General features: G+C 42.3%; 2 protein-coding genes across 2 annotated transcripts; both read right to left on the reverse strand.

Annotated features, from left to right (window-relative positions):
* Window positions 1-53,710: 53,710 nt before the first annotated feature.
* Window positions 53,711-100,487, reverse strand: Wdr33 (WD repeat domain 33). Its single transcript, XM_068377424.1, has 3 exons — window positions 100,102-100,487; window positions 53,868-53,984; window positions 53,711-53,716 (listed from the first exon to the last, which is right to left on the reverse strand). The coding sequence occupies exons 1-3, from the start codon at window positions 100,462-100,464 to the stop codon at window positions 53,711-53,713; spliced, it is 486 nt and encodes a 161-aa protein (XP_068233525.1). The 5' UTR covers window positions 100,465-100,487.
* Window positions 78,528-99,856, reverse strand: LOC137643747 (uncharacterized). Its single transcript, XM_068376442.1, has 3 exons — window positions 99,844-99,856; window positions 94,190-94,761; window positions 78,528-79,120 (listed from the first exon to the last, which is right to left on the reverse strand). The coding sequence occupies exons 1-3, from the start codon at window positions 99,854-99,856 to the stop codon at window positions 78,545-78,547; spliced, it is 1,161 nt and encodes a 386-aa protein (XP_068232543.1). The 3' UTR covers window positions 78,528-78,544.
* Window positions 100,488-124,227: the final 23,740 nt, after the last annotated feature.

Genomic DNA, 124,227 nt, shown 5'->3' on the forward strand with positions numbered 1-124,227 from the left:
GATCCTTTGGCTCTTGAAAGCACGTGGGTTTTCCGAGTGGTTCACCAGCAGTGGCTTGACCTTACAGTCACCGCTGGCTTTGGCACACAAGGCCAGAGTTAACCGGTCCTTCATGGGTTTATGGCCCAGTAATCTCTTCTCCTCTGCCATGATGAAAGTCCTCCTGGCCATCTTCTTCCAAAAAAGGCGTTTCATTGCAGTTGAAGACTTGTTGGGGGATGTAGCCATGTTGGGCGATAACCGCTTTCGCTTCTTGCTTCCCATTCAAGTCATCATAGATTCTCCTGCCCTTCTCGCATATGATCGTCTCGGTCACGCTATCTCTTGCCAACTGTTTCTCCTTTATCCAAATCAAAAGAAGCCTCTCCATCACGGCGTGAATATCCTTAGCGTACGTAACGAAAATCGGAGATTGCAAGTTTCTTTCTATCGGTCATACCTAACCTATTCCTAGAGTAATTTTATAGTTTTTTTTTTTTATTTTGAAGAACATTCAATGAACTTTCTTATGACATGTGTGAAAATAAGGATAAAGCAATGTAAATAGTGGCTATCGTTAGGTGAAGTTAGGCGATGACGAAATATTTTATCTTTTATCGTATACATTACGATACAGCACAGAGAATTCTCATCAGAGAAACTTGAAAACCATACCATCTTATAGAAAATTTATTCAGCTTTAGAATGGTATATAATAGATTGTATTTAGAAGAAAGGAAACAGGAAATAAATAGTAAGATGTGCAAAAACTCTAAACCTAAATTTCTACAGCGCAAGTAACGAAATTTAGGTTTTCAGTTTTTGCAGGTTTACTATTTTTTTCATATTTCCTTTCTTCTAAATACAAACTATTATAAACCATTATAAAGCTGAATAAATTGTGTATAAGATAGTATAATTTTTAAGTTTCTGTGATGAGAATTCAATGTGCTGTATCGGAATGTATACGATAAAAGATAAAAAATTTCGTCATCGACTAACTTCACCTAACGATAGCCACTATTTACATTGCTTTATCCTTATTTTCACACATGTCATAAAAAAGTTCAATGAATGTTCTTCAAAATAAAAAAAAAAAAAACAATAAAATTACTCTAGGAGTAGGTTAGGTATGACCGATAAAGAAACTTTTGCAATCTCCGATTTTCGTTACTTGAGCTACGGAAATTTAGGTTTAAGAGTTTTTGCACGTCTACTATTTCTTTCATGTTTCTTTTCTTCTAACTACAAACTATTACATACCATTTTATAGCTGAATAAATTGTATATACGATGGTATGTTTTTTAGTTTCTGTGATGAGACCTCTCTTTGCTTTATCGGAATGTATACGAAAAAAGATAAAATATTTCGTCATCGTCTAACTTCACCTAATAATAGCTGCTACTTATATTTCTGTTTTCATACTTTTGATAACTATGTGAGAAACTTCAGTCATTTTCCATAAATCATATTTTCATAATAAAATAAATTTTTAACATACTTACCCGTTAGTTACATATATAGCTTACGCCCCTGACGTCACAGCAGAAATTTCAAAACTTGCGGCAATCGCCGATTGGGTAACCAGACGTACCACCAGTGCGCCCTCTACCCAGGTACCTGGAACCATTCCAGTCATGCCCCTGATCTTCCATACTCTTAGGTCTCTAGAGGGGAGGAGGGGGGGAATTAAATTATACAGTATATAACTACCGGGAAAGTATGTTCAAAAAATTATTTTATCATGAAAATATCATTTTTAAACATCTGACTTACCCGGTATATATATATATATAGCTGATTGACACCTTTGGTGGAGGGTCAGAGACAGCCAACATTGTTGGAATTTACTTAAGAGTTAATAAACATGCTTACGGGTTTGTACCTGATAAGGAAGCTGACTTCAATGAATTTCTGCCTCATTATGTCCGCTTTCCTTACGAGATCCAGCGATCCACCCAGGGGCCTGAAGACCTCTAGGAGCTGTCAAACTGGTGTAAATATCTCTAGGTGACAAGACCTCCTCCACTACCCTTGTTCCGGGCGCTCTCAAGGAACAAACTGACCACCTGACTAAAATCAATGATTGTGGAAGACTGTCGTCCAATCTCCACAAACAACCATAAAAATACAAAAGTTCCAAGAGAAGAAAAGGGTATTAGGTTACGGGGATGTAGTGGTAGCACTCGCTGCTACGAATAGTCCCAGAGTGTAGCAGTCCTCATAAAGAGTCTGGACACGTTTCAAATAATGTGAGGCAAACACAGATTTACTCCTCCAAAAGGTTGTGTCCATAATGCTTTGTAAATATCTATTCTGCTTGAAGGCTACAGAAGTTGCTACAGCTCTAACTTCATGTGTCTTGACTTTCAAAAGCTTGAGGTCTGCCTCACTACAGTGTGAATGAGCCTCTCTTATTAAAAGCTTGATGAAGAAGGATAGTGCATTCTTCGACATCTGTAACGAGGGCTTCTTGACCGGGCACCAAAGAGATTCTGACTTGCCTCATGACTCTTTCGTTCTTTCCAGGTAGAACTTCAGGGTTCTTACTGGGCACAGGACCTTCTCCAATTCCTCACCAACCACATCCGAAAGGTTCGGAATCTCAAAAGCCTTGGGCCAGGGTTGAGAAGGGCGTTTGTTTTTGGCAAAAAAGCCTAGCTGCAAGGAGCAGATAGCTTAGTTATCTCTAAAGCCTATGTTCTTACTAAAGGCATGAATCTAACTGACCCTTTTAGCTGTCGCCAGACTGACCAAAAATAGTGTCTTCTTAGTGAGGTCCTTAAACGAAGCTGAGTGCAAGGGCTCAAACCTGTCACTCATTAAGAACTTCAGGACTATATCCAGATTCCAAGCTGGTGATTCCTGGTGCCCTTCCCTAGATGTTTCAAAGGATTTGAGAAGATCCTGTAGGTCTTTATTATTTGACAGGTCCAAGTTCCTATGACTGAAGATGGCCGCTAACATGCTCCTGTATCCCTTGATGGTAGAAGATGAAAACCTACGTTTCCTTCTAAGGTATTACAGGAAGTCAGCAATACGAGTCATAGAGGTACTGGACGAGGAAACAGAGTTGACTCTGCACCATTCTCTAAAAACCTCCCACTTGGATTGGTAAACCTTGATGGTAGAAGTTCTCCTTGCTCTTGCAATAGCCCTAGCTGCCTCCTTCGAAAAACCTCTAGCTCTTGTGAGTTTTTCGATAGTCTGAAGGCAGTTAGATGTAGAGCTTGGAGGTTTTGACGGTACCTTTCCAAGTGGGGTTGTTTGAGTAGATCTACTCTTAATGGAAGGCTTCTCAGGGTGTCCACCATCCATTCTAGTACCTCTGTGAACCACTCTTGAGAGCCAAAAGGGGGCCACTATGGTCAATCTGGTTCCCTCGTGTGACACAAATTTTTGCATCACTTTGTGCAGAATCTTGAACGGAGGGAAGGCATACACGTCCAGGTGGGACCAGTCTAAAAGGAAAGCGTCTATGTGGACTGCTTCGAGATCTGGCACTGGGGAGCAGCATGTCTCTAACCTCTTCGTCTTCGAGGTTGCAAACTGGTCTAAACAAGGATGACCCCAAAACCGCCCCAGGTTCTTGCAGACCTCTTGATGAAGTGTCCATTATGTGGACACAACTTGACCTCTCCTGCTGAGACTGTCTGCCATCACGTTCTTTTCCCCCTGAATGAACCTTGTTACAAGGGTTACATTCTTCTCTTTTGCCCAGTAGAGAAGAACCCTCACAGTCTCGTAAAGGGACCTCGAGTGGGTTCCGCCTTGTTTGGCTATTTAGGCCAACGCTGTAGTGTTGTCGGCGTTGACCTGCACCACTCTGTTCAATACTGACCCTTCGAAGCGTTTGAGGGCCAACAGGACTGCTAACAGCTCCTTCTGGTTGATGTGGAGGCTCTCCTGGTCTTTTGTCCACAGACCCGAGATCTCCAACTTGCCCAGTGTTGCTCCCCACCCGGAGTCCGAGGCATCGGAACACAACACAAGGTCTGGGTTCCTCTGTTCCAGGGAGAGACCTTCTTGAAGTTTGCCCGGATCGTTCCACCACTGAAGGCAACATTTTACGGATTCCGTAATGGGGATGCATTTTGTCTCTAGATCCTTTTCCTTGTCCCAATGACGATTGAGGTGGAACTGAAGAGGGCGAAGATTCAACCTTCCCAGAGAGACAAACTGCTCCAACGAGGAGAGGGTTCCCAGCAGACTCATCTACTCTCTCACAGAACACTTCCGTTTCTTTAGAAAGGAATGAAGTTTCAATAGGGCTTGCTCCGTCCTTGAGGCTGACGTTAAAGCCCGAAAAACTTGACTCTGAATCTCCATTCCCAAATAAAGGATCTTTTAGGATGGTGTCTCTGTTTATGAGAAGACCCAGTTCTTCCGATAACCTCAACGTCGTTCTTCTGATAACCTCAACGTCATCTGTAGATCCTCCAGGCAGCGATTGTAGGAATGAGCTCTGAGTAGCCAGTCGTCCAGATACAGGGAGGCTCTCTGGAGGCTCTGATACCTCTTGAATGCAATATGCTTGCTACATTTAACATCAGCTTCGTAAATATTTGAGGGGCAGTGCTGAGGTCGAAACAGGAAAACTTCCTCCTTGTAAACGAACCTCAGGTAATGCTTGAAACTCGGATGAATGGGGATGTGGAAGTAAGCATCCTGGAGGTCTAAAGAGACCATCCAGTCATCCTTTCTTACTGCTGCTAGGACTGACTTCGATGTCTCCATGAAAAACTTTGTCTTCTGAACAAAGGTGTTGAGAGCACTTACGTCCAGGACTGGTCTCCATCCCCCCCCCCCCCCCCCCCCCGAGTTCTTGGGAACCAGGAATAAGCGGTTGTAGAAACCTGGTGACCGCAAATCTCGCACCCTCTCTATTGCCTCCTTCTCCAACAAGAGAGACATTTGAAGTTGCATAGCCTGCCTCTTTGACTCACTCTCTTTATCTGGCAGAGAGATCTATCGGAGCTACTACTAAAGGAGGTTTCCCTATGAAAGGCATTTTGTATCCCTCCTTCAGTAATTGTAGGAACCAAAGGTCTGCTCCTCTCTTCTCCCAAGCTCTCCAGAAGATGATTAGTCTGGCTCCTACTGCTGTCTGAAGGCGAATGCAGTCAGACTCTGCTTTGCCCTGGTCTGGATCCTCTTCTCCTTGCTCTCCTTCCCTCGGGTCTGGAACTACCCCTACTGAAAGTTTTCCCTCGAAAGGGCTGCGAAAACAGAGGGAATGGAGCTTCTTTCTTCGGCTTGCATTTAGTAAAGGAAGTAGGTAGAACCTTTCTTGCTGTCTTTGACACCAAATCCTGTGTGGCCTTTTGGGTTAAAGCGGAAGAAACCTCTCAGACCAACTCTTGAGGAAAAAGAGAGGAAGAAAGAGGTGCGTACAGCAATTCTGACTTCTGAATGGGTGTAACCCCAATGGACAGAAAAGAACACATTTGGGCTCTTTTCTTAAGAACCCCCACCGAGAAAAGGGCTGCCAACTCATTGGATCCGTCCCTTAAGGCTTTATCCATGCACGACAATGTGGATGAGACTATCAGTGTCCATATCCTTCAAGGCAGAAACCTTTTTCCCCAAGGCTCCCAGAGTCCAGTCAAGGAAATTGAATACCTCGAAAGCTCTGAAGACGCCTTTGAGAAGATGATCAAGTTCTGGCGTTGACCAGAGTATTTTGGTCCTTCTCATGGCCGTCCGACGAGGAGCGTCTACCATACTCGAAAAGTCTCCTTGGCCAGAGGCAGGAACTCTCAAGCCTAGAAATTCTCCCGTCTCATACCAAACACTAGATCTGGGGGCCAATCTAGCTGGGGGGGAAAAGAGAAAACCGTTTTTCCCTGGTCCTTCTTGGATTGCATCCAGTCTCCCATCATCCCCAAAGCTCTCTTTGATGATCGTGACAGTACCATCTTTGTAAACAGAAACTCCTTCGACGCCTTTCCTAGCGTAAATTCTGAAGGCGGTGAATGAGGAGCAGCAGGCACAAAATAATCTGGAAACTCTCAAGAGTTTCTTTAGGTTAACCGAAGGATGAAGGGTCTTAGGATCTTCTCCTTCTGAGACTTCCTCTAAAAAATCAGTAGGGGAAAGGTGATCGTCGATTCCTCCTCCGACAAGGCTCTAACCGAGGTAGAGACGTATTGTTTTCTAGGAGGTAACTCCTCAAGGTCCTGACTTCTGGCGTCAATGGGTCCAAGATCATTACACCTGGCATAACATTGTCCCAACACTTGACGCTCGGAACTAAGATGCTCGCGATCATTACGATCGGAACTAAGGCGTCCGCGATCACGACACTCGGCTCGACTGGCGTCATCACGACGTCTGAGGCTCTTACGCTCGGCGTCACGTCTAACTGCTTGACGTTCGGCGTCCCATCTAACTGCTTGACGCTCAGCGTCCGTCTAACTGCTTGACGCTCGGCGTCACGTCTGGCTGCTTGACGCTCGGCGTCAAGCGGATCAGTCTCTCGATGCTTAGCTGGAGGATCCTCATTACGCCGCTCAGCGTCGCGTCTAACTGCTTGACGCTCGGCGTAATGCGGACCAGTCTCTCGACGCTTAGTAAGAGGTACCTCATTACGCCACTCGGCGTCACGTTTAACTGCTTGACACTCGGCATCATGACTACCAGGCTCTCGACGCTTGGAAAGCTGCCCGTCGTCAAGGACCTCTCGACTTTTAGCCTTTTGACGCTTGGCGTCAAGGTGTGAAGCTTCCTGACACTCGGGGTCTTGGTGAGCCACTTACTTGTTGTCCACAGGCTGATAGACTTGCATGAGAGAAGAGTGTTTCTGCTGCATATCTTGCAGCAAACTAAAATTAGGGTCAACTTGTTGTGGCAAAACAGGAGTCGTTGCTTCTACCACAAGCTTGCTTTTTACGCCACTCAAGGAACGCGCAGAGCATCCAGAGGACGAAAATCAATCTGAAGGAGGAGGAGAAGCATGTACCGAGGTCATGCCAGTCTCAGAAAACTGTCCTGCAACCGGTTGGGGTGGACGCTTGACAGCTTCCGACATCCTTCTATCTCCTACTGACGAAACAGGGCGCTTGGCAGGAGAGCCTTCTTCGGAAGAAGGAAAACGCTCCGGACTGCTCCAATGACTGCAACCAGGAGCTTGAGGTGTCATGATATGACGCTGATCAACGAGTCAATCTTCCTCTTCAGAGGTCTGGATGCGTGACGCCATCCCCGTCTGGGCGCTGCGTCATCCGAAGATGATGAAAACACTTTCACCTCGACTTTCCCATGGCGAGGGCAAGCGTCCTGTGAAGCGTCAACAGGTACGCTCGAGGGGACGTCTGCTCGGGCGCTAACGCCTCTCGTTTCCTTTCGCCATTCGACATTCCTTTTCCCAGGGGTTGGGGAGCTTGGAAGAGGTCTATGGCTAGGAGAACAACAGGTCCGAGCAGACGCACCCTCCACTGCACTGATCAAATTCACTGCACTTTTAGCACTGACACTAGCACTTTTTAATTGTTTAACATCGGACATAAACTGGGTTCTGTCCTCTGTGAGCGATTCAACTCTCACGCCCAGGGCTTGAATGGCCACCATCGTGTCTTTTAGAGTTGGTTCATCAGTAGTAACAGTAGTGGGATCTGGAACTACCACTACAGGGGAAGGATTAGGTTCGTTGACACGGGAAGGGGAATAATCTCTAGAAGAACGAGATAAACTCTGTCTAATCCTATCTCTCTCAAGCTTACGAGTGTAGCAGTCAAATTCTAACCACTCACTCTCAGACAAAGTAACACATTCATCGCAACGATCAACCAACTCACAAACTTTACCCATACATTTTACACAAATGGAATGGGGATCAAAAGAGACTTTAGCAAACCAGGTCTTACAACCTTTCACACACCTTCTATAAGTTGAAAAAAGAGTCAGACATTTTGAATATTTTAAAGAGAGATCAAACGAGCAAGGGTCAAAATAACAAAATTCAATAGCGGTTCAAGAAAATCCAAAAGCAAATCCAAACGAGCGAAAGCCAAAACCTAATTGTACATCACCAAGATAACTGCAATTATACAGGTTACAGCAAATGAAAAATCCAACGATGTCGCCGGTACGGCGGCAGGGGAGATCTGAGGAATGACTGGAATGGTTCAAGGTACCTGGGTAGAGGGCGCACTGGTGGTACACCTGGCTACATAATCGGCGATTGCCGAGTTTTGAAATTTCTGCCGTGACGTCAGGGACGTAAGCTATACAGTATATATAACTACATACCTGGTAAGTCAGATGTTTAAAATAATGAGACCAACAAGACCTCTCTATGACGGAAATTGAAGCTGTTGGCGCGATCTGAAAAAAATATGTCGAAACGCCATTGAAAATGGAAAACTCCTGTGGGTAAAGGAATGGAAAGTTCCAAATACCGCAGAAGTAAAAGGGTTAACAGGTATATGTATTAATAGGTATATTGCATATGGAATTCTATCAGGTCAAGGGGCTGTATCATTACAAGTAGCAAGTGCAAAATCAAATTCCCTTTCAGTAAAAGGAGAATTGTATGATTTAAAATTTTCTTTTCTTCAATGCTCCTATACTGGTGACCATGAGCAGCCTCACACTTGCATGATACATTTGAGAAATGGTCAGCCAGACCATTAATAACCTCAGTTGCTCAAATCATATACTGTCCATTACCCTCAACACTGGTGGTGGGATTGTTGTAAATGTGCTTGCTATCTTTTTTACTTTCATCCATAAAGAAGATGGTGATGTTCTACTGTTAATGGAGTAAACAAAAGACCCCCAATACTGGCACCTAGCTTCTTTCAATGACTGATTGATTGATTTGAAGTTCTCTGGCATCCTGACATCAAAGGTCATTGATGCCAATATCATCTATTATAAATAAAGATTAAAAAAATATTCAATTAAAACCAGAGAAGTAAATATATTATAAAAGTTAAATAGCATTAACAAAAACTGCTTCTGATATAAATCTAAAAATCCCACTAGCATTGTAAGACACATCATGGCCGAGGATCTTGGCAAGGATGAACCTGCCATCTTCACCTCGAGCCTCAAACAGATATCTATTTCTTTCTGTGCTATAAGTGGGGCATTCAGTCAACAAATGCCTCACTGTCAGAGGTATTAAACAGTCTCCGCACAATGGTTGGTGTTGGCCAGCCAGCAGAAACTCACGTATCATCAAAGTGTGACCAATGCGGAGATGACAAAGAGTAGTCTCCCATTTTCGGGCCATCCCCTTATATCTCCAAGGGGATATAACAATCGTAATTTCTCTAATCTTATTTTCGGTTAAACTATCCCAATTCTGTTGCCAATTGTTAAAAATCAAATTCTTAATTGCTGGTAAAAAATCATAACAAAGAATGGAATACCTTCTTGGTAGCAACTCAGCTGCAGCACTCTTTGCCAGTGAATCTGCCTCTTCATTTCCAGATACACCTATGTGTGCCAAAACACAGCAAAATCGAACTGTTATACCTTTAAGGCTAATGATTAAAAGCCACTCTAAAACATTTTAAACAGTGGTTCTTAACCTGTGTTCGATCGAACCCCAGGGGTTCGGTGAGGCAGTCTCAGGGGTTCGGCGGAGGTAACACAATACAAATGATATGAGAGTGGCACTTGCCAAGGTTAAGCCTAGGATTTCTGAAATTGTCTCTGAAAGGCAACAGCAAAAGTTGCATTGATTTGCAATAAGTATTCATTATGTTTCTGTTTTTGTGTGAAGTTCATATTTTGTTGATATATTTAGGTGTAACTTTCTGTTTCTTTTCCTCTTTATTTCATTCACCTATATATATATATATATATATATATATATATATATATATATATATATATATATATATATATATATATATATCCAACTAAGAAGGGTTCGATGAGTATACATATGACAATTGCGGGGTTCAGTACCTCCAACAAGGTTAAGAACCACTGATTTAAAACTAAAGGGTTATCAGGATTAAAACCTTCTAAAACTTGAAGGACACTTCTTGAATCACTATAAATGGTAAAATTGCCCTCCTCTTTTAACGCTGTTTTCTCAATAGCGGATAGTATGCCATATAAATCAACAGTAAATATGGAGGATATTGGAAGAAGTGGACCTTTACAGTTATAAGAATTACTATATAATCCAAATCCAAGGCCAGCATCAGATTTGGAGCCATCAGTATTTATAAAAGTTTATTCATGTGTCAGACACATGCTTATTTTTGGATAAATTTCATATGCAGAAGGTTTATGTATGTTATTAATGCCTTTATTCATGAGTTTTATTAATTAATAAGAAATAGAGAGACAAATGCAGTTAGTAGTAATTGTAAAGATATAGAAAGAATTGTGGAGAGACATGAGAGTGAACGAGAAGTTAGGTAGGATGTTTTCAGTTAATTCCGCTGACTCCAGGGATCTTTCCCGTAAACAACTCCCCTACAACAGGATCCGTTCTTGAATGACTCACGGAACCTAGATGAGCGAGGCGTGGAAGCCGGCGAAAAGTCACTTGATTAAGGATAGCTTGATACGCCCAGGACGACGATATATAAGGAACTGTAAGAGGTGATCTCGCTCTCTTCCTAGTAAGTCCAACAAGGTTAAGAACCACTGATTTAAAACTAAAGGGTTATCAGGATTAAAACCTTCTAAAACTTGAAGGACACTTCTTGAATCACTATAAATGGTAAAATTGCCCTCCTCTTTTAACGCTGTTTTCTCAATAGCGGATAGTATGCCATATAAATCAACAGTAAATATGGAGGATATTGGAAGAAGTGGACCTTTACAGTTATAAGAATTACTATATAATCCAAATCCAAGGCCAGCATCAGATTTGGAGCCATCAGTATTTATAAAAGTTTATTCATGTGTCAGACACATGCTTATTTTTGGATAAATTTCATATGCAGAAGGTTTATGTATGTTATTAATGCCTTTATTCATGAGTTTTATTAATTAATAAGAAATAGAGAGACAAATGCAGTTAGTAGTAATTGTAAAGATATAGAAAGAATTGTGGAGAGACATGAGAGTGAACGAGAAGTTAGGTAGGATGTTTTCAGTTAATTCCACTGACTCCAGGGATCTTTCCCGTAAACAACTCCCCTACAACAGGATCCGTTCTTGAATGACTCACGGAACCTAGATGAGCGAGGCGTGGAAGCCGGCGAAAAGTCACTTGATTAAGGATAGCTTGATACGCCCAGGACGACGATATATAAGGAACTGTAAGAGGTGATCTCGCTCTCTTCCTAGTAAGTCCAACAAGGTTAAGAACCACTGATTTAAAACTAAAGGGTTATCAGGATTAAAACCTTCTAAAACTTGAAGGACACTTCTTGAATCACTATAAATGGTAAAATTGCCCTCCTCTTTTAATGCTGTTTTCTCAATAGCGGATAGTATGCCATATAAATCAACAGTAAATATGGAGGATATTGGAAGAAGTGGACCTTTACAGTTATAAGAATTACTATATAATCCAAATCCAAGGCCAGCATCAGATTTGGAGCCATCAGTATTTATAAAAGTTTATTCATGTGTCAGACACATGCTTATTTTTGGATAAATTTCATATGCAGAAGGTTTATGTATGTTATTAATGCCTTTATTCATGAGTTTTATTAATTAATAAGAAATAGAGAGACAAATGCAGTTAGTAGTAATTGTAAAGATATAGAAAGAATTGTGGAGAGACATGAGAGTGAACGAGAAGTTAGGTAGGATGTTTTCAGTTAATTCCACTGACTCCAGGGATCTTTCCCGTAAACAACTCCCCTACAACAGGATCCGTTCTTGAATGACTCACGGAACCTAGATGAGCGAGGCGTGGAAGCCGGCGAAAAGTCACTTGATTAAGGATAGCTTGATACGCCCAGGACGACGATATATAAGGAACTGTAAGAGGTGATCTCGCTCTCTTCCTAGTAAGTCCAACAAGGTTAAGAACCACTGATTTAAAACTAAAGGGTTATCAGGATTAAAACCTTCTAAAACTTGAAGGACACTTCTTGAATCACTATAAATGGTAAAATTGCCCTCCTCTTTTAACGCTGTTTTCTCAATAGCGGATAGTATGCCATATAAATCAACAGTAAATATGGAGGATATTGGAAGAAGTGGACCTTTACAGTTATAAGAATTACTATATAATCCAAATCCAAGGCCAGCATCAGATTTGGAGCCATCAGTATTTATAAAAGTTTATTCATGTGTCAGACACATGCTTATTTTTGGATAAATTTCATATGCAGAAGGTTTATGTATGTTATTAATGCCTTTATTCATGAGTTTTATTAATTAATAAGAAATAGAGAGACAAATGCAGTTAGTAGTAATTGTAAAGATATAGAAAGAATTGTGGAGAGACATGAGAGTGAACGAGAAGTTAGGTAGGATGTTTTCAGTTAATTCCGCTGACTCCAGGGATCTTTCCCGTAAACAACTCCCCTACAACAGGATCCGTTCTTGAATGACTCACGGAACCTAGATGAGCGAGGCGTGGAAGCCGGCGAAAAGTCACTTGATTAAGGATAGCTTGATACGCCCAGGACGACGATATATAAGGAACTGTAAGAGGTGATCTCGCTCTCTTCCTAGTAAGTCCAACAAGGTTAAGAACCACTGATTTAAAACTAAAGGGTTATCAGGATTAAAACCTTCTAAAACTTGAAGGACACTTCTTGAATCACTATAAATGGTAAAATTGCCCTCCTCTTTTAACGCTGTTTTCTCAATAGCGGATAGTATGCCATATAAATCAACAGTAAATATGGAGGATATTGGAAGAAGTGGACCTTTACAGTTATAAGAATTACTATATAATCCAAATCCAAGGCCAGCATCAGATTTGGAGCCATCAGTATTTATAAAAGTTTATTCATGTGTCAGACACATGCTTATTTTTGGATAAATTTCATATGCAGAAGGTTTATGTATGTTATTAATGCCTTTATTCATGAGTTTTATTAATTAATAAGAAATAGAGAGACAAATGCAGTTAGTAGTAATTGTAAAGATATAAAAAGAATTGTGGAGAGACATGAGAGTGAACGAGAAGTTAGGTAGGATGTTTTCAGTTAATTCCGCTGACTCCAGGGATCTTTCCCGTAAACAACTCCCCTACAACAGGATCCGTTCTTGAATGACTCACGGAACCTAGATGAGCGAGGCGTGGAAGCCGGCGAAAAGTCACTTGATTAAGGATAGCTTGATACGCCCAGGACGACGATATATAAGGAACTGTAAGAGGTGATCTCGCTCTCTTCCTAGTAAGTCCAACAAGGTTAAGAACCACTGATTTAAAACTAAAGGGTTATCAGGATTAAAACCTTCTAAAACTTGAAGGACACTTCTTGAATCACTATAAATGGTAAAATTGCCCTCCTCTTTTAACGCTGTTTTCTCAATAGCGGATAGTATGCCATATAAATCAACAGTAAATATGGAGGATATTGGAAGAAGTGGACCTTTACAGTTATAAGAATTACTATATAATCCAAATCCAAGGCCAGCATCAGATTTGGAGCCATCAGTATTTATAAAAGTTTATTCATGTGTCAGACACATGCTTATTTTTGGATAAATTTCATATGCAGAAGGTTTATGTATGTTATTAATGCCTTTATTCATGAGTTTTATTAATTAATAAGAAATAGAGAGACAAATGCAGTTAGTAGTAATTGTAAAGATATAGAAAGAATTGTGGAGAGACATGAGAGTGAACGAGAAGTTAGGTAGGATGTTTTCAGTTAATTCCGCTGACTCCAGGGATCTTTCCCGTAAACAACTCCCCCTACAACAGGATCCGTTCTTGAATGACTCACGGAACCTAGATGAGCGAGGCGTGGAAGCCGGCGAAAAGTCACTTGATTAAGGATAGCTTGATACGCCCAGGACGACGATATATAAGGAACTGTAAGAGGTGATCTCGCTCTCTTCCTAGTAAGTCGCTCTGTTTACCAGGTCTAGAGACCTACTTAACTTGCCGGGTCTCCTTGACGAACAACGAGTGGCGGCTGCCTATACAATAACTGAGGGACGGCGATTACTCAGAACCTTTTAGCAGCCGAGAAATGGAAGGGAAACTTTTACCCTAAAAACGAAGGACGACGAACAGAACTATTACACCCGCACCTGATTGACTGTGAGTGTGTTTGGCGAGACGTCCCAGAGCGACAGAGGCGTGACTTCCCAGAGTGACCGAGGCGTGACTAGAACTTCGCGCCAGCCTTCCCAACACCTGACGAAGGCATACTTCAGCGATGACAGTAGGACTACGATTGACGTATAGGCCTAACTAAACAAGGATTCATCCAACTCTTCAGCCAGTGTCAAGACTTCTGAATTCAACCCTACGTGATTATGTAAAAACCATTCTTTTTATGACTGCTTGTAAGTGACTGTTCAAACCCCTTTTTTATGTCTAGTAAAGAAAGAAACCAGCATTCGTATCCCTCACCCTCGTAACTTTCTTATGTTAACTCCTGAGAGAATCATTAAGAATAAACAAGAAAGTATTAAAATACACTTAAGAAATAGTAAGTAGAGGGTAAGGTACTATACAAATAATAAGATTTATTGCAAGAAAAACCAAGGAATCATGTTCCTCAAAATGTTCCATAAAAAGAGACCTAGCATCTAATTCAGTCATATTTTTTCAACACCAATAAAATATTTACAAAAAGATATCTTTAGTAATTTTCATCAAGGGGTTGACGATATCTTAAATGGAAGCACCCTACCTCTAATTATATCAAAACTTTTTAATAATTGTGTTACCCAAAAGCCATAAAGTTGAGGAGATTTTGGGTGGAACTCAAAGTATATTGAGTGCCTTACAAGGCTTGCAGTCTGTAAGGCTAAAGAGTTAGGGAGTCTTTGTAACCAAAACCAATACCAAATAATGGAAGACATTCGCCAATTGTCTACAGGTAACTCTCCGGCATCAACAAGGAGACTTGGGATAGGCGAGGTTCTAAACGCTCCATTGGTCAATCTAATACCACCATGATGTATTGAATGTTATATCATCAATCAGTTTGGGGTGGCTGAGGAGTATATTTCACACCTATACCTAATTTTGGAAAAAATTAAGGCCTAGTATAATTTTGAAATAGTTCTACGGTCTGCCCCCCATGATGTATGGGACAATACTTTTGAAAGATTCGGAGCCTCAAGACATTTAGCTTTTAACGCCTTCAAGTGTGGGACCCAGATCAACCTACAATCGAAAATCAATCCTAAAAATTTAGCTTCCCCTACACATGGGATCCGTTGTCCTTTCATGTATATATCTGGGTCTGGATGTACTAAGATACGACAGAAATGTACAATAGAAGTTTTGCTTGTTGAAAACTTAAACCCATTCATATTAGCCCACTGAATAACTTTATCAATGGCGAGTTATAGTTCTCTCAACCCACTCTACCCAGGGGGAACTCCTTCCTGACACTTTCTCTCTGATAGAGTTTCCCCCACTCTCACTTGAAAAACTCTATAAGAAAGAAATGACTGAATAAATAGTGGTAGCTCTCCTCTTAATCCAATTTCATGAATGGTTTTAAATATACCATATCTCCATGCAGTATCATATGCCTTTTCAAGGTCAAAAATGACTGTTACATGGTGCTGTTTGGAAGCAAAGGCTTCACAAATAGAGGACTCAAGTCGTATCAATACATCAGTTGTTGAGTGCATTTTCCTGAATCTACACTGAATAGGTGATAAAATGTCTTTCTTTTCAAGGTACCACATCAGTCTTTCATTGACCATCTTCTCCATGATCTTACATAAGCAAGATGTCCATGCAATAGGTCTACAGTATAGCTTGCTGCTAAAAACATATCCTTACAGTTTTAAAAAGGCTAAAATAATGGCTAGCTCCCAAACACTTGGATAACTATGATCATGCCATATTCTATTTATAATGATTAAAATAAATAACTTGGTATTAACAGGTACAAGTTTAATCATTACATATGGAATTCCCTCTGGTCCAAGGGCTGTATCGTTACACACAGCATGTGAAGAATCAAAATCTCTTTCAGTAAAAGAATTGTATGACTTCCTTTCTTCTTGTAAAATTTAAAACATTCTTTTCTTCAATGCTCCTATACTGGTGACCAGGAGTTGCTTCACACATGCATGATACATTGGAAAAATGATCAGCCAGGGCATTGCTAACTTCGGTTGCTTCAGTCATATACTGACCATTTACCTTCAACACTGGTGGTGGGTTTGGGGTGTATTTGTCTGCAATCTTTTTCACTTTAGTCCACACATATGATGTTGGTGTTCTACTATTAATGGAGGAAACAAATGACAACCAAGACTGGCGCCTAGCTTCTTTCATGGAACAAGGGAACTGTGCTCTACATTTCTTGTACATGACTATATTCTCCTCAGTACAGCGCCTGCGCAATCGAGTTAAAAGACTTTTTTGTGGCTATGTGCAGGGCAGTTAGTTCTGATGACGACCAGGAGACTGGTCGTCGTTTGAATATCCCTGTTGTCTTGGGAATGGAATAGACTCCTACTGTATGGAGAGTTCCATTAAGTAAGTCTATGGCATCATCAACACTTTCAAACTCTTCGGCATTTCCTTCAATTTCACTAAGCTCCCGAAATCTATCCCTGTCCGCCTTATCAAGATTCCATCAGGGCGATCTCTGTAAAGGTGGACCTTTGTTGGTGTTTTTAATAATTGGTGCATGATCACTAGTATGCCAATCATCTAATATGCTCCAATTAAAATCGAAAAGACAGTTTGAGCTTGCAACAGATAGGTCAATGCAGTACAAGGTACCAGTCTGTACATGAAAGTGTGTGGGCTCTCCTGTATTAAAGACTCCTAAATCTTCATTCTCCAAAATTGATGATATAATATTACCCCTACCGTTTGCCAAAACATCACCCCATAAATGATGTCTACTCTTAAGATCTCCTTGTAAGAGAAAAGGTTGTGGGAGTTGTTTAATCACCTCTACTAAATTATCATACAAGATGTCATTTGGAGGCAAGTAAAGAGAGCATATTGTGTATTTTCTTCCTATATCAATCTGTACAACCACTGCCTGCAGAGGGGTACAGATAGACAAAGATATTTGGGGAACATCTCGACGAACATATAAAAGACTTCCCCCCTGGCACCCTGCTCGTTGATCATATGGTGTCCTATGGCTAACATACTATCGAGGACAAGGAGTATTAGCATCGAGCTTGCGCTCCTGTAGACATACAATTATAGGGGAGTGCTCATGTAAGAGGAGCTTAAGTTCTTCATATTCTGCCCTTAAACCCTGGCAATTCCATTGCAGAATGGAGGAAAAAAATGGTTTATTTTTTTGGAAGACACCTTGGATGAGATCTTCCCACTGGCAATATTTGTTCTGACACTATTTCCCGGTGGTATCTCTAGAGAAGATCTTGATTGTTGAGGAGGATGGTGGACCTCAACTTGAATTTCTGATTTATTTAAGCTGTCTTCCAGTTGATCAAAAACATCAGCAGATAAGACATCATATTTATTTGAAGTCGTGGCTTTATAATGTTTCCTATGGTAGGAGGCGAGAGAGATGGAGGTCTCTCTTTTTTTATTAAAAGGTTGTGAGCTATCAGGTTTTTGCACCTTCCCCACAACAGATTCACCAGGTAAATTATTTTCAAGTGGAACCCCCATAAGATCAGGCAAGGACACGGCCTGACAGAGGTTTGTACTATTGTTTAGAATGGGAGTAGATGGCCTTTGAATATCTTTCAGATCTTTAAGTATCTGTTTTAATTTTTCTACAATTTCAGGATATAAATTTGTAATGGGACTTTCAACCTTCTTATGTTTCTTTATGTTGAAAGTGGGGATATAATTTTCGTCCATGTGCTTTGGCAAGTTTTTCTTCAGAGCCAAAGAAAAAGGTTGCCTTGGTCTATCTGATTTTCATGAGCTCTTTTACAAGCCTCTTTAAAAGTAACCCTTTCCATGGTCCTAATGACATGAATTTCTTTTTCAAAAATAAACTTAATGCAGCTTTTAGATGTAGCTGGGTGTGCTTCCCCACAATGTATGCAATTTGGATTTTCTATGCATGCTCCATGATAATGTTCTCCACAGTTGGCACAAACAGCTGGCTTATTATTTAGTTTTTCCTTGCATTTCTGGCTTGAATGGCCACAGATTTGGCAATGATAACATCACAATGGTGAAGGGATATATGGTTTCAACTTCAAAGATAGCCAACCAGCTTCAATAACATTTGGTAATCTGCATTGATCAATTGGTATAATCAAAGTAGCAAGACGAATACGTTGTTCTCCAACTCTCTTTCTCATTCTGACTACTTTTACTACTCCTTGACTTCTCAGTTCATCCTCAATTTCTTTATCCTCTATATCCAACAATTCTGGAGCATATATCACACCCCTAATCTGGTTGAAAGTGGGGGTGCGAAATGCATTTGACACTATGACCCTCCAATTTAAGATTTTAATTTTTCACCTTGTATTGGGGATAGTGTCTCTATCAAGAGACTTCCATTTCCCTGGGGAAGAATTTTTGGATGCTCTCCACATAGTAACTATTTTCCTATTAGCGTTAAAAACATTTACACGGTCATTTCTTCCATTTTCAAATTCCAAAATAAAAAAAAAATTCATAATTCACTATTCCATTGGGACCAGGTAATACTTCTACTTTTATATATCTTTCTGTACTGTCATCATTTCTCACTCACTCTCTCTTCTTCTCAAGTGTTTTCTTATCATTCTTTACATAACGTGAATAAGGTTCCTATGTTACAATATTAGAATCCTAGTTGGGGCTGTTTGTACCGAGGTCCATGTTTGTATTTTCCAGGTTGTCAACAGAGGGGTTGGTTTTTTTTTGGAAAAAGTAAGCCAGGTTATCCCCCTCTTATCGGAGGATGTCAGTCCTCCTATCCCATGTGGCCCAACACAAGAGGAGGCTTCAGCGGGGACCAGTCCTCTATTACAGAAGGGCTGCCTCTCTTTAGGTGGGCGTACACTGGTCAGTAGGGGTAGTTAGCCCCTCCCACCGGCGACTCCAATACGTGGCGTCACCCATTACCCGCAAATATGGGTGACTTACAACTGGATCACTGGAACTCGACTCTTAACAGACTTAGTCTGCACCCAATGGGGTCTGCCAGAGGGTGATGGTGTCTAAATTAGTACAGGTTGAGATGGAATGCTGTCTATCCCACACTGTGCCAAATCCAAAGCAGCAGCCAAAGTATAATCAAACAAGCCAAAGTCGTCAACAAGTTCAAGCCAAAAAGGAAGAGATGGGAGAAAAAAGAAATAACCAAAAGGAAAAGAGAAAGTACTGACTGATTTAGTAGGATCAACAATTGGGCACCGAAATCCAGTAGGAAAGCAGTTCCCACTGTTCATTAGAGCCCAGCTGCTAATCCCTAAGCCCCCATCCTTGTCAAGGCTTCAGCATCTGGGGATAACTTCTTTCATGGCACGACGGAACTATGCTCTACATTTCTTGTATAAAATCAAATTATCCTCGATACGGTGTTTGTGCAATCGAGTTAAAGACCTTCTTGTGGCTCTGTGTAGGGCAGTTAATTCTGAAGACCACCACGGGGGACTGGTCGTCGTTTGAATATCCCTGTTGTTTCGGGTAGTGAATTAACTCATGCTGTATGGAGGGTTCTATTCAGCAAGTCTATGGCATCATCATTATACTCAAAACTGTTCTGAATTCCCTTCAATTTCGCTTAGCTCATGAAATCTATCCCAATCTGTCTTGTCAAGATTCCATCGTGGCAATCTCTCTAAAGCTGGACCTTTGTTGTGTTTATAATGAGTGTTGCATGATCACTAGTATGCCAATCATCCAATGTCCTCCAATCAAAATCAAGAAGGCAATTAGAGATACCTGTCTGAACATGGAAGTGGGTGGGCTCTCCTGTATTTAGTAGTTGCAAATCTTCATTTTCCACAATTGATGATATAATGTTACCCCCTTGTTTGCTAAAACATCGCCCCATAAAGGATGTCTACTATCAAAATCCCCCAACAAGAGAAAAGGTTGAGGGAGTTGTTGAATCACCTCTACTAAATCATTATACGAAATTTTATCATTAGGAGGCAAATAAAGAGAGCAAATTGAGTATTTTCTCCATATATCAATTTGTACAACCACTGTCTGCAGAGGGGTACAAATAAGTAAAGACATTTGTGGAACATCTCGGCAAATGTATGCAAGACTTCCGCCATGGTTCCCTGTTTGTTGATCATATGGTGTCCTAAAGCTAACATACTCTCGAGGACATGGAGTATTAGCATCAAGCTTGCTCTCCAATAGACATACAACTATAGGGGAGTGCTCATGAATCAGGAGCTTAAGTTCTTCATATTTGGCTCTTAAACCCTGACAATTCCATTGCAAAATGGAGGAGAAAACTATGTACAATTTTCTGGAAGACACCTTGGATGAGGTCTTCCCATTGACAGTTTTTGATTAAACAATATTTTTTGTAGGCTTCTTTATTGTGGGTTTTGATAAGTTAGGTTTTACATTAGCCTTTTCAATGTTCTTTTTACCTAATTCTTTGGGGGAATGGTGGACGTCAACTTGAATTTTTGATTGATTAAAGAAGTTTTCTTGTTGATCTGAAATATTAACAGACAACACATCATATCTGAGGTAATAATTTTACTGATCTTAATGGATGGGGGTGACAGAGATGAAAGTCTTTCTCTTCTCCTATTACCAGGTGGTGATTTATCAGATTTTGGTGTTTTCCCCAATACAGGTGCACCTGATAACTTAGTTTTATGTGCAACCTCCATCAAATCAGGCAAAGATATAGCCTGAGAGAAGTTATCCTTTGTAATGGGGGACAAAGGTTTAATAGAGGTGAGCAAAGCCTTGGGGGGGGGGGGGGGAATTCTTGCCCTATCATAAAGAATTTTATCAGGCAATAGCAAATTTCTTTTTTGGGCAATACTGGCAATAATAGTTGGGTTGGATGTCTCCTGCCTCAATTTTTTCTCCTGATTTCAATACCTTTACATAACTTATTGATTTATTCAATAGTCTCTTGGCCTGCCCCACACTTATGTGTTTGATATTGGATTTATTGAGGGCAGCCTCATCTAACTTATATTGCTGGCAGCTCTTATCAGTAGATTTACGATTCAAATTACAGTTTAAACAATTGGCCTCTAGTGTACATTCTCCATGATAAACATTGGAGCAAGTAATACACATTTTTTTCATTCTTGCAAACTTTAGAAGGATACCCATATCTAAAACAATTAAAACATTGCAGTGGCTTCTGCTTAAAAGTTTGAACTTTAATCTGTTTATTTTCTATGTAAATGTGGAGATGCACATCAGCATCCTGGAAAGTCAGGAAAATCATTGATGTTCCAGGGACTTTATGTACTTTCCACATAGTGAAAGGACACATGGCCAGTATCTCCTCTTCTGTAAACTAACACAAGTGTCTATTGAAAACTACACTCCTTCCATAACAGAAGTTTGGATGGGGTTTCACATCCAACTTTGTCATCATTCTCTGTCTTTAAATTGCATAGCATAACAGATTGTGTTTCTGATGTGGCACTTATGAAGAAACTTCTTTCCAAAACGAGATATATCTCCTGGTGAAATGGTACCTACTTTCTTTTGAAGAAATCATAATTTCCTGTACTCCCTTCTGACTGAGAAATAGGCCACTTTGGTGGTTTTGGCTTTCTCTGGGAGAATACAACCACCTCTATACCTTTATCAATCCAATCTGCAGGTTTGCATATATCTAGATCCTTAGGTACCCCATCGCAAAGAGCACCCTTGTGCAAATTATTGATTTTAATATTCATATCATCACTGATTGAATTGAATGCTTCATGATTACCAAATGATAGCCACGAATCCCATTTGTCATTTACAAGCGTCATTCAAATTTCTTACATATGACCATAACATTGAAATGATTTATACAGCACATCATAATTAGTTTCTATGGGAATTTGAGCGACACGAAGGATTCGCAAATTATCTATGTCACCCAAATGACATTGTTTTTTAGCATCAGTAGCATAGTCCTTTAGAGTTTCCAATTCGTCAACGGAGGGGTTAGTTTTTAAAAATGAAGCAAGCTGGGTTATCCACCTCTTATTGGAGAATGTCTGTCCTCCTATCCCATGGCCCAACACGAGAAGAGGATTCAGCGGGGACCAGTCCTCTTTTAGAGAGGGGTGCCTCCCTTTAGATGGGCATACACTGGTCAGTGGGGGTAGTTAGCCCCTCCCACCGAAGACTAGTGCCCAGCGTCACCCATTACCGGCAAATATGAGCGACTTAAAATATATATATGAGAGAGAGAGAGAGAGAGAGAGAGAGAGAGAGAGAGAGAGAGAGAGAGAGAGAGAGAGAGAGAGAGAGATTACCTTATTGCCTTATTCTATGTTTGGGTTCCCCCAGGTCCCTCAGTGTGAGGCATCTCGTATGTCCACCAGAGAGTTGCTAATGCATCTTCCAGTCTTGGATGGTCTGGGATGCATCTTAGGTATTTATCGAGCTTATTCTTAAACACATCTACGCTCACTCCTGATATGTTTCTTAGATGAGCTGGCAGAGCATTATCGATGCTGGTGCGTAGTGGATTAATGTCCTGTGCGCCTTCCTTAGTTTTCCTGGTATAGTTTTTAGCACTATCAATCTACCTCGGCTTGTTCTTTCTGATAATTTTAGCTCCATGATGTTTTCAGTAATTCCTTCTAATTGCTTCCATGCTTGTATTATCATGTAGCGTTCTCTTCTCCTTTCTAGACTGTAGTTTTAAAAATTGCAGTCTTTCCCAGTAGTCAAGGCCCTTAACTTCTTCTATTCTAGCAGTATAGGACCTTTGTACACACTATATTTGTGCAATATCCTTTAGGTAATGTGGGTACCATATCACATTGCAGTACTCGAGTGTAATACGTACATAAGTTTTGTAAAGCATAATCATGTGTTCAGCTTTTCTTGTTTTAAAGTGTCTGAATAACATTCCCTTTTTTGCTTTACATTCAGCCAACAGTCTTGCTATTTGGTCGTTGCATAACATATTCCTATTTATCATTACACCAAGGTCTTTAATTGCTTCCTTGTTTGTGATTGTCTCATTATTAGGTCCCTTGTATGCACATACCATTCGTTCCGTTTTCATAATTCATTGATTCAAATTTATCGGAGTTAAATACCATCCTATTTATCTCCGCCCATTCATATATTTTGTCTAGATCTCTTTGTAGTGAGTTCCTATCTTCATCACAAGTAATTTCTCTACTTACTCTTGTGTCATCGGCAAAACTTCTCACTACAGAGTTTTTAGCATCACAGTCTATGTCTGAGACCATAATTACAAACAGCAGTGCAGCTAATACCGTACCCTGTGGCACGCCAGATATTACCTGTGCTTCCTCTGATTTCTCGTCATTTGCAACCACTATCTGTTTTTCGTTTTGCAGGAATTCTTTTGCCCATTTTCCTATCTTTCCCACAATATTATGCTTTCTCATTTTTTTCTCTAATATATTATGGTCTACCTTGTCAAAGGCTTTTGCAAAATCTAGATAGACCACATCTGTGTCTTTTTCATTTATCGTATTTTTGTATGTGTTTTCATAGTGTGCTATCAGTTGGTTTCGTTTACTTTTTCCAGGCACAAAACCGTGTTGACCTATATCAAACAAATTATTTTTAACCAAATGATTCATCATTTACTTTTTTATTACCCTCTCATACACTTTCATAATATGAGATGTTAGACTAACAGGTCTATAATTGTTTGCCTCTAGTCTTGATCCACTTGAAAAAAAAAATAGGGGTTATACATGCTAATTTGTGTTTAACATATATCTGGCTCATATCTACACTTTGTCTTAGCAGTATTGCAAGTGGCTTCACGATAGTGTGTGCAGTTTTTTTAACAAAATCGCTGGAACTCCATCTGGTCCGGACGCCTTTCCATTTTTAATTTCGCTTATAGCCTGCACAATATCTGCTTCATTAATATCTATATCCATTAGATATTCAATATTTTCTTCTCTCATTTCTGTTTCATTATTCTCATTCGCAATTCTTGGTGTGAATTCACTCATATTTTTCTGGTATGTTGCATATTTCCTTTTTTTTATTCGTTAACCGTCCTTCAATTCTTAGAGAGCCTATTTCTAATCTCCCTTTATTCATCTTTTTTGAATAGGAGTAAAGTCCTTTGGGATTTTTTTTTTATATTTTGAAGTGTCCTTTCTTCCAAGTCCCTTTTTTCATTTTCTTTCAATTTTTTGTTCTGCATTTTCTATCTTACTTTTTATTTCCATCATTTTCCATACATTTTTTTATTTTGCAAGATTTTTCTTCCACTTTCTAATTTTATGATTGATTGATTTAAAGTTTTCAGGCATCCTGACATCTAAGGTCATTGACGCCGATATCATTTAGTTTATATATATATGTATAAAAAATTAAAAAATATTCAATTAAAACCATAAAAGTTGAATGTCATTATAAAAGTTAGATAGTTTTCAAAACACCCACTTCTGAGATAAATCTAAAAATGCCACTTTCATAGTAGGACACATCATGCCCAAGAATCTTGGCAAGGATGAACCTGCCACCCTCACCTCGAACCTCAAACAAATATCTATTCAGCAGGTTATTATAATTGGGGCATTCGGTCAATAGATGCCTCACTGTTAGAGGTACCAAACAGTCGTCACAATACGGTTGGTGTTGGCCCTTCAGCAGAAACTCGTGTGTCAACTGAGTGTGACCAATACAGAGACGACAAAGAGAAGTCTCCTACTTTCGGGGCATCCTGTTAAACTCCAAAGAGTTATGACATTTGTTACTTCTCTCATTTTATTGCCATCTAGACTATCCCATTGCTGTTGCCACTTATTGCAAAGCAATTTCTTGATGTTGGGTAGATAATCATTACACGGAATGGGATACCTTCTTAGCAGCAACTCAGATGCAGCATTCTTTGCCAGTGAATCTGCCTTCTCATTCCCAGACACACTACATGTGCTGAAACCCAACAAAATCGAACCATTATACCTCTCCGTTCAATAATAAAGAGCCATTCTAAAATCTTTAAAACTAGAGGGTTAATAGAATTAAAAACTTCTAAAGCTTGAAGGACACTCCTTGCATCACTAAAAATTGTAAAATTACCCTCCTTCTCCAATGCTATTTTCTCAATAGCAGTTAATATGCCATACAGTTCGGAAGAAAATATTGAAGCTGTTAGAGGAAGTGCACCTCTATAATTAAAATCATTACTATGAACTCCAAATCCAACGCCAGCATCATATTTGGAGCCATCAGTATATATAAAAGTCGATCCTCTATGTTCTTCAACATGTTCCATAAAAAGAGACCTGGCTTCTAGGTCAGTCATATTCTTCTTAACTCTAATAAATTATTTACAAAAAATATCTCTGGGAATTTCCATGGAGGCGTTGATGATACCTTGAATGGAAGTACCTTACTTCTAATTATATCCAGACTGCTTACTAATCGTTTCACCCGAAAGCCATAAGGTTGAGGAGATTTTGGGTGCAACTCAAAGTATGATGCGTGTCTCACAAGGCTTGCAGTCTGAAAGGCTAAAGAATTAGGGAGTCTTTGCAATCTAAACCAATGCCGAACAATGGAAGACATTCGGTAAAGGTCTAGAGGTAACTCTCCAGCATCAATAAGGAGACTTGGGATAGGTGAGGTTCTAAACACTCCAGTGGACAGTCTTAATACCAGCATGATGTATTGAATCAAATATTTTTAACTGACTTGGGGTGGCTGAAGAGTATATTTCACATCCATAACTAATCTTGGAAAAAATCAAGGCCTTGTATAATTTTAAAATAGTATTGCGGTCTACCCCCATGATGTATGGGACAATACTTTTAAAATATTCAGGGCTTCAACACATTTAGCTTTTAACGCTTTTAGGCGAGAAACCCATGTCATTTAGCTTTTAACGCTTTTAGGCGAGAAACCCATGTAAGTCTACAATCAAATATCAAACCTAAAAATTTGGCTTCCGATACACATGGGATCCGTTGACCTTTAATGTACATATCCGGGTCTGGATGTGCTCCCCAGATACAACAAAAATGTACAATAGTATTTTTACTTGTCGAGAACTTAAATCCATTCACATCGGCCCACTGGATAATTTTGTCAATTGAGAGGTGTAGTTTTCTCTCTAACATTGCCATTCTGGCTCCAGCAAATGATATGGAGAGATCATCCACAAATAATGTTGAGAGAACATCCTGGGGAATGGCTGAGGATATCCCATTAATTGCTAGTGTAAAAAGGGTCACACTCAGCACACTACCCTGAGAAACTCCTCCTTCCTGGCACTTGCTCTCTGACAGTTTCCCCAACTCACTTGAAAAACTCTATGTGAAAGAAATGCCTGAATAAATAGTGGCAGCTCTCCTCTCAATCCCATTTCATGAATGGTTTTAAGTATACCATATCTCCATGAGGTATCATATGCCTTTTCAAGGTCAAAAAATACTGTAACATGGTGCTGTTTGGAAGCAAAGGCTTCACAAATAGAAGACTCAAGTCGTATCAACACATCAGTCGTTGAGTGTATTTTTCTGAATCCACATTGAATCGGTGTTAAAATACCTTTCTTTTCAAGGTACCACATCAGCCTTGCATTGACCATCTTCTCAATGATTTTACATAAACAAGATGTCAATGCAATAGGACGATAGTTTCCTGCTAAAAACTTAGTCTTTATTGGGTTTTAAAAAGGCTAAAATAATGGCTAGTTCCTAAACATTTGGGTAACTATGATTATGCCATAATCTATTAATAATGCTTAAAATAAATAGCTTTGTATTAAAATGTACATGTTTAATCATTGCATATGGAATTCCATCGGGTCCAGGGGCTGTATCATTGCAATGAGCAAGTGCGGAATCAAACTCTCTTTCAGTGAAAGGAGAATTATACGACTTTCCCTTCTTGTTGCAAAATTTAAAATTTTCTTTTCTTCAATGCTCCTATACTGGTGTCCAGGGGTTCCTTCACACTTGCCGGATACATTTGAAAAATGATTAGCCAGGGCATTGCTAACATCATTCGCTTCAGTTACATATTGACCATTCACCTTCAACACTGGTGGTGGGTTGGGGGTGAATTTGCCAGCTATCTTTTTTACTTTCCTCCACACAGAAGATTGTGGTGTTCTACTGTTAATGGAGGAAACAAAAGACATCCATGACTGGCGACTTGCTTCTTTCATGGCACGACGGAACTGTGCTCTACATTTCTTGTTCATAATTAAATTCTCATCAGTTCTGCGTCTACGCAATCGTGTTAGAGATCTTTTTGTGGCTCTGAAGACCACCATGGGACTGGTCGTCGTTTGAATAACCCTGTTGTTTTGGGAATTGAATTGACTCCTGCTGTATGGAGAGTTCCATTCAGTAAGTCCATGGCATCATCAATATTTTCAAACTGTTCTGCATTTCCTTCAATTCCACTTAGCTCACGAAAATTATCCCAGTCCACCTTGTCAAGATTTCATCGTGGCGATCTCTGTGAAGGTGGACCATTGTTGGTGTTTATAATGATTGGTGCATGATCACTAGTATGTCAATCATCTAATGTCCTCCAATCAAAATCAAGGAGGCAATTACAGCTTACGATTGATAGGTCAATACATGACAAGGTACCTGTCTGAACATGGAAGTGTGTGGGCTCTCCTGTATTAAGGAGTCCCACATCTTCATTTACCATAATTGATATGATATTTCCCCTCGTGTTTGCTAAAACATTACCCCACAAAGGATGTCTACCATTCAAATCTCCAAGTAAAAGAAAAGGTTGAGGGAGTTGTTGAATCACCTCCACTAAGTTAGCATACAAAATGTTATCATTTGGAGGCAGTAGAGAAAAAATTGTATATTTTCTCCCTATATCAATCTGTACAACAACTGCCTGCAGAGGTGTACGAATAGACAGAGAAACTTGGGGAAAATCTCGACAAATGTATATGAGACTTCCGCCATGGTTCCCCACTTGGTGATCATATGGTGTCCTATAACTAATATATTTGTGAGGACAAGGGGTATTATGATCAAGTTTGCTCTCCTGTAGACAAATAATTATGGGGGAATGCTCATGAATAAGGAGCTTAAGTTCTTCATATTTTGCCCTTAAACCCTGACAATTCCATTGCAAAATGGAGGAAAAAACTAAGGTTTATAATTTAGTAGACCCCTTGGATGGAGTCTTCCCATTAGCATTTTTTGATCTAACACTATTTCTAGGTGGTTTTATTAAAGAGGGTCTTGATAGATTGGGTTTGGCATTTATGATTTTCTTTTTGTCTTTTTGATCTGATTGTTGAGGAGGTTGGAGGACCTCCACTTGAATTTCCAATTTATTTAAATTGACTTCCAGTTGATCAGAAACATCAACAGACAAAGCATCATATTTATTTGACGTCGTAATTATGATATTTCTTATGGAAGGGGTCGATTGAGATGGAGGTCTCTCTCTTTTCCGATTAGTAGGTGGTGAGCTACCAGGTTTTTGCACCAATACAGGTGTACCTGGTAACTCGGTGTCAGGTGGCATCTCCATCAAATCAGGCAAGTACATGGCCTGAGAGAGGTTAGTACTATTGTTGGTAATGGGGGACGAAGGCTGTACAGAAGTGGGCAATGACCTATTTTTAATACACTGTGGCAGAACCTCAGAAGGCAATATGATTACCTTGTCCTGCAGTACTTTATTATCAGAAGTTGTATTTCTTTTCTTAGAATTACTAGCAGTGCTAGGTGGGTTTGAGGTCTCCTGTGGTAAATTTCCCTTTGATTTTAGGGCCTTTGCATAGCTGGTTAATTTATTCAACAGTCTTTTTGCATGTCCCACACTTATGTGTTCTAAACATAATTTGTTTAGGGCAGCTTCCTCCAACTTATTCAGTTCGCATCTCCTATCAGTTGATTTATGATTCAAATTGCAGTTTGAACACCTGGTCTTAAGTGTACATTCTCCATGACAGGTTTTGGAGCAAATACCACACATTTTTTCATTTTTGCAAACTTTGGATGGGTGTCCAAATTTAAAACAATTAAAGCATTGCAGGGGCTTTGTTTGAAAGGCCGAACTTTAATCCTTTCATTTTCAATAACAATATGGAAAGGTACATCAGCATCTTGGAAAGTAAGTATAATCATTAAAGTTCCAGGAACCTTATGCACTTTCCATACATTTAATGGACACATAGAAAGTACCTCCTACTCTGTAAATTCGTACAGGTCTTTATCAAAGACCACTCCCCTTCCATAACTAAAATTTAGATGAGGTTTCATTTCCAATGTAATTTCATCACTGCCTGTCTGTAAGTTAGATAGTATTGCAGACTGAGTAGAAGATTTGGCATGGATGAGATAACTATTCTTCCCAAAACGAGATATATCTCCAGGTGCAATGGTTCCTACTTTTTTCTGAATAAACTTACATATTTTAAAATAAATCCCTATTATCCCTTTAGGTTCAGCTACAAGCTACATTGGTGGTTTGGGTTTTCTCTGTGAAATCATGGGTAAATTTCTATCTTTTTCAAACCAATCAGCAGGTTTGTACACATCCAATTCCTTTGGGACCTTATCACAAAGAGCTCCCATGATGTTCAATTCTTTAATTTTGATACTACTATTACTTATGGTATTAAACGCTTCATCATGACTATCAAAAAATATCCAAGAGTCCCATTTTTCATCTCAGAGTCTCATCCTTGTTTCCTTTATCAATCCATAGCACTCAAATGCTCTATATATATCATCATAATTTGTCTCTAATGGAATTTGGGAAACATGAAGGAATCGTAGTTTTCCTGTGTTACCCAAATTGCTAGATTTTTTTAACATCAGTATAGTGGTCCTTTTTAGTTCGAAGATCGTCAACAGAATTTTCCTTAATTACAGTAGCAGAAGTCGTCAACAGTGCCGGGGAGGGGGGGGGGGGAGAGTCAGCAAATCCAGGGGATGGGGAGTCAGTATTTGAAGGGTCCATATTTAAGGGTGGGATTTTCATGTTTTTTGTTGTTGTTTTGTTGGTTTACCTGCTTGAGAATTTTAAGAAAGTATCATATGTTGGAAAGGAAATTTGTATTCTCCACTATCGGCACAATGAAAGTATACTTCCCAGATGGTCCACTCCATACCCTACCCGAAGGATAGCATCAAAACAGATATAGAGGCACAGGTGTAAGCTAAACCCGCCTGTTAGGACTGAGACCAAAGAAATATGGAATCATCCTCCCCATATCTGTAATGATGGGCTTCCGGCCAGAAGCCAAGAGTCCCACCTCAAGGATTGGATCCCCCTGGATTCCGATGACCCAACCCTTGAGAGTAGTTCTGCCAAAAAGGTCCAAACCATCTTTGGGATGGCTAAGATCATCCAATACTCTAATATATAGCTTTGAATGCGAATAACTCCCAACCGTGATCCCTTCTCCCATTCATCTAAGCAGGCAGTAATAACGAATGTGGAAATATCCACGCCATTTAAATAAAATAGAAAAAATATAGATAAATCAATAAATGAACAAATAAAATAAAATATATATATATATATATATATATATATATATATATATATATATATATATGCATACATCTACATATATATATAACTTAAGAAAAATAATAATCATAGAGATAGGACAGCAAGACGAAAGAAAGTTGATAAAATTGTGAGGAGGTCGAAGTAATATTGAGCAGAAGAAAAAGATGAGAGAGAGAAATTTAGATTCGAACTGGGGGAGCAATTTCCTCAAGTTCGAGAGCCCTCTTGCCCATCACCAAGATTCAGCACGGGAATGAAATGCCGTGCTGAAGCTCAATGACTTCATCAAGGCATTCTCTCATTAAAAGGGTCTAATTTTCTGAAATAAGATCCTTATGTCTCTTTGGGTGAATGTCTGATGTTTATTTTTTTTTCAGTACATATTTTACAACAATTTTCTCCAGTATTTTGTACAGTATATCCGTATTTACCTGTATAGTGTCACTTATGAATACATTTTTCCAATCTTTGTTCAATTCATTTATTTCTGACCATTTTATATTCTTACTATAAAAATTATATTTTCCATATCCTTCCCATCGTTTTGTGCCTTGTTTATCTCTGCGTTCACTTGCTTTGTGGTCTGAAATTCCCGTGTTATACACTACCATTTCTTTAACATAATTCACCTCGTTCACAAATACTAAATCTAGGACATTTTCCTTTCTTGTTGGAATGTGGTTTATTTGTTGCATATAATGTTCTAATAGCATATCTTGAAGCTTTTCAAGTTGCCTCTTATCTTCTGCGCTACAATTACTCTCTTTTTTATATGTATATATACAACCACTTTCTTCTATCCGTTCTTTCCAATCCACGAAAAAAGTTAAAATCTCCAGATAGGAGTATATTCCAGTCTTTATGGTTTCCACATCTATGATCTATTTTTTCTATTATTATGTCAAACTCCTTAGTATTTGGGGGTCTGTAAACTACAATATTCACTAGCTTTTCATATTCAAATTCTACCGCAATCAATTCACATTCTGTTGCTGTATTTTTCACAGACTTTTCCTTGATTTATGTCTCTTCCATATATTGAGGTTCCCCCTTGAATCCTATTTGTTCTGTCTGATCTATATGTTTGGAAACCCTTTATCTGGTCATCACTGCCAGTCTCATGGGAATACCATGTTTCACTTATATTTAATATATCTATTTTTTCAATTTGGGTTAGTTCTTCTAAGAACTCTATTTTCCTTTTAGAGTTACTCGTGACTAAACCCTGTGCATTCATCACTATGATTGTTTGTGTTTCATCCCCATTATCTAATATTGGTAATAATATGGATTCTCCCATGCTTCCTTCCTGTTCTGATATGATGTTCTTTTCTTCGTTTGCAGGAATTCTGCCATTAAAAAATCCAACTTTTCTATTATATTTGCTCTTTCGCCTTCATATTTATTTTTGTGTATACCTGCAATTATCCCCATATCTACACTAATCCCTGGCATTACAGATGCATTCTTTGTAGTTGGGCTCTAATTGTGCATATTTGGGTTGAAAGGCATCATATCTTGGGGCCTTTTGCACATAGCGCGGTACATACTCGGCTTGTTTTTTTTGTTTCATTTTTGCTTTCATTTTTCTTGTCTGTTTGCTTTTGAGTTTTCTAACTTTCATTCATGGTTGTAGGATGCATATTTCGACAATTTTTGTTGAATTTGCATCCTTTTCCTTCTTTTAGGTTTTTGCATATTTTTGGATGGAGATCTCTGCATTCGTCTCCATATCCGTCTAAATATGCACATTTACCATATATTTCATAATTATGGCATATCTTTGGATGCTTGTAGTAGCATCTTTCGCCAACTCTGCAATTCCCTCTTTTCAGTAAATTGCATACTATATCTTTCTTTTCTTTTTTATCTTTTTCTTGCTCTTCCCTAAAAGTATGTAGGTACGGGTAGAGTCACTTGGGTCTATTATTTGTTTCCATCTGATAATTTATTTCTTCCTAAGTATGTTGTTGAATGGCATCATATGTTGTATCAATGATTTCCTCTGCATCCTCACACATATCCTGTTCATTTTTCTCTTCTTTTTCTTTATCTTCAACTATTTGTAGATTCAGTCTCGACTTAATTATATTTTCTATCCAGACTAAGCATGTTGAGCAGAATACCTTTGTCTTTATTTTTTATTTTTTGTTGTACTTCAGCGCAAGTAGGGTGTGTTGGTAGAGGACATTTTTGCATTTCCTGACAGGTTGATGCGGATTAATAATGGAATACCACATCTTACATGTATTGCACCATTTTGGCAATCTTTTTTACCAATGCATCAATCAGCATATTCATCAGATTGGACTTCTTATTGTTATTTAATGGAATGTGCTAATTGATGTAAACTTTTTATAAGTCTCTTTATCACCTGGATCTTCTTTGGAATTTCTTATATTAATTTGATGATGTTTTCCGCAGACTTACTCCAGTTTGTTGGATCATTTTGTTTCAATATGTTTGAGAATATTTTTCCGTCACACTGGTTGGAGCTATTAGCGACCTCTGTTATCAAAAGGTCTAGTTCTTGTTGTGCCAACTCATGGAATTTACTCTTGCTGATTGCAGCAGTCACTTCATGCCTTCCCTGTGTTATAGAGCGCCATCTTGTTCAGATTTTTATTAATTCACAAGATCCCACTTTTCTGACCTCAAACCAATCACCGATTAGTCATGAAAACTTGTAGCTATATTGCACTCGATAGCCTTCTGTTATCCGCGTTAAAATCAGCTTATTCATCGGATCACACAAGTGGACTCACTCACCAGCATACAGTAACACTTGCAGAGAGAGAGAGAGAGAGAGAGAGAGAGAGAGAGAGTGAGAGAAAGAGAGAGAGAGAGATTTTGTGTCTTCATTCATACAATACCTTACAGTTCATTATGTTTTATAGTTCAAAAATGTACAGATTGATATAAAATTAATTGTAAATAAAAGAAAAAATGTTACAATCTGTTATTTACTTATTGAAATAAAAAAAAATCACTAATCTTTTTGATATGCATATGTATTAAAATTGTGTTCGTACATACCAGAAAGTACATTTCATTTCTTTTATAACTTGGGAGAGAGAGAGAGAGAGAGAGAGAGAGAGAGAGAGCATCGTGTCTTCGTTCACAAAATACCTTACAGTTCATTGTGTTTTTACATATACCAAGGCAATTCTCCCTATTTAGGAGGGTAGCTGACATCTAACATATGAAAAAAATGGGACCTTTGTTCTCTACGTTCCTCCCAGGCTGACATAGGACACAACCGAGTTCATCTGGTACTGCTAAGGTGCCACAGACCAACCTCCCACGTTATCCACCACAGATGAAGCTACATAACGCTAAATCCCCTACTGCTGCTACCTTCGCAATCATCAACGGCGACCGGAGGAAACAGCAGGGCATACAAGAACTGCGTCACAATCGCTCGCCATTCATTCCTATTTCTAGCACGCTCTCTTGCCTCTCTCATATTTATCCTCCTATCACCCAGAGCTATCTTCACTCCATCTAACCACCCAAACCTTGGCCTTCCTCTTGTACTTCTCCCATCAACTCTAGCATTCATCACCTTCTTTAGCAGACAGCCATTTTCCACTCTCTCAACTTGGCCAAACCACCTCAACACATTCATATCCACTCTAGCTGCTAACTCATTTTTTACACCCGTTCTCACCCTCACTACTTTGTTGTTAACCCTATCTACTCGAGATACACCAGCCATACTCCTTAGACACTTCATCTCAAACACTTTCATTCCCCACAACTCTGATCCATATATCACAGTTGGTACAATCACTTTCTCATACAAGCCTCTCTTTACATTCATGCCCAACCCTCTATTCTTTACCACTCCCGTCACTGCCCCAAACAATTTGCATCCTTTATTCACTCGCTGATGTACATCTGCTTCCGCTCCACCATTTGCTGCAACAGACCCCAAGTACTAACTGATCCACCTCCTCAAGTAACTCTCCATTTAACATGACATTCAACCTCGCACCACCTTCCCTTCTCATACATCTCATAACCTTACTCTTACCAACATTAACTCTCAACTTCCTTTTCTCACATACCCTTCCAAACTCAGTCACTAATCGGCCACGCTTTTCTTCCGCATCTGCAACCAGTACAGTATCATCTGCAAACATACTGATTTACCTCCCATTCACGATCATTCTTGTCTACTAGTTTCAATCATTGTCCAAGAACTCGAGCCTTCACCTATCTCACCACTCCATCAACATACAAGTTAAACATACATGGCGACATCACACATCCCTGTCTCAGCCCCACTCTCCCCGGAAACTAATCGCTCACTTCATTTACTATCCTAACACATACTTTACTACCTTTGTAGAAACTTTTCACTACTTGCAACAATCTTCCACCAATTTCATATAACCTCATCACATTCCACATCGCTTCCCTATGAACTCTATCATACGTTTTCTGCATATCCATAAACTTAACATACACCTCCTTACCTTTTGCTAAATATTTCTTGCATATCTGCCTAACTGTAAAGATCTGATTCATACATCCCCTACCTCTTCTAAAATCACCCAGTACCTCTAGGATTGCATTCTCTGTTTTATCCTTCATCCTAATAATCAGTACTCTACCATACACTTTTCCAGCCACACTCAACAAACTAATACCCCTTGAATTACAACACTAATGCACATCTCCCTCACCCTTATATAGTGGTACAATACATGCACAAACCCAATATACTGGTACCAATGACAATACAAAACACACATACAATCTCCCCAACCATTAAGAGTACAATCACAACCCCCTCCTCCAACAACATAGCTCTCACACCATCCATAACAAGGTGCTTTTCCTACTCTCGTTTCATCTAGTGCTCTCCTCACTTCCTCTTTTGTAATCTCCCTCTCTCATTCTCATCTCCAATCACATTCACCTCAACACCTGCAACAGCAATTATGTCTGCCTCCCTATTATCCGCAACATTCAGTAAACTTTCAAAATATTCCGCCCACCTTTTCCTTGCCTCCTTTCCTTTCAACAACCTCCCATTTCCATCTTTCACTGTCTCTTCAATTCTCAAACCAGCCTTCCTTACTCTCTTCACTTTTTTTCCAAAACTTCTTCTTATTCTCTTCATATGAATGACCCAATCCCTGACCCCACTGCAGGTCAGCTACTCTCTTTACCTCGGTTACCTTGTGCTTTACTTCCACATTTTTCTCTCTATATCTTTCATGCTTCTCTTCACTATTACTCTGCAGCCATTCTTCAAATGAGAGAGAGAGAGAGAGAGAGAGAGAGAGAGAGAGAGAGAGAGAGAGAGAGAGAGAGAGAGAGAGAGAGAGAGAGAGAGAGAGTAGGTATTGTGCCTTCGTTTATACAATACCTTACAGTTCAATGTGTTTTTTTAATTTAAAAATGTACAGATTGTTATAAAATTAGCTGAACATAAAAGGAAGAAATGTTACAATCTGTTATTTACTTATTGAAATGAAAGAAAAATAAATCGCTGTGTTCGATATGCACATGTATCAAAATTGTGTTTGTACATACCAGAAAGTACTGATGGTTCTTTTTTCAACTTGAACAGAGAGAGAGAGAGAGAGAGAGAGAGAGAGAGAGAGGCATTGTGCCTTCGTTCACAAAATACCTTATAGTTCATTGTGTTTTTAAATTTAAAAATGTACAGGTTAATATGAAATTAATTGTAAATATAAAGAGGAAATGTTAAAATCTGTTATTAACTTATTGAAAAGAAAGAAAAATGAATCGCTAATGTGTTCGATATGCATGTGTATTACAATTGTGTTCGTACATACCAGAAAGTACTGTTCGTTTCTTTTTTCAACTCTCAGAGAGAGAGAGAGAGAGAGAGAGAGAGAGAGAGTAAGAGAGAGAGAGAGAGAGAGAGAGAGAGAGAGAGGCATTGTGCCTTCATTCACAAAATACCTTACAGTTCATTGTGTTTTTTACATATACCAAGGCAATTCTCCCTATTAAGAGGGGTAACTAACATCAAACAAATGAAAAAAAATGGGACCTTTGTTCTCTACGTTCCTCCCAAGCTGACATAGGACGCAACCGAGTTCATCTGGTACTGCTAAGGTGCCACAGACCAACCTCCCACGTTATCCACCACAGATGAAGCTACATAACCCTGAATTCCCTACTGCTGCTACCTCCGCAGTCATCCACGGCAACCGGAGGAAACAGCAGGGCATACAAGAACTGCGTCACAATCGCTCGCCATTCATTCCTATTTCTAGCACGCTCTCTTGCCTCTCTCACATTTATCCTCCTATCACCCAGAGCTTACTTCACTCCATCTAACCACCCAAACCTTGGCCTTCCTCTTGTACTTCTCCCATCAACTCTAGCATTCATCACCTTCTTTACAGACAGCCATTTTCCACTCTCTCAACTTGGCCAAACCACCTCAACACATTCATATCCACTCTAGCTGCTAACTCATTTCTTACACCCGTTCTCACCCTCACTACTTTGTTCTTGACCCTATTTACTCGAGATACACCAGCCATACTCCTTAGACACTTCATCTCATACACATTCCATTTCTGTCTCTCTGTCACTTTCATTCCCCACAACTTCAATCCATACATCACAGTTGGTACAATCACTTTCTCATACAGAACTCTTTACATTCATGCCCAACCCTATATTCTTTACCACTCCCGTCACTGCCCCCAACACTTTGCATCCTTCATTCATTCTCTGACGTAGTTCTGCTTCCACTCCAATATTTGCTGCAACAACAGACCCCAAGTACTAACTGATCCACCTCCTCAAGTAACTCTCCATTTAACATGACATTCAACCTCGCACCACCTTCCTTTCTCATACATCTCATAACCTTACAATTACCAACATTAACTCTCAACTTCCTTTTCTGACATACCCTTCCAAATTCAGTCACTATTCGGCCACGCTTTTCTTCCGCATCTGCAACCAGTACAGTATCATCTGCAAACATACTGATTTAAGTCCCATTCATGATCATTCTCGTCTAACAGTTTGAATCCTCGTCCAAGCACTCAAGCCTTCACCTATCTCACCACTCCATCAACATACAAGTTAAACATCCATGGCGACATAACACATCCCTGTCTCAGCCCCACTACTACCTTTGTAGAAACTTTTCACTACTTGCAACAATCCTCCACCAATTTCATATAACCTCATCACATTCCACATCGCTTCCCTATGAACTCTATCATACGCTTTCTGCAGATCCATAAATGTAACATACACCTCCTTACCTTTTGCTAAATATTTCTTGCATATCTGCCTAAATGTAAAAATCTGATTCATACATACCCTACCTCTTCTAAAACCTCTAAGATTGCATTCTCGGTTTTATCCTTAATCCTAATAATCAGTACTCTACCATACACTTTTCCAACCACACTCAACAAATTGATACCCCTTGAATTACAACACTCATGCACATCTCCCTCACCCTTATATAGTAAAAGAGAGAGAGAGAGAGAGAGAGAGAGAGAGAGAGAGAGAGAGATATTGTGCTTTCATTCATACAATACCTTACAGTTTATTGTGTTTTTCAACTTAAAAATGTAGATTGCTCTAAAATTAATTGTAAATAAAAGGAAGAACTGTTACAACCTGTTATTTACTTATTGAAATGTAAGAAATATAATTTGCTAATGTATTTGATATACATGTATTAAAATTGTGTTCGCACATACTGAAAGTACTGTCTATTTTTTTTTTAATTTGATTGATTGACTGATTGATTTGAAGTTCTCTGGCATCGAAGGTCATTGACGCCGATATCGTTTATTATAAATAAAGATTAAAAGAATATTCAATTAAAACCAGAGAAGTAAATATGTTATAAAAGTCAAATAGCATCAAGAAGACCTGATTCTGATATAAATTCAAAAATTCCACTAGAAGGAAATATGTTCAAAAAGTTAAATAGCATTAAGAAGACCTGCTTCTGATACCAATTTAAAAATGCAACTAGCATTGTACGACACATCATGGATCAGGCAGAACCTGTCATCCTCACCTCGAGCCTCAAACAGATATTTATTTGTTAAGTTACTATAATTGGGGCATTCCGTCAAAATATGCATCGCTGCTGAAGGTACCAAACAGTCGTCGCAATACGGTTGTTGATGGCCCTTCAGAAGAAACTCCTGTGTCAACCGTGTGTGACCAATGCGGAGACGAAAAAGAGACGTCTCCTACTTTCGGGGCATCCTGTTATATCTCCAAGGAGATATGACATTTGTTACTTCTCTCATCTTATTGCAATCTAGACTATCCCAGTGCTGTTGCCAATTATTACAAAACAATTTCTTGATGTTATATAGGAAATCATTAAAGGGAATGGGATACCTTCTTGGTAGCAACTCGGATGCAGTATTCTTCGCCAGTAAATCTGCATTCTCATTCCCAGACATTCCTACATGTGCTGAAACCCAAACAAACTTGAACCATTATACCTCTCCAACCAATAATAAAAAGCCATTCTAAAATCTATAAAACTAGAGGGTTAATAGAATTAAAAACTTATAAAGCTTGGACACTCCTTGCATCACTAAAAATAGTAAAATTACCCTCCTTCTCCAACGCGATTTTCTCAATAGCGGTCATTATGCCATACAGTTTGGCAGTATATATGGAAGCTGTTAGAGAAGGGGCACCTTTACAATTAAAACTATTACTATGTACTCCAAATCCAACACCAGCATCAGATTTGGAGCCATCAGTATACAGTACATAAAAGTCGATCCCCTATGTTCTGCAACATGTTCTATAAAAAGAGACCTTAATTCCAAGTCGATCATATTCTTCTTAACTGCAATAAAGTATTTACAAAAAGGTACCTCTGGTAATTTCCATGGAGGCATTGATGATATTAAATGGAAGCACCTTAATTCTAATCATATCAAGACTGTTTAATAATTGTTTCACCCGAAAGCCATAAGACTGTGGAGATTTACGGTGCAACTCAAAGTATGATGTGTCTTACAAAGCTTATAGTCTAAAAGGCTACAGAATTAGGGAGTCTTTGCAACCTAACCCAATACCAAACAATAGAAGACATTCAGTAAAGGTCTAGAGGTAATTTTCCAGCATCAACATGGATACTTGTAATAAGCAAAGTTCTAAATGCTCCAGTGGACAATCTAATACCAGCATGATGTATTGAATCTAATATCTTTAATCGACTTGGGGTGGCTGAAGAGTATATTTCACATCCATAACTAATTTTGAAAAAAAATCAGGGCCTTGTATAATTTCAAACTAGTATTGCGGTCTGGCCCCCATGATGTATGGGACAATACTTTTAAAAGATTCAAGAGCCTCAAGACATTTAGCTTTTAACACTTTTAAGTGAGACACCCATGTAAGCCTACAATCAAATATCGTAACTAAAAATTTAGCTTCACTTACACATGGGACACGTTGACCTTTAATGTATATATCCGGGTCTGGATGTACTCCCCGGAAACAACAAAAATGGACAATAGTAGTTTTACTTGTCTAGAACTTAAATCCAATAATATCGCCCCACTGAGTAATTCTGTCAATTGAGAGTTGTAGTTTTCTCTCAACCATTGCCATTCTAGTTCCAGCAAATGATATGGAGAGATCATCCACAAATAATGTTGAGAGAACATTCCTGGGAATGACTGAAGATATCCCATTAATTCCTAGTGCGAAGAGGGTTACACTCAGCACTCTACCCTGAGGAACTATTGCTTCCTGACATTTACTCTCTGATAAAGCTTCCCCCCCCCTCTCACTTGAAATATGCTATGTGAAAGAAATGACTGAATAATTAGTGGTAGCTCTACTCTTATTCCTAATTCATGAATTGTTTTAAGTATACCGTATCATATGCCTTTTAAAGGTAAAAAAAGACTCACATGGTGCCTTTAGGAAGCATAGGCTTCACATTTAGAGGACTCAAGTCGTATCAACACATCAGTCGAGTGCATTTTTCTGAATCCATATTGAATCGGTGATAAAATACCCTTCTTTTCAGGGTACAAAATCAGTCTTGCATAGACCATCTTCTCCATGATTTTACATAAACAAGATGTCAATGCAATAGGTCGGTAGTTTGCTGCTAAAAACTTGTCCTTACCGGGTTTTAAAAAAGGCTAAAATAATGGCTACTTCCCAAACACTTGGATAACTATGATCATGCCATACTCTATTAATAATGCTTAAAATAAATAACTTTGCATTAAAATGTACGTGTTTAATTATTGTTGCATATGGAATTCCATCGGGTCCAGGGGCTGTATCGGTACAATTAATAAGAGCGGAATCAAATTATCTTTCAGTAAAAGAAGAATTATATGACTCTTCCCTTCCTGTTACAAAATCTAAAATTTTCTTTTCTTCATTGCTCATATACTGTACTGGTGACCAGGAGCTCCTTCACACTTGCATGATACATTTGAGAAATGGTCAGCCACGGCATTGCTGACATCATTTGCTTCAGTCACCTTCAACACTGGTGGTGGGTTTGGGGTAAATTTGCCAGCAATTTTTTTATTTTTCTCAACACAGCAGACGGTGGTGTTCTACTGTTAATAGCGCCTAGCTTCCTTCATGGCACAACGGAACTGTGCAATACATTTCTTGTATATAATTCAGTTGCCCTCAGTGCGGTGTATACAAATCGAGTTAAAGACCTTCTTGTGGCTCTGTGCAGTTAGTTCTGAAGACCACCAGGGGACTGGTTGTCATTTTGATAACCCTGTTGTTTTGGGAATTGAATTAACTCCTGCTGTATGAAGGGTTCCATTCAGTGGGTCTACGGCATCATCAATATTTTGAAACTGTTCTGCATTTCCTTCAATTTCACTTAGCACACGAAACCTAGCGCAGTCCGCCTTATCAAGATTCCATTGTGGAGATCTTTGTAAAGGTGGACCAGTGTTGGTGTTTATAATGATTGGTGCATGATCACTAGTATGCCAATCATCTAATATCCTCCAATTGAAATCAAGAAGGCAGTTAGAGCTTGCAATTGACAGGTCAATGCATGACAAGGTACCTGTCTGAACATGGAAATGCGTGGGCTCTCCTGTATTAAGGAGTCCGACATCCTCATTCTCCACTATTGAGGAGATAATATTGCCCCTTGTGTTTTCCAAAACATCACCCCATAAAGGATGTCTACCATTCATATCTCCCGGGAAGAGAAAAGGTTGAGGGAGTTGTTGAAAGACCTCTATTAAATCATCATATAAAATATCATTTGGAGGTAAGTACAGAGAGCATATTGTATATTTTCTCCCTATATCAATTTGTACAGCCACTGCCTGCAGTGGTGTACAAATAGACAAAGGTATTTGGGGAACATCTCGACGAACATACAGTATATGAGACTTCCGCCATGGCTCCCTGCTTGTTGATTATACATGTATTGTGTTTTATAGTTAACATACTCTCGAGGACTAGGAGTGTTAGCATTAAGCTTACTTTCCTGTAGATATACAATTATGGGGGAAAGTTCATGAATTAGGATCTTAAGTTCTTCATATTTGGCCCTTAAACCCTGTCAATTCCATTGCAAAATGGAGAAAACTATAGATTATTTCTGGAAGACATCTTGGATGAGGTCTTCACATTAGCATTTTTTAATCTAACATTATTACCTGAAGGTTTCTTCAGAGATGGTCTTGATATATTGGGTTTAATGTTTGTTTTTCTTTGTGTCATTTTGATCTATATGTTGAGGCGGATGGTAGACCTCAACTTGAATTTCTGATTTATTCAGTTTATCTTCTGGTTCATTAGAAACATCAACCGACAAAACATCAAATTTATTTGATATCATAACTTTAAGGTTTCTAATGGAGGGGGTTGAGAGAGATGGAGGTCTCTCTCTTTTATGATTAATAGATGGTGGGATTCTGGGTTTTTGCACCTTTCCCACTACAGGTGCATCAGGTAAGTTGGTTTTTTGTGGAATCTCCATCAAATCAAGCAAAAAATAGCCTGAGAGACGTTTGTGCTAGTTTTTGTAATGGGGGACAAAGGCTGTATAGAAATGGGCAATGCCCTAGTGTTAATACACTGTGGTAAAGCCTCAGGAGGTAATATGCTTACCTTGTCATTTGACATTTTATCAGAGGGTATATTTCTTTTTCTAGAGCTATTGGCAGTACTAGGAGAGTTTAATTTTAATGCATTAGCATAGCTATTTGATTTGTTTAATAGTCTTTTGGCATGTCCCACACTAGATTTGTTAAGGGCAGCTTCTTCCAACTTATAAAGGTCGCAGCTCTTCCCTGTGGATTTATGATTCAAGTTGCAATTTGAACACCTCTCTCCAAGTGCACATTCTCGGTAATATTTGGAGCAAATACCACATTTTCTCATTTTTTCAAACCTTAGACGGGTGTCCAAATTTAAAACAATTAAAATACTGCGGTGGCTTCTGCTTGAATGGTCGTACTTTAATTATTTTATTTTCAATAGTAATATGGAAAGGCACATCAGCATCCTGGAATGTATAATCATTGACGTTCCAGGAGTCTTATGCACTTTCCATAAATTTAGTGGACACATGGCCAGTATCTCCTCCTCTGTAAATTCATACATATCTCTGTTAAAAACTACTCTCCTTCCGTAACTAAAATTTAGGTGGGGTTTGACATCTAACTTAATATCATCGTTAGCTGTATTTAGTTTGGACAGTATTACAGATAGTGTGCTTGATTTGGCATGGATAAGGAAACTATTTTTTCCAAAACGAGATATATCTCCAGGTGCAATAGTTCCTGCTTTTTTTCTGAATTAATTCGCATATTTAAAAATAATTCCCTGTAACCCCCTTTGATTCAGCTACAAGCCACATTGGTCGTTTTGGCTTTCTCTGGGAATGCATAACTAAATTAGCGTCTTTTTCTAACAAGTCAGCAGGCCTATATACATCTAAATCCTTTGGTACCTTATCACAGAGAGCAACCACTACATTCAAGTTATTAATTTCAATATTATTCATGTTACTTATTGCTTCAAATGCTCCATCATGACTACTGTAAGATATCCATGAATCCCATTTATCATCTTCAAGTTTCATCCTCTTTTATAGAACCATAGCACTCAAATACCTTATATAGGTTATCATAATTTGTGTCGATTGGAATTTGGGTAATATGAAAGATTCGAAGTTTCCTTGTTACCCAAATTACTATTTTGGAATATCAGTAGAACGGTCCTTTCCAGTTCCAAGACCATCAACAGAATTTTCCTTAATAGACACTTGCCAGGGGTCATCAACAGTGCAGGGGAAGAGTCAGCGTATCCAGGGGATGGGGTTCGTTGTTTGAAGATTCTATAAGTATTGAGAAAGAAAAAGTATGAGTTTGATTCACCTGCTCGAGAATACTAAGGCATCACATGTTGAAAAGGAAATTTGCATTCTCCACTATTGGCACAATGAGAATATACTTCCCAGATGGTCCACGCCATACCCTACACGAAGGATAGCACCAAAACAGATATAGAGGCACAGGAGTAAGCTGAACCCGCCTGTTATGACTGAGACCAAGAAACTATGGAATCATCCTCCCCATATCTGTAATGATGGGCTTCTGGCCAAAAGCCTAGTCCTACCCCAAGCATTGGATCCCCCTGGATTACGAAGACCCAACACTTGAGAATAGTTCCGCCAAAAAGGTCAAAACCATCTTCGAGATGGCTGATATCATCCAATACTCACACATAGCTTTGCATGCCAATACCTCCCAACCGTGACACCTCCCATTCATCGAAGCAGGCAACAATAACGGATGTAGAAACATCCACACCGGGGCTACAATGTATGTAGAAACATCAAAGCTATAGGGAAAAAAAAATAAATATATGTACATAATATATACACATACATAATGAAGGAAATTTTTTCTTATAGAGTTTGGAAAGCAACACGAAAGAAAGTTTATAAAATTAGGAGAAGGTCGAAGTAATATTGAGAGAAAGAAAAAGACGAAAGAGAGAAATTTAGATTCGAACTGGGGAAATAATTTCACCAAGTTCGAGAGCCCTCTTGCCCGTCACCAAGTTTCAGCACAGGATTGATATGCCATGCTGAAGCTCAATGACTTTATCAAGGCATTCTCTCATCAAGAGGGTTTTCTAACTTGAACATGTACTCAATGATATAAAATTAATTGTAAATAAATAATCATGAGACTAAAGGGAGACATGTTACAATCTGTTATTTATTTACGAAAATGAAAGAAAAATAAATGGCTAATACGTTTGATATGCATACGTAGTAACATTGTGCGTTTGTGTATACCAGGCAGCAGTTCATTGTAATCTTCAACTTAAATATGTACTTCATCATCATCATCATCATCCTGTCCAACGCCGGTTACATTACGGATATCTTTTCGAAGATCAGTCACACGTTAGATTTTATTTTTATTATCTAGGACCTTACCCAAGATCTCCGGCTCGTTCCGGCGCTCTTTCACGCACTAGCCTACATGTTAGCTGTAATTACCCAGAGGCTCCAGCCCATATATACATTTTGCTCCGGCGCACTACGGAGTAGTTTAAATCTCACCAGTTTAGAAATTACAATGGGGCTCCGGCCCCTTTTTTAGTACGAACCTTACATGCACACCATATTCCTCCCAAACTCTCTATAATTTTCATGTTATTTTAGTCTCCGGGAGCGTCTTAATTTATTTAACCTTTTTATTACAGAAAGTCCGTTGTGCCGTCAAGGATTGCGCCGCCTCCTTTACGGATCCGATAGACCACGATGTCTGCCAATCCCACGCCCACTGTGCGATCTCCTTCATCCGTGAACCGGGCCAGGCCCCCTACATGGTCTGGTTCCCGGAGGCTTGCACCTTGTGCTACGACCTCTCAACGGTCTTGCTTAATGATGATGTAAGATCTCTATTTCTACTGTTTCTTCTATGATTATAATATTGAATTTCAATTCAGTGTTCTATTATCAATTTTTGAGATGTATCTTACTGTTTTATATTTGGAAATACGTTAACTTTTTCCTTAGTTCTAATGTATTTTACCACTTCCAGGCTGATGAGGATGCACTCCGGGCCGCCAAATCCAGCCTCCGGCCCTGGGTGCCAGGGTTTGGAAGAAACGCCCCCACCGGCTGCCCTTATCTCCTTGACAGTGACCTGGCCTCCCGTCTTTTTCCAGGCTCCTCCTCAGCGGCAGTACCTTCAGCCCTAGCCGCTCCCATGATTGAAGCTATCAGGGAGGCTATCCCTCTGGAGGAAGATAACCAGCTCTCAGGAGACGTCTCCGCCCTGGATATCAACGTCGAACCAATGGACGAGCAGGTTAGTGGTGTTGAGTTGGCAGATCCCTTTCTCTCACCTACTCCTTCCTCTTCCTCATCTTTCCTCGGCTTTGATAAGCCTCAGACTTCATCTTGGGATCCCTCTCTATCTGTTCGACCCAAGGTGAAGCCGCTTCGCAAACCCAAAATACTTCATAGCACTTCAGCTTCGCCAATTTCCGTATCTCCGGTCCCTGGACCTTCATCGACTCCTGACATCCCTACCAAAACTACTTCGCCTCCCAAAGGACACAAAAGCAAGTCCGCTAAGACCAAGGCTTCAGGTGAGAGTAGTTCTTCGGAGCCTCCGTTAACACTTAGTGCCCTCAAGGATTTCATGCAGTCACAGGTGAAGGAACTGGTACACTTGCAAATTAAACAACAAGCGGGTTCTATAACGGAGTTGAGGGATATGGTATCGAGCCTCCTCCGTACTGGGTCTCAGGTACCCCCACCTACAGCCCCAGACACGTCTAAGCTACCACCCTTTAATAAAAATAATCCGTGGCGGTTCGCTAGGCATGCTCCGTACCTAGATGGTACCCTGACGCTAGAGGGATTGGGGACCCGTCCTCTAGATGATCTGGAGTTTTACCCTCCTGGTCTCCAATTCCCATTTAACGGTTTCGTCCGGCTGAAAGAACACGCTCTTGTTCGGATGGATAAGGTTCCTAAGGAAACCGTGATTTTCCCTAAGGAACAGGCCCAAGCTGTCTGGGCCCGGGCTCTCACTGACTGGGGATGTGTTAATTCTAAACTGACCCCTCATAAGGGAGCCTATACCATCTTTACGGCTCCCCCATCCATCGCCTCCCCGCTTGTGGATAAGGTGGCCGAATTGACTATACAATCAGTCAAGGAAAGCTCACCTATGCCTATCTTGAAGGAGACGGACCCCACCTCTATGCTCGTTCCAGCCGCTTTCGGGCATCTGGAATGATACATCTGCTACCTTTACGGTGGGGAAGCTAGATCCAGACTGCGCGTCCTCGCTGTTCTCTGAGAGACTTCCCAAGTTGCCGGACCACCCCCTTTAATCGGAGCTTGACGCTAGAAACAGGCTGGCTAGATCTCTCCATTCCATAGTGTTTACGGAGTTGTTGTCCTCCCTGTACAATGATGAGCCCATCTTCCGCGTCTTTGCGAAGAATTTGCTCCAGACGTTTCAAGTGGACCTGCATGATTTCTGGACAGCCCGGACGAACTGCAGAAAGCATGTTCTTTCCGAGGCCTCCATTAGACATGAACCAAATAGACTCATCGCCTCCTCCTGCTGGGGTAAGACACTCTTCCCCCAAGAAGTCGACAAGGTCCTCCAGGATGCAGCGAGGGCTAATCAGAACCTACAGGTTCGATGGGGCCTTTCAAAAAAAAGAGACAACCCTTTTCTAAGAAACGACAAAGGCCCTATACTTCGTTTAAATCTAACCGTGGCCAATTCCATCAACCTCAGGGCCCTCACTCATCGACTCCCTCTACCTCTAAGATGGCTCCTCCACAAGCTCCTCAGCCTCAACAGATTGTTTTCCTTCCGGCACCTCAAGGTACCCAAGCAACTCCCATGGCTTCTTGGATGACCTCCCCTGCCTTCAACCCTGCCTATGAGACCTCGGCTTCCTTTTGAGGGTACGCTAGAGGCAGCAACAAGGGTAGAGGTCAGTTCCGCCAGCGAGGCGGACCTAGGACCAGGGATCCCCGAGGAGGACGTGGAGCTAAATTCACCTCGACACAATGCAGTGAGTCAGGTAGGGGGGAGACTATATCATTTCCGGGACCAATGGACCTTCAGTCCTTGGGCTCACAGCATAGTCTCCAAAGGCCTAGGATGGAAGTGGTCGCACGGATCTCCACCTCCGACAGCAACCTTCTTCCAGAAACCCACTCCCATCTTGGAAGAATACACCACGGAGTTACTCAAGAAAAATGCGATAAAGAGGGTTCAGTCACTGAAATTCCAAGGACGCCTCTTCACATTTCCCAAGAAAGACTCTTCGGCGTTAAGAGTGGTCCTGGACTTGTCCAAACTGAATTCTTACATTCTTTGCGACAAGTTCCGTATGCTGACTGTCTCTCAGATACGGACCTTACTTCCCCGTGGGGCCGTCACCACCTCTATTGATCTTACCGACGCCTATTATCACGTCCCAGTAGCACGAAACTTCTCTCCTTACCTAGGCTTCCGTCTAGGCAAGAAAGCTTACGCCTTCAAAGTCATGCCCTTCGGCCTCAGCATAGCCCCCAGGATATTTACAAAACTGGGGGAAACAGTATTGGAACAACTCAGGGGACAAGGGATCATGGTAATCGCTTATCTGGACGATTGGCTCATCTGGGCTCGGTTGGTCCCGGAATGCAACAAGGCTACAACCAAAGTGCTTCAGTTTCTCAACAAACTGGGGTTCAAGGTCAACCTACAAAAGTCTTGTCTTCAACCATCAAGCCACTTCGATTGGTTAGGCATCCGCTGGGACCTCTCAAATCACAAACTGTCTCTTCCTCCCAAAAAGGTCAAAGAGATAGCGTACAAAACCAAGAACTTCCTCAAGAACAAACAGATGTCACGGAGAGCCTTGGAACGAGTTCTAGGCTTACTCCAATTCGCCTCAGTGACAGACCTCCTTCTGAAAGCCAAACTCAAGGACATCAATCGAGTTTGGAGAAAGAGAGCTACCATAAGTCTACGAGACGAGATATCGAAGATCCCCTCAATCCTGATAAAGAGACTCCGACCATGGTCAAAACCAGAGAACCTTTCCAAATCGGTTCCTCTGCAATTCCCTCCTCCACAAGTGACGATTCACACAGACGCATCTCTCAGTGGCTGGGGGGGCTACCACAAACAACGGATGTTTCAGGGCTCCTGGTCCCCTGCCATGAAACACTTCCACATCAACGTGCTGAAAGCCATGGCAGTACTCCTCACTCTCAAACGTCTCTCCCCTCCACGGTCCACCCATGTCAGGATAGTCTCTGACAGCACAGCAGTAGTACACTGCATAAACAGAGGCGGATCAAAATCTCCCAACCTGAATCAAGTCCTAGTTATTATTTTTACCTTGGCATTGGAAAAGAACTGGTTCCTGTCGGCTTCTCACCTAGCAGGAGTCCAGAATGTGATAGCGGACTCACTATCCAGGACAAAACCACTGGAGTCAGAATGGTCTCTAGACGTGAATTCTTTCCGGTGGATATCCAGGCTGGTTCCCGGTCTTCAGGTGGATTTATTTGCAACACAACTGAACCACAAACTTCCCTGTTATGTAGCCCCGAACCTGGACCATTAGGCCTATGCTATGGATGCACTGACCCTGGATTGGAACCATTGGCAGAAGATTTACCTGTTCCCTCCGGTGAATCTTCTGATGAAAGTTTTACCAAAGCTACGCTCCTTCCGCGGAATAGTGGCTCTGGTAGCACCAAATTGGCCAAAAAGCAGTTGGTTTCCTCTCCTACTCAAGTTGAAACTCCGTCCCTTCCGGATCCCATTCCCCAAGCTGACCCAGGTAGTCCAAACACAGACTGTGTCAGATTCCTCAAGGATAGCCCAAACCCTAACTTTGTGGACTTCATGAAGTTTGCTGCCCACAGAGATGCAAACATTGACCCGGAAAATGTCCTCTTCATAGAATCAGACAAGAGGGACTCCACAATTAGACAATATGATTCAGCCGTTAAGAAACTAGCAGATTTCCTAAAGTCTTCAGGGGAGTCTCGAATGACCTCTAATCTGGTCATCTCATTCTTTAGGTCCTTATTTGACAAGGGTCTAGCAGCTAGTACTATAACCACGATTAAGTCAGCTCTGAAGAAGATCTTCCTCGTGGGTTTCAATATTGACTTAGCTGATCCCTATTTTTCCTATATCCCGAAAGCCTGTGCTAGGCTCAAAACTGTGGTTCGTCCACAAAAGGTCTCATGGTCTCTGAACGACGTACTGAAGCTCGCCTCAGACACCGATAATGAAGCCTGCTCCTACATCACTCTTCTTAGGAAGACCTTATTTCTAACGGCTTTGGCCTCAGGTGCTAGAATCTCAGAATTAACAGCTCTCTCATGTAATCCTGAAAATATAGATTTTCTCCCGTCAGGTGAAGGCCTACTTTCTCCAGACAGAGCTTTCCTAGCTAAAAACGAGGACCCACAATACAGATGGTTCCCTTGGAAGATTATCCCTCTTCCCCAGGATACTTCTCTGTGTCCAGTCACTACACTCCGGGCATTTTTAGGTAGAACTGCCACCCGCTCGTCTGGCCCCTTGTTTGTCAGAGAACAAGGAGGCACTATTTCCATTCAGGGTATCAGACAGCAAATCCTTTACTTTATTAAACAAGCTAACCCGGAATCATTTCCCCATGCTCATGATATCCGGTCAGTGGCAACCTCCATCAATTACTTTCAAAATATGGATTTTGATGACCTTAAGAAGTATACGGGTTGGAAATCCCCTATGGTATTCAAACGCCACTATTTAAAGAACTTACAGGCCCTTAAATTCTCCACGGTTGCAGCTGGGAGCCTCATCTCCGGGTGGTTCGTTTAGCCCTAAGATTACATTGCCATTATTGTGTTACTTTGGTTACTTACCGTTACCTGTGTATAGCCTTACCTTTAAGACTGTTATGTTACCATTTCTATTTGCCATGTAGGTTTGGTTTTTGTGATGCTGGGACCCAGGGGTACTCCCCTTTCATCGCCCTTTATGTATTTTATATTATTATTATTTCCAGTATGGCACCTTTTGTAATCTTGTATATAATTTTGACATTACTTAATATAATAACCTTTGGGACTTCGTGTTTTCTTACTCCAGTTTTATTTAGGGCTTGGAAGGCATTCTCTGGTACATTTTCACCGGGCGTCACAGGTCGACCCAGAAAAGGGATTTTGACGAAGGAAAAAACTATTTCTGGGGAGATACCTGTGACGCCCGGTGAAACCCTTCCCTTGTTATACCCCTCCCTTTCCTTTCCAAGCCATCATGTTCAATACAGAAGGATGTTGTTCAGATGGCGCTCGCGTCGGGCGTCGGTGGTGTGGTTCAGGTAACGTAGCTAGTGCCTCTGTATCGGCCCATCCCTTTTGACGAAGGAATTAGCTAAATGGAAGACAGCCTGTGAATAGTGGTTTTCACACGCCCCTGCTTTATACACGACACCTTCAGGGTGCTCGTGCGAGGGTAGTAACCTCTGCATTCCATGCTTTTGACTTTCTCTGGTATATTTGGAAGTATTTATATCAGATAAGTGTAAAGAAGGACCCTTTTCACCAGGCGTCACAGGTATCTCCCCAGAAATAGATTTTTCCTTTGTCAAAATCCCTTTTATTGATATAAGATTAATTGTAAATAAATAAATTTTAGGCTAGAAAAGAAAAATAGGTAACAATCTGTTATTTATTTATCAAAATAAAAGAGAAAATAAATTGCCAATGTGTCCGATATGCAAAGTAGCATTTTGTATTCCTACATACAATACAGTTTTGTTTTACTGTCTTTTCTATCTTGAAAATGTAGTTATTGATATAAGATTCATCGTAAATAAATAATTAGATTAAAAGGAAAAAAATATTTTGATCTGTTATTTGTTTACCAAAATTAAAGAAAAATAAATCGCTATATTTTGATATGCATAGTACTGTAGCATTGTGCGTTCATACATACAATACAGTTCTGTTCATTGTGTTTTTTAACTTTAATATGTACTTGTTGCCGTAAAATGAATTGTAAATAAATAATCATGATTGAAAGTTAAAATATGTTATGATCTGATATTTACTTACCAAATTAAAAAAGGGATTTTGACGAAGGAAAAATCTATTTCTGGGAAGAGACCTGTGACGCCCGGTGAAAAGGGTCCTTCTTTACACTTTTCTGATATAAATCCTCCAAATATACCAGAGAAAGATAAAAGCATGGAATGCAGAGGTTACTACCCTCGCGCGAGCACCTTGTGGGTGTCGTTTATACAACAGGGGCGTGTGATTACCACTATTCTCAGGCTGTCTTCCATTTAGATAATTCCTTCATCAAAGGGAAGGGCCGTAACAGAGGCCCTAGAGAACACACTTGGACCACGCCACCGACACCTAACACGAGCGCCCTCTAGGACATCCTTCTGATTTGGACTTGCTCGCTTAGTTGTGTTGTTTGTGCTCTCGGTGTTTTTTCCTGTGTTTGGCGTTAATTCATCATGACTGACGCTGCTACTTCACCTTTACCAATGTTAAGTACCATAGTTTGTTTTGACAGCTTTTTTCTGTACCGGGCATTTGTTCTCTTTCCAGTAATGTGGATTTTAATTTTGGGAGCGGCTTGGCCTTCCTCGGTGTCGGCAGCCATTTTGGCGTTGTTCGCTTCGCTGGTATTTCAAGTTAATATTGCCCATCTGGTACTCTGTCATCTAGGTTATATCACTTACGATTTATGACCATTATTATTATCATTATTTTATTATTGTTTTTACTATGGTATTTTTTGCTAGCAAGTCCAATTTGGACGAACGAAGAATAACGTTCTTGCAACAGTAATGGGTTTGATATGTGTAGTAGCATTGTGTAAATACAATAAAGTAATGTTTATTATGTTTTTTAACTTGAAAATGTATGTATTAATACAAAATTAATTGTAAATAAATAAGCAAGAGACTAAACGAAAAATATGCTACGATCTCTTATTTACATACTGAAATGAAAGAAACATATTTCACAAATATATAAAATGTTCTCGAATAACTAGTAGATAATTTATCTATAGAAAATCCTGCAAATCCATGATTCCGCGAATGTTGACTCATGAATAGCCGGGGGTAACTATATATTTTCATGACTACTGTCGTGTGATATGACTGTAATTATTGCAATCAGTCAAGTCTCCTTTTTTAGCCATTTTCACCAACACTCCTAATTCCCATTCATCAGGTTTTGCTTCTTCATGCCACATTCTACAAAATAATCTTGTAAGTATTCTAGGGGTAACTTCATTTTCAGCCAGTATCATATCAGCAGTTAGTAAACTACATGAAAGCAATGTTGTACGTCATTTGAGTGTTAGTCGACAGATCGTAGGCAGTGGTTAGCTGATTAGGAGAGCTAAGAATTCACTGACCCTAGAGGACATACATTATGTGGTTTTTCCATCTATGTGGTGGTCTCTTGTTTCCTAACCACTTGAAGATTGAGGGCTGAGCAAAAATTTTACCAGCAAAGTTCCAGCTCCATAAAAATCATACCTCCTACTTAAGAACGAGGGTTTGTATCTGTATAGGATCAAACTATGAAAAGGATGCCTTAAAAAACTACACCCTCACGAGACTAAAGAATGCACAATGGTTATCAGTAAACCTACAACAGGGAGACATATCTTTTCTTTTACCCAAAGGTTTTCAGAGATTTACCAATTAATCGCTTTTGGGAATCAAAATGGATCCACAAAAATAATTTTATGGCCATCCAAAAACATACATACCACCACATTCCATCCACAATCCGATATCAACTATGAAAGTGATTTTACTGTAATAAGACAAAATGTACACAGCCAGTTGATTTGATACAATATTCTTGTATTATGAAGTTGTGAAATAAAATATATTAGTAAATTCATTACAGATGAATAAAAGATTACTTGAATATGAAACAAATGTCAGAAAACTGGTTTCCAGAAATTTGGATTATAATAAATCAAGAGAATAACACACAATCATCTATTCTTATGCAGCTATCATATGAATAAAACTGATAATGAAATGTTATACAGTAATTAAATCTGGAAAAATAATTTTGTCATCAATGTATCCTACAACATATAAGTAACTACATTAGAGCACTTACGACAAAAATTTTGTTATCAGTATAGTACAGAACACAGTAATACTGTACTGAGTACAGTATAAGCCTAAGAATAGGATAAAACTTACTTGCAGAATTGTTTCAAAATTGAAAGTTAATCCATTCCAAAGTGTAAATTCTCCAGAGGAGGCACCTGTAACAAGTCTCCTCCCTTCTGGTGTCCATGCCAAGCAGAAGATTGGACACTGCAAAGAAAATTTAAGAGCATTTAAAGTGGCCAAAAAATTACAGATTTCTATGGTTCCCACAGCTATAACATTACTAAAAATGTACATTTTGAAGCACTCATCTCTTCAAGGCACAAAACTCGGTCATTCAGACTCTCCCCTTTTTGGAACTGAAGTAGAATGATCCCACTTTTTAAATGAAGCAAGTAGAATAAACCCTTTCAGCCTTAGAAGTCCAAAACTTAATTTTTCTCAAGTTCGAATACTTCCAATACTCAAGTGTGCTACTGTTACTAAAAAGATACATATTGAAACACTCATCTCTTCAAGGCACAAAACTCGCTCATTCAGACTCTCCCCTTTTTAGAACCAAAGTAGAATGATCCCATTTTTGGAACTGAACCAAGTAGAATAAACAATTTCAGCCCTAGAAGCCCAAAATCTAATTTTTCTCAAATTCAAATACTATCAATACACAGTGTGCTGCAGTAATGCCTCACAACACGAAATTAATTCGTTCTAGAGTGGCTTTGGTTTCGTAAAAAATGTGTGTTACGAATCACATTTTCCATGTAAATCGCCTACTTCGTTCCAAACCCTACAAAAACACCACATTAAATTTCATTAAAAAGATATAGTATGGAAAATAATATTGTACAATACATACAGTAAAATACTGTATATACACAAAATATACAGTACAATATGTACTGTACTATTATAGTTACTCTTACTTTACTATAGGGAGATACATTTTCTATTGTATGAACAACCTTTCTTAAATTTTTTTTTATTGGGCGACTATTTTATTCTCAACCTGGCTGGCAAATCTCTTTTCTTAACATGAAACATTTTTTGCAATGTGAATCAGAAAAATCTTCGCATCTTTTTTCACAGGGTGAAAATTTCGTAAGCAGATACTTTCGTGGAGAGGTATGACTTCACGTACTTATGAATTGAAGTTTCTTCAACACAAGAAAAGTAGATTGATTGATTGATTTGAGGTTTTCTGGCATCCTAACATCTAAGGTCATTGATGCTGATATTGTTTATTGTGAATAAAAAATAAAAGAATATTCAATTGAACCATAAAATCAAAGATGTCATTTTGAAAGTTAAATATCTTTCAGAAGACCTGCTTCTGAAATAAAACTAAACATACCACTATCAAGGTAGAACACACAATGTCCAAGAATCTTGGCAAGGATGAACCTGCCATCTTCACCTTGAGCCTCAAACAGATATCTATTTCTCTCACTATTGTATGTGGGGAATTCGGTTAACAAATGCCTCACTGTCGATGGTACCAAACAGTCATAGCAATATGGTTGACGTTGGGCAGCCAGCAAAAACTCACGTGTCATACGGGTGTGACTAATGCAGCAAGGACAAACAGTAGTCTCCCACTTTCGGGGCATCCCGTTATACCTCCAAGGGGATAACATTACCTATTTCTCTCATCTTATTTTCGAATAAACTATTCCACTGCTGTTGCCAATTATAAACAAAATTCTTAATTGTGGGTAAAAAATCATTTCTGGGAATGGGATACCTTCTTGGTAGCAACTCTTTGCAGCACTCTTTGACAGCGAATCCGCATGCTCAGTTCCAGACGCACCTACGTGCCGGAACATAGCAAAATCGAATTATCATACCTTTCAGGTCAATAATTAAAAGCCACTCTAAAATCTTCAAAACTAAAAGATTATTGGAATTAAAACCTTCTAAAGCTTGTAGAACACTTCTTGCATCACTAAAAATTAAAAGCACTACGTTATACTCCAAATCCAACGGCAGCATCAGATTTGGAGCCGTCAGTATGTATAAAAGTTGATTCCCTGTGTTCTTCAACATTTTCCATAAGGAGAAACCTGGCTTCTAAGTCAGTCATGTTCTTTTTTATGCTAATAAAATATTTACAAAAAGATATATCCGGCAATTTCCATGGAGGGGTTGATAATATTCTCACATGGGAGCACTTTATTTCTACATATATCTACACTGTCTAATAACATTATTACCTGGAAACCATAAGGTTAGAGAAATTATGGGTGTAACTCAAAATATCTATAATGCCTTACAAGGTTTGCAGTTTGATAACCTAAAGATTCAGGAAATCTTTGCAACCTAAACCAAAATTGAACACTAGAAGACATCCGGTAAAGGTCTAAAGGTAACTCTCCAGCGTCGATAAGGAGGCTTGGGATAGGCAAAGTTCTAAAGGCCCCTGTGGATAATCTGATACCAGCATTAGGTATAGAATCTAAAATTTGTAATCAGCTTGGGGTGGCTGAGGAGTATATTTCGCACCCATAACTAATTTTTGAAGAAATGAAGGGCTAGTACAATTTTAAAAGTTTTGCGGTCTGCCCCCAACGATGTATTGGGACAAAACTTTTGAAAGATTAAAAGCCTCAAGTTATTTTACTTTTAAGGCTTTCAAATGAGGAACCCAAGTAAGCCTACAATCAAATATCAACCCTGGAAATCTAGCTTCACTTACGCATGGGATCCATTGACCTTTGATGTATATATCCCGGTTTGGGTGTACTCCCCGAATACAACAGAAATTGACAAAAAGAGTTTCTACTTGTTGAAAACTTAAATCCATTCATATCAGCCCACTGGATAATTTCGTCAATTGAGAGTTGTAGTTTTCACTCAATTTCCATTTTAGCTCCAGCAAATGATATGGTGATATCATCCAAAAATAGTGTTGAGAGAGTATCTTGATGAATGACTGGAGATATCCCATTATTTGCTAGTGCAAATAGTGTTACACACAGCACACTACCCTGAGGAACTTAATCTTCCTGATATTTCATCTTAGATAGAGTTTCCCCAACTCTCACTTGAAAACAGTATGTGAATGAAATGATTGAATAAACAGTGGTAGCTTTCCTCTAAATCCCAATTCATGAATGGTTTTAAGTATACTGTATCTTCATGAAGTATCATATGGCTTTTCAAGGTAAAAAAAACAGTTACATGGTGCTGTTTGGAAGCAAAGGCTTCACAAATAGAGAACTCAAGTCGTATCACACATCAGTCATTGGAATTTTTCTAAATCCACACTGAATAGGTGATAAAATACAATTCTTTACAAAGTAACACATCAATCTTGCACTGACCATCTTCTCTATGATTTTACATAAACAAGATGTCAATGCAATTGGGCGATAGTTTGCTGCTAAAATCTTGTCCTTACTGGGTTTAAAGAAGGCTAAAATAATGGCTAGTTCCCAAACATTTGGATAACTATAATCATGCCATTTTCTGTTAGTACTGCTTAAAATAAATAAATTTGCATTATTAGGTACATATTTAATCATTGCATATGGAATTCCATCAGGTCAAGGGGCTGTGTCATGACAAGTAGCAAGTGCAGAATCAATTCCTCTTTCAGTAAAAGGAGAATTATACGACTCTTCCCTGCCTGTTGCAAAATTCAAAACTTTCATTTCTTCAATGCTCCTATACTGGTGACCAAGAGCTGCTTCACACTTGCATGATACATTTGAGAAATGATCAGCCAGAACATTGCTAACATCATTTGCTTCATTCAAACACTGACTGTTCACCTTCAACACTGGTGGTGGGTTTGGGGTAAATTTGCATGCAATCTTTTTTATTTTCCTCCATACAGATGATGGTGGTGTCTACTGTTGACTGAAGGAGAGAGAAAAAAAAAGATACCCAAAATTGGCGCAGCTTCTTTCATGGCACGCCGGAACTGCGCTCTACACATTTTGTATGTTATCAAATTCTCCTCTGTACGGCATCTAAGCAATCTAGTCAAAAGATTTTCTGGTGGCCCTGTGCAAGACAGTTAATACTGAAGACCACAACCGGACTGGTCGTCGTTTGGATAATCGTTTGGTTCTGAGAATCGAATTGATTCCTGCTGCATTAGGTTACATTCAGTTAAGTCTATGACATCATCAATACTTTCAAACTGTTCTGCACTCCCATCGATTTTACTTTAGCTAAAAAAATTTAACCCAGTCAGCCTTGTCAAGATTCCACCGTGGCGATCTTTGTAAAGGTGGACCATTGTTGGTGTTTATAATGATTGGTGCATGATCACTAGTATGGCAATCATCTAATGTCCTCCAATTGAAATCAAGAAGGCAATTAAGAGCTTGCAATTGAAAGGTTAATGCATGACAAGGTACTTGTCTGAACATGGAAGTGTGTGGGCTCTCCTGTATTAAGGAGTCCAACGTCCTTGTTCCCACAACTGATGATATAATACTGCCACTGGTGTTTGCTAAAACATCACTCCACAAAGGATGTCTACCATTCAAATCTCCAAGTAAAAGAAAAGGTTGAGGAAGCTGTTAAATCACCTCTACTAAATTATCATTACGATATATTATCATTGGGAGGCAAGTAAAGAGAGCAAATTGTATATTATCTCCCTATATCAATCTATACAACCACTGCCTGCAGAGGTGTACGAATAGACAAAGATATTTGGGGAACATTTCGACAAACGTATATGAGACTTTCGCCATATCTCCCTATTCGGTGATCATATGGTGTTCTATAGCTAATATATTCGCAAGGACAAGGGGTATTAGCATCAAACTTGCTCTCCTGTAGACACAATTATGGGGGAATGCTCATGAATTAAGAGCTCAAGTTCTTCATATTTGGCCCTTCAACCCTGACAATTCGATTACAAAAGGGAGGAAAAATTATGCTTTATGTTTTGGAAGAACTTTTGGACGACGCTTCCCCTTTAGCAATTTTTTTATCTAACACTATTTCCCCGTGGTTTTATTAGAGGTCTTGAAAAATTGGGTTTGTGATTTTCTTTATGTCCTTTTGATCTAATTGTTGAGGGGGATGGTGGACCTCAACTTGAATTTCTAATTTATTTAAAGTATCTTCTGGTTCATCAGAAACACCAACAGACAAAACATCATATCTATTTCTTATGAAAGGAGGAAGAGATTTGGAAGAACTTTTGGACGACGCTTCCCCTTTAGCAATTTTTTTATCTAACACTATTTCCCCGTGGTTTTATTAGAGGTCTTGAAAAATTGGGTTTGTGATTTTCTTTATGTCCTTTTGATCTAATTGTTGAGGGGGATGGTGGACCTCAACTTGAATTTCTAATTTATTTAAAGTATCTTCTGGTTCATCAGAAACACCAACAGACAAAACATCATATCTATTTCTTATGAAAGGAGGAAGAGATGGAGCTCTCTCTCTTTTCCAATTAATAAGGCGTGAGCTACCAGGTTTTTGTACCTTCCCAACTACCGGTGCACCTGATAACTTGGTTTCAAGTGAAATCTCCATCAAATCAGGCAAGGACATGGCCTGGGAGAGGTTAGTACTGTACGATAGTTTGTAATGGGGGATATGTTGGATAGGGGTGGGCAATGTCTTATTGTTGATACACAATGGTAAATCTTTAGGAAGAGATATTCTTGCCTTATTATGCAGCGCTTTATCAGTAGATGGTGAATTTCTTTTTTGAGAACTACCTACAGTAATAGGTGGGTTAGATGACTCCGAGGAACTTTTTCTCCTGTTTTTAATGTCTTTGCATAGGTAATAGATTTATTCAATAATCTCTTGGCATGCCCCACATTTACATGTTCAACAACTTATTGGGGGCAGCTTCTATCATTAGATTTATGATTGGAGTTGCAGTTCAAGCACCTTGGAGCAAGTATTAAAAATTTTATCCCTCTTACAAACTTTAGAATGATGCCCAAATTTAAAGAAATTAAAACATTTCAGTGGCTCTTGCTTAAAAGGTCGAACTTTAATCCCTTCATTTTCTATGTCAATGTGGAAAGGTACATCAGCATCTTGGAAAGTAAGGATAATCATTGATGTTCCAGGTACTTTATGTACTTTGCACACTGATAATGGACACATAACCAATATCTCCTCTTCCATTGCTAAAGTTTACATGGGGTTTGTCAATTTTATATGATCACCATCTGTCTTCAAATTGGACAATATAACAGACTTTGTGTAGGACTTGGCCTTTATCAAATAACTTTCACCAAATCGAGATATATCTCCAGGTGCAATCGTTCCTACCTTCCTCTGAAGAAATTTGAAGATCAAAAAAATATTTTCTGTACCTCCTGTAGATTGAGCAATAAGCCACAATACTGGTTTTGGCTTTCTTTGGGATGGCATAACTATTTCTGCATCTTTATAAATCCAGTCTGCTGGTCTGTAGAAACCAGATCTTTAGGTACTCCATCACACAGAGTACCCTTAATATTCACATTACCTACTTTAATATTCATAATGTTATGGCTTGCATTGAATACTTCATGACAATTAAACACTAAAAAAGAATCCCATTTTTCATCTTGAAGTTTCATTCTAATTTCTTTAATTAATCCGTAGCATTCAAATATCTTAAGTAGCACATCATAATTGGCTTCAAATGGAATTTGGGTAACACGTGGGATTTTCTATTTTCCTGTGTTGCCAAAAATTACCCTTTATCGAATATTCAAAGAATGTGCCTTTTAAGTTCCTAAGTCGTCAACGGAATTTTCTTTAAATCAATTACCAGAGGTCATCAACAGTGCCTGAGGGGTTGAAAAAAAATTAAAAGGGTAATGTTTGATTTGAAATTGTCTGATTCACCTGCGCGAGAATATTAAGGCAAACGCATGTTGGAAAAGAAATTTGCACTCTCCACTATCGGTACAATGAGAGTATATAGGGAGCCCTCGGGTTACGACGGTCCCAACTTACGCTGTTTCAAGGTTACGAACGCGCCACATAAAAATAAAAAAATATCAAGCATCATTCCATCTTACGTCGTTAGCATTGTAAGCGACGTAAACAGTTGCGAACTAGTTTCTAGCGTGCAGCGGATGAATACGCTTTGTTGTGGTTGTGGGCGAGGAAGACGGGGTCAGTCGCGTCACTCAGTTTCAGTGATATGCCATTTTGGTTGAACTTCTTGTCCTTTGTTACAAAGTGTAAGGCAGATTCTTCTGATGGTAGTGCATCAAAGAAAAGAAAGGCCATCACCATGGAAGTGAAATTAGACAGTATTATGCGATCTAAAAACAACATTGGCCGCTCACTTGGCCTTAGTCGTTCGACCATGGCTACCATTCATAAAGATAGAGAGCGCATCGTTGAACATGTGAAAGGATCTGCTCCTATGAAAGCAACAGTGAAAACCAAGCAGCGTAGTGGTTTAATTATTGAAATGGAAAGATTACTGGTGCTTTGGTTGGAAGATCAAAATCAACGGCGTATTCCGCTGAGCCTTATGGTGATTCAGGAGAAGCCGAAAAGATTGTTTGAAGCGTTGAAAAAAGAAAGGTGGGAAGAAAGTGAAAGTGAAGAATTTTCGGCTAGTAGGGGTTGGTTTATGCGATTTAAGGCTTGGGCCAATTACCATTACCTTAAAGTGCAAGGTGAAGCTGCTAGTGGGGATGAGAAAGCAGCAAGTGAATTTCCTAAAGTGTTGGCTGAGATAATTAGAGAGAGGGGTTATTCTGCTTATCAAGTGTTCAACGTGTATGAGACAGGTTTATTTTCGAAGTGTATGCCTAACTGCACGTACAACGCAAAGGAGAAGTCAGCACCCGGTGATAAAGCCAGCAAGGAGAGCCTAACTTTACTTCTTGGGGGAAATGCTCCTGGCAACTTCAAACTGAAGCCATTGCTGGTGAATCAGGCTGAAAATCCAAGGGCACTCAGGGGCATTTGGAAGAGTCAACTCCAGGGCATTTTGGAAGGCGTATAAGAAGGCATGGGTGACACTTGCAATGCTTGAGAACTGGTTTATCAACCATTTTGTGCCTAGTGTGGAGCGGTATTGCACCAAAAAGGGTATCCCCTTTAAGGTGTTGATAATGTTGGACAATGCCCCTGGACACCCTGCCCACTGGGAAACTTTCACCCTAATGTCAAGGTGGTTTACCTTCCACCTAATACCACCGCCCTTTTACAGCCTATGGACCAAGGAGTGATTGCTTCTTTCAAGCTCTACTACCTCCGAAGAACAATTGCTATGGCATTACAGGCAACTAAAACAAAGGAGGACTTGACTCTGAAGGACTTTTGGAAGTCCTACAACATCCTTGATGCTGTGAAGAACATTGCTGATTCCTGAGAGGAGGTGAAGATTACAAACATGAATGGTGTTTGGAGGAAACTATGCCCTCAATTTGTGAATGATTTCTATGGGTTTGAGGACACACTGACCATGTTATCAAGAACATTGTTGCCCTGAGTACAAAAATCAATCTGGATATGGAGGTGGTTGATGTTAAAGAGCTGCTGGAATCTCATGGAGGGGAGTTATCTGCTGGGGACTTGATACAACTGGAGAAGCAGATCATAGAGGAAGAAGAAACTCCCACCCCAGAGCCTAAGGGTTTCACAATGCAGGGCTTGTCAAAAGGTTTTGCTGAGATAAGCAAGCGTTGGCAACTTTTGAGGCTCAGGATCCTAACATGGAAAGGTTCACTAGGGTTTCCAGAGGCATCATGGATTTACTGCAGTGTTACAAGATCTTGAATAAGAAGAGGATCCTGTTTGTCGAGTCTAACCTGGAGCTGTATTTCAAGAAAGTAGAGAGACCCGCACCTTCTACATCAGCTGCCTCTACCACTCCAGATTTGCCAGCAACAGAGCCTCTACCCTCTACCTCAGCTGTCTCTACTGCTACAGAGCTCTACCGTCTACCTCAGCTGCGTCTACTACTCCAACTTCTCCTCCACCTTCTGTAGGTTCTGCCTCACCTCAAGACTCACCTGCTCCAGCTTCTCCACCATCTGTCTCACTTCCAGAGAATTCTGACTTACCTGCCCAGTTTCTCCAGCATCTTCCTCTCCAAAATAAACCTGTCTCTCCATCCATTGCAGCATCCCTTTCAGTGTGCAAGCCAACCATAGGAATAAGGTATGGAATTGTTCTCTTTTTTTTTTTATCAATATTTAATTCATGTGGTAAGGATTGTTTTCTCTTTTTCTAATACTTATGTCATTTGTTACATTTTGTTATAGTAAAATACCTTACAGTACAGTACAGTACATATAGAGTAATTTACTTATGATGTTCTTTACTTATGATGTTCTGACTTACAATGAAATTCGGGTTAAGCTTGCCGCACACTGAGCCCGAACGGACGCGCCCGAACAGAACCGAAACGTCCGATAGAAATCGAAAGCATGCATTCTTACCTGACTGCGCACATTGGGCCAGAACAGAACGGAACCGACACGCCAGAACAGAACGGAACTGACGCAGTATTCTTTGAAAGATATTTTTTCTGAAGCGTCGGTGATGTCTGACAGGCTGCGCATGCGCAGAACGACTGCAGCGGTTGTTTTGGAGAGGGTTGCTGAGGAACTCGGAGGTTAGTGTGATAGCAACCAATATTTTTCTGATTTGACGAATGTATTTTAATAACAATGATGTAAACATATGATTTAATACAAAGATTTTAGGAGTGAGTATTTTTCATTATTATTATTATTATTATCATTATTATTATTATTATTATTTTCATTATTATTATTATTATTATTTTTTTTTTGCCGATGTCAGAAATTTGACGAATGTACTTTAATAACAATGATGTGAACATATGATTTAATTCAAAGAATTTTGGAGTGATTATTAATTATTATTATTATTTTTTTTTTTTTTTTTTTTTTTTGAAAACATAACATCTGGCTTACGGATTCGATAAAAGATTGATATACAGAATATCTAATCATTGTAACATCAATTAAATAAAAACTCAGTAAATGGTTAAGGAAAACTTCCTTCGTTCATATAAAATTCTGCGTCGGTTCAGTTCTGTGGCTTCTGGCTCAGTGTGCGTGCTGGATGTCGTTTCTGTTCTGTTCTGAGGCTTCGGTGGCTTTGGCGGCGGTTCCGTTCCGGCTCAGTGTGCGGCAAGCTTTACACTGCGTCTTGAGAACAGATCAAGGTCGTAAGTCGAGGATCCCCTGTACTTCCCAAATGGTCCACTCCATACCCTACCCAAAGATAGCATCACAACACATATAGAGGCACAGGTGTAAGCTGAACCCGCCTGTTAGGACCGAGACCAAGAAACTATGGAATCATCCTCCCCATATCTGCAATGATGGGCTTCCGGCCAAAGACAAATCCCATCCTGAGCATTGGATCCCCCTGGAATCCAAAGACCCAATCCTTGAGAATACCGTATTTCCCATATCCTAAGACACTACAAGTTGTAAGACACACCCTTAAATTAGCAAGGCAATTTTAGAGGGGGAGAAAAAAAAAATGAGGATTCTAAAAACTTCTTAGCAGAAATCCCAGTCAGCAACTCTAGCGTGATTATTGTCTGGCAAAGTAACTTTTCTTATTTTGGGTGTATTATAAAATGTTTAAGTTAATATTGATTAGCTATATGCCGATTATTCGAAATTTATTACATATTCATAAAAGAAACCACTAAACCAGTCATAGTTTCCACCACAACTACACGTTTAGTCATAGTGTTTGGTGCTTCAAGTGTTGTTTACATAAAGCAGCGTTGCCAAAGGTTCATAAACTTTTAGTAAAGAGGTAAAATTCTAGTAATATCTCCAAAATTCTTCATACAGCCAATAAATTTTAACACAAAATGTAATTAGTGATTAAAGAAATCTAGAAATTTTTTTAGATGGAATACATTTGCTACTGTTTATGTGATTCTAGGTCTAGTTACTTTTCTGGTAACTTGGTAATACTGCACTCAACTAACAGAGAAATTTTTCCAAGGTCGTATTCAGCAACTATCTGTTTGTATTATTTCGGAACTCGGGCAGCAAAGTCATTATTAATATACTGTATTGCTTTATTATAAGATCTCAAAAAAATATGAGGAAATAGATATATACTACATAAACAACTAATATGTCAGCATCGTCTGCTACGAGACCACTAGTTTGGATGTTTGCTTGTAAAGGGGTTGGCGAGTCATCGGCTGATTACAATAAAAAAAAGAAAAAAAAAAGAAAAAAAAATGCTACTGTAACTCATTAAATGAATGGCAATATAAAAATAAATGAATTTATTACATATGAATGATAATGGTAGGTTTATATTCTATCTCTCATAAGTTTGAGTGCTTGTATATCAATAGTTGGGTGTTTGAGGGGTGTCAAACTCCCCTATACAACTTTTTCTTAAGTGTTGAGACGCAGGGTGACTTTGGGTGGCATTTTTCGTGAAAAAAGGTGCGCCTTATGACACGGGAAATACGGTAGTTACGTAAAAAAGGTCCAGACCATCTTTGGGATGGTTAAGATCATCCAATAGTCTTAAATATAACTTTGAAAGCAAACAACTCCCACTCATCGAAGCAGACAGAAGTAATGAAGAATGTAGAAACATCCATGCCATTAAGAAAATAAATATAAGTATAAATATAATATATATATATATATATATATATATATATATATATATATATATATATATATATATATATATACACATAAATATATATATATATATATATATATATATATATATATATATATATATATATATATATATATATATATATATATAAATATATATATATATATATATATATATATATATATATATATATATATATATATATATATATATATATATATATATATATATACATACTGTATATATAACAAGACGAAAGAAAGTTTACAGAATTAGGGGCAGGTAGAAATAATATTCAGAGGCATTAAGGAGCCTGAGGTTTAAATCAGCTGTTGTGCAGCCACCACAGCGCCAATAGAGAATGTATCGAGCCTCCTGTGGGTCACGTCTTGCAGGTAGTGGGCTGTGAAGGTCGTCTGACGCTTCCATACCCCTGCTTGTAGAACCTGCGTCACTGAGTAGTTCTTCTTGAAGGGCAGGGACGTAGCTACGCCCCTGACATCATGTGTTCTAGGGCGACGTGACACGAGAAGGGTCGGGATTCAGGGACAGATGGATTACCCTACGAATCCAAGCTGAGATAGTATTCTTGGTGACCCTCCTCTTTGTCCTCCCAGTGCTTAAAAACAAAGCTTGCACTTGAGGATGAATTGCAGCTGTTCTCTAAAGATAGAGCCTCAGACTCTTTACTGGGCACAGTAGGAGATGGTCTGGGTCATCTGTTACGGAACGAAGACTCAAAATCCGGAAAGAGTTGAACAGAGGGTCTGGCACTCCCCGATTCTGAGTCTTAGCAACAAACTCAGGGACAAATCTGAACGTTACCTCCCCCCATCCAATTGAATGGGCGATGTCATAGGAGAGACCATGAAGTTCACCAACTCGTTTGGCCGCAGCCAAAGCAAGTAGGAACACCGTCTTCCAAGTCAGGTGGCGATCTGAAGCCTGGCGTGATGGTTCGAAGGGAGGTCTCTTCAGAGACCTGAGAACTCGAACCACGTTCCATGGAAGAGGTCTCACTTCCGACTGAGGGCAGGTAAGTTCATAACTTCGTATGAGTAAAGAAAGTTCCAGCGAAGAAGAAATGTCCACTCCTTTGAGCCTGAAGGCAAGACTTAAGGCTGAGCGATAGCCTTTCACTGCCGAGACTGAAAGGCACATTTCTTCTCGCAAATACACGAAGAACTCCGCTATTGCTGGAATAGTGGCATAGAGTGGAGAGATACCCCTTCCGCGACACAAACCACAGAAAACTCTCCGCTTTGCCTGGTAGACCCCTGTGGAAGACTTCCGCAGGTATCCAGACATCCTTTCCGCAACCTGCTGCGAAAATCCTCTCTCTGCGAGGAGATGCTGGATAGTCTCCAGGCGTGAAGCCGAAGTGAAGCTACGGCCTTATGAAAGATGCTGACGTGTGATTGTTTGAGTAGCTCGCGTCGTGGAGGAAGTTCTCTCCGGAGTTCCGTTAGGAATTGCAGAAGGTCTGGAAACCATTCCACGTGATGCCATAGCGGAGCTATCAGGGTCATCGAGAGATTGACCGATATTCTGGTCTTGTTGAGTACCCTCCTCATCAGACAGAACGGGGGAAAAGCATAAACGTCGATGTTGTCCTAACGTTGTTGGAAGGCACCTTGCCAGAGTGCCTTGGGGTCCGGGACTGGGGAACAGTACAGCGGAAGCTTGTAAGTTCAACGCTGTAGCGAACAGATCCACAATGGGGGAACCCCACAAAGTCAGGACTTTGTTGGCTACTAGACGATCCAAAGACCACTCGGTACTCACTATCTGAGACGCTCTGCTCAGACTGTCGGCGAGCACATTCCTTTTGCCTGGAATGAAGCGAGCCGATAGTGGAATCGAGTGGACTTCGGTTCATCTCAGTATCTCTACTGCAAGATGGGATAGCTGCTCCGAAAAGGTGCCTCCCTGCTTGTTGATGTAAGCCACTACTGTGGTGTTGTCGCTCATCACCACCACAGAGTGACCCGCCAGGTATTGTTGGAACTGTTGAAGGGCCAGGAATATGGCCTTCATTTCTAGTAGGTTTATATGGAGGCTCTTTTCTGATTCTGACCACAGGCCTGAGGTCCTGTGGTTCAGAACGTGTGCCCCCCACCCTTTCTTTGAGGCGTCCGAGAACAGCATCAAATCCGGGGGGAGGACGAGAAGATCCACTCCCTTTCGTAGGTTCTTGTCTGTCACCCACCACTGGAGGTCCGTCCGTTCCGCAGGACCCATTGGGACCATGACGTCCGGGGAATCGTGTCCTTGAGTCCACCGAGACTTGAGTCGCCATTGCAGAGATCTCATTCTGAGGCGACCATTGGGAACTGGACGGGCCAAGGATGAGAGGTGACCGAGGAGACGTAACCACGATTGGGCTGGGAGTTCTTCTCGTCTGAGGAAAGGACTTGCGACCCTCCTCAGCCTTGATATCCTGTCGTCTGATGGGAAGGCTTTGTGGAGATTGGTGTCTAAGATCATGCCTAGATATACCAGTCTTTGAGTAGGAAGCAGAGAGGACTTCTCGAGATTTACCATGATCCCCAGATCTTGGCAAAGTCCGAGAAGTTTGTCTCGGTGTCGAAGAAGGGTCGACTCCGAGTCTGCTAGGATCAGCCAGTCGTCCAGATAACGGAGGAGACGGATGCCGATCCTGTGTGCCCACAATATCAGGGTGAACACTTTGGTGAAAACCTGGGGTGCTGTGGAGAGACAGAAACACAGCACCTTGAACTGGTAGATCTTGTTGTCGTGGCTGAATCTTAAGTACTTCCTTGAAGATGGATGGACTGGGATCTGGAAGTACACGTCCTTCAGGTCCAGTGTACACATGAAGTCTTGAGGTCTCACTGCGAGTCTGACCGTGTCTGCCGTCTCCATGCTGAACAGGGTCTGCTTGACAAACCTGTTCAGAGCTGAGAGGTCGATGACTGGTCTCCAGCCTCCAGACGCCTTCCTTACAAGAAAGAGTCGACTGAAGAAGCTTGGGACCCGTTGACGACCTCCTGGAGAGCGCCCTTCTTCAACATGGTCTCGACTTCTGCCCGAAGGGCTTGCCCCCTTGCCGATCCCATGGCAAAGGGAGCTCAATGACGCTGGATTCGCTGTCAGGGGAGTAGAGATGTTGTGAATGAAACGCGATATCCTTGACTGATTACAGAAATTGTCCAGGAATCGGCCCCGATTTTTTGCCACCTGATCGTGCAACTTTGTAGGCATCCCCCCACTGGTGGACATGCAGGGGGACTGCCAATCCTAGCGTTTGCAGCCTCGGCCACTCCCTCTAGGATTTTTCCCTCCCCTGGAGGACTTCTTGGCTTTCAGAAGGGCTTCGACACCATTGTCTTTGCTGCCACTGCCGGTTTCGTTGTCTTGGACGGGCGAGGTAGTTGAGGTGCTGGAGGTTTATAGGGCTTTGATGTAAGAGCCTTATGTAGGTGAGTCCTGATTGGACTTCCTCCACCTCTCAGCTGCCTGTTCCACGTCTTTAGGCTCAAACAAATTCCTCCCCAAGATGGAGGAATGTCTGAGCCTGCTGACCTCGGTGCTGGGGACCTTCGTGTGAAATCTCTCAGACACCGCATCTCGATGCTTCACGATGGAATTAGCCCACAAGTTCGAGACTTGGTGGGCTAGAAACTCGATGGTACGAGTGCCTGAAAGAAGGAAGGTCTCCAAGGCCTTCCTGGTACTCTCCTTGGACAGGTCCTCGGATCGTAACAGGATGCCGAGAGACCCTAACCAGATATCCAGCCACGAAGTTGCCTGCATGGCACACTTCGCCACCTTCTCCTGACTGAGGATCTCCGAGGCCGAGAAAGACACTTGCCGGTTGGAGTGTCTCTCTAGAGAGACTCCCCTTATAAGCTCTTCCACAGAGTGGTGTAACGGAAGAGCTAAACAAGACTCCTCCATGATCTCAAAGTACCTCCTCTGATGGACACGAGGAGGCGGGAGGAGTTTGTTGCTGGAGCTGGAACGGCTGGAGGAGGCAAGCTCGGAGAGCTGGCCCTCAACCTTATCTCTGGCACTCTTGACCCCTTGGGACCAAGGCAAAGCCGCGCTGGCCTTAGGGAGTTTTTGAGTGCCGAAGACTCGGTCCAGGACCGTATCCTTGCCCTCTCGAGGGGGAATCTCAGAATCCGAGAACCCGTTGAGATTCCTCATCAGAGTCAGAACCTGCCAGAATGCATGTTCTGACTCCTGCACCTCTCCTCCTGTAGGGCTGGCAGCAAAGTCTCCTGTCCCCAAAGGCTCTTCTTGGGGGGACTCGTGGACGTTCTCTGCGGGTTTGGCTGGCTCTGGTCTCATCCTCGAGGAAGATTTAGGGATAGTCTTAGAGTCCTTCGACTCCCTCCTGGGAGGGATACAGGACTCCAACAGCGATGGCGGGAGGCTCTTCTCCACCCCTACCCAAGAAGACTTCTCTACGCGAGGTGAGGTTTCTCCCATTGGTGCGATGGGAGAATGCTTCACCTCACGAGAATCCCCTGAGGACGGGAAATCTTTCGTCCGAAAGGGAAGGAGAGAAAGTCTGGGGGGGAGGGAGCCTTCCTCAAAGACTTCCGAGGAGCCAGCTTAACCCTTGGAGAAGTCACCACGTCGTCTACTCCTCTCTTCCTCTTCAGGGGGGTTGGAACTGCCCCTGATTTGAGGCCCAACTCAGAGACAGCAGGCTTAAAGGCCTGCACGACAGCTCTGACAAGGAACACAAACCATGGCTGCTTACTGACAGCGGCGCTGTCAGAGACTCCCTCTGGAGAAAAGGGGATCGTTTGATCCCTATGAGTAGAAACCACAACAGGGTCTTCCTAAAAAGAAGAAGGCAAGTTTCTGGACCTATTCGGTGTTCTCCCGCCCTCCGTCGAGCGTGCTCGTCTGCGTTTGCGGGGGGGGGGGGCCTCACACATGGGATCGCGCTGCGAATCCCGCTGGTGGTCGTCGCGCGATGGTATTTTACCTGGTTCGCGCGCGGGCGATTGTTCGCCCGCGCGTGCGGGTCTCGCGGGGGTGATGGCGAGAGTGCACGTGGGCGCGCGGGCGAGCGATGGCGTGCAGCCGAGCGATGACGCACAGGCGAGGGAGCGTGGGCGAGGAATGGCGCCGAGGGCGTGCAGTAGGTTGAACAAGCGTTCGCGCGCGCGGTGGTGATTGCTCGCGTGCACGTCCACGCGCAGGATCTCTATTAGCCCGTGAGGGTGATAGTGTTGGGCACGCGCGCAGGGGAAATATCCCTTGCGCGTGGGCGCGCAAGAGGGCGCACATCTGCAATAGGCGAACGGGCAGGGCGCGCGTGGCCGCGTGTTGGTCACTGCGCGCGATGGCGCGTAGGAGAATGCTGGCGAGCAGGAGGGGTCTGATGGCGCGTCGGTGTCTGCTGGCGCATAGGAGATCGCTGGCGAGCAGAGTAAGAATGTATCTTCCCTCCTGCGCCCAGATCCGAAGATCGTGGGCGCACAGGAGAACGTTGGTGCGCAGGCGAGCGCTGGCGCGTAGGAGATCGTGGGCGCGCATCAGGATACGGGCGCGCAGTGGCGCGCTGGCGAGCAGGAGATCGCTGGCGCACAGGAGATCGATGGCGCACAGGTGATCGATGGCGCGCAGGTGAGCGCTGGCGCGAAGTCTCTGGAAAAGGTGCGTTGTCTCTGGATCAGCAACTGTAGAGCCCTTGCGCGCAGGATAACGTTGGAACACAGGTGATACCTGGCGCTTAAGGGACTTTCCCACAATGTGAGAAAGTCCCTTTTGCCCCGAAGGGACCGTGGCCTGCTTGATCACAGAATGCGTGGGCGCCCACAGCACATCGGCAGCTAGGAAGGGCGACAGCAGGTCAGCAGATCTGGCAGGAGTAAGAGATCGCGAACGATCAGCGGACAGGTCCAGGGATGTAGCTGGAAAGGTCGGTGAACGACGATGAGGTTCCTCTGCGGCAGACTGCGGCGAAGACGAGCCGAAGAGGCGCCTCCTAACACCCTTGTGAGGTGAAGGAATGCCTCTACGGCGGAGGGGAAGGCGGGCCTTACACCTTATATGCCCTTTGGGGGCAGCAGGTTGACCGTCGGCAGGCCTCCGAAGAGGAGTCTCTATCAGTGAACTCCCCCGAGGGGGAGAATCACCTGCAGGAGAGACCGTTGGACTTAGTTCCTCCCTCGAAGGATGTTCGGAGGGGGGAACTAAGCCTTCAGCTATATCAGCAACAGGAGCAGAGGTTTGAGATAACTCGTCTGAAGCCTCTGCCACAACAACGTCGACGATAGACAGAGGATCAACCTCTGCTAACGTCGGCGACTGTTTGACAGCTGCCCCTAACCTGATTATGGCAAACAGGGCTTCCTTGGAGGGCGAGCCTGAAGCTGTGGAGGATTAATTTTATTTTAATTTATTTTTTTTTGTTTTGCCAAATTGAGAGAGAGAGAGAGAGAGAGAGAGAGAGAGAGAGAGAGAGAGAGAGAGAGAGAGAGAGAGAGAGAGAGAAGTGTTTATTTGTTTTAGTTTTGTCAAATCACAAGAGTGTGTTTATTTGTTTTAGTTTTGTCAAATAGAGAGAGAGAGAGAAAGAATTTCATTTGCTTTAGTTTTGCTAGATCGCGAGAGAGAGAGAGAGAGAGAGAGAGAGAGAGAGAGAGAGAGAGAGAGAGAGTGTGTTCGTGTGTCCGCGGTGCGCGCCGAAGAACAAGGGTAGTTAGCGAATGATTGTTTGTAGTGGGAAAGACTGTTGGTATATTTGAGGTTGTTTGTTTACCTTTTTAGCTAGGTTAGGGCGGTAATGAATGTCTTGGGCGAAAGGATTTTTGCTATTTGACTGTATCAGGAGTCGGTTGTTTTTTTTTGTTCATTGACAGCCGGCTTTGAAGTGATTTTTCTTGTATCGGAGCCGTAATTCCTCCTTTAGGCTCCTTGGACTCCTTAACATTCTTTGGAGTTAAATTTAGGCCTTGAAGGTGTTGCTTGCCTGCCTAGCCTTGTATGTATGAATAACTTGATGATGACGACCTGGACCGTACTATGAACTTAGGAGAAGACTGCGGATATTTATATTTAGACTGTTGAAACATAGAAAAAGTTTTAATCGTTGATGACCCGGCTGAAAATAGATTGTTCCTTGATGATGATATGATGATGATGATGACCACCTTTAATGTGATTGGACAGTCAAATTGACTGCAGTGATTGCTTGCCAGGGATTTGTGGCAATTGGCGATAAGGACTGAGTTGCCAGTGTGTGGAGTCTATGGACGACGGTGGCCACACACGTATATGAAATATTAAGAGGTTTCTCATATGTTTTAGTATTAAATTTGGTTATTTTTGCTGGATTATATATGATGATTGGTTTAGTATTAAGTGATTTATTTTAGAATTTAAGTGATTTTCGTTACTGTGTGGGGACTGTTGGTGTTGGGTTGTAAAGTTTTTGTGATTGGCGAGTTCTCGGTACCCTCACGCACCGATATATATTTATACAGCAATGTTTGTGTTACTTTTGTCCGTTGAATTTAATGTGTGATTTTTGTTTTGGGTTGCGGTGAATATAGTTTTAAGGTTATGTTTTGTTTGTTTTTCCCTTTGTGCAATAGTCCAGTTTGAAGTAAAGTAAGGGGAAAGTTTGTGTTGTGGTATATTTTGAAAGTAAGTGTGATCAAAAGTGTGGGGGTTTGTTTTTGTTTACATCCCGCCACATAAATTTGGCGCCCGAACAGGGACTGTCGAAGGAGGGATTGAAACTGGACTGTTGAACAAGGGTATTAAATTAGGTTTAGGAATTATATTTAAATATTAATGGTATTGGAATGGAGGAAATGGAGGAACAGTTATATATTTTAAAGGAGGAATTGCGGTTGTCTAATGAGCGAGAAGAGAGGTTGTTGTTGGAGAATGCGAGGTTAAGTAGTGAGAATGAGGAGATGCAAAGGAAGCTTAGGGAACTTCAGGGAACTGTAGAGAGAGTGGAAGAGGGTGTTGAGATGAGGATGCGAGAAAATGAGAAACGAATGGAAGCAATGGTAGGGCAAGTAATGGGGATGATGAAAACTGTCATGGGTGAAGGTGCAGTCGGAGGAGTGGCTTCTGCTTCCGGTAATGGGTTGATGGTGGAAGAGGATAGGGTAAGTGATAGTGGGGAAGGTAGTGATAGTGATATTGAAAGTAAAGGGCCTAGACATAGTAAGATTGGAACGAAGGGTGATAGGAAGACTGAGATGAAAGGTAAAGATAATGTGGAGAAAGAAAAGAAGAAAGGTCGGGGTGTGAGTGAGGATGATCATGAATGGGTGAAGGTGGTAAGTAAGAAAAAGGGTAAGAAGGGAATAGTTAAAGATAGGACTTTGAGTGTAGAATTAGATTCATTGTATTCAAATGAAGAAGAGGGCAACAAGAAGGGAGTAGGCAGTGACGATAGTAGTGAGAATGAAGTAGAGGAAGTTTATAAGACAGTGTTTATGAGAGAGGTACCTAGGTGTGAAAGTTTTAATGAACATAGCAGTAGGGATGTATATGACTTCTTTAGGGAATATGAAAAGTTTTGTCAGGCTAAGTATGGGGATAGTAAGAGAGTTTGGGCTAGGGAGTTGGGAGAATTTTTGTCAGGATATTTGTTGACGATGTATGGGGTGATAATGAGTGTAGGAGAGGTTGAGTATGAAAGTGTAAAGAAGAGGATAATTGAACAGGTAAAACGTATAAAAGGTAGTGTTAGGTATAAGCGAAAAAATGATTTTGATGAAGCACGAATGAAGGTGGGTGAAGCAATCTCGATGTATGTATGTCGGTTAGAAACATTGGCTAGAAAGAAGTATGGGGACGAAGGAATAAATGAAAATAAGGAACTAATGAAGAAGTTTTTGGGTACAGTACCAGAGAGTGTGTGTGAGTTTATCAATTTGAAGCGGAAGGAGAAAATGAGGTGGACTAGAGAGAGATTGACTTGGGATGATATTTTAGAGATAGTTGAGGATTACGAATTGGATAGGTGTATGAAAGAAAGTAAATCTGTGAGTGTAAGAACTGGAATGGAGGAAAGTGTGCCAGAATTTGGTAGTTTTAGAGATGCTGTTATGAGAGGGCCAATGAGGGTAGCTGATAGTGTAGTAGATAGAAGTGTTAGGGTGAGTAATGTAGGAATACCCATGCCGAGAAATGACGGGTTTAGACAGGGAAATCAAGTTTGGAGAGATAGAAGTGCTAATACGCAGCAAGTTAGGTTAGGTAGTGGTATCCGTGAAGAGAGGTGTTATAGGTGTGGGAAGGTAGGACATAAAAAGAACGAATGTAGATGGGCATTAGGAGCATGTTTCGGGTGTGGCGAGACAGGGCATCGTATTAGCGACTGTAAGAAAGAGAAAGTGATTAAGTGTTATCGGTGTGGTATGACTGGGCACGTAGCAAGTGGATGTAGGAGTAATCGTATGAATGTGATTTGTGGTAATTGTGGTAAGGATGGTCATTATGCTAGAATGTGCAAGGAGCCGTGGGGTAAGTGTACTGAATGTGGTGCAGATGGGCATGTAGCTAGAGTATGTAGGAAGAAGGTATTAAGTCAGCCAGGATGTTCGGGAAACTTGAGTGTAAGAGGGTTCAGCTGGGTGAGTCCTCCTGTGTGTGTGGAAGGAATAGGATTAATGTTTGTGAGAATGGGATGAATAATTGGTTGGAAATGAGCAAGTATGAATCTAGTATGCATGAGAAGTTAGGGCTGGAAAATAAACAATTAGTGTTGGTTGAATATAGGAAAAAGAGGCGTTTGAAAGTTTTAAGTGAGGAGAAAGTGCAAGGGAAATTTATAGGTATAAGTGAGAATAAAAATAAGTATGACAAGGGTGTAAATGTGCAAGTGTGTATGGAAGATAAATGTGTTAATACAGATGACTCATGGCTGAGTATGAATGATACCTATAGTGTATGTGGCTTTTCCTTAGATGATGTAAAAGAAAGTATGACGAATGCGAGAGTGAGAGATATGAGAATGATAAGTAGTATGAATGATTCTTTTGTTAAAGTAGAAAATGGTTTAGATGTAATGGATGAATTGTTTACAGAAATTAGTGGGATTTTCGGGCCAGATGAAACTGAGGTAGATGAAATAGTGCATGACATCTTAGACGAGCAGAACATAGACGGGAATCGTAATACAGTAGGGTTCCGAATTATGCGAGAATTTGGTCGATGAATGACCTCAAATAAATGGAAAATCGCAGATTTCGAAACACACAACTAGCAGAAATAATTACATTTGGCCATGGCAACCGGCAACTTGCTTATTCAAACGTGTTTACTACCCTTTTCCATTACTTTCTTTGTACTGTACTGTATTTCTTTATAATATCAAATTGTTCTTGTAAATAAATCAAACATTTAATATACTTTAAAGTTCTAATAACTTGAAAAATGGTTAAAATTACTACCAGGATGGGTGTAAACACTATATTTCCCGTTATAACACGACCCAAAATACAGACAAATTTTAATGTTTGTCATATCTATTGTTTAAGACAACTGGTGAATAGCAAAACCATCACTCTATAGACTAGCTTTTGTTGTATGATTGAAAATACAAAATTATCAAAATAAAGGCGATTTTATATCATGCGTTTCCTAAACACGCCAAAAAGCACAATAGAAAACGACAACCAATGTTTTGTTTACGTTTATCTCTGATCATAACGAAGAAACACGCATTTACACATCTGTGTATAGGTTAGTTTTTGCATCCACAGCAATCTTACCAATATTGATTATATGTTGATTTTGTTATTACCAATGCTCTACTTAATTTTTTTTCTGAGAACTTCCAAATAAATGAAGTGAATGCCATTTATATAATGTTTTTCTTTATGACGCCGCCTGAAACGGATACCTTCCATTTGTTTACGCTCCATCTTAGATCATAATAAACAAACGAACGCATTAAACACACATGATCAAAGTGGTAACTAATGATATTACAAACATTTAGTAAATATTATGTTATTACAAATATTTTACTTACCATATCCATATAAATTCCTAAATTCGTAGCAAAGCTGAAAACCTTTTTTTTTCCTTATGCGTTTAATCCACAATAGCAAACTGCCGCTAATGAGAGAATGATAATTTACGATAATTCTAAACTGTTACGAAAGATAATTGTCCTTTCCATATCCAAAATACTTTTCCTAACTTCAGTTAGGAAAACCATATGCAAAAATGGTAAAAGAAGAAAGTACTAAGCCTATTTTTCAAGTCATCGAACAATTAGGTTACCGCTATTACGTTCAGAGAGAGAGAGAGAGAGAGAGAGAGAGAGAGAGAGAGAGAGAGAGAGAGAGAGAGAGAGAGAGAGAGAGAGATGGTTTTAAATGTACTAAACAATAAATATAGTTTATAACACATTGGTCCTTATGTAATATTAACTGTATTGATGGTTTGAATAAATTAAGAAATGGTGTAAACAATTCTTTGTTAACGTATCCGTACGCGCATATTCGTGAGAGCGGAAGCTGGACATCAGCTGATTTAATCACAGCCAAAAGTAAAACAAAAAGAAGTCAGCAATACTCGATTTTTAAAACACACCCGAAATTTAAAAACCCACGTACATGTTTTATTATAGCGCAATTGACTATTCAAGGAGTAAAAATTTTCTGGAATAGAATGGTGTTTCCTAAAAAATAGTGGTTTGCTGACAAAATCGGATACCGTATTTTAAGCTATGATTGAAATGGATGTATACACGGTATAATTTTTTTTGTTTTGTATTTAATTGACACCTTAAGAAAACCGATTTTGGTTTCTTCATCTATTTGTAAGTATTGTATAACACGAGAGAGAGAGAGAGAGAGAGAGAGAGAGAGAGAGAGAGAGAGAGAGAGAGGAGAGATCAGCTGTTGTAATCGAGTGCCGTGTTTTTGTTTCGTGTACCTCCTGAAGCGAGGAATTGATCGCCACAACTAACAATTGTCATGTTAATTTCATTCTTAAACTCAAGTTGCCATATGTTAACTAGGGTTTTATTTCTTACGAGGAAAGAGAGAGAGAGAGAGAGAGAGAGAGAGAGAGAGAGAGAGAGAGAGAGAGAGAGAGAGAGATTTCTGCCATCAAATTTTTCTCTCTCTCTTTCTCTCTCTTGAGAGAGAGAGAGAGAGAGAGAGAAGAGAGAGAGAGAGAGAGAGAGAGAGAGAGAGAGAGAGAGAGAGAGAGAGAGAGAGAGAGATTTTAATTTTACCGTCTACTCTACAAAACTAATCTTTGCAAATCAAATGTGTACTGTTTAAAATATAACAAAATATTGCCGACTCGTTACCGTAGTTTAGGCTATTCACTGCCGATAAACGAACCCAGTCTACTTGTGAAAACCTTGAACGCCCGGAGGGAAAAATAAGGCTTTTATATATACTGTACTAAACAAAAATAATGCTTTAATATACCATCATTAACACTACCATTAAAATTATCGTAAGGTTGGAGAAAAATGATATTTTAATTATAAAATAAATTTTTGAATATACTTACCCGGTGAATATATAATAGCTGCAACTCCGTTGCTCGACAGACAAAAAACAGTAAAAACTCGCCAGCGATCGCTATACAGGTTGCGGGTGTGCCCACCAGCGCCAACTGTCGGCCAGATACCAACTCGATGTAAACAGACTCAATTTCTTCTCATCCCACTGCGTCTCTATTGGGGAGGAAGGGAGGGTCGTTTAATTTATATATTCACCGGGTAAGTATATTCAAAAATTTATTTTATAATTAAAATATCATTTTTAAATATTTAACTTAGCCGGTGAATATATAATAGCTGATTCAAATCCAGGGTGGTGGGTAGAGACCAGTTAAATATGTTTACATTGTACAAGCTAAGAGTTTTTATTTCATTTTGGAAGTTATCAATATAACAAAAACAAAATAAATAGGTACCTGGTAAGGAAGTCGACTTAGACGATTACTCTGCCTTGTAAGTACGTCTTCCTTACGGAGCCTCGCGATCCTCTTAGGATGCTGAGAGACCCCTAGGAGCTGAAGTATCAAGGGCTGCAACCCATACAACAGGACCTCATCAAACCCCTAATCTGGGGGCTCTCAAGAAATGACTTTGACCACCCGCCAAATCAACCAGGATGCGAAAGGCTTCTTAGCCTTCCGGACAACCCATAAAAAACAACAAAAAAACATTTCAAGAGACAGATTAAAAGGATATGGAATTAGGGAATTGTAGTGGTTGAGCCCTCACCCACTACTGCACTCGCTGCTACGAATGGTCCCAGTGTGTAGCAGTTCTCGTAAAGAGACTGGACATCTTTCAAGTAAAATGACGCGAACACTGACTTGCTTCTCCAATAGGTTGCGTCCATTATACTTTGCAGAGATCTATTTTGCTTAAAGGCCACGGAAGTTGCTACAGCTCTAACTTCGTGCGTCTTAACCTTAAGCAAAGATCGGTCTTCCTCACTCAGATGTGAATGAGCTTCTCGTATTAACAATCTGATAAAGTATGACAAAGCATTCTTTGACATAGGCAAGGATGGTTTCTTAACAGAACACCATAAAGCTTCAGATTGGCCTCGTAAAGGTTTAGTACGATCTAAATAGAACTTAAGAGCTCTAACAGGGCATAAGACTCTTTCTAGTTCATTGCCTACGATCTCCGATAAGCTGGGAATATCGAAAGATTTAGGCCAAGGCCGAGAAGGTAGCTCATTTTTGGCTAGAAAACCAAGTTGCAGCGAACAAGTAGCTTTTTCCGATGAAAATCCAATGTTCTTGCTGAAGGCATGAATCTCACTGACTCTTTTTAGCCGAGGCTAAGCATACCAGGAAAAGTGTCTTAAGAGTGAGATCTTTCAGGGAGGCTGACTGTAAAGGCTCAAACCTGTCTGACATGAGGAATCTTAGTACCACGTCTAAATTCCACCCAGGAGTAGCCAAACGACGCTCCTTAGTGGTCTCAAAAGACTTAAGGAGGTCTTGCAGATCTTTATTGTTGGAAAGATCTAAGCCTCTATGCCGGAAGACCGATGCCAACATGCTTCTGTAGCCCTTGATAGTGGGAGCTGAAAGGGATCGTCCTTTTCTCAGGTATAAGAGAAAATCAGCTATTTGGGCTACAGAGGTACTGGTCGAGGATACAGAAACTGACTTGCACCAGTCTCGGAAGACTTCCCACTTCGATTGGTAGACTCTAATGGTAGACGCTCTCCTTGCTCTAGCAATCGCACTGGCTGCCTCCTTCGAAAAGTCTCTAGCTCTCGAGAGTCTTTCGATAGTCTGAAGGCAGTCAGACGAAGAGCGTGGAGGCTTTGGTGTACCTTCTTTACGTGTGGCTGACGTAGAAGGTCTACTCTTAGAGGAAGACTTCTGGGAACGTCTACTAACCATCGAAGTACCTCGGTGAACCATTCTCTCGCGGGCCAGAGGGGAGCAACTAACGTCAACCTTGTCCCTTCGTGAGAGGCGAACTTCTGCAGTACCTTGTTGACAATCTTGAACGGTGGGAATGCGTAGAGATCCAGATGTGACCAATCTAGGAGGAAGGTATCTATATGTATTGCTGCTGGGTTCGGGACTGGAGAGCAATAGATTGGAAGCCTCTTGGTCAGCGAGGTTGCAAAGAGATCTATGGTTGGTTGACCCCAAGTGGCCCAAAGTCTCTTGCACACATCCTTGTGGAGGGTCCATTCGGTTGGAATTACTTGCCCTTTCCGACTGAGACAATCTGCTATGACGTTCAAGTCGCCCTGGATGAACCTCGTTACTAGGGAGATGTCTCGACCTTTTGACCAGATGAGCAGGTCCCTTGCGATCTCGTACAACGTCAGTGAGTGGGTACCTCCTTGTTTGGAGATGTACGCCAAGGCCGTGGTGTTGTCCGAGTTTACTTCCACCACTTTGCCTCGAAGGAGATACTCGAAGCTTTTCAAGGCCAGATGAACTGCCAACAGCTCCTTGCAGTTGATATGCATGCTCCTCTGACTCGAGTTCCACAGACCTGAGCATTCCCGACCGTCCAGCGTCGCGCCCCAGCCCAAGTCCGATGCGTCCGAGAAGAGAACGTGGTTGGGTATCTGAACAGCCAGGGGAAGACCCTCTCTTAGGTTGATATTGTCCTTCCACCAAGTCAGACAAGACTTTATCTTTCCGGAAATCGGGATCGAGACGCCTCTAGCGTCTTGTCCTTTTTCCAGTGAAAAGCCAGATGGAATTGAAGAGGACGGAGGTGTAGTCTTCCTAATGATACAAATTGCTCCAGGGATGACAGCGTCCCTACCAGACTCATCCACAGCCTGACTGAGCAGCGTTCTTTCTTCAGCATCTTCTGGATGGATAGCAGGGCTTGATCTATTCTGGGGGCCGACGGAAAAGCCCGAAAAGCTAGACTGTGAATCTCCATCCCTAAATACAGAATAGTTTGGGATGGGACCAGCTGCGACTTTTCCAAATTGACTAGGAGTCCCAATTCCTTGGTCAGATCTAGAGTCCACTTGAGATCCTTCAGACAGCGACGACTGGAAGAGGCTCTGAGAAGCCAGTCGTCCAAATAAAGGGAGGCTCGGATGTCCGATAAGTGGAGGAATTTGGCCACATTCCTCATCAGCCTCGTAAATACGAGAGGAGCTGTGCTTAGGCCAAATCACAGGGCCCGAAACTGGTAAACCACATCTTCGAAGACGAATCTCAGAAAAGGTTGGGAGTCTGAGTGAATGGGGATGTGGAAGTAGGCGTCCCTTAGGTCTAGCGAGACCATCCAGTCTTCCTTTCTGACCGCTGCTAAGACTGACTTTGTGGTCTCCATGGAAAACTTCGTCTTTGTGACAAAGACATTCAGAGCACTGACGTCTAGCACCGGTCTCCAACCTCCTGTCTTCTTTGATACTAGGAAGAGACGGTTGTAAAACCCCGGTGATTGAAGGTCCGAGACTTTGACCACCGCTCCCTTCTCTAGCAAAAGAGACACTTCCAGTTTCAGGGCTTGTCTCTTTTCTTCCTCTTTGTACCTGGGAGAGATCGATGGGGGACGTCGCTAGAGGGGGTTTGCGTACAAAAGGGATTTTGTACCCCTCTCTGAGTAACTTCACAGATTGTTGATCTGCGCCTCTCTTCTCCCAGGCTTGCCAGAAGTTCTTGAGTCTGGCTCCTACTGCTGTCTGAAGTTGCGGGCAGTCAGACTCTGCCCTTAAAGGACTTGGATCCTTTCCTCTTCCCTCGCTTCCCTTCGGCACGAGCACCTCCTCTGCTGGAGGCTCTGCCACGAAAGGGCGGAATAAAGCGAGACGCTGGAGTGTCTATCCTCGGTCTAGCAGACAATGTAGGCAAAGGGGGAGCTTTGCGAGCCGAGGACGCAACTAGATCGTGGGTGTCCTTCTGAACTAAAGATAATGCGATTTCCTTTACCAAGCCTTCAGGAAACAGGCACTTGGAAAGGGGAGCAAAGAGTAGCTCGGATCTTTGGCATGGCGTCACTCCAGCAGACAGGAAAGAACATAGAGACTCTCGCTTCTTCAGGACTCCGGACGTGAATGAGGCGGCTAGCTCGTTGGAGCCATCACGGACGGCCTTGTCCATGCAGGACATAATGAGCAAGGAAACATCCTTATCTGCAGAAGAGATTTTCCTGCTCAGGGCTCCTAAGCACCAGTCTAGAAAGTTAAAGACTTCGAAAGCCCTAAATATACCTTTAAGAAGGTGGTCCAGGTCCGATGGTGACCAACAAACCTTCGAGCGTCTCATGGCAAGGCGGCGGGGAGAGTCTACAAGACTTGAGAAGTCGCCCTGGGCAGAGGCAGGAACTCCCAAGCCGAGAACTTCTCCCGTGGCATACCAGACGCTCGATCTAGACGAGAGTTTAGATGGGGGAAAGGCAAATGCTGTCTTTCCTAAACTCTTCTTAGTCTCTAACCAGTCTCCCAACAGCCGCAAAGCTCTCTTGGAAGAGCGAGAGAGAACGAGTTTAGTAAAGGCAGGTGCGGTAGCAGGCAAGCCTAATACAAACTCTGACGGCGGCGAACGAGGAGCCACAGAAACAAAGTGGTCAGGGAACAACTCCTTAAATACAGCCATGACTTTTCTAAAGTCTAATGATGGTTGAGTTGCCTTAGGCTCGTCAAGTTCTGAAGGTTGATCCTCTTGTGGTTCAGCAACGTCCTCATCTGATGGTTCCTCATCCGAAAACTGATGAGGAAACGGCAAAGGAGTGGGCAACGTTTGGCTCGCTGAGTCCGGTCGCACTGGTGCACGCGTGACGGAGCCGGACGCAGCGTCGTGGAACTGCTGCACAGTCTGTGAACTGTCAACAACCATGGGTGCGCGAGGACGCACAGCGTCCACCCGAGACTGTTTAGACCGTCTGGGTTGTGCAGTCAACACCATACCGGGTTGCGGAGGTTGACGCACCGCGTCAAAACAAGTCACCTCTGATGGTTGCTGAACGTCCTGAACGTCAACAACCACCTCCGTGCGTCGCCTAACGTCAACGTGCGGCTGGCAACCCACACTGGGTCGCATCGGTGGAGGTACAACCACAACTGGTAGACGCGAGAAAGTTACCTCAGCGTCAACAGGACGCACAACAGACCGCTTGGAAGGTTGTTGGCCAGAAGGTTCAGCAGCAACCTTCTCCGCATTGAAGTCCTCCATCAAGGACGCAAGCTTGGACTGCATGTCCTGCAGCAACACCCATTTAGGGTCTACGGAAGCAGGTGCGGCAACAGACGGGGTGAGCGACTGAGGCGGCACCGCTTTGCCTCTCTTGGGAGGCGAGCAGTCATCAGATGACGGCAACGAGTCCGAACTGACCCAGTGGCTACAACCGGGACGTTGGACTTGTCCTGAAGGGACCGACTTACGCTTCAAAGGTCGTGAGACCTTGGTCCAAGGTTTCTTACGAGAAACACCTTCGGACGACGAGGTAAAAACGGGCTCTCTCGTCTTACGTTGGTAGGGGCGATCTTGGGGAGATACGCCTGATACCATAGAGGGAACGTCTGTTCGCTGATCAAGGCCTCTCGAACCCATGAGTCGTACGACATTGCTTCTCCCCTTGGCTTGGGAGCTTGCAAGAGGTCCCGGACTAGGAGGACGACAGGCACGCACAGACGAACCCTCAAGCGCAACACTGTTCACAACACTTTGAGAAACACTAGGCACTTTAACACTTCCCGAGGCACTTTGGCACTTTAGTTCCTTTACGTCCGCCATGAGTTGATTGCGGTCACTTGCCAGGGACTCAACTCTCTCCCCCAGGGCATGGATAGCACGCATCATGTCTGCCATCGATGGTTCCTGAGTGCTAGGAGGGGGGTTAGGAACAACCACTACAGGGGAAGGATTAGGTTGAGGGGCATGTGGAGAGGAAAAATCTACCGACCTAGAAGAACTTCTCCTTACCCTATCTCTCTCTAGTCTGCGTGTATACTTCTCAAATTCGATAAAATCGAATTCCGAAAGGCCCACGCATTCCTCACACCGATCTTCCAATTGACAGGTTTTACCTCTACAATTGGAACAAACAGTGTGAGGGTCGAGAGAAGCCTTTGGAAGACGCCTATGACAGTCCCTAGCATTGCATTTTCTGAACTTGGGAACTTGTGAAAGGTCAGCCATTTTGAATTGGTCAAGGGAAAATTCCAAAAAACGATCTAAGTCATCAACAATTAATCCGATACAAAAAAGAGTTCAAGGATTTATTTGAAGAAAAGCACCTGTACTGCGAAAGCTCAAACCAAAATAAAGTACTTCACCAAATATGATGGGAAAAACTCCAGGTTTCAACAGCGAGTAAAGTACGTCTTGTCGACACGTCGACAGAGAAGAAATTGAGTCTTTGTTTACATCGAGTTGGTATCTGGCCGACAGTTGGCGCTGGTGGGCCCACCCGCAACCTGTATAGCGATCGCTGGCGAGTTTTTACTGTTTTTTGTCTGTCGAGCAACGGAGTTGCAGCTATTATATATTCACCGGCTAAGTTAAATATTTAAAAATAATGATTGCCGAGAACGTTACCACAATTCTGTTTACATTTTGTCAGCTGGACTCGCACAGTTAACAGTTGATTTCATTGTTGATGTGGAATTTTATCCTTAAATAGGCTATTAATTATAAAATTATGTTAATAAGATGTAATGTTAATATTGTTTTGTAAAATTTATTATAAATCACCGTATTTAGGGCTACCAATATGCTTAGAAAGACAATAGATTTGATACATTTTATAGTGCTTCACTCGCAGACTTTGAACAGTTTCGCAGATACAGAAAGTTTATTTTTGAAAAATAGAGGTCGCATAAAAGGGGAATCGTATAATTCGAACACGCATAATTCGGGACCCTACTGTAGTACGTTGAATGAAAACGACATGGAAGAAATGAATGAGAGAGTGCAGGTATATGAAGGCCCAGTTACTCGAAGCCGAGGCCCTGTTCCCGATTGCGACTGGGTAATGAGAAAATAGGTGTTGTGTGAGGATTTGGCAAAGTAAGGGGGGAGGAATGTGGAGGATTAATTTTATTTTAATTTATTTTTTTTGCCAAATCGAGAGAGAGAGAGAGAGAGAGAGAGAGAGAGAGAGAGAGAGAGAGAGAGAGAGAGAGAGAGAGAGAGAGAGAGAGAGAGAGAGTGTTTATTTGTTTTAGTTTTGTCAAATTGCAAGAGAGTGTGTTTATTTGTTTTAGTTTTGTCAAATAGAGAGAGAGAGAGAAAGAATTTCATTTGCTTTAGTTTTGCTAGATCGCGAGAGAGAGAGAGAGAGAGAGAGAGAGAGAGAGAGAGAGAGAGAGAGAGAGAGAGAGAGAGTGTGTGTTCGTGTGTGTTTGTGTGTCCGCGGTACGCGCCGAAGAACAAGGGTAGTTAGCGAATGATTGTTTGTAGTGGGAAAGACTGTTGGTATATTTGAGGTTGTTTGTTTACCTTTTTAGCTAGGTTAGGGCGGTAATGAATGTCTTGGGCGAAAGGATTTTTGCTATTTGACTGTATCAGGAGTCGGTTGTTTTTTTTTGTTCATTGACAGCCGGCTTTGAAGTGATTTTTCTTGTATCGGAGCCGTAATTCCTCCTTTAGGCTCCTTGGACTCCTTAACATTCTTTGGAGTTAAATTTAGGCCTTGAAGGTGTTGCTTGCCTGCCTAGCCTTGTATGTATGAATAACTTGATGATGACGACCTGGACCGTACTATGAACTTAGGAGAAGACTGCGGATATTTATATTTAGACTGTTGAAATATAGAAAAAGTTTTAATCGTTGATGACCCGGCTGAAAATAGATTGTTCCTTGATGATGATATGATGATGATGATGACCACCTTTAATGTGATTGGACAGTCGAATTGACTGCAGTGACTGCTCGCCAGGGATTTGTGGCAATTGGCGATAAGGACTGAGTTGCCAGTGTGTGGAGTCTATGGACGACGGTGGCCACACACGTATATGAAATACTAAGAGGTTTCTCATATGTTTTAGTATTAAGTTTGGTTATTTTTGCTGGGTTATATATGATGATTGGTTTAGTATTAAGTGATTTATTTTAGAATTTAAGTGATTTTCGTTACTGTGTGGGGACTGTTGGTGTTGGGTTGTAAAGTTTTTGTGATTGGTGAGTTCTCGGTACCCTCACGCACCGATATATATTTATACAGCAATGTTTGTGTTACTTTTGTCTGTTGAATTTAATGTGTGATTTTTGTTTTGGGTTGCGGTGAATATAGTTTTAAGGTTATGTTTTGTTTGTTTTTCCCTTCGTGCAATAGTCCAGTTTGAAGTAAAGTAAGGGGAAAGTTTGTGTTGTGGGATATTTTGAAAGTAAGAGTGATCAAAGGTGTGGGGGTTTGTTTTTGTTTACATCCCGCCACAAAGCCCCAAGGAAGCCCAAAGCTGTAATAAATCATCATTTGCAACATTAATATTAGATGTATTTAAATCCTCCCCCGGGGGAGGAGGAGTAGCTGCCTCACTATGGGAGGCAACTCCCTCTCCCAAACCCCGAGATCGGTCAACAGAAATGCGGCCTACGCTACCACTCGCCGGCCTCTCGGAAGAAGCCGATCGAATGGGAGCTTCGGAGGTTTGGGCTACGGAAGAAGAGTCCTTGGGATTTTCTCTCTTCAAGGAAGCCATTGAAAGAGAAATATCCCGTTTAGACTTCTTCTTCCGGTGCCGAGAAAACCTCTCCCACTGGGAGGTAGACCACTCCCTGCACTCACAACATACGTTATCTCTATCACACCGTTGGCCCCTACAAAAAGGACATAAGGTGTGTGGATGTGTGTCGACCGCTGACATATAAGTCCCACATGGGCGGTCAGGTAAGCCGGGACACTTCCGCATCGCAGAGGCCAACTTCCAAACACTGTCAAAAAGAAAAAGCAAACAAAGATTAAATGGCTGTCAGTGTAGGCGAGGGTGATAGGGGACACGTCCGTCTAGCACCCGAGCCGATAGCAAAGTGAGCTCAGCACAGGTGTGTGTGAGGGGGGGGGGGGGGGTAGCAAGCTACCCCTCCCTACCCCCTACTAACTAGCGGTGGGGTAGTAAACCCTCGTTAAAATTCTAATGGCTCGTCATTTCAGCTACGCCGATAGTAATTACCCATATTAAATAGCGTGGTTTGTATTTCAGTTACGGAACAAAGATGATTAGTCACATTTTACAATTGGAACATCTATAAATATTATACGAAAAAATTTAGTATTCCCAAAAACGAACAAGTAAACAACGATACAAAGAATCGTGAGACTATAACGATTGTCATGAATACGTCATGTAAAATTAACTGTACGCTAATTTACTTAAATCTTTGCAAAAAGATTAGCTAAAGAAAAAATACCAAAAGGACAAATATTATTGTAAAATAACATATTCCTTTTATCTTATATAACTTGAATACTTTGGTTTTTAAGAAAATTTCCTTTTCATAAATAACGATACAAAGAAAATTGTAATACTGTAACGATTGACTGAGAACTGCGTAGCGTAAATAAAACTGAACGCTAGTTTTAGTTAATCTTTGAAAACAGATAGAAGAATATCTAAAGAAAGTATACTAAAAGGACAAAAATTTCCTTAAAATAACAATCTTTTTATCTTATTAAACTTGATACTTAGTAGGATAGTATTCACTTTTCATTCTTTATAGAAAAAGAAAGAAAATGCAAGTCACACTCTAGTCTTCCATCATATGACTGCGACGACATAAAGAAGGCGGGGTGTTTACCTACCGCCATCAAGTTTTCGTTAGTTTAAAGTAGATTGAAAAACTTCTAATCCAACCTTCTAAGCTATAACATAGCGATGAATTACCAAACATAAACAAAATAAGCGAATGCCAGAACCCATATTTAGGAGTACATCACCAAGATAACTGCTAAAATCCAGGATAATCACGAGTGAATTCCAAAAGATGTTGCCAGCAAGAGCAGCAGGGAAGATTTGATGATGTATGGAATGGTTCGGCCTATCTCCCGTGAGGGCGCTAATGTACACCTGGCAACTCTATCTGCGATTGCCGCGAGTTTTTTGAATTTCTGCCGGACGTCAGGGACTAAAGCTATTGTTATATAACCAGCGGGTAAGTTTAATGTTTCAAAATGTACATGTTTAATCATTGCATATGGAATTCCATAGGGGCCAGGGGCTGTATCGTTACAAGTGGAAAGTGCCGAATCATATTCTCTTTCAGTGAAAGGAGAATTATATGACTCTTCCCTTCCTGTTGCAAAATTTTAAATTTTCTTTTCTTCAATGCTCCTGTACTGGTGACCAGGAGCTGCTACACTCTTGCACGTTACATTTGAAAAATGGTCAGTCATTTCATTTCCTTCAGTTACATACTGACCATTCACTTTCAACACTGGTGGTGGGTTTGGGGTGAATTTGCCTGCAATCTTTTTTACTTTCCTCCATACAGAAGATGGTTATGTTCTACTATTAATGGAGGAAACAAAAGCCACCCAAGATTGGCGTCTAGCTTCTTTCATGGCACGACGGAACTGTGCTCTACACTTTTTGTATGTTATCAAATTTTCATCCGTACAGCGTCGACGCAATCTAGCAAAAGATTTTCTGGTGTCTCTGTGCAAGGCTGTTAATTCTGAAGACCAGAACGGGACTGGTCGTCTTTTGAATAGTCCTGTGGTTTTGGGAATCGAATTGATTCCTGCTGTATGGAGAGTTCAGTATGTTTATGGCATCATCAATACTTTCAAACTGTTCTGCACTCCCTTCAATTTCACTTAGCTCACAAAATTTAACCCAGTCTGCCTTGTCAAGATTCCATCGTGGCAATCTTTGTAAAGGCGGTTGGTGTTTATAATGATTGGTGCATGATCACTAGTATGTCAATCATCTAATGTCCTCCAATCAAAATCAAGAAGGCAATTAAAAGCTTGCAATTGAAAGGTCAATGCATGACAAGGTACCTGTCTGAACATGGAAGTGCGTGGGCTCTCCTGTATTAAGGAGTCCCACATTCTCATTCTCCACAATCGATGAGATAATATTGCCCCTTGTGTTTGCCAAAACATCACCCCATAAAGGATGTCTACCATTCATATCTCCCAGTAAGAGAAATGGTTGAGGGAGTTCTTGAATGACCTCTGCTAAATCATCATATAAAATATTGATCATTTGGAGGTAATTATAGAGAGCATATTGTATATTTTCTCCCTGTATCAATTTGTACAACCACTGCCTGCAGGGTTGTACGTAAAGATATAGGTATTTGGGGAACATCTCGACGAACGTATATGAGACTTCTGCCATGGCTCCCTGCTTGATGATTATATGGTGTTCTATAGCTAACATACTCTCAAGGACTAGGAGTGTTAGCATCAAGCATACTTTCTTGTAGACATACAATTATGGGGGAATGTTCAAGAATTAGGAGATTAAGTTCTTCAAATTTCCCCCTTAAACCCCCACAGTTCCATTGCAAAATGGAGGAGAAAACTATGGATTATTTCTGGAAGATATCTTGGATGAGGTCTTCTCATTAGCAGTTTTTAATCTAACATTATTTTCTGTAGGTTTTTTCAGAGATGGTCTTGTTATGTTGGGTTTTACGTTTGTGTTTTTCTTTGTATCCTTTTGATCTATTTGTTGAGGTGGATGGTGGACCTCAACTTGAATTTCTGATTTATTTAAATTGTCTTCTGGTTGATCAGAAATATCAACAGACAAAACATCATATTTATTTGATGTCATAACTCTAATATTTCTTATGGAAGGGGGTAAGAGAGATGGAGGTCTCTCTCTTTTACGATTAATAAGTTGCGAATTACCAGGGTTTTGTACCTTCCCCACTACTGGTACACCTGATAACTTGGTTTCAGGTGGAATCTCTATTAAATCAGGCAAGGATATGGCCTGGGAGAGGTTAGTACTAGCCTTTGTGATGGGGGACAAAGGTTTGATAGTGGTGGGCAATGTCTTTTTGTTGATACTTGATGATAAATCTTTAGGAGATATTCTTGTCTTATTATGCAGCACTTTATCAATAGATGGTAAATTCCTTTTTCGAGAACTACCTACAGTAATAGGTTGGGTGAGATGATTCCCGAAGAACTTTTTCTCCTGTTTTTAATGTCTTTGCATAGGTATTAGATTTATTTAATAATCTTTTGGCATGCCCCACGCTTATATGTTCAATAATTGATTAATTGAGGGCAGCCTCTTCTAACTTATAGAACTGGCAGCTCCTATCATTAGATTTATGATTAGAGTTGCAGTTTAAGCACCTTACCTCAAGAGTACATTCTACATGGTAAATATTGGAGCAAGTATCACAAATTTTATCATTTTTGCAAACTTTGGAAGGACACCCAAATTTAAAGCAATGATAAGATTGCAGTGGCCTATGCGTAAAAGGTTGAACTTTAATCCTTTCATTTTCTATGTCAATGTAGAAAGGTACATCAGCATCCTGGAAAGTAAGAACAATCTTTCATGTTTCGGGTACTTTATGTACTTTCCACACTGATAGTGGACACATAGCCAATATCTCCTCTTCGGTAAATTCATATAGATCCCTATTGAAAACCACTCCCCTTCCATAGCTAAAGTTTAGATGGGGTTTGATGTCTAATTTTATATCATCATTTACTGTCTTCAAATTGGACAATATAACAGACTGTGTGTATGACTTGGCCTTTATCAAGTAACTTTTTTTACCGAATCGAGATATATCTCCAGGTGCGATCGTTCCTACCTTCCTCTGAAGAAATTTGCAGATCTTGAAATAATTTTCCATACCTCCTGTAGATTGAGCAAGAAGCCACAGTGGTGGTTTTGGCTTTCTTTGGGATGGCATATCTACCTCTATATCTTTATCAATCCAGTCTGCTGGTCTGTAGACATCCAGATCTTTAGGTGCCCCATCACACAGAGCACCCTCAACACTCATATTACCTACTTTAATATTAACAATGCTACGGCTTGCATTAAATGCTTCCTCATGACAATTAAATAACCAAGAATCCCAATTATCATCTTGAAGTTGCTTTCTAATTTCTTTTATTATTCCGTAACACTCAAATATTTTAAGTAGCACATCGTAATTAGCTTCTAATGGGATTTGGGTAACATGCAGGACATTCAATTTTCCCTTTTTTTGAATGTTTAAAGAATAGTCCTTTTTAGTTCCTACATCGTCAAGGGAATTTTCTTTAAATGAATTGCCAGAGGTCGTCAACAGTGCCGGGGGCCAGTCAGCATATCCAAGGGAGAGGGGGTCGTTGTCACAAGAATCCATAAGAAAAAAGAAAAGAGAAGTATGATATTTTAAACAGTTTGATTCACCTGTTTGGTGAGAACATTAAGGCATTACATGTTGGGAAGGAAATTTGCACTCTCCACTACCGGCAGAGTGAGAGTATACTTACCAGATGGTCCACTCCATACCCTGCCCGAAGGATAGCATCAAAACAAATATAGAGGCACAGATGTAAGCTGAACCCGCCTTTTAGACTGAGACCAAGAAACTATGGAATTATCCTCCCCATATCTGTAATGATGAGCTTCCGGCCAAAAGCCGAAAGTCCTACCCCAAGCATTGGATCCCCCTGGATTCCGAAGACCCAACACTTGAGAATAGTTCCGCCAAAAAGGTCCAAACCATCTTCGGGATGGCTGAGATCATCCAATACTCTCACATGCACAAACACCTCCCAACCGTGACATCTTTCCTATTCATCAAAGTGGCCAGCAATACCGGATGTAGAAACCTCCGCCAAGTGGCAATAACAGATGTAGAAACATCCATGCCATAAAAAAAACATACATATATATGTAAATATATACACATATACATATGGGAAATTTTACTCATAGGGTTGGGACAGCAACATGAAAGAAAGTTTATAATATTAGGAGAATGTTGAAGTAATATAAAGAGGAAGAAAAAGATGAGAGAGAGAGAAATTTAGAACTGAACTGGGGGGAGCAATTTCCCCAAGTTCGAGAGCCCTCTTGCCCGTCACCAAGTTTCAGCACGGGAATAGAATGCCATGCTGAAGCTCAATTACTTCATCAAGGCATTCTCTCATTAAGAGGGGATCGGCAGAGAGGTCCAGAACCGAAGTCACATGACTGGTTGCAGGTGCAGTGATGGTCGATGTATGAAGGTCTGACAGTGGAGGCTCCTCTGCGGGGGACTGCAGTAACAACGATGAACCAAAGAGGCGCCTTTTCACCGCTGGTGAAGGAGACCTCTAAGGCGGATGCGCCCTCTAGGGGCCATTGGATCAACAAGCTGACCGTCAGCAGTCCTCCAAAGAGGAGTCTCTTTAAGTGAACTCCCCCGAGTGAGAAACACTTGCAGGAGAGACAGACGTTGAACTTAGTTTCCCTCTCGGAGGATGGTCAGGAACGGGGGAAACTAAGTCGGCAGCAACCGCTGTATAGTCTGGAGTGGCAGAGGAGATGGATGACACCGCATGAGACACCTCTGACACAACAACGTCGACAAGGGCCAGGGGATCTACCTCTGAAGGCGACGATGATTGCTGAACAGAAGCACCCATGCGGATGAACTGCAGACGGGCTTCCTTGGAGGGCGGACCCGTAAGCCCCAAGGAAGACCATACCTGTAAGAGGGGAGTTAGTGACAAGGCCTCACCCGGGGGGAGAGGTGGGTCTGCTTCGCTAGGGGAAGCAACATCATCTCTCGAGACCCGGGGTTGGCCAATAATAACTTGGTCTATGCTACTGTTCCACGGTCTCTCGTAAGAGACCGAATGAGTGGGAGAAGGCGGGTTGGGCGGCGGAAGAAGAGGCCTTGGGTTTTTCATCCTTCAAAGCAACCTTTGAAGGAGAAATATCCCGCTCGGATTTCTTCTTCCGCCGTCGCGCAAACCTCTCCCACTGGGAGTAAGACCACTCCCTACACATATTTACACTAACACACCGTTGACCTCTGCAGGCAAGACAAAGGGTGTGAGGATCAGTCTCCACCGCCGACATATACAAGTATGTCCCACAAGGGCGGCCGGAGAGTCCAGGGCAGGTGCGCATGGTCGCAGAAATCAACTTCACACACACACACACACTAAGAGAAAAAAAAAAAAAATGTTATTTTCATTAGTAAAATAAATTTTTGAATATACTTACCCGATAATCATGTAGCTGTCAACTCCGTTGCCCGACAGAATTCTACGGAAGGGATACGCCAGCGATCACTATACAAGAAGGGGGTGTACTCACCAGCGCCACCTGTGGCCAGGTACTGCAGTACTTCTTGTTGACACCACCTCAATTTTTCCTCGGTCCACTGGTTCTCTATGGGGAGGAAGGGTGGGTCAATTAAATCATGATTATCGGGTAAGTATATTCAAAAATTTATTTTACTAATGAAAATAACATTTTTCAATATTAATCTTACCCGATAATCATGTAGCTGATTCACACCCAGGGAGGTGGGTGAAAACCAGTGTACATGTATATCAAGAAGCTAAGTATCCCGTATTTCATATTATCAGTTATTCAAGATAACAATGAAATTATAAGTACCTGGTAAGGAAGTCGACTTGAACCATTACTCTGCCTTTAATAAGTTCGTCTTCCTTACTGAGCGCAGCGTTCCTCTTAGGAGGCTGAACAACCCTAAGGTGCTGAAGTATAAAGGGCTGCAACCCATACTAAAGGACCTCTACACAACCTCTAACCTAGGCGCTTCTCAAGAACGAATTGACCACCCGCCAAATCAACTAGGATGCGGAAGGCTTCTAGCCTACCGTAACAACCCAAAAAACAACAATAAAAGCATTCAAGAGAAAGGTTAAAAAAGGTTATGGGATTAAGGGAATGTAGTGGCTGAGCCCTCACCTACTACTGCACTCGCTGCTACGAATGGTCCCAGGGTGTAGCAGTTCTCGTAAAGAGACTGGACATCTTTGAGATAAAATGATGCAAACACTGACTTGCTCCTCCAAAAAGTTGCATCCATAATACTCTGCAGAGAACGGTTCTGTTTAAAGGCCATCGAAGTGGCTACAGCTCTCACTTCGTGGGTCCTTACCTTCAGCAAAGCAAGGTCTTCATCCTTCATGTGAGAATGAGCTTCTCTAATCAGAAGCCTTATATAATACGAAACTGCGTTTTTGGACATAGGCATCGAAGGTTTCCTGATGGCACACCATAAGGCCTCTGATTGTCCTCGTATAGGTTTTGACCTTTTAAGATAGTATTTTAGAGCTCTGACAGGGCAAAGAACTCTCTCTAGCTCGTTACCCACCATGTTGGAAAGGCTAGGAATTTCGAACGATCTAGGCCAAGGACGTGAAGGAAGTTCATTTTTGCTAAAAATCCGAGCTGTAAGGAACATGTTGCTGATTCGGATGTGAATCCTATGTTCCTGCTGAAGGCGTGAACCTCACTAACTCTTTTGGCTGTTGCAAGGCAGACGAGGAAAAGAGTTTTGAGAGTAAGGTCTTTGAAAGAAGCTGACTGGAGAGGTTCAAACCTAGGAGACATAAGGAACCTTAAGACTACGTCTAGATTCCAGCCTGGAGTGGACAATCGACGTTCTTTAGAAGTCTCGAAAGATTTAAGGATGTCTTGTAGATCCTTGTTGAAGGAAAGATCCAAACCTCTGTGGCGGAGAACTGAAGCCAACATACTTCTGTACCCTTTGATCGTAGGAGCCGAAAGAGATCTAACATTCCTAAGATGTAACAGGAAGTCAGCAACTTGGGTTACAGAGGTATTGGTAGAGGAAACTGCATTGGCTCTGCACCAGCTTCGGAAGACTTCCCACTTGGATTGATAGACTCTACGAGTGGATATCCTCCTTGCTCTGGCAATCGCTCTGGCTGCCTCCTTCGAAAAGCCTCTAGCTCTAGCGAGTCTTTCGACAGTCTGAAGGCAGTCAGACGAAGAGCGTGGAGGTTTGGATGTACCTTCTTTACGTGAGGTTGACGTAGAAGGTCCACTCTTAGAGGGAGAGTCCTGGGAACGTCAACCAGCCATTGTAGTACCTCTGTGAACCATTCTCTTGCAGGCCAAAGGGGAGCAACCAGCGTCAGCCGTGTCCCTTCGTGAGAGACGAACTTCTGAATGACTCTGTTGATGATCTTGAACGGCGGGAATGCATATAGCTCGAGATGGGACCAATCCAGCAGAAAAGCATCCACGTGAACTGCTGCTGGGTCTGGAACTGGGGAACAGTACAAAGGGAGCCTCTTGGTCATGGAGGTGGCGAACAGATCTATCGTTGGCTGACCCCACAAGGTCCAAAGTCTGTTGCACACGCTCTTGTGAAGGGTCCATTCCGTGGGGATGACTTGATCTTTCCTGCTGAGGCGATCTGCCGAGACGTTCATATTGCCCTGAATGAACCTCGTTACCAGTGAGAGGTTTAGACTTCTTGACCAAATGAGGAGGTCCCTTGCTATCTCGTACAGCTTCCTCGAATGGGTCCCTCCCTGCTTGGAGATGTATGCCAAGGCTGTGGTGTTGTCGGAGTTCACCTCCACCACCTTGTTTAGCAGGAGGGACTTGAAGTTCATTAAAGCCAGATGAACTGCCAGCAACTCCTTGCAGTTGATGTGAAGCGTTTCCTGTTCCTTGTTCCATGTTCCCGAGCATTCCTGTCCGTCCAAGGTCGCGCCCCAGCCCGAGTCTGATGCGTCCGAATAGAGATGAAGATTGGGGGTCTGAACCGCTAACGATAGACCCTCCTTGAGAAGGATGTTGGTCTTCCACCACATGAGAGTAGTCTTCATCTCTTTGGTAACAGGAATAGAGACCGCTTCGAGCGTCATATTCTTGTCCCAGTGAGCTGCTAGATGGAATTGAAGGGGGCGGAGGTTGAGTCTCCCTAACTCAGTGAACAGGGCTAACGATGACAGGGTCCCTGTTAGACTCATCCACTGTCTCACCGAGCATCTGTTCCTCTTCAGCATGCTCAGAATGCACTCTAGGGCTTGGCTGATTCTTGGGGCCGACGGAAAAGCCCGAAAAGCTTGACTCCGAATCTCCATTCCCAGGTAAACGATGGTTTGGGAAGGAATAAGCTGGGACTTTTCTAAGTTGACCAAAAGACCCAGTTCCTTGATCAAGTCCAAAGTCCAGTTGAGACTCTCCAGACAGCGACGACTTGTGGGGGCTCTTAACAGCCAGTCGTCTAAATAAAGGGAGGCTCTGATGTCCGCCAAGTGGAGGAATTTCGCAATATTCCTCATCAGTCGCGTAAACACCATAGGCGCCGTGCTTAGGCCAAAACACAGGGCTTGGAATTGGTACACAACCTTTCCAAAAACGAATCTTAGGAAAGGTTGGGAGTCTGGATGAATAGGAACGAGAAAGTAAGCGTCTTTCAGATCCAACGAGACCATCCAGTCCTCCTGCCTGACCGCTGCTAGGACCGACTTCGTCGTCTCCATAGTGAACGTCTGCTTGGTGACATAAGCATTGAGCGCACTGACGTCCAGCACCGGTCTCCAACCTCCTGTCTTCTTGGCCACCAGAAAGAGACGGTTGTAGAAGCCCGGGGATTGATGGTCTCGGACTATCACCACTGCCTCCTTCTGTAACAGGAGCGACACCTCTTGGTGTAACGCTAGCCTCTTGTCCTTTTCCTTGTAGTTGGGAGAGAGGTTGATGGGAGAAGTGGTCAGAGGGGGATTGCGGCAGAATGGTATCCTGTAACCCTCCCTTAGCCACTTGACAGACTGGGCGTCTGCACCTCTTCTTTCCCAAGCTTGCCAGAAGATCTTGAGTCTGGCTCCTACTGCTGTCTGGAGAGGAGGAGAGTCAATGTTTGCCTTTCGAAGGCTTGGGACCTTTCTTGGACCTGCCCCTGAAACCGTCTGGACGGGTACTTCCTCGGCTGGGGGCTCTGCCACGAAAGGGCGGAATAAATCTTGTAGCAGGAGTATCGGCCACTGGGGTGCGGTAAGTTCTAGGAACCGAAGGAGCAACCTTAGCCTTACGTGCTGAAGAGGCCACAAGGTCATGAGTGTCCTTCTGAATAAGAGCCGCAGACAATTCCTTGATAAGGTCCTCAGGAAACAGGAACTTAGAAAGCGGAGCAAAAAGTAACTGAGACCTTTGACAAGAGGTGATACCAGTGGAAAGGAAGGTGCAAAGTTGTTCCCTTTTCTTGAGTACTCCCGAAACAAACATGGAGGCAAGTTCGCCGGAACCATCGCGAATTGCTTTATCCATACAGGACATTATAAGCATGGCCGAGTCCTTGTCAGATGGGGCAGTCTTCTTGCTCAAGGCCCCCAGGCACCAGTCGAGAAAATTAAAAATCTCAAAGGCGCGAAAGACTCCCTTTAAGAAGTGGTCTAAGTCAGAAAAGGTCCAGCAGACCTTAGAGCGCCTCATAGCCGACCTTCGTGGAGAGTCAACCAAACTTGAGAAGTCAGCCTGGGCAGAGGCAGGGATTCCCAAGCCTGGTTCCTCTCCTGTGGCATACCATACGCCCGCCTTAGAAGTCAGCTTAGTAGGTGGAAACATGAATGACGTCTTCCCTAGTTGCTGCTTGGACTGCAACCAATCCCCTAACATTCTCAAAACTCTCTTAGAAGATCTAGCGAAGACGAGCTTAGTGTAGGCAGACTTAACAGGTTGCATGCCTAGAGAAAACTCTGATGGAGGAGAGCGAGGGGTAGCAGAAACAAAGTGATCCGGGTAAACTTCTCTGAAAAGAGCCAGGACCTTGCGAAAGTCAATGGAGGGTGGTAACGACTTGGGTTCCTCCACGTCAGAAGAGGGATCATCCAGGTGCGCAGCTTCCTCCTCAGAAACCTCATCACCTGAGGGTTGAGAAGCGAGAGGTAAAGTTACAGCGGTATGCTGAACGGCAGAATCCTGACAAGCGGGTGCATATACACTTGCGGATTCATCCTCAAGTCTCTGTTGAAGAGGATGAGGGCTGATAATGACAAAGTCATGAGGCTGGGAAGAAGGAGGCTCTGCGGGAGTCTGGGGAGCAAGCGTGGTGAGAGGCGACTGTAGTAAAACCTGAGGTTCAGGCTGCAAAGACTGCTCAAGCTGAGGAGAAAGAGGTAGATGCATGCGTTGAGGTGGCTGACTCATTGCATGAGGTTCATGTCTCAAGAGTTGCGCTTGCTTCAAGGGTTGAGGTGGCTGCGCAGTAAGAGGTTCCTGTCTCACGAGTTGAGGTTCTTGAGGTGGGTGCTGCGAGAGTTGAGGTGGGGGCTGCGCAGAAAGAGGCTCCTGTCTCACGAGTTGAGGTTCTTGAGGTGCTTGCCTCGAGAGTTGAGGTTCTCGCCTCGAGGAAAGTGGAGGTATCAGCTGCGAGAGCTGAGGTGGCTGCCTCAAGGATGGCAGAGGTTGTCGTACCTCAAGAGGTTGCTGCCTCGAGGATGGTCTTACTGCAAGAAACTCTTGCCTCAAAGGTAGAGGAGGTTGTAAGGCATAAGACTCCTGTCCCCATTGTTGAGGAGGTTGCCGCGTGGTAAGAGGTTCCTGCCTCAAGGAAGGTGGAGGTTGCTGCACAACGCTGGTATCTGGCAACTCCCAACGCGGTAGCTCACGCATGGAGGTAGCTTGAGGAACCTCAACTTCGTACGTCTGGCAGACTGGACTGCGTAGAGGAGGAGGAGCGCTCGCAGGAGGAGGTGTAACCTTCTCTGCCTGAAACTCACGCATCAATACCGCAAGCTGCGACTGCATAGACTGCAGCAAAGCCATCTTGGGATCAACAGACGTTGAGGTCTGTTGAGGCAGAGCCTTAACAGAAGTTGAGGTCTGTTGAGGCATCGCCTTACCTCTCTTAGGAGGCGTGCAGTCACCTGATGACTGCGGCGAGTCAGAGCTAGCCCAATGACTACATCCGGGCTGTAGAACTCGTGCGGTCTGGACTTTACGCTTAAGAGGTCTTGAGACCTGAGTCCAGCGTTTTCTCCCCGAAAATTCTTCTGCAGACGAGGAAAATAAGGGCTCAATCGTCTGAGAGTGGAAGTGACGATCTCTGTAAGATACGCCCGCAACCACCGAGGATACTGCTGTGCGCCGATCAAGGCCTGCCGAACCCTTTTGCCCTTCGACATTGCTTCTCCCCTGGGCTTGGGAGCTTGCAAGAGGTCCCGGACTGGGAGGACGACTGGCACGCACAGAAGTACCCTCACGCACAACACTGACACTGACACTAGCACTCGGCACAGCACTGGCACTACCACTTCCCACTGCACTTTTCACTTTAAGTTCCTTGACGTCTGCCAAGAGGAACTTGTGGTCACTCACTACCGACTCCACTTTATCACCTAAAGCCTGAATGGCACGTAAAACATCAGACATATCAGGCTGAGCACAAATAGTAGGATCGGGGGTAGCCACTACAGGGGGAGGAAAAGGTTGAGGATCATGGGGTGAGGAATAAAGCGAAGAGCGAGCCGAACTCCTCCTAACTCTCTCTCTCTCTAACTTAGTGGTATACTTGAGGAATCGAACGAAATCAAGTTCCGAAAGTCCGGCGCATTCCTCACATCGATCTTCCAACTGACAGGATTTTCCCCTACAGTCGGAACAAACGGTGTGAGGATCAACCGAGGCCTTCGGAATACGCCTAATACAAGTCCTACATCGTCTTTGGGGAGGAGCTTGAGAAAGGTCGGACATCTTGAATCAAAGAACAGTCAAGGGGGGATTCCAATTAAAGCAAAATATCGTTAACCATTAATCAAATCAATCTAAAAGCTATCTAAGCTAAGAGACAAGTTTCCTGTATAGCGAAAGCTGAAATCTTAGAGCAATACTTCACCAAAAACCGTGAACAAGACTCCAAAATTATAAGCGTATCCATGTAGGTCTTGCCGGAAGCACGACAGAGGAAAAATTGAGGTGGTGTCAACAAGAAGTACTGCAGTACCTGGCCACAGGTGGCGCTGGTGAGTACACCCCCTTCTTGTATAGTGATCGCTGGCGTATCCCTTCCGTAGAATTCTGTCGGGCAACGGAGTTGACAGCTACATGATTATCGGGTAAGATTAATCTTGAAAAAAAAAAAAGTCATTAATGGCTGCCAATATTCGGCGAGGATGAAGAGCGGCAACATCCGTTCACCATCCGAGCCGAAAGCAAAGTGAGCTCAATCACAGGTGTGTGAGGGGGAGCGGTAGCAAACTAACCTTCCTACAACCGTCCCCCTAACTAGCGGTGTGGGTAGTTAATCCTCGTTAAAAATTAATGGCTCGTCATTTCAGCTACGCCGAAAGTAATACCCCTATTAAATAGCGTGGTTTGTATTCCAGTTACGGAACAAACACAATTAAGACACTAAAAGTATTCACTAAAAACAATCAAAATCTTACCTTTGCTTTATTTGTAGAGGTGCGAACAAACTTTGTTACAACAGCATTTATTGGATTGACAGGATATGCAGGAGGTGGAAGTATCTCTGAGGAATAGCAAACATCAGCTTGCAACTGGCCACGATCGCGCTCATCACGTTGCCACACACGACTTTCTAACATGTTTACAACAGACGAATTATAATCAACAGTCTTTCGCATAACACTTTTCCTGAGTCTTTTCCCATCAAACTCCCCATCTGGAGCTTTAAAGGGTTTGAAAGATAATGCTTGAAAGGGTTGAGGTCCACCCTGCATAGGAGGAGGAGGCTTTCCTTGTGGAATTGGAGGTGGAGGCGTGTTGAACATACCCACCTGTATCATGGTGGATTCTAAATTTAAACCTGGAAAAGGGGAAAATTTGCTTGTGTGAGAATATATAAAATCTAAATATCACTACTGCTTCCATCATTATAATTAGCCAAACTATAACCCTGGTTGAACAGGTAAAGTAGCCCCGTTAGGAAAGAAAATAAGGGAATAGCAAATAAACTAAATATAAGTGATCAAAAAAAATCTAAAATATTTCAAGATCAGTAATGACGTTAAAACAGATCATTCATATACAGTAATGCCTCACAACACACAATTAATTTGTCTTGGAGTGGCTTTCGTCTCGTGAAAATTTTGTGTTACGAGTAACATTTTACATGTAAATTGTCTAACTCGTTTCAAACCCTACTAAAACTCCACATTAAATTTTATAATAAAGCTACAGTATAACCACAATGATACTGTACTGCCAAATATATTTGAACCATTCAATATACTTAAACTAACTGTTAATACCCGTAACAGCCAAAAAAATTTGAACCATTCAATATACCTAAACTAACTGTTAATACATGGAAATTAAGTAGTTATTAGAACATAAAGCAATAATAAAAGGAAAATAATACAATACATACGGTAAAATACTGGACATGTACAAAATACACAGTACACTGTACCATACGTACTGTAGTATTATAGTTACCCTTACAAGAGAGATTCATTTCTATGGGGAAAAACCAATTTTCTTCAAATTTCTTTAATGGGTGACTATCTTATTCTCGGTCTGGCTGACCTTTCTTTATTTTCATGAAACATTTTTCACTATGCGAGTCAAAAAAATCTTCGCATCTCGTTTCGCAGCGTGAAAGTTTTGTAAGCAGATTCTTTCATGAGAGATATGACTATAATAAACTTTTACCTTAAATGAAACTTATGCAAACCTGTTTCATCATCAACATCTCTTACGGCTATTGACGCAAAAGGCCTCGGGTAGATTTCACCAGTGGTCTCTATCTTGAGCTTTTAATTAAATACTTCTCCATTCATCATCTCCTACTTGATGCTTCATAGTCCTCAGCCATGTAGGCCTGGGTCTTCCAACTCTTCTAGTTCCTTGTGGATTGATTGATTGATATGAAGTTCTCTGGAATCCTGACATCGAAGGCCATTGACGCCGATATCGTTTATTATAAATAAAGATTAAAAGAATATTCAATTAAAACCAGAGAATTAAATATGTTATAAAAGTTAAATATCATTAAGAAGACCTGCTTCCGATATAAATTTTAAAATGCCACTAAAAGTAAATAAGCTATAAAAGTTAAATAGCATTAAGAAGACCTGCTTTTGATATCAGTTTAAAAATGCCACTAGCATTGTACGACACATGATGTCCAAGGATCTTGGCCAGGATGAACCTGCCATCCTCACCTCGAGCCTCAAACAGATATTTATTTCTCAAGTTACTATAATTGGGATATTCGGTCAACAAATGCCTCACTGTTAAAGGTACCAAACAGTCGTCGCAATACGGTTGGTGTTGGCCCTTCAGAAGAAACTTGTGTGTCACCCGTGTGTGACCAATGCGGAGACGTCAAAAAGACGTCTCCCACTTTCGGGGCATCATGTTATATCGCCAAGGAGATATGACATTTGTTACCTATCTCATCTTATTGCCATCTAGACTATCACAGTACTGTTGCCAATTATTACAAAAAAAATTTCTTGGTGTTAAGTAGGAAATCATTAAAGGGAATAAGATACCTTCTGGGAAGCAGCTCAGATGCAGCATTCTTCGCCAATAAATCTGCCTTCTCATTCCCAGACACTCCTACATGTGCTGGAACCCAACAAAATTTACCTATTATACCTCTCCAACCAATAATAAAACGCTATGCTAAAATCTTTAAATCTATAGGGTTACTAGAATTAAAAACTTCTAAAGCTTGAAGGACACTCCTTACATCACTAAAAATGGTAAAATTACCCTCCTCCCGTGTGTGACCAGTGCGGAGACGTCTCACACTTTCAGGGCATCATGTTATATCGCCAAGGAGATATGACATTTGTTACCTATCTCATCTTATTGCCATCTAGACTATCACAGTACTGTTGCCAATTACTACAAAAAAATTTCTTGATGTTAAGTATGAAATCATTAAAGGGAATAAGATACCTTCTTGGAAGCAACTCGGATGCAGCATTCTTCGCCAATAAATCTGCCTTCTCATTCCCAGTCACTCCTACATGTGCTGGAACCCAACAAAATTTACCCATTATACCTCTCCGGCCAATAATAAAACGCTATGCTAAAATCTTTAAAACTATAGGGTTACTGGAATTAAAAACTTCTAAAGCTTGGACACTCCTTGCATCACTAAAAATGATAAAATTACCCTCCTTCTCCAACGCTATTTTCTCAATAGCGGTTAGTATGCCATACAGTTTGGCAGTAAATATGGAAGCTGTTAGAGGAAGTGCACCTCTACAATTAAAACCATTACTATGTACTCCAAATCCAACGCCATCATCAGATTTGGAGCCATCAGTACAGTATATATAAAAGTTGATCCCACATGTTCTGCAACATGTTCCATAAAAAGAGACCTGGATTCTAAGTCAGTCATATTCTTATTAACTTCAATCAAATATTTACAAAAAGATACCTCTGGTAATTTCCATGAAGGCGTTGATTAATTGATTGATTGATTTAAAGTTTTCAGGTATCCTGACATCTGAGGTCATTGACGCTGATATCATTTATTTTATATAAAAATTAATAGAATATTCAATTAAAACCATAGAAGTTGAATGTCATTATAGAAGTTAAAGTGTTTTCAGAAGACTTGCTTCTGAAATAAATCTAAAATTGCCACTCACATAGTAGGACACATCATGTCTACGAATCTTGGCAAGGATGAACCTGCCATCATCACCTCGAGTCTCAGAGAGATATCTATTTCTTAAGTTATTATAATTGGGGCATTCGGTCAACAAATGCCTCACTGTTAAAGATACCAAACAGTCGTCACAATACGGTTGGTGTTGGCCCTTCAGCAGAAACTTGTGTGTCAACCGAGTTACCAATATGGAGACGACAAAGAGAAGTCTCCCATTTTTGGGGCATCATGATATACCACCAAGGAGATATGACATTTGTTACCTCTCTCATTTTATTCCCATCTAGACTATCCCAGTGCTATTGCCATTTATTACAAAACAATATCTTGATGTTAGGTATGAAATTATTACAGGGAATGGGATACCTTCTTGGTAGTAACTCGGATGCAGCATTCTTCGCCAGTAAATCTGCCTTCTCATTCCCAGACACACCTACATGTGCTGGAACCCAACAAAATCGAACCATTATACCTATCCGTGCAATAATGAAAAGCCATTCTGAAATCTTGAAAACCAGAGGGTTACTAGAATTAAAAACTTCTAAAGCTTGAAGAACACTCCTTGCATCACTAAAAATGGTAAAATTACCATCCTTTTCCAACGCTATTTTCTCAAAATGCCATACATTTCGCCAGTAAATATGGAAGCTGTTAGAGGAAGTGCACCTCTACAATTAAAACCATTACTCTGTACTCCAAATCCAATGCCAGCATCAGATTTGGAGCCATTAGTATATATAAAAGTCGATCTCCTATGTTCTGCAACATGTTCAATAAAAAGAGACCTGGATTCTAAGTCAGTCATATTCTTCTTAACTCCTCTGGATTCTAGGTCAGTCATATTCTTCTTAACTCCAATAAAGTATTTACAAAAAGACACCTCAGGTAATTTCCATGGAGCGTTGATACCTTAAATGGAAGCACCATTCTAATTATATCAAGACTGTTTTTATAATTGTTTCACCTGAAAGCCATAAGGTTGAGGAGATTTTGGGTGCAACTCAAAGTATGTTTTGTACCTAACAAGGATTGTAGTCTGAAAGGCTAAAGAATTAGGGAATTTTTGCAATCTAAACCAATACTGAATAATAGAACACATTCGGTAATTGATTGATTATTAGGTATTATCTGGCATCCTAACAGTAGAGGTCATTGATGCCAAAGAAAATAGTTAACGATTATTAAGTATCTTATTTCAATTTATGATTAAATCTTATTAAATAAACCAGTATCCATGAGAAATTTAAAAAGGCAATCCACATTGCATTCAGGTCCCAAAATTTTAGATAGTATGTAAATGCCACTACTATCTTTACAATTATGAAAATGGAGTAATCTCTCGGTCAAGTAACTTGGACACTCGGTTAATATATGTTTCACAGTCAGTGGCACCAAGCAATCTTCACAGAATGGCTGATGTTTTCCCCTCATCAAAAGCTGTGAATCAATCTGGTGTGACCAATTCTCATTCGGCACAGTACCACTTCTCTTGACCTTTTCTTGTCAAAATATGCCCCTGGATGAGATGATTTAACAATTTCACTCATTTTTTGATTTTCCAACTCCAATAAAAGTTCCAAGTTTTTCTAAGTATGGACTGAATTACGGGCTACATATCTTTTGCAGGTAGCAAAAAGTTATTTATACAGCTATGAACTGCCTCCTTTGCCAGAGAGTCCGCTTTCTCATTTCCTTTTATATCGACATGAGCAGGAACCCAACAAAATTTAATATTCTTACCTCTATTTCCCAGAATATATAGCCATTCAAGAATTTTGATTATTATTGGGTACAATGAATTAAAGTTGTTCATTACCATCAATACACTCAAGGAGTCACTAAAAATAACAATCTTTATGAGGTAGCCGGAAGATATCCTTGACTGCCATTAAAACGGATTTTGAGCGACACGAAAAATCTATTTTTGGGTGAGATAGCCATGTCGTCCTGATGGAAGGTTCCTATAAGTAGCTTCCTAGGGTATATTTGACTACAGTGATATTCCCAGAGAATTTACCTTTAGGTCTCCAGAATTCTAACTCCTGGAGCAAATATCCTTAAAATTTCTCTCAAGGATATCGCATAATATCAGGGGACGTATACCTTGATACGACACATAGCAATCTTCACCCCGAATAGCGTTTTCGCTTCGAGGGGGAAAGTGGCAAAAATAGAAGGGGAGCTGTTATCAAGGTACCCTTCCTCCGTTACTACCTTGAGTATCTAGATGGAGCCATTGTCGCCGCAGTGTTTCATTCCTTGTAGCGTTGAGCAAGGTGTTACAGATGTAGTAATTTCGGGAGGGATCCTACCAAGGCCTTTTCTATAAAAAGGAGGGCGAGTCCATCAGGACGACATGGCTATCTCACCCAAAAATCACAATTTTTAAGTAATTTGTATTTTTCCTAACAGTACTTACCTCGAACTACTTTCTTAGGAGTATCTGGGATTCTCCTCCCAACCGACCAGATTTTTGTGTAGTTTCCTCTATCTCCATTTTCTCTAGTGGGGTCCCTCTGTGGCGAATGGATACTCGCCCTGAGGTGACCCGGGTCAGCTTGTGAGAGCATGGTCCTAGGTCTCGGTCTTCAGTAAGCTTTGATAACTATAATTTCGAACTCCTGTAAGACACTCGGGGAAGGCTGGGCGGGCAATATCCAGATAGTAGTTCGAGGTAAGTACTGTTAGGAAAAATACAAATTACTGGTACTTAAAATGTGATTTGTTCCAACACGGACTACTTACCTCGAACTACTTTCTTAGGAGACTTATACCTTAGGAGGTGGGGGTGAACTTACAGGACGGGAGACCCGATAGGAAACAATCCAATTGAACCTAGATAGGAGACTAGGTTCTGGCTGACCACAAAAACGGGGTAGGAGACTCGGGGAGAACTACGGAGAAAAAAAAAAAAAAAAAAAAAAAAAAAACCTTTCTAGTGCCTATGTAACTCACCTCTAACATTTCATCCGGGCATGGGCGTCTCCAACGATCAACTCTCACATGGGCGGAGGATGAGGAAAGGGAACAGGGGGAAGCAGGAAAGGGGGGGGGGTAGTAAGGACGATCTTGTGTCGCTTGGAATTACTTCCCACGGGGTTCCCCAGGGCTTCAACCTTAAACCTGTTGGAGCGCGGAAATGACTGGTCCGATGGAGGAGTAGTCCAGGGACTTCCTTGCACAGTCTTTCAGGTAATGGGCGGTAAACGTAGACTGCCTGGACCACGTACCTGCTTTCAGGATCTGGGCCATTGCCATGTTCTTGTCGAAGGCCAAGGAGGTGCTGAGGCCCCTAATGTCATGGGGGCGAGGTTTTCCCGGCATCGTGAATCCGTCACTGTCATAAGCTCTCTTTATGACTTGTCTCAGCCAGAAGGAGATGGTGTTTCTGGACACCGCTTTCTTTACCGGACCTGCGGAGACGAACAGGCTCTTGATCTCCGGACGAAGTCTGGCTGTCCTTTCTAGGTACTTTCTGACCGACCTGACCGGGCACAACAACAAGCCTTCGGGATTGTCTGAACGTGGCATAGCTGGGACTGAAAAGCTCTCGAACTTGGGGTCCCAGAAGGCAGGATTTTGGGTCTTGGCTACAAAGTCCGGAAGAAACCTAAAACTCAGGTCTTTCCAACCTTTCGAGTGAGACCTCATACGACAGCCCGTGGAGCTCACTGACTCGTTTAGCGGAGGCTAGGGCTAGGAGGAAGACCGTTTTAAGGGTAAGGTCCTTATCGAGAATGTTCCTGAGCGGTTCGAAGGGTGGCTTGGTAAGGAACTTAAGGACTCTGGCTACGTCCCATTGTGGTACTCTGGAGGAGTGGGGAGAGCACGACTGCTCAAAACTCTTTATGAGCATAGAGATCTGTTGGGAGGCTCCGAGATCGAGTCCCTTGAGGAGGAAGACTTGGCCCAGTGCGGCTCGAACTCCCTTAATCGCTGGGATGGATACTCCTAGGTCGTCCCTCAGGTGAACTAGGAAGTCTGCTATCTTGTGAATAGATACGTCCAAAGGTCTCAAATTCTGGGAGGCCCACCACTTTACAAATGTAGCCCATTTTGCCTGGTAGACTACGACTGATGATCTTAGATAACCTGTCATCCTCGTGGTGGTCCTTGACGAGTACCCTTCCTTCCTCAACAAACGCTCGATAACCTCCACCCGTGTAGCCGGAGGGACCGCGGGTTTCGTGGAACTTTTTGAAGTGGGGCTGACGGAGGTCTTCCCTGTCTGGCAGTGGCCACGGTGGGAGGATTGCTAACTCCTTCAGGTCTGCAAACCACTCTCTCTCCGGCCACCAGGGCGCTACCAAAGTCATCAGCAGGTTCTTTGACCGCCTGACTCTGTTGAGGACCTGTCTGAGGGTTCCGAAGGGAGGGAAGGCGTATGCGTTGAGACCGTCCCATGGATACTGGAAGGAGTCCTTGAATGCTGCTGTTGGGTCCGGGACTGGAGAGCAGAATACATGGAGCTGGGCGTTGAGCCTCGTGGCGAACAGATCTATCACTGGGGACCCCCACTTGGGCAGGAGTGTCTGGGCTACCTCAGGGTGTAGGGACCATTTTAACCCTACCACTTGACCTACCCTGCTGAGGCTGTCGGCCAAGACGTTCTTCTTCCCCGGGATGAACCTGGCCGTCAGCTCGATGTGTTCTTTCTCGGCCCAATCCAGGATCTTTGCCGTGAGGTCGCACACCTCCCTTGACTTGAGCCTTCCTTGTTTCTTCATGTAGGCTACCACGGTGGCGTTGTCGCACATGAGGGCCGCCATGTTTCCTCGGAGACGATGAACGAACCTCATGCAGGCTCTTTGGACCGCTAGCAATTCGAGCACGTTTATGTGTAAGATCCTCTCCTCCTGGGACCACTTGCCTTTTGCTGTTTCCTCTTGGAGATGGGCTCCCCACCCCTCCTTCGATGCGTTTGTGAAGAGCAACATTTCCGGAGGAGCGGTCGCAAAAGGCATCCCTTTTAGGGTGTTCATCCTGTCGGACCACTACTTCAACGTCTCTTTCGTCTCCGGTGACACGCCGACCACCCTGTGCAGAGTCTCCCCTGAGGACCAGAGTTCTTTTAGGTTCCACTGAACCGCTCTCAGCTTGAGTCTTCCCCGGGGGACCAACTTCTCCAGTGATACCAGGTGTCCTATCAGTCTCTGCCAATCCTTGGCTCTCCTGGGTATGTCTGTTAGGAAGGGGTAAAGAACCTGGTCCAACTTCTCAAGCCTCTCTGTGGAGGGGAATACTTTCCCCAACCTGGAGTCTAGGACCATCCCCAGGTATGTCATCCTGGTGGAGGGGACTAACTGTGATTTTTCCATGTTGATGGTGATCCGCAAGTCCCTGCAGAGCCGCAAAAACTGCACGCCTTATTCCTTCAATACTGCCTCTGAGGCTGAAAGAAGCAACCAGTCGTCCAGGTAGCGGATCAGCCGGATCCCCTGCTTGTGCGCCCAGGCTGACATTGTGGTGAACACCTGAGGGGCCGTCGACAGGCCGAAGCAAAGGGTCCTGAACTGCAGAGACTGGGAACCCCACTTCACCCTGAGGAACTTCCTGCTGGAGGGGTGGACAGGGATCTGGAAATATGCATCCTTGAGATCCAGGGACATCAGGAAGTCCCCTTCCCTCAAGACTGCCAGTACTGACTTCGGAGTGTCCATTTTGAAGTCCGTTTTGCTGATGAACTTGAGGGCCGAGAGGTCGATGACCGGTCTCCACCCTCCTGTAGCTTTCTCCACCAGGAAGAGCCTGCTGTAGCACCCCGCGGACGGGTCCTTCACTAGTTCTAGAGCTCCCTTGTTCAGCATGGCTGACACCTCCTCTGGGGGGGGGGGGGGGCTGAGATGACTGCTGCCAGGTTGACAAAGGGGAGTCTCTCCTCGACTGGGACGTAGGAGAGTGGATCCTTCCGGTGCAACCCTTCTGTGAGTGGGTCGTCTCACGACCGAGTGTCTGGGGTCCGCTATCTCTTTTAGCCTCCGGACTGCGATGTACCTATCAACGTGTTCCTTACCGAGCTTGACAACCGGAGCTAAGGGGAGGGTCAAGGATGGCTTTTGCTGGACAGGGTTATCCACCATCCTCCCCAACCCCGAGAGCCAAGCCTGCTCCGTCGACGGCTTCGGTTCGTCCAGGGGGGGGGGAGCTGAGATGACTGCTGCCAGGTTGACAAAGGGGTCTCTCTCCTCGACTGGGACGTAGGAGAGTAGGATCCTTCCGGTGCAACCCTTCTGTGAGTGGGTCGTCTCACGACCGAGTGTCTGGGGTCCGCTATCTCTTTTAGCCTCTGGACTCTCTCCACAGTCTCCTCTGCCGCCTTCAGGGGGAAGATGGAATCGCTCCACACTGGCGAGTTCCTCAAACACTTCACCTCTCGTTCAGGGAGCTTACGGGTCAACTTGTTGAGGATCGTGTCCCTCCTCTGCAGCACCCAATTCGCAGTCTGAGTGAGAGACGAAGGTGAGGAACTTCATGGCCTTCCCTCCTGAGCGTATCAGTTCCTGGAGTAGAGCCTGGTTCTCCGGAACAGTCAGATCGTGAGACAGTTGCAAGCTCACCAACGTACAAGCCCACCAGTCTAGTCATGACGTCACATTGACGATGTCCTGCGCCGTATCTTCCATCATGGAAGCCTAGGCAGAAGAGAAGCACACTGGGGCAGAGACGGTTCTGTCTTCGGCGCTGCCTTGCTTGAGGGTGGCTATAGCTGCTTCTACTGTTCATAGACCCGAGTGCTGACCGTTGGGGATGTAGAATCTTTTCTGGGTCCTCACCCCTGGGAGTAGCTTGAAGGACCCCTGGGCTCTGAGGGAGTTCACCTGTCCTGCGACGTACCTATCGACGTGTTCCCTACCAAACTTGACATCCGGAGCTAAGGGGAGGGTCAAGGATGGCTTTTGCTGGACAGGGTTATCCACCATCCTCCCCAACCCCGAGAGCCAAGCCTGCTCCGTCGACGGCTTCGGTTCGTCCAGGCGATGATGATGCCTGATGAGGGCCAGGACCTTCCTGTAGGAAGACACCTCATCTGAAGTACACTCACCGACGTCTATCAACCCATCGACCACCTGGTCCTCCACGCCGGGTGCATCGGCGAGCACGGATGGATCCATGTGGGAGGCTGCGTCTTCTTCTTTTGGTCGGATCAATGGTGCGGATCCTTCCATCACGGGTGGAGCCGCCAAGACGGAGATAACCGTCATGGGTCTACCTCCACTTGGGGAGATCCGTGGGGCATGGGTCCCACGATGTACTACCGGATACCCAGGGCGCTTTAACTGAGCTGCCGTGGTCCCAGGTACGTAGAAAGAACTACTGGGCCGACACAGCGGCTCTCTCCGCTGGGCGGATGGAGCTGGTGACTTGGCGGGTAAGGGTACGGCAAAGCTGACCCGAGTCGACGGCTTCGACCGGCGGGCGGGTCAATAGGTCGACATACGGGGCAGGGGCATAGGGGCGGCTCCAGAGGCCAATGAGGCAGACACTGGAGCGGCAGAGGCCCAGATCGACCCGCTATGGGGGGAAGCCGCCTGAGCCCACTTGTCCTTGGAAGAACGTCTATGCTTGCTCTTCCTCTTCGATGACTTAGACTTCTTCCTGGGAGGGTCTGAACGGGAACGAGACTTCGTCTTACGGGACCTCTTCCGCTTCCTTCTCGCCTCTCGGGGTCGGAGTCTTCCGAAGACAATGAGGAAGAGAGAGAAGTGCTGGAGTCCTCCGTCACTGATGCAGGATCCTGGCGTTGTTCTACCAGCGTGAAGGGCTGCATGAAGTCAGGCGGGAGCGTTGACGACGGTGCCGGGGGAGTCCGTAGGGCCTTCCTTGATGCGAACCACCCCTCGAATTCTTCTTCCTGGCGCATCGGCGATCTAAAGGGCGTCCTTGGCACCGTCCAGACAAAAGAATCGGGGTCTGACGAACCCGTCGGCTGCCTTTCTTTGTCTGCCTCTCCCCCGGACACTGTGGTACCTGAAACACATTGCCAGGATGCAGGGGAAGGAGTCGTTCCAGCCTTCTCCCACACCGGGTCTTTGGTCGAGACGGATCCTGCGGGCACCAGAGCCTCGTCTCCCGAACACACTCCCATCCCCCCAGCAGGCCCCACACATGCCTGCGTAACAACAACAGTCCCCACATCAATAATATCAGACTCACGGGGACAGGCAATGGGCCGCTTCCCCGCAATGGACTTACCTCGTCCCCTACACAGGGTAAGGGAAGGAGACAGGGAACCTCTCTCTGAAGGAGCGGCAGGAGACCCCAAAGGAGAAGCGGCGCCTACCTTCTTAAGGGACCGCTTCGCCGCCTTCTTTTTCTTCATGGCGTACAGGGCCCACTGGACTTCCGACCTTGCCGCACACTCCGGACACGTGGCCGACGGGGAACAAACACTAACCCTGCACGAGGAGCACAACCAATGAGGGTCTACCTCAGGCTTCGACACCCACACACCACAGGACTTACCGGCCTTAGGCCTGGGGCAACGACGTTGGGATTCTGTAACGATTCACAAGGAACACCAAGCAACACAAGACACTGGGAATAGGAGGTGGATAAAAGGGCACAAGGGAATGGGTAAATACACGAGGTAACCACGTGGTAACACAAAGGGTCGGACGGGATGTGAGAGCGGCGAGATGTGATCAGCCCCACGACCAGAAGCTTACTGACGACCGAGACCTAGGACCACGCTCTCGCACGCTGACCCGGGTCGCCTCAGGGCGAGTATCCATCCACCACAGAGGGACACCGCTAGAGAAAACGGAGATAGGGGAAACTACACAAAAATCTGGTTGCTTGGGAGGAGAATCCCAGATACTCCTAAGAAAGTAGTTCGAGGTAAGTACTCCGTGTTGGAACAAATAGATTTTTCACTTCGCACAAAATCCGTTTTTTGGACTTAGGCCATGTCGTCCTGATGGAAGGTTACCAGAGCATTATTTAGAAAGTACTGTATCTGTGGATTTTCCAAATGTGCCTTAACCTCACGAATATATTTCCTTGGTCATCCAGACCATAGAGACATATGGAGTTACCGTTATACGTCATTACATCTAATCATGAACTATGTTAGTGCTTCCTGCCCCCTGCAGGGAAGAGTCATACTAGACTTAGGAAAGAGTCTCGAAGTTTGCATATACCACATGAACAACATAGCATCAAGAGCATAAAGGTCCCACTGTATGCGAAGCCAGTCAAAGTTTGAACTCTAATACGAACAAAAGTTTATATGAGACAACATAACTTCCAAAGCATACAGGACTTGCTGTATGCAAAGCCAGGCAAAGCTCGTACTCGTGTAGTAACAAAGTATGCGTAGGCAGAGAAAGGTTGTACTCATGTTAGAACAAAGTTATCTATTTGTTCACATGTCCATATGTAGATTATTAAGGGTTAAATAATACTCTCGCATATCTTTATTAATTCAAATTTGGGGCCAAATAAGACACAAATACCAATCAAGTATATTTTGGTAATGAATAACCAGCAATTCAACATACATAACATAGCATTAGTATAATGCTAATGAATGCAAAGAAAAACATATATAAAGCAGTCAAGACCAGAAATGATTATTTCACCTGAAAAGGAAAAATAATTAGAGCCGCAAACTGAAAATTTAATCATTTTCTAATACGCATTTCTATGAATGACTGTTTCTTCACACTGTGTAAAAACATACGGCACAAGTGTTATCTCTATGTTTCTTCACCTTTAATAACTGGAACAGTCCATAGTGCCACCTTGGTGACACTTATATTTATGTGTTGCACTGTGAAGTGTCAACACCTTCACCTGATTTTAGCAGTCCCAAACAATTCACTGTTCCTCGCAGTGCTAAGCGACAGGTTTTAGCACACTACCTGCCGCCACCATATAACGTTTCAACTCTTGCACTTGCTTCGCATAGTGTTTAAAGAATACTTTGGATGACTTCCATCCAGTGTACGAGCGAAGGCGCTCAAAGTCCATGTATTGGAAAAAATTTAATGACAAAGAAATTTTCCTGGGATCATGACCGGCGGGTGTACAGTCAGGCTCCGCTCTGCGAATGAAATAGGTGATCTTCGCCCTTAGTTGTTTCAGGGATAAGTTTGAACCCGAGGTTTCTCCTTTAAAGAGCTGTCCTCCCCTGAAGTCTGAAGTTCTACGAAGATAGACCTTTAGACACTCTACTGGACACAGCGAGACATCTTCCTTCAGAGGGCAGATTCTCCAGGGACCCCACCTTTTGGTAGGTAGCTCGTTCTTGGCGAGAAACGTTGGGTCAGGAAAGAGATTCAGTTCTCCCGCTTCTGTGAACTGAATATGGCCCTCATCTCTAGAAAGGGCCACTATTTCACCAACTCTAGCCCCCGAGGCTAGAACAAACAAGAATATAACTTTCTGGGTTAAGTCTTTCAAAGACCAATCATCACTGTTCACTGTTGAGGCAAAGTGTAGGGGCTGCAGGTCTAAATCTAGCAAAAGCCTTAGGATTTCATTGGATAAGTCTACTTGGAAGGCGTAAAGCAGAGGTCTAGTCAAGGCTGACTTAGGCTACATGTTATCGTGTTGGCTGCTAAACCTTGTCCATGAAGGTTAATAAAGAAGAATAAACAGAAATCTGTTGAGATCTCTTTTGGACTTCTTGCCTTGACGAAAGCAACCCACTTCTTCCAAGTCGACTCATATTGTCTTCTGGTTGATTTGGACTTATATTCCTCTAAGAAGTCTACACTGTCTCTTGAGATCCCAAACCTTTTCTTAACTGCTAAAGAGAGAAAATCGTGAGATAAAAGTTTTGGGTTTTCTGTGATGAAGAGAAGACAGTCGACTTTTGTACTTGTTGAGTCAGTACTGGGTCCGGCAGAGGGACCAGCCTCAGCTTCAGTTCCAATACTAGAGGGAAATAATTGCTCTTTGGCCACTTGGGAGCCACTAGAGCTGCCGTTCCCTGAAAGGATCTCAGCTTGTTGAGGACCTTCAACAGGAGGTTGGTTGGAGGGAACAGGTAAATCCAGTTCCATCTGTTCCAATCGAGGGACATGGCGTCCACTGCCTCCGCTAGAGGGTCCTAGTATGGGGCCACATAACGAGGTAGTTTCTTGTCGCTCATCGCGAAGAGGTCGATCTGCAGTCCTGGGACTTCACGTAAGATGAAGGCGAATGATCTTGCGTCTAGGGACCATTCTGACTCTATCCGCGAGAGCCTGGATAGAGCGTCCGGCGTCACATTGCAGAACCCTTGAAGGTGAACTGCTGATAAGTGCCATCTCTTCTTATCCGCTAAGCGGAAGATGGCCAACATCACTTGGTTGATTTAGGGTGATCTCGAACCTTGACGATTCAAACATCTCACTATCACCTCGCAGTCCAGAGTCAGTCTTATGTGGACTGAATGGTTCTTGGCCTTCGACCATGGCTTGAGAAGTGATCGTAGTCAAGTCGGTAGTGGTCGTCTGAGATCTCTTCGAGAGTTTGATGCGTATCTTCTCTAGACTCCTTATGCATCTTTTAGTTGTGCTCTTAGCACCGGGTCTGTCACTGATGCAAACTGAAGGGAGCCCAGCACTCTCTCCTGTTGGCGTCTTAATATCCTGTTGGATTTCAGTAGTCTCTTGACAGATCCCGCTATCTCTCTCCTCTTCCCTAGCGGAATGGAGAGACGGTGTGACTAAGTTCCAATGTATTCCCAGCAATTGAAACTCCTGAGCTGGATATAATCGAGACTTTTTGACGTTGATCTTGAATCCCAGATGTTCCAAGAACTGAATCACTTTTTTGGATGCTTGCATGCATTCCATCTCGGATGCTGCCCACACCAGCCAATCGTCCAGGTAGGCCACCACCTGGACACCTTCTAGGCGTAGTTGTTGAACGACTGCATCTGCAAGCTTTGTAAAGATCCTTGGGGCTATATTTAGTCCAAAGGGCATGGCTCTGCAGACGTATTTCTTCTTCAGTTGCCTGAATCCTAGGTAGGAGGAGAGTGGGCGATTGATTGGAATATGCCAATAGGCATCTGCCATGTCTATCGAGACTGTGTACACCCGTTTTGGCAGCAGGGTCCATATGTGTTGAAGGGTTAACATCCTGTACTTGTTTTCTATGAACTTGTTGAGTGGCGACAAGTCCAGAATGACTCTGAGTTTGTCTGAGTCCTTCTTGGGAACACAAAACAGCCTCCCTTGGAATTTGATGGACTTTGCCCTCCTTATCACCCGTTTGCTCAAGAGTTCTCGGGTATATTCTTCCAGGACGGGGGTAGTGTTGGAAGAATTGAGGAAATTATGGTGGAGCTGTCCTCCAGCTCCAACCTAGTCCGTTCTTAATTAGGCTGTGGGCCCAGGGATCGAAGGTCCAGCGATCCTGAAATCTTTGGAGTCTTCCTCCTACCAGAAGCATCCCATTGCTTCAGTTGTCCGGAGGACTTGCCTCCTTGACCGCGTCCTCCCCTACCCACTCTTCCTCTCGAGGGGTGTCTAGAGGAGCCTCTATTCGACCCTCTACCTTTAGGGCGAAAGGTAGTGGTCTGCCTCTCATAGGCAGGAATAAAGACTGGTGACTGGGCCACCATCTGCTGAGGCACCATCTGGTAGGTGGTTTGGGGTTGTGCCACCATCTGGGGCACCGCGGTCATTGGAACTGTGGAAAGTTGTTGCCGTTGTTTCCTGACAGGGCGAGAGGGCAACCTAGGTCTCTTCGTCTTCCTTTTTGGTTGGGGACCTCTCATCCAGGGAAGACTTCCTCTTCGCCAACATGCCCCACTTTTGGAGAAGATTCCTGTTCTCCGTGGCAGCCTTGTCAACAACTTCTTTGACCACTTCACCCGGGAAGAGGTCTTTTCCCCAGATATTGGAAGCTATCAACTTCCTGTGTTCGTGTTTCAACGCAGCCGAAGCAAACACGAACTCCCTACATGCTCGTCTGGCCCTAACAAAGCCATATACAGTAGGGTCCCGAATTATGCGAGAATTTGGTCGATCAATGACCTCAAATAAATGGAAAATCGCATATTACGAAACACACAACTAACAGAAATAATTCCATTGGGGCCATGGCAACCAGCAACTTGCCTATTCAAATGTGTTTACTACCTATTTCCAATACTTTCTATGTACTATACTGTATTTCTTTATAATATCAAATTGTTCTTGTAAATAAATCAAACATTTAATATACTTTAAAGTTCTAATAACTTGAAAAATGGTTAAAATTACAACCAGGATGTGTGTAAACACCGTATATTTCCCTTATAACACGACCAAAAATACAGACAAATTTTAATGTTTGTCATATCTATTGTATGAGAAAACTGGTGAATAGCAAAACCATCACTCTAAAGACCAGCTTTTGTTGTATCATTGAAAATCCAGAATTATAAATATAAAGGCGATTTTATATCATGAGTTTCCTAAACACACCAAAAAGCACAATAGAAAATGACAACCAATGTTTTGTTTACGTTTTTGGGCTCAAGCCATGTCGTCCTGATGGAAGGTTCCTTCAGTAGCTTCCTAAGGGTATATATGACTATAGTAGATATTCCCAGAGAATTAAAATAAAGGTTTCACAGAATTCTAACTTCTGGCGCGAGTACCCATAAGGTTTCCCTTTAAGATATCGTATAATAACAGGGGACGTATGCTTGACACGCCACATAGCTATCTGCACCCCACATAGCGTTTACCCTTCGAGGGGGAAGTGTGGCAAGTTATGAGAGGAGACGTTACTAAGTTCTCCTCCTTCGTTACTGTCACGGTACTCAGTGACGTCATAACCGGTCGACATGTTGGCCGCCATTTTGGTTGACGTCACCGTTGCGCGCCATCCTCTTTCCTTCTCACGTAGCGTTCATGACCAGGTGTTTTTCCCAGTTTTTCGCTAAGTGATTCATCATGTCGCAATCTTCTGCCTCGCCTTCTTCTGGAAAGTTGAGTACCATATTCTTGTATAAATCAGCTCTAGCCGTACAGTAATATCTTTTTATCTTAAAATACAATGTTTTAAGGCGGAGCTGTGCCTTAACCGGAGGCGTCATGACGCTGACGCTGTTGTTCGCTTCGCATGCTTTTTTAGCTAGCCAGAACAACCTTCACGGTCTTGTAACTAATTATCAGCATTAGTTATTTAGTCTTCATTGCTAGGAATTAGTTATATTATGCCGACAGTATTCAATTTCGGCGAGTGTAGGTAGCCGATTCGTATGCTAGATTGCTAGCCTAGCCCCTAGGCTCAATAGCCTAGGCATTTTTGTTTACTTTCATGCATGATATAATAAGTGTTCCTACTGTTAAGTTACGAAATGAAGATATTAGGCATTTATACATATAAGATTCAGTGATTGCACATATGTTTTTCGCCTTCTAGGAAGTATACAAGGGGTTTCGATGATCTTGGTAGTCGACTCCCTTGCCCCTAATCTAACGCTAGGGCTTTTGTATACTTTCTCACCTCCCCAGTTACCTTATCCAAGGTAATCTCCTCCCTCTGAGGTAGCCTAGGCTACATCCTAGCCCTCCTTACCTTGAATCGTATTCGAGTGAGGTTAGGCTAGGATTTTCTTTCCCCGCTCCTAGCCATAGTACATGAGCTTTGAGTTTGGGACAGAACCTCAGAGTACCAGTTGTTCGCCCCCAGCTACCCCTTTAGGTGAATGAACTCTCCTTTTGGTCTGTGCTGGTCGGCGAAGGTGGTGGACCTATGCCCTTCCCCCTAGTCCACACCGGGTAGGATTTCGACCCTTCCTCCCTGTGGTCTAGCGACTTGTCCTACACCTGCCTTCCCTGGTTTGGGGACTTGCTTCTCTAGCCTAGGTTAGGCAGGCCAGGGGATTCTGTTTCTTTATAGTTTAGGACAGTACATCAGTGCTGTACCTTCACTATACTAACCTACCCTAGGCTGGAGAATGAACTCTTCCTACAACTGGGATAGTGCTGGTACTGAAACAGAACACCCCCCTGGAGTGTCGGTGAGGGCTACGCCTCCCCCTACACTCCCCCTCAGGACCCTTGCCCCTCCCCCTCTGTCCTTTAGTGTTGGCCTAGCCATCACACCTCTTTCCGCCGTCCTACAACTCCACCGCGTGCCGGTGGGTTGTGGGTTCGGCTCGGTCCTTTCATTGGGTAGTCCGAACTGCTACGCTTCCCGCATATAGTCGAACTATGGGATAGCATACGACAGGTCGGTCTGCCGGTGGAAGACCTTACTATCTTAAGAGTGTTCTTCGGTCCTCCCTTGGGCCGCCATCCGCAACTCTAGTCGGCTGCCGGCTCTGTTGCGGCTAGATGAAAAGTTGCCACCCTCTCCCTTTCATTTGAACACTCCTTCCGGAGCAAGACGAGGTTTGGGTAGCGAGCTACTGCCCGTCCCTCTTTCTTCCCCTATCTTTTCTCTCTACCTGATCAGTGCCGGTCCACTGCCGTCACTACCCTGCTGGCAACAGCCGTCAGCGTAACCCGGTATCCTCTCTGTCTCATTGATTGACGTCAGTGTTGGAATACCTTCGCCGGTTGATTGCCGACTGCCGGGGGCCGCCGACTTGCCAGCGATCTGCCATCATCCTGAAGTTCGCCCTCTCTCTGCCACATAGACTGATGACAAGGAGGGGTTCCATCTCGATGGAGATTTGCCGGCGCCCGGCGCGCTTCCGGCATGCCGTCATGCTGCCAGCGCCACCTAATCATATTACTTCAGTGGACTGTCACCTCTTCCCTGCCGCCCTTGTGCCGGAAGTGACTATTGTATAGCTATATACGATAGCCAGTACATCTATGTTATAGTACATACCCTAGGCAGAAAACTATGGTGTAGAGTTGTGCAGTAAATTCTTCATCCATACTCTGTGCATCCATGCACAGTCCCTTGCCGGGACCTTTCTGAATAGGAAGGAATCATTTCCCTCCCTTTTCTTCTATGCTGAATGAACTCAACTCCCCCTCTCCCCATGACTAATACCCTGGAGGAAGTCTAAGCTATGCTTTATCCAATGTGGATATTCCTTCCACCTCTTAAGGCTCTTAAAGAGCCCCTAGAATTACTTATGGTGTGGGGTCACGGCAATTGGCTGGGTGGGATGCACAAGTATGTGTCTTTTCTGCTTCTTTTCCAGCTTACCTATCCTAAGCTTACACTTGAAAAGGTTTCTTATATTATAAGTTTAAATAACTTTAAGACTAAGCTAATCTAAGTCATTGTAAATGACTTCTGTAGACTCATGTGCCCCTTTCTTTTACAGGAGGAGTACCTCCGGTGTGAGAGCCCCTTCTGCAGCGTTCGGCACCCGAACTTCTACGGCCACCTGGCATGCCGAACCCACCCCAGCTGTTCCATCACCAAAGGGACTCTACGGTATTAGAACCTGCAGGTTTGCACTGTCTGCAAAGACCTGCTCCATGAGGCGTTCGAGGATCCCCCATCAGCGGAGGCCAGGGACATCGCCCGAGAGAAACTATGCAAATGGGTACGTGGTTTCCAGAAGAACACCATGGGGCCCTATCTCCCAAACGAGAAGATGAGAGCTTTGCTCTTCCCAAAGGCATCTGCGGATGCTATTATCCCCAAGCCTGAGATCCCCTGCATCCAGTTGACGGTTGAACCGGATGTATCGGACGCACTTCAAGACTTCCATCTTGACGAGTTGGAACGAATGGCGGAAGTGTCGGACACCACCGAAAGGACCCTCATGGCCGAGGGTCAAGAAGAGGATGAGCATGTGGAAGCTCCTGACTCCGAGGGCGATGTCGCCCGCGCCCCTTCTGTTACTTTCGTTGCTGTCTCGGAACCAATCCCCTCTACCTCTTCCACTCCTGCGCCGGTGGTAGTGGACAACCAGGATAGCCTCCAGGCCCTGGTGCAGCTCCTGGACGAGAGGTTTCGTAAGAGAGACGAAGACCTTAAGAGGGAGATCCTCCGTCTGTCGAAACACATGGCGAGGAAGATCAACTTTAAGGATCTTCTCCCTTGCTCAGTGACCAAACCATGGAGGCATGCAGAACACATGCCAATCACGAGTGGACGAATTTTCGTCAACGATAAACTAGGTGCCATTCTCCTTGAAGAGGTGGAGATTTGGCCTAGTTTTGAAGCATATCCGGACTGTTACATCCGTCTCAAGTCCGAGCCAGTTTTCAAGGAGGAAACGAAGCCTAAGGAGGTCATCGTCTTTGACCATGCAAAGGCTCAAGCTCTTCTGGCCGGCTGCCTTAAGAGCAAGGGCTACACCAACTCCAAGGTGCCGGCCCTAAGCAAGAAACACCCATCCTTTCTTGCTCCTGCCACCATGGTCTTTTCCTTCGCCGAAAAGTCCCTGCTGGCAGTGTTGAAGGCGGTGGAGGAAGGGAAACCCCGCCCTACATTGGAGGAATGTAGGCCCCTCTCCCTCACCCTCCCTCCTGACGACAAGAACTGGAAAGACATCCAGTTAACTTTCTCCGTGGGAAAGTTGGAGGCTGACGTCGCAAGACGGCAGTTCAACGAGAACCTCCCCAAGCTCTCCGAATACCTTCTGCGTCGGGAGCTGGATTCGCTTCATCAAGGAAAACCCGAGACCTTCATCTCATGATTTTCTCTCCCTACCCGTAAAGAAGTAGTTTGGGATCTCGAAGAAAAGAGTGGACTTCTTAGAGGAATACAAAACAAAATCTTCCAGAAGGCAATACGAGTCATCCTGAAAGAAATGGGTGTCCTTCGTCAAGGCTAAAAATCCTACAGATATCTCTATAGACTTTTGTCTGTCCTTCTTTATTCACCTTCATGGACAAGGCTTGGCAGCAAACACGATTTCCACTTGAAAATCGGCCTTGACAAGACCACTACCTCATGCCTTCCAGATAGACCTGTCCAACGACATCTTTAACAAGCTGCCAAAGGCATGTACTAGACTCAGTCCTGCACCTCCACCGAGACCCATCTGGTCTTTTGACAAGGTGCTCCATTTTGCCTCAAGTTTGGACAATGGGTCTTGCCCTCTGAAAGATTCGACTCAAAAAGTGATTTTCCTTTTTGCTCTCGCCTCGGGAAAATCTGCCCTCTAAAGGAAGATGGTTCTAGAACTATGCCCAGTGGAGAGTCTAAAGGTCTATCTTTGAAGAACTTCACACTTTGGCGGAGGACAGCTCTTTAAAGGAACAACAGCGGGGTCTGATTTGTCACTCAAACAACTAAGGGCGAAGATCACCTACTTTATTCGCAGAGCGGATCCTGACAGTACACCCGCAGGTCATGATCCCAGGAAAGTCGCCTCTTCCCTGAACTTTTTCCAGTCAATGGATTTCGAGTCTTCGCTCTTTCACGGGCTGGAAATCCTCAAGAGTATCTTTCAAACACTACACGAAGAATGTGCACGAGCTTAAGCGTTATGTGGTAGCAGCAGGTAGTGTGCTAAAACCTGCGGCTTAGTGCTGTGTAGAACAGCGAGTTATTCGGGACTAACTCCATGGGTGCCTGTGTTGACCCTAGTGCAAAACATAGTGATTTTAAGTGCCACCTTGTGACATTAAGGACTGTTCTTCTACAAAGGTGAAGTAACATAGACAGAAACACGTGTGCCACGTTTTTAACATGAAGTGTATACAGTGAACCCTCGCTACTTCGCGGTTCGACCATCGCGGATTCACCACTTCGCGGATTTTTTCCATAACCCATATATATACAGTAATATATATATATATATATATATATATATATATATATATATATGCATATATATATATATATATATATGTATATATATATGTATATATATATATATATATATATATATATATATATATATATATATGTATATATATATATATATATATATATATATATATATATATACACACACACACAAGCATATATATATATATATATATATATATATATATATATATATATATATATATATATATATATATATATATATATATATATATCTAAAGTAGGAAGATGTGATGTAGTTCTAAGGGAAAAGTATGGGAAATATGTCTGGGTAATAAGCAAAGCTCTACCTCCAGTTTGTTTCTACATTATGATCAGAGATAAATGTAAACAAAACATTGGTTGCCATTTTTTATCATGCTTTTTAGCGTGTTTAGGAAATGCATGATATAAAATCGCCTTTAATATTTGTGCCTGTTTTAGTTTAGGGTACTGTAGTACATGCATTAAGTGTTCTGTACATTAAAGGGTAGTTTGTTAACAGTACTACGTACAAGGGAAGGTTTTAAAAGTCTGAATATACATGTTGAATAAATAGGTAAATATGGTGTCACTACTTCGCGGATTTTCACCTATCGCGGCCGCGTCTGGAACCTATCTACCGCGATAAACGAGGGTTCACTGTATAAGACTTTCTAGAAAGACTTTATAGTTCCTCTGGAACTTATGTGTGTAATGGCAAGTTTTCCTTTTCAGATTACACACCCACTTCTTCTGATGTTTTTAGTCTGATTTAATTGCATTCCAATATGAAATTTGCTTATTTCATGTTAATTCTTATTTTACCGAATAAAAGAGAATTTTGTTACCCTGTGCGTCTCATTTCGCCCTCACACGAAATAAAAACACTGTTAGAGAATTTTTATTTACCTCATTATTTGAATATTATTATAAACAATGTTATAATATCGTTTCTTCTTGATGCAAACTCATCTAGACCAAGGTAATTTGTTCCAACACGTTGTACTTACCTTTTTCGATCTGACCCTCGGACCGGCAGGTATCTCCGACACTAGGCGAGTTTCTTTATCAAGTAACTTCAAGATGTTCCTTATGTCCAAATAGGACTTCCCCTGCCAGGGAGCAGGAAGCGGTAACATGGTATATGCTTATCTGAAGTGACATGTACCGGAAATGTCACAGGTCTCTGTGGTCATCAGACCAAAGGAATATTGTTTAGAAGTCGAAGGCAATACAAAATGGAAAAATCCACGATACATATTAATTCTCTAGTACACTTCCATCAGGATGACATGGCTTGAGCCCAAAAAAACGGATTTTGAGCGAAGCGAAAAATCTATTTTTGGGTGAGATAGCCATGTCGTCCTGATGGACCTGCCCTTGTTCTCTATTCTGGCCTTGTCAGGCCCCTCCCAATCTTATTGTATCATGGAGGCTGGCATAAACGCCGGAAGGAATGAGGATGGCGCGCAACGGTGACGTCAACCAAGATGGCGGCCAACATGTCGACCGGTTATGACGTCACCGAGTACCGTAACAGTAACGAAGGAGGAGAACTTAGTAACGGCTCCTCCCATAACTTGCCACACTTCCCCCTCGAAGTGTAAACGCTATGTGGGGTGCAGATAACTGTGGCGTGTCAAGCATGCGTTCCTTGTTATTATACGATATCCTAAAGGGAAACCTTATGGGTACTCGCGCCAGAAGTTAGAATTCTGTGAAACCTTTAGTTTAATTCTCTGGGAATATCTACTGTAGTCATAAATACCCTTAGGAAGCTAATGAAGGAACCTTCCATCAGGACGACATGGCTATCTCACCCAAAAATAGATTTTCCGCTTCGCTCAAATCCGTTTTATCACTGATCATAACGAAGAAACAGACACATTTACACATCTGTGTATAGGTTAGTTTTTACATAGACAGCAATCTTACCAAGTATTGATTTTATGTTGATTTTGTAATTACCAATGTTGTACTGTACTTAATTTTTCATAGAACTGCCAAACAAATGAAATGAATGTCATTTATATAATGTTTTTCTTTATGACGCCGCCTGAAACGGAAACCTTCCATTTGTTTACTGTACGCTCCATCTTCGATCATAATAAACAAACGAACGCATTAAACACGCATGATCAAAGTGATAACTAATGATATTACAAACATTTAGTAAACATGTCATTACAAATATTTTACTTACCGTATCCATATAAAATCCTAAATTCCTAGCAAAGCTGGAAACTTTTTTTTTCCTTATGCGTTTTTA

The sequence above is a fragment of the Palaemon carinicauda genome, chromosome 7, assembly GCF_036898095.1.
Source record: "Palaemon carinicauda isolate YSFRI2023 chromosome 7, ASM3689809v2, whole genome shotgun sequence".
Classification (NCBI taxonomy): Eukaryota; Metazoa; Arthropoda; class Malacostraca; order Decapoda; family Palaemonidae; genus Palaemon; species Palaemon carinicauda.

Coding starts and splice junctions, on each gene's coding strand:
- LOC137643747 (XM_068376442.1), bottom strand. Junction 79,121..94,189: donor CAGCCAAAAGAGTTAGTGAG/GTTCACGCCTTC, acceptor AGAGTCAGTGAG/ATTCATGCCTTCAGCAAGAA.
- Wdr33 (XM_068377424.1), bottom strand. CDS start 100,464: ATGATACAGGTGGGTATGTTCAACACGCCTCCACCTCCAATTCCACAA. Junction 53,985..100,101: donor CCTCTACAAATAAAGCAAAG/GTAAGATTTTGA, acceptor TTTTCTTTGCAG/TGTCCAATCTTCTGCTTGGC.